General features: G+C 42.0%; 1 protein-coding gene across 1 annotated transcript; it reads left to right on the top strand.

The window, feature by feature from the left end:
• Window positions 1-32,386: 32,386 nt before the first annotated feature.
• LOC131480857 (cTAGE family member 6-like) lies at window positions 32,387-85,246 on the top strand. The gene is made up of 10 exons (XM_058667334.1): window positions 32,387-32,432; window positions 34,121-34,205; window positions 37,299-37,437; window positions 48,197-48,257; window positions 49,104-49,139; window positions 68,497-68,564; window positions 79,507-79,608; window positions 80,501-80,561; window positions 81,090-81,125; window positions 85,181-85,246. The coding sequence occupies exons 2-10, from the start codon at window positions 34,184-34,186 to the stop codon at window positions 85,244-85,246; spliced, it is 591 nt and encodes a 196-aa protein (XP_058523317.1). The 5' UTR covers window positions 32,387-32,432; window positions 34,121-34,183.
• The last annotated feature ends 58,933 nt before the right edge of the window (window positions 85,247-144,179 follow it).

Here is a 144,179-nt window from a genome sequence, read left to right as displayed (position 1 = left end):
GAACCTAATGTTCTTTAGGAGTGTAGATAAAGGCTGAATTTTCAATGTCCATCTCACTTCTCCATTTTTAAAAAGATTTGTTTGCTTTTGTTGGGAAAGCAGATTTGCAGAGAGGAGAGACAGAAAGATCTATCTGCTGATTTGTGAGGCTGTGGAAAACAAGAAAATAAAGTTAAGTTAATGGCGAAAATATGTAGGAGTTAAAAGATAACGTTAGGTGTTTATAGAGATGAAGGTCAAGGGATATCATTAAAGAAGGGATAGTTTTAAAGGTTCATTTCATTTTATTAGAAAGATATTCAAAGAGGACGAGAAACAGAAAGAAAGATCTTCCATCCATTGATTCATCTCCCATGCAGCCCCAACGCCTGAAGCAGAGCCAATCTGAAGCCAGGAGCCTGGAGCCTCTTCCTAGTCCCTCACGGGAGTGCAGAGTCTCAAGCCTTTGGACCATTCTCCACTGTTTTCCCAGGTCACAAGCAGGGAGCTGGATGGGAAGTGGGGCTGCCAGGATTAGAACCGGTGCCCATATGGGATCCTGACGTGTGCAAAGCAAAGGCTTTATCCACTAGGCTACTGTGCCAGCCCATGATGATGGAGAGGGGTAAGGGCAAAAGGTGCAAATGTTTGATAAATGTACCCTCTTTTGGTCAAAATTTACTTGTTTTTATTAGAAAGCTAGATTTTCAGAGATATAGAAGGACAGATGTTTAAACCTCTGGTTCACTCCCCAAATGGCTCAAAACTGGAGATAGGCTGATCTGAAGCTAGGAGCTAGGAGTTTCTTCCAGGTTTCTCACATGGGCTCAGGGTCCCAAGGACTGAGGCATTCCTCTATTGCTTTGTCATGCCTTGAACAAGGAGATGTATAAGAAGTGAACAGCCAGAACACCAATCAATGCCCAAATGGGGTGTAAGCAATTGAAGGTGGAAGATTAGCTGGTTAAGCCATGATGCCAACCACATGAACCCTCTTTTATTAGACAGAGTATTACTCTCACCAGGTGGGTAAAAATCCTCATGCTCTGTCACATTAACTATTAAGTTTCAGCATCAATTTCAGAAGGTACACAAACATTAAAAGTCTAAGATGTACTATATGTTTTTCTTTGGAAACTTGCCATTTTAAAATTTGTTTTTGTTTATTTATTTGAAAGACAGCAAGAGAAGCATATATAGCCTTTTCATTCCTCAAATGAAAAGCCAGGTCTGGACCAGGCAGAGCCAGGAGCCTGGAACTGCATTCTGGTGCCCCATGTGGGTGGCAGGGATCACAGTACCTATCCATCACCTGCTACCTCCCACTGTGTGCAATAGTAAAAGGCAGGTTCAGAGGCAGAGCTGGACTGCATCCCAGGCATGCCAGCGTGGGATATGGGGATCACAGTCAGTGGCTTAGTCCTGGCACCACAATTCCTGGCAAACTCCCACTCACACACACACACTCACAGGCACCAGAATGTCTGTCACATTCACATACAGATACACACACAAGAAAAACCTGGCACCACAGTGCCACACACACACTGACAACACAATGCCATAAACAAACCTTGGCACCACAAGGCTGCTGCAAACACACACACACCATGGCAACATAATGCCTGCCATCCACACACCTTGGCACTAAGATACCTGTTCCCCACACACACAATGGCAACACAATGCCACACACACACACACACAGAGTAAGACACACGCGAACACACTCCCTGGCATCACAATGCCTTGAACACACACACACACACAAACCCTGGCACAACAATGCCCCAAACTCCCTCACTCTACCTCCCTCTACCTCTCCCTCTCTCTCTCTCTCTCTCACACACACACCCTGGTGCCACAATGCTCCCCCCAGATGGATACTCACATACACACCCTGGTTTGACCTTCCTGCTACACACAGACACACATACACACCCTGGCACAAAAATACTTGCTCCTCACAACAAACATCCTAGGACCACAATGCCTGCCTCCCAACACACACACTGGCACCACAATGCCTTGAACATTCACACACACAACCTGGAACCACAGTGCCACACACACATGCATACACACCCTGGTTTGACAATGGCTGCTGCACACAGACACACACACACACACTCATTTTGGCACCACAATGCCTCGAACACACATACCCACATACACAGTGGTGCCACAATGCCTTGAACACACGTACCCTGGTTTGACAATGCCTGCTACGCAAAGACACAAACACCCTGGCATTATAATGCTGGTCCTCCCCGCACACACCCTGGCAACACAATAGCACACACACACATACACACAGTGGCACCACAATGCAGACCACACACACACTCTGGTACCACAATGCATGTTGCACACATGCACACACACACACACACATTCACCCTGGCATCACAATGCCTGCTACACACACACACACACACAACCTGGCACCACAATGAGTTCTATACACACATGCACACTCAAACATAGATACACACATCCTGGCACCACAATGCCTTGAACACACACACACAAATGGCACCACAGTGCCTTAAACACACACACCCTGGTTCAAAAATGCCTGCTACACAAAGACACACACAGCACCCTGGCATCGCAATGCCGGCCCTCCCCACACACACCCTGGCACCACAATGCCACACACTTGCACACACATACACAGACGCACACACACACCCTGGTACCATAATGCCTGTTACATACAAGCACACACACACTCACACCATGTGTACCACAAAGCCTGACTCACTCACACCCTGGCACCACAATGCCTGAAACACACACTGGCACCGCAATGTGTTCTACACACATACACATGCACGCAAACATAGACACACAAACACACACTGGCATAACAATGCCAGTTGCACATACACACACAGACACATACACACACCCTGGCACCACAGTGCTTCACACACACTCAGGCAGCACAGTACCACATAAACACTTAAAAACACACATCCTTGCACCACAATGATTGCCCCCGACACACACCCTGGCTATGCAATGCCTCTCCCTTTACATCCAGGCACCACAATGCCACAAACATACACACCGTGACACCAAAATTCCTGCTACAGACTCACACACCAAGGCACCACAATGTCTGCCCCCCCAACGCATCCTGGTACCACAATGCGACACACACACACACACAATGACTGCACCTCCACACACACATTGGCATCACTCTGCCTGCCTCTTCCCAAGCACACACACCCCAACACCACAGTGATGTCCCCCCACACACTGGCACCACAAAACCTCACACACACACATACTGTGGCACCACAATGCCTCGAACACACACAATGACTGCCCATCCCACCCCACAGCCTGGCACCGCAATCTCACACACACACACACACACACACACACAGGTAATATCTCCAAAGAAGTATGCAGAAATTGTTCTCATTGCATTTTCTTCCTCATTTTCTTCTTTCTCTTTCCTTCCTCCTCTTCCCTTTCTCCTTTTCTCCTCATGCTCCTCTGTTTACTGCTGGAGAATATTCCACTGTGACGATACATACTTGTTTAGTTACCTAATCATCTGTCAGTAGGTCCTTGAATTGTTTCACATCTCTGGGTCACAATAAAATATGGAATATAAAACTATATGTGTGGATAATCTCACATGTGTTTGGATGTACCCATGGCATATACATTTATATTTTATATTAAAAACAAAACAATACAAATTGATTGCCATTGTTTTAATACTTTCTGAAACAGATACCTAAATATGCCTTTCACAAAAAGGAAAGGATTAAATCACAACAGCAAAAGCAGTATAAGTGAAGACTGTTAAGGCCAAGCTTGCAGTTTCCTAGGTTCACACACAGCCATATAAAGGTAAATAAGTCATTTTAAAGACAAAGGATGACAAAGGATGTCAGAATATTTACAAACACCGAGGGTGAGGGAGGCTATGTGAGAACCTGGGGCTGTGGATCTGGGCTAACACCCGGACCCTACCCCGGCACACAGTCAGACTGGCATGCTGAAGCCAGCAGCCAGGACTGAATGTGACCACAGCGTGGACTCAGGTTGTATCTGATCTGGCTGCTTTGGGGGAATCTGCTCCACAGGCCTGGTCGGAAATCCTGTAGCTTTCTTGTCCCACCTCCTGCCCAGGGGAGTTCCCGGGCCCCCCAGACCGACTCAGAGGAGTTTCTGGGAAGCACTGATGGGGGTTGGGGGTGGGCCAGTGATGACCCAGCCTGCCCAAAGTGAGACACACACACACAGTCCCTTCACAGAACTGCATGGAAAAAATGCTTTTTTTCTTACTCTGCTCTTTTGCTTGTAGTTTTCTACATCTCCATGCTTATGGTATTATTCATGTTTGCTGTTATTTTTTGTTTCGTCAACAGTGACATTAAAGGAGATAAACATCTGTAAACAACCCACTTCCTAGAGCATGCAGAGGATCCCAACGCAGCCAACAGCGGCAGTGGTTGTAGCAGAGCCCTGATCTGGTTCTAGTCCTGCTTAGCGGTCAGTCTGGGGGATCTGAACCCAGGGGGGCTGGAGTACAAAACTGTGGTTCCTTCCTGACACTAACATCCTGGGCACCACCACCAAGGAACCAACTCCAGAACAGGATCTTAACCAGGTGTGTGTGGGGGGGAGGGTGGGCGCTGCTACATATGGACTGTTGGAATCACACTTCCTTGTTATTACAGGAAATACCAGGATATAGAGAGGCCTAAGGCAAAGGGAGAAGTCACAGTTGGGAGAGGCTTCAGCTGTAATGAGAAGGGGCCTCCTTTGAGACATGGTCCTTGACAGTAAAAGGGGTTTTCTGCTTACCTAGCATGTGGAGGGCCCCATGCTCCCAGGAAAGAGAAGTGCCAAGCCCTGGGGCAGCTGTAGAGCTTGTAAACAGGACTCAGGCAGGGTTAGGGAGGACCTGTAGCTCTTTGTGTGTTGGGAATGAGGGGGTAAGCCAGAGAGGCAGGGGCCTCCCAGCCCTTGAAAGCCCTTGAAACCAGCCTGAGCCTTCAATGCGCCAGAACCCAGGGTGGACCCTGATAGGGTGGGCCTGGGACTGTGAGTGGGATGCAGTCAGGGTAACGGTGCAACCTCACCCATGTTGAGGTTATTACAGGAGTACCAGTACTCCAGAGAGGGCAGGGGGTCACGTGGGAGCACTGGGTGAGTCTGAGCTCCTCTCAGTTTTGTTGCCTAGGGGTTTCAGAGACCCTGAAGGTACCTCTGTGCTGCCTAGGTACCCTCTGAGAGAGATGGGGTTTTCAGAGGCAGCTGGATGCATTGTTGTTGGAATGTCTAAAGAAACACACACCGCTTGGTGCACACACAGCCTTATGCACATGCCAGCACCCCTCCCCAATTCTCCCACACCACAGCCACAGCTTCTGGTATTATTCTCCAGTAACAAAGGAGAACACAGGAAAAGATCAGCCCAGCTTTGGAGCCTGATGTGTTGGATGCCAATGAAAACCCAGCAGAATCCCAGCCTGAGATCAGCTTGCTGCTGCCTGGGAAGGTCAATGGAGGGCCTTGAATCTGGTGGAGTAACAGATAAGGGGAGCTGGATCCCCCAGGGGTGTGAAAACATCCCTGCCCTAGAGCCCTCAGGACTATGGGTGGGCACAGGCATGAGGTGGAAGGAGGAGGGCTATGGGAGCTCTGCAAAGTCAGTGGCCTGATGCATTCACCCTTCTTGCAGGGCCTGAGACCGGGACAAGAAGTAGTCACTGGGGGCTATGCTCCCTGTAGGACTGGGGCCCATGCTCCCTGCAGGGCCAGGGACAGGGCCATGCAGTAATTACTCGGGGATATGCTCCTTGTAGGACTGGGGACCATGCTCCCTGCAGGGGTACGCAGTAATTACTGGGGGATGTGCTCCCTATAGGACTGGGGACCATGCTCCCTGCAGGGCCGCAGACAGGGGCAAAGAGGAATTTCTGGAGATCGTGTTCACTTCAGGGCTGGGGACAGGCACACAGTAGTCACTGGGGGCTGTGCTCCCTGTAGGACCAGGGACCATATGCAGCTATTAATTTTCAGTTTAAAATAAAATAGATCTGTAATAAAGTAGCAAAATCTTGGTTTTCTGAAAATGATTTGGTAAACTATCAGGGTGAGAAGATGGAAAAGGAAAGATCTGTCTTAAAATGTTAATGAGATTTCTATGATTTAAGAAACAATGGATGATAGTATTCATTCTAAGTGTATTTCTTTCAGTTTCTCTTTTAATATAAATGAGACTAGATACATTCTCAGGACATCTTAAAAGATATTTATTCTTTATTGCATAGGTAGATTTACAGGAAGAAGGAGACACGGAGAGAAAGATCTTCCGTCAGCCGGTTCATTCCCCAAGTGGCTGCAAAGGTCAGAGCCAGCTGATCCAGAGCCAAGCACTTCCGGGTCTCCCACATGGGTACCTGGCTGTTTGCCGCCCTTCCCATCCCACTGGGCTCCGATCCACACCTAGGAAAGGTGAAGGCTATGCCCCCTGTGTGCAGAACAGAGCTCCCCTGAGGATCTGCGTCCTTCTTCCCTGGGTAGGGGTGGCCTGCAGGTCCCTCTGTTCCAGGGAGCCCACCATGACCCCATGAGGGACTCCACAGCTGCATGCTGTGGCACAGAGCTCCTGGGTTGTCCAACGAAAATGCAGGCATGGAAGGGAGGGAGTTGGGTGCAAGGAAGATAGTTCCTAGTGGGAACTGCAACCCATGCCCCTGCCCCTGCAGTCTCACTGGAGGCAAGTGCCGAGCCATGGCCACAGGCCCAGCACCCTCCTCATGCCCGTCCCCACAACCTCACTGAAAGAGGCTGCCCAAACCCAACACCCACCTCATGCATGTCCATGCAGTCTTGGTAAGAGGCGACCGCCCACCAGTGACCACAGGTCCAGCACCCCAGTGTGCCTGTCCCCGCAGTCTGTCTGGAGGCTGCCGCCCAGGCCCAGCACCCCCATGTGCCCATCAACAGCCTCAGTGGAGGAGGCCGCCAAGCCGTGACCACAGGCCCAGCACCCCCAGCGTCCCTGACCAGCGGCTGGGGAGACTGGAGGACGCTGATCTACATGACTGCCTCTAGGACTAGGGCGAAAGCACCTCTTCCTGGGAGACCCACTCCCAGGGCTCTGCCTGCAAGAGACCCCAAAAGGGCAGCAGGTCTAGGGAGAGCATGAGCAGGGAGTCAGGTTGAACTTTCCACACCCACTACAGCTGCAGGGGCCAAAGGCATCTCCCGGGTTTTGCTGGGGACTTTGCAGATGAGGGCAGTCACCGCTGCACGGACTGCCAACTGCCACACCGCCCGCAGCTGCACTGGAGGCCAGTGTGCAGGCCACAGAGGTGAAGTTGGCTGGGTGGTGCAGGTGTGAGTGGGCGGGGCCTCGTGTGTGCGTGAGGGTGGGACGGGACTGCGTGGGTCTGCGTGAAGGTGGGGCCTCGTGTGTCTGCGTGTGGGCAGGGCCTCGTGAAGGAGGGCGGGGCCGCGTGTGTCTGCGTGAGGGCGGGGCCGGTGTGTCTGCGTGAGAGCGGGGCCGCGTGTGTCTGCGTGAGGGCGGAGCCGCGTCGGCTTGCGTGAGGGCGGGGCATGGCGCTTGGGTTTGCGTGAGGGCGGGGCATGGCGCTTGGGTTTGCGTGAGGGTGGGGCATGGTGCGTGTGTCTGCGTGAGGGTGGGACCGCGTGTGTCTGCGTGAGGGCGGGGCCGTGTGAAGGAGGGCGGGGCTGCTTGTGTCTGCATGAGGGCGGGGCTGCTTGTGTCTGCGTGAGGGCGGGGCTGCGTGGGGTCGGTGCAGGGCGGGACTGCGTGCGTCTGCGTGAGAGCGGGGCTGCTTGTGTCTGCGTGAGGGCGGGACTGCGTGCGTCTGCGTGGGGTCAGTGCAGGTTGCGTGTGTCTGCGTGGGGTCAGCGTGGGGCGCGTGGCGGTGGGTGCCTGTAGCGCTGGGCCGCGTGATGTGCTGGAAAGCAGTTTTCTGCAGCCACGGAGAGAGACCCAGGTTGAGGCCTGAAGAAATGTTCTTCACCAGGAGGAAACTTCCTCAGGCGGTGCTGGGACGGAGCAGCGAGGTCCGTGCAGGAGCCGGGGTGATGGGGTTGGTGCTGAGCCCCCGCGTGCAGGCGGCCTGCGGAGACTCCCCAGGAAGCCGAGCTGAGGCGCTGAGCTCTTTGAGGGCCGCCAAGGGGAAGCGGGAAGTGGAGGCGGGTGTGTGGGCCTTGAATACTGGCCGGGACATGTGGGAGTGTGGTTGGCGGGAAGTGGAGTCTGACAGGGACAGGGCGGCCTGGTGGTGGAGCTCGGGTTTGGTGCTTGGTGCTGGTGAAGCACAGGTCAGCTGGAGGGCGGTGAGGAAGCGCAGGTCTGCGTGGGAGACAGCAGTGGGTCAGTGGGCACTGTGGGCATGGACGTCCAGGCCTTGCTGGGGGCTGTGAGCGAAGCACGGTCTGTATCGGGTCAGCAGGGCAGTACAGGAAGCTGGGGTGAGAGGGGGGTCTGTGTGCAGCGGGGGAAGCTGGGATCTAAGAGGGGTCTGCGTGGAGCAGGGGGAAGGAAGCTGGGGTCTAAGGGGAGTCTGGAGCGGGGCGGGAAGCTGGGGTGTGAGGGGTGGTCTGCATGGAGCCAGGCAGGAAGCTGGGGTGTGAGGGGTGGTCTGCATGGAGGCAGGCAGGAAGCTGGGGTGTGAGGGGTGGTCTGCATGGAGCCAGGTGGGAAGCTGGGATGTGAGGGGTGGTCTGCATGGAGCCAGGCGGGAATTTGGGGTGTGAGGGGTGGGCTGCATGGAGCCAGGTGGGAATTTGGGGTGTTGGGGAGGTTCTGCATGGAGCCAGGCAGGAATCTGGGGTGTGGGGGAGGTTCTGCATGGAGCCAGGTGGGAAGCTGGGGTGTGAGGTGAGGTCTGCCCACAGTAGAGCCCGCAAGGCTGAGGTGAAGCGGGACTGTTGGGGTTGGTGGAGACCCCTGAGCAGGGGTGGTGGTGGTGGCTGGTCCTGTGTCCAAGGTGGTGAACTCGGGTCACCCAGGAGGCTGCTGCAGGAAGCCCAGATCTGCTCCTTAGGTGGAGGGTTCCTACGAGGCAGCAGTGAAGCTTCTGAGATAGAGGCAAAGTTTGGGGAGAAGTGCGGGTGTATTCTAGCTCAGCAGGGCAGAGGCAGGGTTTGTCTGGGTGCTTGTAGAGCTGGGCAGGGAGGCAGCATGAAGTGTGAGTGCCTCCATCAGCAGGAGAAACGCGTGGGTCATTGTTGGCAGAGATGTGCGGGTTAGCAGCAAGGCAAAGCACAGGTCTCTAATGCAGGGATGAAGCCCAGAGCTGAGGTGTTGGTGGGGTGGACAAGCTCCTGTTCTGAGAGGCACCAGTGTGGATCTCCAGGATCAGTGATATCCATGGCCCTTGTGGTTGGGACAATGGAGACAGGCAGTTGTGCTGTGTGCATCTGGGAGACCTGCAGTAGGAAGCCGCGATGAAATGGGCACAGGCACAGAACTCGGGTCCATGGTGAGGGCTCAGCTGTGAGAGTCTACGCATCTGTCTGGGGGCCATGCACCTGGTCCTGGGCCCAGAGCTGTGCACAAGTTGAGTTACCTCATCTCGTGAGGCTGCTCTTCAGGATGCTGAGATTCCTGGGCTTCTGTCTCAAGCAGGCCAGCTGTGCCTCCTTCCACCTGCTGAATTATCCTTGTTGGATGGTGAGTCAGGGGTTTGGGTGGGCAGTGAAGGGATCACCCTCCTGTGGGAGCAATGGCAGTGATCAGAAGATGTGCTTTTCCTTGTAGCCCGTGAGTATGAAGGAAGAGTTTTCGCAGTCAGAAAGAAGAACTTCAAGCACTTGATGGTGGAGGTGATGCGAATCTGGAACTTTCTGCCTAGGATCCTCAATCAGGTGGAGAACTCCCAGAAGTTGAGGATTGTCAACAGAAGTGAGTCTCCCTGCGTTCTCAGCAGGCATTGGAGTTGGGAGGTGTATAGTTCGTTCTGCACAGGTTCACCCTAGATGAACAGCAGCAAAGTAACTGAGTGACCAGAGAGACTATGAGTGACCAGAGTTATGCTTGTGAGGATGGGTGCCAGGCAGAAGTGGGCTACTTTCTGAAGCACCTGACATGACCTCTCCCTTTCTCCTTTGTGCTGGCTCTGCTGCCGAGCAGATGATGCTTAGACATCTGAAAACTGGAAACGAATTAGGTGTTTTACTTGTGTAAATGAAGGACTTTGCCGTGTTCTCGTCTGGCATGGAGTTATTGGTTGAGCCATGTCCAGTGCAGACTTTAAGTCACAGTGGAGTTGCTGTGAGAAATAGCCATCCAGGATCCTGGTGACATTGGAGATTACCCTGATGAAGACTTGGCTCTGGCGTCTCTGAGAGCAAAGTAGGATGAAGGTGTTCTTTTGTGGTTGAGACTGATTTACCAGCCCTGTTGGACAGGTTGCCATCATGGCATGACAACTACATGGGCAAGGAGATGTCAGAGGTCAAGGGTGTGATTTTGTGGACTGAGCAGATGAATGACCCCATCAGCACAAAGCCAGAGGCCGAATGCTGGTGGTTGCTGTGCGAGGACAGCCTTGTGCTACAGGGGCCGATTTCTGCAGTGACGACCTTGGCTCCTCACGGGCCTGTGGGTTTAGGGACAACCTCAGGGATAGCTTTGCTGGACAAGGGTCAGTGGGGGCAGAGATGGCCTCATGCGACAGGATTCCATGGGTAAAGTCATGACCTCACCCATCTGGGGCCTGTAGGTATAGATAAGCTATTGCAGAACAGGGATCAATGCATGCAGGGGTGGTCTTGTGTGACAGGGGACTATGGCTGTAGGATGACATCCCACCATGTGGCATGTTGTGTAGTTTGTTGTCAATTTTCTTTGGATGTGGTTTGGTCTTGCAAGCCAGGGCCCATGGATGAGGGGCAGGGCAGGTGTGATTGTGGCCTGTGTTGTGGACTGCCCCACCATCTGATTCCTGTGGGTTCAGAGATGGCCTTGGATGACAGAGGCCTGTGGGTGTAGAGATGGCCTTACACAACAGGGATCTTTGGGTTCAGGCAGGCCTGATGTGTTAAGGGCCTGGGAGGAGCAGCATTGTACAAAGGCATCAATGGGTGCAGGATGACATCTCATGCCACAGAGGCTTGTAGCTACAAGGAAGGCCTCATGTGTTGGGCTCTTAGGTGCGAGTACAGCCTCAGTGTCTGTGACCTGTTTGTGCAGGCCACTTTTGCGTGATGGAGGCCTGTGGACTACAGGGTAAAGGGCTTTTGGGTGTAGGGACAGCCTTGCCTTCCAAAGGCTTGTGGGTCTGGGAAGACGTTGGCTTGTGCATGTGTTCACAGCGTACATGCCCAGGACCACTGTGTTCATGACAGCCTAAGCTATTTTGGTCCTTTAGGTGCAGGAGAGCCTCTCACAATATGGATCTGTGGGTGCAGGATCTGCCTCAATGACAAAGGTCAGTGGATGCAGGGTCTGCCTCAATGACAAGGGTGTGTAGGTGCAGGGTCTGCCTCAATGACAAAGGCCTGTGGGTGCATAGATGGCCTCCTGCATCTGGGCCCTGTGGGGACAGGGAAGGCCTCAGGTGACTGGGGCCTTTGGCTCTGGGATGGTCTTTCATGTCCAGAGCCTCTGGGTGCAACAAAGACCTCATGCACATCTGTGACTGGCTGCAGCGATGGCAAAGCATGACAGGGGCCTGTGGGTGCAGGGATGGACTCACATGAACAGGGTCTGTGTATGGGAATGGCCTCATGGCTCCAGGACAAATAGGAGAAGGGATGGCCTCACCTATCATTTTTATGATCAGGGATGGTCTCAAGCAAATGGTGCCTGTTTGTATGGGGGAGGGATGACCATGTGTATCCAGGGTGTCTGGGTGGCCAGAATGCCTCGTGTAACAGTGGCCTTTGGGTATAGAAGTTATGATACATGTCTGGGACCTCTGTTGTGGGGTTGACCTTACACATCAAGGGGTTGTGGATGTAATGATATTTTTGCACATCTGTGGCCTGTGGTTGCAGGAATGTTAAGGCATGAGAGGTCCTGTGGGTGAAAGGATGGCCTCGTAGGCCCAGGGTCCCTGAGGTCATGGATGGGCTTATATAACAGGGATTATAGGAGATATAGGGCTGGTCTCTCTCCAAAGGGTCCTGTTGGTTTAGGGATACCCTGGCATAATCTGCCTGTGGGTGCCTCACATGTCTGGGGCCTGTTCATGCTGGAATGGCCTTGTACATCCATGGTCTATAGATGGATGGATGGCCTTGTATGGACAGGGGCTTGAGGTAGTGATGGCCTCTTGTGACAGTTGCTTTTCTATGCCATGATGGTGTCATGTGACAGAGACCTGTAGGTGCAGCATGGCCTTTTACTACGTTGGCCATTGGTTGTAGTAATGGCCTTCTTTGATAGAGCCTGTGCATGTGTGCCTGGTGGGCTCCTGTGACTTGGTCCTGTGGTCCAGCATGACATCAAGAACTGACCCTTGTGTTTTATCAGTGTATGTGCATTCAGGTACAGTTTGGAGTGACAGTTGCCTTGGGTATAGGCTTGGACCTACATGAAATGCAGGGATGGGTTTATGTGACAGGGGCCTTTGTGTGCAGGTATGATCTCAGTTGACAGAGGTCATTGGATTAGGACAACCTTATGTGACAGTGCCTGTGTGTGCAGGGAGGGTCTCATGTAACATTTGCCTCATGTGCAGATGTGGCCTCACGTGATGGTGGTCTTTGTGTGCAGGGATGGCCACACAATGAGAGTGGCCATTGGATACAGTGATTGCCTTATGTGACAGGTCCTTTGCATGCAGAGATGACCTCATGAGTGTCGGATCTGTAGATGCAGGTGAGGTCTGTGAGTGCACTGATGAGCTTGTGTGACAGAACTGTGGGTCTAAGATGACTTCACGTAACACTGGCCTTTGGTTCCAGAGATGACCTTGTGTAACCGGAGCTTGTGGGCACAGGGATTGCCTCATGTTACAGGGATCTGTTGGTACAGGATGACCTCATGTGTCCAAGTCCTCTGGATGCACGAATGGCTCACAAGATAGTAGCCTTTGTGCTCTGGGATGGCGTCATGTGAGACATATCTGTGGCTGCAGGATAGGCTCATGAGATAAGAGCCTGTAGGTGCTAGGATGGCTTTGTGTGACAGAGACTTATTGGTGCAGGACAGACTCCTGTGACATAGGCTCTTCTTGCAGGGATGGCCTTGTGAGACAGAAGCATGTGTGTGCTGCAGAATGGCCTCATGTGACATTTGTCTTTGTGTGCAGGAGAAGTCTCTCCTGACAGGGGACTTTGGGTGCAGGGATAGCCTCATGTGAGAGAGACCTGTGTGCAGGATGCCCTCATCTGGCCGGTATCTATGGGTACGGCATGGCCTCCAGCACCAGTGGTCTTTGAGTATGGGAGATTGCCCCTGGATCTCTTCCTGTTTGACCTATATGGGAGTTCATACGGACATGGCATACTGAGTCCCCAGGGGAGCCCCTGTCAATGATATTGGCAGCCTGAGACTTCAGCTTGACCTGATCACTGGCCATACAGGCGAGAACAGCGGGCTGCACCCCAGCCTTTCTTCTCTGTCCTTGGATGAGCTGTGCTGGGTCTTCCTTGATAAGCAACTGACAAGTTGGTGTGGTCCCACGTTACCTGCCAGGCACATGTGGTTTATGTGACCTGCATCAGGATTGGAGGATCTAGAGAGGTAGAGCTGCCTTCTCACCAATTACATGCCATGGTGGGTGAAAGGATTGTCGGGGGATGCCCTTCTGCCTTCCCTTTTTCTTTTTCTATGTAAGTTGTACTTGCTTTATGATAAATAGACATGCTCAACCAGACTGTATCTGGTGATTCTTGCTGAGAAACACTGTCACCTCATCTCCTTGGTGGTCATGGGGGGCTGCTAGTCAGAAACCCCTGAGATTTAGATACAGGGAAGGCCCCTGGTGATAGTGGCCTGTAGTGCAGAATGACTTCATGTGACATTGATTTTTGTTTGCAGGAATGACCTCAACCAAAAAGGGCTCCTTATGTGCGGGGATACCTCATATGACAGAGGCCTATGTGTGCAGGATGGGCTTAATGTGTCAAGGATGTTTGCATGTAGGACAGCCTTGTGTCACATTGGTTGTTGCTACAGGGATGGCTTCATGCAGCACTGACCTGTGAGAGTGGTTGGTCTTACAGGGCTGTTTGCTGAACTGTTTAGAAGAAAAGAGTCTGTGGGTTTATGGACAGTCTCATGACAGGACCCTTGAGTGCAGACATGACCTCATGGGTGGGATTCTTTAAGTGCAGGGATGTACTTGTGCAACAGGACATGTGTGTTCCAGACGACCTTGTGTTACTTTGGCCATTAGCATTGGGAAGACTTCATTCAGCAAAGGCTTGTGTGGATGGACGGCCTTGTGTGACATTGGGCTTTGGGTTCAGGGTGACCTTGTGTGGGAGGGCCTGTATATGTTGCAGAGATTGCCTCATACATGAAGAATCCATGGGTGCAGAATTTCCATGAGTGACAGGGGCCTTTGGGTACAGCACTGGCATCATGTAGCAGAACTGTAGGCATAGGAGAGCTTCATGTGACATTTGACTTTGCATATAGAAATGGCCTTATGCTACCAGGATTTGTGGAAAAAGTACTCCCCCGTGAGTCGTAGGCCTGTGGTTGCATGGTGGCCTCATGAACCAGAGGCCTTTCTGTCCTGGGATCACTCCATGTGATAGGGACCATTGGATGCAGGACAACCTCGCACCACATTGGTCATTGTAGCAGGGATGGTTTCATGCAACAGAGGCCTGTTTTTGCAAAATGTCCTTGTGCAAATTGGGCTTGTGATTAAGGACGGATTTGCAAACCCCTCTCTCATTGTGTTTGCCAGATCTGCCTAGAAAACAGGATGGTGAGGGTCCAGGAAAGTTTCTGTGCAAAAGGGCACTTAGAGTCAGTCATGGCCTATGTCACTGTGGCCTTAGGTGCAGGGATGACCTCATGCTAGAAGTTTCTGCATGTGTAGGATGGCCTGAAGTAAGATACTATTATGCTTCAGGGTCCCTCAGTGTAGGATGGCCTCGTGGAAAGGAACTTTGTGTGGAGGGATGGCCTTGTGTGACATTGTCCTTTGTGTGCAGGGATGTTTTCGTACAACATTGGTCTTTGGATACAGGGAAGTCCTCACCAAATGGATGAGGATAGAGTCATATGACAGGCTTGAGTATACAGGAAGCCTCATGTGACAGGTGCATTTGGGTGCAGGGATGGCCTATGTGACAGATGCCTTGTGTACAGGATGAACTTGTGCAACTGGCTGTTGGTACAGGGGTATCCTCATGTGACATTTGTCATTGAAGGCAGATGTGGCCTTGTGTGAAAGGGTTGTTTGTATGCTGAAATGGCCTCATGCGTGAGGGCCCTGCGGGTACAGAAAAGACTCTGACATCAGGGACCATTGAGTACAGGGATGGCCTCATGCAATGGAGAACTGTGGTTGCAGGAAGGCTTGACTCAACCTTGGCCTTTGGTTGCAGAGATTTCCTCATGCAACAGAAGCCCATGGGTGCAGGTATGGTCTTGTGTGATAGTGGTTTTGTAGGAATGACCACATGCAAAGGACCCTGTGAGTGCAGGGTTGGCCTCATGAGAAAGGGGCTTTTGTATTCAGGGAGTGTCTCATGGGAGAGGGATCCATATGTGCAGGATAATCTCCTCCCCCATCCTTGTTGAGATAGAGGCAGCTGGGAGCAAAACTGTATCCTGAGCCAGAAGTCCAGGCTGTGCCTCCCCCACCCAGAGTGATGGCCTCACGCATGGAGCACGCAAGGAGCCATGAGTTCTCCTATCCACACTAAAGGCTCATTTCACCCAGAAGCCTGTTGGAAGTTCCAGGAAGCTTCAGTCTCCCATCTGAGATGTAATTCCAGCAGAAGCCCTTTCTCCACAAATGAAGATGTCACCAACTCTAAAGATGAGATAGTCTCAGTGGCAAGATCAATTTCCCACCTTATTTTAGTGAGTTGTTCCTCCACATTCTCTTTGAAACCCTTTCCCTTTGTCTTCCTTGTGCAAAGCAGCAACCTGCAGGGCTCTGGCCGCTGGCACATGCTGTGAGTTGGCTATTGGCACAGACCTTGTCCAAAAGGTACAGTGGCACTTGTCGGTGCAGGAGAGAAGCAGTGTGCACTCCCAGCAGCCTTCGCCTTTGCAGCAGCTCTGTTTAATTCCCTGATTTACTGAGGTACTACAGCTGGAAAAAAAGACTATTCCCTGTGCGTTACAGTCATAAGATTTGGTGAATACTCTGTCCTGACATTTGATTTTGGCAAAGGACTGTCCCATTCTGAACATTCATAAAGTTTCTATCCCTGGTGAATTTCCTATTTCATGAGAACAGATTTTCATAAAAAGGCATTTTGAAGTCACTACTCTCATGTCTGTCCCCCTTTTCTGACTTCACTGACGTCCATAAGACATGGTTTATACAGAAATCTTTTCCAGAGCCATGTATTCATGAGGTCTCTCCCCTATGTTTGTTCCGTGATGTATTCTAAGTTGTGATTTCTAGATAAAGGCTTTTCCAGTGGTGGAATTCATAAGGTTTCTCCCTGGTGGGTGTTTGCCAATGTCTTACAAAGGATGACATATGGCAAAAAGTTTTTCCACACTCATTACATTCGTAAGGTTGTTCCCCTTTTGGAGGATCAAGTAGGTGATTGTACTTACACTACCAAGGATCCTGTTTCCCAAGTTGGATACCAGGGCCAATTAGTAACAGGATCCAGAAATCATCATCCACTACATAGAAAGGAAAAAGCAAGGTGCCTCCCTCTGGTGAGGATGCAAGGTCATTCAAAGGTTCAACCTGTCTTACATTTGGTCCTAATAGTGTATCAATCAGTGTCAGAGGCAGGAAGAGAGATGAGCACTTACTACACTGATGGAATGGCAAGTCCGTTCTGAAGCCCTAATGCTTCCCAGAATCCAGCCAGTGGCTGTAATCAGCCCTGACATTGCAGAAGGAGTCAAGAGATCCAGTTTGGAAGGTGATTAGAAATGGAGTGTCCTGAACTAACTGCTATGAGCCATCTGGAGGGAAAAAAGATCTCATAGAAACGACCACTCACAGACCTGGTTAAATGGAGTTACACTGGCCATGCACATCTGCTGTCTATCCACTCTGTATTGCTCACTTAAAACAGCAAGTATTTTAACTAGTTTAAACTCTCCCCATTTCTGAAAAGCTGCGTTTTTATTTGCTTCCTTAAAAATTAGAGGGAAAGCTGCATGTGAACCTGCGCGCATGCACGTGCACACACACACACACCATCCATCTGCTACTTCTCTCCCCAGTGGATGACAACAGCTGCAGCTGGACCTTGCTGACTCCAGGAGCCAGTGTTTGGCCCGTCACATGCTCCTCTTATTCCTGTGCATTAGCAGGAAGCTAAGTTAGAGCGACATTGCAGAGGAGACAGAACTAGATCAGATCACATGTATTCCAACATGGGATGAGGGCGTCCCACACAGCAACCTAACACACTGCAGCACAACAAAGGCTTCTGATCTTTATTGTTTAATTTATCTAAAAAGTCCAAATTAGAGAAAGACAGATGCAGAGAGAGATTATTCTGTCTGCTCCGATTCATGCCCCAGTTTGTTGTAATGACCAGGGCTGGGCCAGGCGAAAGCTGGAGCTAAGCACTGCATCTGTGTCTCTCTTATTGGGAGCAGGGACCCAAACACCATGCCAGCTAGATTGAAAGTGGAGCATCCAAGGTTTGAACCAGCATCTGCATGAGATGCAGGCACCACAGGCTGCAGCCCTACCTGCTGTGTCACAATACCAGTTCCAAGGCTTTCCATTTTTACATTTATATTCTCTTCACTCTGTGGCCTACAACCAGCCCGTTATTTTTGAATGGTGAAATTGATATACCTATCTCAAGCATTTAAAAAACCTTTTTTTGGAAAAGGAAATTGATTTGATAAATAAAAAGACTTTGTGAGCACCTGGTTCTCATGCTGAGAGCTCTTCATCCTAGGAAATGGGGAGGGCTTGGAGAGGGGCTGTCCTCTTGCCCATCACTGTGGGGACCTGATACTGAGCTGGTAATGACCTTGCTGTGGATCTCAAATCCCTTCCTGAGATCCATTGAAAGTTATCAACACAAGTTTTTGTTGGTATGCTGGACCATATCTGTGATCACTGGTTGGGTCCTGAGTCTTCCCTGTGGTTCTGTAGGGCACTGGATACCCTCATCTCTCCTGCATTGCTTCCTCCCCTGGTGCCAGAAAGCCCCTCCAGGCAATGCTCAGAGCAGGTGATCATGCTGAATGCCAAGTGGAATGTCCAGCTTGATTGGAAGAAGTGGCTCAGGGAACATCTAGAAGAGGGGGGCACCCATGGACAAAAGCATCTCTAACTCACCACATTTTTTCTGCAGGGAGCCCAGCAAGCAGGTGTTGCATGCCACACCCCCTCAGCTACTTGATCAGCAGGGAGACTCCTGTGTTCTGATCTGTGCGCACGGTCAGGCAAGTGGGCAGGTGAGTGTTTGAGGACTCAGGACTAGAGAGCCGGAGACTTTCAACAGAAATCAGGCTTCCCATTTCTGTGCTCTGGCATGGTCCTAGATCTGGCTCAGGGCTCAGAGCTGGAAGTACAGTGGCAACACATCCTCCGATGGCAAGAAGATGCCTCTTAATGGGTCCCTGCCAGCCCCTTTCCCAGAATGGCCACATGTAGAATGGAGCTCACAGATTCCTCCCACCCCGAGTGCCATGATTGACCAGCTTCCTGATAGCACTTGGACATTTACAGGCTGTCCCTGTGTTGTGCCTCTGTTACTATTGACAAGCTGCTGAGGCTCAGGTCTGGGCTGGCTTGGGCTGCTGGGTCAAGGCAGGTACACTGTAATCACCCCATGGAGCTGCACCGTGAGACCCTTGGAAGTAGCTTGGCAGCCACCACCACAGCTTCCCAAGGCCTGAGTTTCTGAGCCACAGCCCCAATCTTTCTGGCTGTGTAGCATACACTACAGCTCAGGACCTGAGGCCCAATTAGATTCTCCAGACCCAAATACTTTATCTTCCTGGATTTGGGGGGGCATATCCAGGAATAGCATCTGCCCATTTAAGAGAGCCTCCCTCCAAGATGGAGGGGCCAGCATGTGCCTCTGACCTCACAGTGGCAGTTGGATGATTCCATTTTTCATAGAGGGGAGGGGGTGGGATGGTGGGAAGGGGGTATGCCACAGGCTCTAGTGGGATGGATTCAGACCTGCATTATCCTGAAATAGAAAGTTTAATAGAGGGGCCATGACACCCTAGCAGTTGTGTGGTGTGACACCACAGGCCTGTGGGATCCATTTTCCCTGGCTCTCCCTGGTCCCCCATAGCTGGCTCTGCAGTGGTACGTTCCGGTTGCCAGGTTTAGATTTCAGAAAAAAAAATCAGTGTTCTTTGCTGCGAGGCCGTGGATGTGGTGGTGACCACTGAAGCTGCCTTGCTTCATGGAGCCGCCAGGAGCCACCCCTCATTCATATGTGGGGTGGTTCCTGGATGAGCTACACGACATGAGTCTGGGCGCCATGAGGGTTTTGTGATCTGAGCCACTGTTGCCACAGGGTCTGAGGCCAGCCCTCTCCTATGGCCAGGTGTATTGGGTGGTTTATTCCTATGGTAGAGCAGGACCTGGGTATCAGGAACATGAAGAGGGAGCTTCATTGGTTTATTGGTTTATTGGATATCACAAAGTAAGGGAATGGTTCAGAGTGTCAAATGAAGTGTCCTTTTTGTTATGTTTGTTTTAAATTTTGGGCAGGGATCCATGACACATGATTTTTCCAACTGTGACAATTTTGAGGACAAATCTCCCCAAATCAATTTAGTGATGAAACCTCTTGTACTGAAAGGACACTTGAGCTCAGTTGAAAGTTTGGGATTATATCTCATTATCTTCAATGAGGTGAGATTGACGTGCTTTTCAGTGAGATTCTTCACCCTGTTTCATCTTTGTCTTGTTAACAGAAAGGAGATTGTTAAAGCTTAGTGATTGTCAATTCCCAGCGTTACTTTTTTTTTTTTTTTGGTTCAGTTCATTATTAGGTAACAGAGACCTCCTCCCTTTCAGAGTGTATAGTTGTCTTTGTTGCATATTTCCAAGTTTAAAAAAAAACACTAATATTTTTAAAAGACTAAACATTGAGGCAGATGTAATTATGCTGTTCTTTCATTTATTGCACTGTAGCACGAGGGAGGTAGGTGTGTGTGTGTGTGTGTGTGTGTGTGTGTGTGTGTATTCTGAGTGAAGTAACAAAGTTTTGGCCACCAGTATCAAGGTGTCAAGGAGAAGAAGACAACAGTTAGAACAGATCACTAGTATTAAAAAATCAAATGCTTAATGAAGCACACACACCTGCTAGGGAAACTTATAGGCTGGGCAGCTGACATTCTCCTGAATATGGAAGTGTGTAGGCTGAGGAAATATTTAAGCAGTGCAGGCATGAAGCACAGCAGTGCTTTAAGGTAAAAAGCAGCTGTGTTAGTGGCAAGTGGGCGCAGGAACTGATATGTTGGCATGCTTGCTGGCATTGGGGAGCTGTTTGAAGCCTTTTCAGGAGTTAGACCTGGGCCTTCGTAAGGATGTAGGTTAGATGTCAGAGAAGCAAAACTGAAGATAGAGCTGCAGTGATAGGGGACAATGAATGAGGATATATTTAAGCATTGGAAATTAAAATAGATATTGCTTTAATTAGGGATGAGGGAGAAAAAGGATCTGGAATAACTGCCAGCTTTCTGGCTGTGGCACTCTAGGCATCCAAGTGCAGGCATTTGGAGAGTGAAAAACTAGGTGAGAACTAGTTTGGTTTTTCTTTCTTTTTTTGTTGTTGTTCTTTTTCTGTCTCCCCCCCACAAAAAGCTATTATCGGGTTTATTTATTTGCTATAGGTTAATGAACTATAGACAGCAACCTGGGTGTGGGGATTAGAGTTAGAAAAATGATTTTGGAGGGGAGAGTACTTCTTAAAGGGTATTTTTTTAGGCAGAAAGTTCCTAGCAAGTGAACAGTTGCTGTAGAGATTTTGGATTGAAACCTGGAAAGAACTAACCTTGTACTTCAGAAGACTCTTTAAAATGTGTTTTTATTCTCCTTCTTTCTCCTACCTGCCTCCTTTGTTTTTGGTAGAGTAGCATCTGGGGCTTGGCAAAGAAACAACAGAAAAATCTTATTGAGTGATGATGGGTGATAAGCTGACCCAGAGAAAGTTGAAGCACAGAAACAATGTTGGAAGTCTTGAGCTATGTTGTGCTCAAGACCTATGGTGGGGGTGGGGGAAAGAAATGATTTACAAGGTCACAGTTATGGCATGACTACCATGAATGGGGGGTGGGGAACGTTCACCCTCTGAATTACCTGAGTGTTATAAATGTCTCATTCCCATCATAGATAATCAGAGAAACCTATAGAGTTTGGATGCAGGGGTTCAGAATCTAAACACAGGGACCAGAATCATGACATTGCCATTCTATGCTGAAATACTGGCTGTTCCACTTCTGATGTACTTACTCTGATGTACATGGGAAAGAAGCAGAAGCTGGCCCATGTGTTTGGACTGCTGCGGCCCATGTGGGAGACCCAGATGTTGTTGTAGACATTTGATTTGGTCATTCCTAGCTTCTTCTGCTTTTGTGATTGGGGGAAGTGGATAGAAGAGTTATCTCTGTTTCACTCTACTTCTGAAGTAAATAAAATGAGTTCTTTAAAACAGAACTTTAAACTCAAGCTTGTCATTGGTTTTTAAACTTTTTAATTGAGATATTTGTTTGAGAGTTGTGGAGATCGAGTCAGAATGAGAGTGCTTTCACTTGCTTGTCTGCTCCCTGAGTGTCTGCTGTGTCTGGGGCTGAAGCTGGGAGTCATGCATACAACTTAAGTTTCCCATGTGTGGTCAGGAACTCAGTTACTTGAGCCATCACTGCTGCTTCCCATAGTCTGCATTAGCAGCAAGCTGGAGTCAGTACCTGGAACTGGGAATTGAACAAGGTAATTCTGTGGGATGTGAGTATCTTAATCATTAAACAAAAATATCCACTCCACAACATCTATTTGCAAGCTTCAGATAAATATTTTCTTTCCAGTAGGAATATGTTTTGTGTAAAATACAGTATAATTTATATATAAAACCCCATTGGTGTTAAAAAGTAACAGAACTTAGGTCACTCAGCTTCTTTTTTTGGCCTTCTTTGTTTCTGTTCTTTTCTTTCGAAGCTATGGGAACACATCTGTATGCTTCCAGTTTAAGAAATCATTGCCTTGGGACTTGGCAGCGTGGCCTAGTGGCTAAGGTCCTTGCCTTGATCCCATATGACCGCTGGTTCTAATCCCGGCAGCTCCACTTCCTCTCTATCTCTCCTCCTCTCAGTGTATCTGACTTTGTAATAAAAAAATAAAATAAATCTTTAAAAAAAAAAAAAAGAAATCATTGCCTTTCCCTCTATTGCACTTCTTTATTGTAGAGTGACAGTAGGTAGAAGTTTGCAGAAAAATATCCTGTGGTGCCTTCTGTGTGGTGATTTTGTTTCCTCAAAAGAAAATGAGGGAGCTGACTATATAGAGTTGTAACTGTGTTTGTAATCAGTACTTATTACCTAAATTGCATTTTAAGAACTTAATTTCCTTTGTCTTTAAGGTTTTGATTACGCTACCTGATACTATTGGACAAAGTCAAGATTCTCGTGGTTTTCCATGGGACTGGAAGATCTATGTAACTGTTGTTGCATGTTTTCTAATTTTCATGTTTTTGTGGAGAATTTTTCAATGTGTAAGTAAACAATACTATACTAAAAAAAGTTCATCCTTTTAGCTGAACAGTTAATATAAGAAATGTGTATTGCTTTTAGGAAAGACAATCACTTATGTTCTATGTCTAATATAAAAACCAAAGGCATTCAGAACAATTTTGTAAGTACAAAATTTTGAAAGAATTTCCTGTAGAAGTTTTCTGTAATATTAAAATACCAAAATTCTTTCATTTCTTGAGAGACATACAGACCAAAAGAAATGTCCACTCTGCTATTTCACTGCTCAGATACCTCCAACAGCTAGGGATGGGCCAGCTGTGGTTGTGAGTTGAGAACCCAATCAGAGACTCCTGCATGAGTAGCATGGCCCGAATACGTGAGCTGTTGCTGGTGCCTCCTGTGGTTGGTTTGTATTTGCAGGTCCATGGAGGCAGGAGGTAGAGCTGGAGATTGAACCCAAGCCCTGTCCTTTGGATTGTGACCATCTTACCAGACTGTTTTCCATCAGTAGGTCAAGTTCAGAAGTTTATTATGGTTACTGATAATTGATGTACTTAGTTTCTTCAAGCTTAGTTTATTAACTTCTTCTACTTACCAAAAACAAACAAACAAACAAAAACACATTTATTTGAAATGTAGCAAGAGAAATAGAGGGAACAAGCAATTAATCTTGTAATGACTGGTCATTCTTCAAGTGGCTGTAATAACTAAAGCCTGGGTCAGAATGCAGCCCAGAAATTGCATCTGTGTCTTCCCCCGTATGTGCCAGGAATTCAAATTCTTGAGCAACCATTTGCTGCTTCCCAAGTCAGTAATGGAATTGGACTGTAAATGGAGCTGCTGATCTCTTGGAGAAACTGATCCCGTTTCCAAGATATGCTCCTTTCCTGTGGAACTTGAGGGTGACATCATGCAGCCACTCCCTTTCCTGGGTCAAGAGAGCCGTGCAGCAGGAAGGAGTGCACTCTCTCCTTATGAACATAGATAAAAACACAAGCTTCTCTTTTTCTCACTTTCCTTATGCTACACATGTATCCCCAAATGTGTCTGTGATCTCTTCATCATTAACATAAACATTACAGAAAATAGTTTTAAAAGGTATGGTGAAAGAAAGATCTATTTGAAAGGCATAGTTGGAGGGGGAGATGAAGACTGAGGGAGGGGAGTTATTTTTTCATCTTCTGGTTCACTCCCAAAATTTTGGCTACAACCAGTGAGGCTGAGCCAGGCCAAAAGATGACAGGAGCCAGGAGCTTTTTCCAGTGTCCTAAGTGGGTGCATGGGCCCAATAACATGGGCCACCTCTTACTGCTTTCCTGGGTGCATTCACAAGGAGCTGGATTTGAAATAGAGCAACCAGTGTCCATATGAGATGCTGCTATCACAGATGATAGCATAACATACTATGGCATCATAAGGGCTCTCTAAGGGTCTTTTAACTTGTTATTCTGCTTTGAATATAATGCGTCTAGCCATAAAATTCCTTTTCTCTATCTTTTAGACTTCTGCAGACTTAAAGTTAGGATGTCTTTTTGTAAACATGGAGAAATTTTTTCTTCATTTTAAAAATTATTTTCTCTTTTTGAACTAATGTTTTTCAGATATTGCTTTTCTTTTTATTTTTCATTTTTTTAATTTTGAAGATTTATTTATTTTTATTGGAAAGGCAGATTTACAGAGACAAGGAGAGAAGAGGACGATCTTCCATCTGCTAGTTCACTCTCCAAAGTGTACCCATGGTTTGAATGGAATTGATCAGAAGACAGAAAATCCAAGCTCTTCTTCTAGGTTTCCCACATGGGTACAGGTGCCAAGCCTTTGGACCATCCTTCAGTTCTTTCCCAGGCCACAAGCATAGAGCTGGATGGGAAGTTGAGCATCCAGGATGAGATCTGGCACCCTTATGGGATACTGAGTGCTGGCAGGCAGAGGATTAAGCAGTTGGGCTGATTTTTTTCCTTTAAGCTTGAGGGAGTTTCTCAAAATAATGTTTTGATTCACTAATTTACCATTGTAGCATTCTATTATACCCAATTTTTCCTTGTTTAATTTTATTTGTATCCATATTTTATAGCTGAATTAAGTTTTCTTTTATTTTCTTCCTCATCCCTATTATTCGATAAAGATCAAAGAAAAGTAAGGTTTGCTTTACTGTTTTCTTTACAATCAGTTCAGATGTGTCCAGTTGATGATATCTATCATATTTATTTTGAATGTTAGCATTAGGGAATGTGATAATAGTTTTCTGAAAATATTTCTTTTAGTGCCAGATTTGTTTAGGGAAAATAAATCAGTGAAATGAAACAGGAATCTTTACAAAAAACTATTTCAGAGCTGTTTATATACTACTTAATTTGAGAATTTGAAAGGAAGACTTTCACATGTAGATTTTCTCATTGGAAATAGAGCATTTGTCATGGAGAAATTATTTGTAACATTTACATTGGCAGAAGTTAACTTGGATTTACCTAAATGTATATTTGCTTTAACATCTTTTGTTCAAAATTTGTTTCAGGTTAAGAATTGTGGTTTTACAGGTAAGCTTTTTTTATTGTTCTATTTTAGATCTCATAATTTTTGTGTATAATCTGAAAACTTACAGTTTACTATATGTTTTTAGTGAAAAACAAAAAGCTTGCTGTAGAAGTTTCTGGAATAATACAAGAAAAACATGGACTACTTGACAAACATAGCTTTGCAGATAAAGAGGTAAGACAATTTTGAAAATAAAAAATAAGAGCCAGAAAACTAATTATTATGTTCATAGTTTTGTGTAAATAGTTTATTTGGAGTGTAATACAGCATTATGCTGTTCTTCACTTCAACATTTAACAGTTCTTACTAATTTTAGCCATTGTGTTAGGAGTGACATTGTCTCATTCTGGTTTTACCCTGTGTTGTCTTAATGAGTTTGTTTATATATCTTTGAACCACTTGAATTTTCTTTTTATGGACTTGCTTTTTCACATTTAAAAAAGCATATTCATATTTTCCTTTTAATAATTTTCCTACATTTTATAAGGGAGTCCTTTTTTCATTATGTGTATTTCAGTTATGGTTTTCTAATCTGGCTCTTGCAAACAGGTGTTTTCATAAGTTCACTCTGTGTGAAGCTCTGCCTTCCAAACAAATAAGTAAATGTTTATTAGAATAATTTATAGTTTGTGCTCACGGTGTTGGTTTGTTTCAGAATGAGAATTTAGAGCCATCTTTGAAACATTCCAGCGTTGAGGAGTCCAATAAAGCACAAGCTTTGAAGGTAAAGAAACCAAATGGCCTCCTTTTCAAAGCTGGGGCAAATATTGTTGCTGATGACTAACATAGACTTTATAGATAGTATATTGTCAGTAAAGTAAGTTACAAAGAAGTGTGAAAGAATAATTTAGCTTTTATAACTTAAAAATGGTTAAATATTAGAAATAGGTCATTGCTAGGTAGCATGTTTTGACTGAGGCATATTCAGTTCACGGTAGAGCTCACTAGAAGCTGTTTGTTCTTCCTTCCTGGAAAATTCCTGAAGTGACCTTTGCTTTTTTGGACCCAGTTTACTCCACAAGGAGACGAAGGATTCATTACAACAATTTCAGGAATAGTTGTCAGCAATAAATTACCTAAACTGTGTGATGGTATTTACCTTTGTGTAATCTTCAGAACACTGGGAATTATTCAGCATCAGATCAGGGATTTGCATTGTAAATACTGATATGCTGCTAAGTGTTTCAGAACTGGCTGTCCAAAAATCATTTGCTGAGTTCTGAGGAAAAAAGAATGTTCCCCCATGGCTGGTCTGAAGTTACCAACCTGAGGTTACTGAATGAGGAGTATTCTCATGATTCAGCTTTCCTGAGCCTGGTGTGATTCAACTCCTTGTAAGGAAAATATACTACACTTTAGTTCAATTAAGATGGATTAAGTTAAGTGACTAGAATATGCCACTACCACTTAAAGATCGGGATGTGAAAAGCAGGGAGTAATAACGCAGTACAGAAGAGGTCTGCTTCCACCGATGTGAAGTTAGAAGGTGGTAGTCACTTTAATTAGGTGTAGGAGTTCAATTCCATGTGGCAGTTTCAATCACTGATGTCTTTCATCATCAGAACATCTGTTTGTCATTAATTTCCTTGTGCAGTGCAAAGGATGCTATAAATTGTATTGCAAATATGATATATCTATCAATGCTTTCTTCCTGTGTTACCTAATAATATCAAAAGCATATTGATAACCTCTTATACTTGCTGACCCTTTAAAACACCATCGTAGTAGTAATTGACTAATGGTTTGATGACTTAGAAGAATTTTACAAGGCATTTGGCATGCTAACAGAACTGGAAAAACTCAATAGCAAACACATTTACTCAACCTGGAGTATATGTGTAGACAAACTGAAATAATGGAATATGCCAGCCTGTTGTGAAGGCATTTCAGTTATGTAACATACCAGAAAAATTAGCTAATTGGATATTTTGGAATCTTTTTTCTTGTATTACTAATTAAGAAGACATAGCATTTATTTTCAGCGGTAGTAGTCATAACTGAATACAAACTGTGTGAGAATTTGCACGAATTTAGTAGTTGAATCTAGAAAAAAAATTAAACCAGTAGAGCAGGTAGAGTATTTCTGATTCAGGTCACAGAATTGCTATAAAAATAGTCAAATTTAGAGAGATAGGAAAAATAAGTTTTTTTTTTTTTTTCAGCAGCACAATAGAGCTTTTTTTAAAAAATTTATTTTTGCTTGCTTTACATTTGAAACTTTTGATTTTGTTTTTTCAACTTTAAATAAGTTTGTTGAAGGCTCAAATGGCAGAGGCATATTTATTACATTATTTAAAATTTTAATTGCAGTTATTTTAATTCAATATCAAATATGAAGAAATCTTGATTTTATTTAATTCTGATGTTATTACATTATAATGAATTAGGTTATTTCACCTTTTTTGTTTTAGAATGCTTTAAAGCAAAGGTTGGCAAACTCTACACAGTGGATTCTCCACCAGTTTCTTTTTTCTGTTTGATTTTTCATGATATAGTTCCGTAGGCTCAAGGATTTCCTCTCTCACCCCACCTGTTTTTTTGTTAAAAAAAAAAAATGTTGTACGGCACAATGCTGCTCATTCAGTTAGAATTATCTTTGTTTCTAATTAACATAGTAATTGTGAATAACTGTGATAGAGATTGTGTGGCCTGCAAGCCTGAACTGTTTATTCTCTGTGAAGAAGCTTGTTGGCACCTGCTTGTTGGCACTTTGTTCTGACAATCATTAGGATCTATGAACTAGACTTAACTTATACTCCATGTGTTTGGATGTAGTCACCTGATTCCCTAACTACAAATTCCCACATATGTCTTACAAAGTTGACTTTTCTTTTAGGAAACGCATGAAAAGCTGGAGAGTTGCAAATTCAATGTACAGGATGACATTTTGTTTTTAGAAAAACAATTAGAAAAAGAGAAATCTGAACATTTTGAACAAAACGCATTGGTAAGACTTTTTGTATTTAATGAAAATATTATAAAATGCTAATGGGGTTTCAAAATGTAATGTTATTGGCCAAAGTATAACATGTACTATACAAAAAGGTAAGGAATATAGAGGTCAAAAAATGGAGAACACCATTTTCCAGATCCTCTGTTTTCCCTTCCTTAGATGCCATATGTGAAGTAGGGTTTTTTTTTTGCATATTTTCTTACAGAACTTTCTACATTCACTACTGATGTAGGCCATATAAATCATTTATGTTGAATGATCACATACACACTGTATAGTTTTTATTCATTAAAAATTTTGGTTAGGACATTGTAAATATGAGCAGTTAAAATCATGATGTGTGTAAGGAGTAATGTACATTATGTACCTTAAGTGTTGTGAAGTATCAAAGTTGAGATGTGGCATCTTGAAAATTGGAGGGGTTTAGTAAATACTTCTCTACTAACTGATACTTTCTTTCCAGGCAAAACAAAGCATCCAGACCCTGGATGATGAAAGAAAATTCCTCCAATCACAAATTGCTACAGTAAGTTGAATTTGTCTTAACACTTGTAGGTCTGTTGCTTTTGCAAATAAATTAAATTTGATTGTTGCTTTTATTATTCAGGAATACTATTTGATGTTAGGGTTTCAGAGGTAGATGATCTTCAGTTTACACACACACACACACACACACACACACACATAAGGCAATTGATGAAAGTTTATTGTAACACTGTACACATATTTGAAAAGCTGTTGCTATAAACTGAGTCCTGTTGAAGATGCTTGGTGTTTAACATATTAAGGCAGAAAAACTCTCATAAAGTTAGCTTTTAGTGGATGAGATACAGAATACATTGTTCACAAAATTTGCTATGCAATACATGGACATTGATAACAGGTTATGTCATTTGTCCAAGGTTACATGGCAAATTGGTGGCAGAACTATACTCTGATTCTAGGTTTTTTCTTCCTGCTATGCTGGGCTGCCTCTGTTGGCATGTTGTTTCCATGCTTTAGGATGCTTTAGCTGTTGTCCACGTGGATATTCTAGGGAGTCCATGAAGATGATCTGTTGTGTTATGTTAATTGTTACTGACTTAATATGTTTTATACTTAGGCTATAAGAACAACCAAGAGCTTTCAAACACATTTGGATATAATTAAGGTATTGTTTGAAAATTTGCAGCTTCACGAAAGCTTGAAACAGGTTTGTACTCTATAGAGACTCTAGCTTTCAGCTATGTCATTAGAAGCACTTTGGTCATACTTGTGACCAACAACATACTAAGACCTAGAGTAGATATTTTTTTCTTGTTATTATCAGAGTAGGACACTTTCTTTACCCACTTGCAAGTGTATATTTTAGGGAGGGGTACACAAGTGTATATTCTTCTGCTACTCTTTCCTGGGAGTGAAAGTAAACCAGCATATTTTATACCTTGGCAATCACAGCAGATAGCAGTTACATCCAAACCTTATCTGAGGTTTAATGGCACACGTGATTCTGGAGGTAGATAAAATGAGGACTTTATATTTATCCTTTTCTTCCCCATTTATATAGGTAAGATACACTCATTCACATGTATTTTTTCCCAGTAACTTGACAGTTTTTCAGTGGGAAACTTTACATATGATCAGTAATTGTATTATCATAATTCTGTAAGTGCTATATCTGGGTCTTGTAATAGGATTACATTTTCTGTCTCACCAACATTTTCTTTAACATAATTATTTTGTTTCCTATATAGCTATTCATAATTCATCAATACACTGTTTTCAAGAGTTGTAAATCTTATAAATAAAATGTGTTTATTTGAGAGGTGGAGATAGAGAAAGTTCTTATCTTCTTGGTTACTCCCCAAATAGTTGTAATTTTAGGCTGAGCCAGGCCAACACTTAGAACTGGGAGCTCACTCTTGGTCTGCCATGTAGGCAGCAGGGATCCACCTTCACAAACCATCACCTACTGACTCTTCAGGGTCGTATTTATTGGAAAGAGGAAATTGGGTGGACAGAGACTTGAGCCGCTTCATTATCAGAGATACTGGATGTGGATGTCGAGTGGCGCCTTGTTACATGAGAGGCTCAATCCAATTCTTCTTTTTCTTCTTCTTCTTCCTCCTTCCCCCTCTCCCCTCCTCCCTCCTCCCTCCCCCTCCTGCCTCCTCCTTCCTCCCCCTCCCCTCCCTCCTCCTTCCTCCCTCCTTCCTCCTCCCTCCTTTTTTTTTTTCCTCTGATGCTCTTGCTGGCTTTTTTTTTTTTTTTGCCTTCAGACTATTTAATTTTTGCGGAGTGTTACCAAATTAATCTGACTTTAGGCATTCCCATTTTTATGTCTTAGCTTCTGAGGTCTACTGAGTTTATTACTATTTTTCTGTCACTTTCCATGTTTTGTTTTTACAGTCATCTTTGATGCATTTCCTATTTTACCTATTAAACACTATGCCTCTAAAATAACAAAAAGCAGCAATCTTTTGTCATCTTAATGTCAAGAGCAAGTGATGGTCAACCCAGTGTTAAGCTTCTGATAGAATCAAAAATACACTTTTATATTAAAAAAATGACTTAGATGGCATTACTTGTTAGAACTACTTTTATGTAGTTCTAATTATCAGTGTTCCTGAAACAAATTATTGTAATAATGATCATTCACTAACCTTTTATTACTGCATGTTTACATCACTTTTTAGCAGTGTATTAGATAGCATCTAGTCACTAAATTTGATGATTTTTCCTTGGTTTCAATTTTTTATTATTTTTATTGCAAAGTCAGATACTTTGAGAGGAAGGGAGACAGGAAGATCCTCCATCCATTGATTCGCTCCCCAAGTGGCCGCAATAGCTGGAGCTGAGCTGATCTGAAGCCAGGAGCCAGGAGCCAGGAACCTCTTCTAGGTCTCCCACACAGGTGCAGGGTCCCAAGGCTTTGGGCCATCCTTGCCTGCTTTTCCCAGGCCACAAGCAGGGAGCTGGATGGAAGGCAAGCCTGCCAGGATTAGAACCAGTGCCCATATGGGATCCGGGCGCATTCAAAACAAGGACTTTAACTACTAGGCTATCACACCAGGCCATTTAATTTCAGTTTTTTAGGGCTTACTTTTATTTGAAAGGCATGTTTACAAGAGAGACATGTAGTGTTATAGAGAAAGAGAGACCTTCTCCTCTCTGGTTGACTCCCCAAATGTCTGCAGTAGCTGGAGCTTCTTCTGGGTCTCCTGTATGGATTCAAGGGCCCAAGAATTTAAGCCATCCCAGACTGCTTTCCCAGGATATAAGCAGGGAGCTGGATCAGAAGTGGAGCCACCAGTACTTGATTGGATACCCCCAGGGGATGCAGGTCTTTCAAGTGGAGGCCTGACTGGCTGTGCCACAGCACGGGCCCCAGTATTCATTTTATTTTGCCTGTTAGCCATCATCTGATTCTTTGGTAATTTTACAGAAAAGGATTTTTGGGGGTGTGATTGTGTAGGATATTCTCCAATGAAGGGCCAGTTTGGCAGAGAAATTTAATGTTTATTGTTTGATGGTAAATTTATGAAGTGTAAGATGTTTCTTTCATATGTATATGGAAAATTTCTTTCATGAATTTATACCTTTTTTTACTTATCTACATAGTCTCTTTTTTCAGCCTAAGTTTGTTACTTTTAAATAAAGGATTTTCTTTCTAGGACAGGCAAAGTAACAGAATGGCAGAGGGATAGAGGGAAATGGAGAGAGATGTGTTTCCAACCATTTTATAGAAAAAAATTCATACTATTAAAAATTTGCATGGATTTTAAAGAATTTTTAGTGACAAACTTATCCCTAGTCATTTTACATGAACTTTATAAAGTATCTGTGTTTTTGTCTCAGAAAACTTTTGATTTTATATACATATGTAAATGAGTTAAAGAATATTTAAGCCTATTATTTTATACTACCCCAATTTGAAAATTCTTTGCAATAGGAGTCATCTTTCCTGTCTTTTTGATGTCTGGTATTGACATACCAGCCTTGTAAATGCATCTGTTTACAAACATGTATGATGAATTGCATTTTTCGTTGTGATTTTAGCTTATTGGAGAAGCTAAAATATCAAAACAAGAGCTGAATGGACTTAAAGAGAAAAAGACATTTATATGCACTACAATACTGACAGACCAACCTATCAATGACAATGAAAATCAAATTGAGGTAAATGACTCTACTGATGTGTGTGACTGAGTTGGATAGAATTGTATCTTAACTTAGAAACTTAAAAACTTTATTTTCCAAACAAAATAAACTGAAGCAAATCATTGCAATGGCAAATTATGAATTAAATTGCTAGGCTGGAATCTTGACAATATTCTTACTATCATATAGCTTGCCCTCTGCACCCACAATTCCCACAGCTATAGATTCAGCAAACTGTGCATCAGATCTATTTGAAAAAAAAATGTATTGTGTCTGACAGATTCTTCTTCTTGTGCTTATTCTCTAAATATCTAATGCTATCACTGTTTCCATAACAGAGTTACTAAGTATCACTAGCAGAATAGAACTGAGTTAAAATGTAGGCATTTATGGACTGTTTGTGAATAATGCACTATTGTGCATAAGAGACTTGAACATATGTGGATTTTTGCATTTGTGAGTTAGAAGGCTTGTCCTTGAACCCTTCTTTTTGTGGATGCCATGTGAGAAATGTATTGTTTAACTTTTTCTCTAAGCTCAAAGATTGACAGACCTTGAAATACATGTTAAACAGAACAATCCTAGCACTGTGTGCAAAGCTGTAGACCTTTTCGTTTGGTGCCTCAAACTCTTAAAAGTGTGAGGCAACTGAAGGATGGAAATTGTAGAGCAGAACAGATTTAAGTGGGGCTTTCCAGAGAAATATACGACACAGTCATGTGATATTTTTGTTACAGTGCTAGAAAATTTTTCTGCAATCCAAGAAAAAACTACTCAATGCTGGGAAATGTCTCATGTTCTAATTTGAATACTTCTTAAGAATGTATTTTATCTCAGTTGAACTCCTCACTTATGTTTTCTTTTTAATACATTAAAATTTGTAATCTTTATATCAGATTGGTCATTATATAAAATATATACTGTATGTTAATGATCACTCTTTTATTTGTAGCAGATAATCATCTCATACAACATTTTACCATTTTAAAATATGGATTTAGCAAGAATTAACTATTATAAGATGTTTAATTAAGAATCACTAGTTTTGGTTTTATCTTATAGAACTTAATAGCCACAACAGCCTTGCCTGGACTTTGTTGTAGCCAGCAGCCAGGAACTCCATCTGAATGTCCAATCAAGGTGGCAGGGATGCTTCTACTTGCACCACCTGTTGGTGTGGCGTTTAGGGGTGAATATGGTCATGGAGGAGAACTAAGAAGAAGTTGGAATCAGGAGATGTAGTGAGGATGGGAACCCAGGCATTCAGATGAGAATATGGGCATCTCAATGGGTTTCTTAATTATTTTGCCAAATACCTACTCTAGGTAGATTTATTTAAAAATTGTAATTGTACATCCACAAGAAATACATTTGGGTTGGTATTGTGGTACTGTAGGTGAAGCTACCACATACATGAGCATCTCATAGCTCCTTGGTGCAGTGTACTTGGAAAGGCAACAGAAAGATGGCCCAATTACTTGGACCTCTGCCACCCATGTGGGAGACCCAGATGGAGGTCCTGGCTCCTGGCTTCAGAATGTTGTGATAATTTGAGTAGCAAACCCGTAAATGGAAGAGTGTTTGTCTTCTCCTCTCTGTTGACTTTGAAATAAAGAAGTAAATCAATCTTAAGAGAAAAGAAATAATAAATGCACTAGTGTAAGTTATTACCTTCTTTTTTTTTAATCTCTGAATACTTTCTAAAGACGGAAAATTGCTCTGCCATCCTTGGAGAAGATATTACCGATGATGACAGTGTGGAACAAGACATGACGAGTGACTCAGAAAACGGTACTCCCTTAGGTATTAAGTCAGGATTCATCTTTTTTGATAAAATGATGGCTACTTCTTTGGGTTGTTCGCCTGCAGTCCTTGTTTTTGATACACTGTGCTTTGGCATGTCTGCAACACAGTGTCATTGTCTCCCTTTACATTTACCTTCAGCTGGAACACCTTCAATCAATCCCTTCAACTCCTAAGAGAGACTTGTAGTCTCCTTCCCTACTGTTCTCCTCACAGCTGATACATGTCTTCCTTACAGCAGTAAGGAAAAAATTAATACCATAATCATTTCAGTGCTTGTTTCTCTCCCTATTGTAGGCTAAACAAATGGGTAGGTGACATGCTCAAAATATGAGTGCTACATAAAGCACTAATTCATAGCTCAAGATTTTATTAAGTTAAATCGTTACACTACTTTGGATCATCACAGTAATTTTTACCATTACCCATTGCAGTCGACCTGTCAAATATTGGGTTAGCTGAAGCCATTCACTGTGTTCTCAAACCAGTGACTTTGTTATTTTTCTTTAAGTGACATCTAGGAGCTGGCATTGTGGCACAGTGTTTTAAGGTGCCACCTGCAATGCTGGCATCAATATGAATACTTGTTTGAGTCCAGCCTGCCATACTTCCTCTCCAGCTTCCCGCTAAAGTAGCTAGAAAGACAGTGGGAAATGGAAGATGAAAGCACCTGTGTCCCTGCTGCCCACAAGGGAGACCTGGAGAGAGCTCTGCGTTCCTGGATGCTGTTTGTCCCAGCCCTGGCTGTTGATGTGTTAGGGATGTGAAGCAGCAGAAGAAAGTTTGGTCTCTGTCTCTGGTTCTCCTTTACTCTCCCTCACTCTCTATAACTCGGCCATTCACAGAAATACATCTTAGAAAATATTTTATTTTGAAATTGTTAGAGATTTACAGGAAATTTAAAAGTAATATAGACAGATCTCATGTTCCTTACAAAAAGTTTCCTTCCTTGATGGTTCTTCCAAATGTTATGCTTTTCCCCCCCTGAACTACAGCACAAGTAATAAATAGATTCATGAAGGAAGATGTGATTTTTAAATTGTGAAGTATTTATGTATTCATTTACTGAAAATGAACAATGACAGACAAGAGATGGGTGTTGAGAGATCTTTTATTACTGATTCAGTCCCCAAATGCCCATATCAGCTGGGGTTGGACCAGACGGAAGACCAGGAATTGATCCAGGTCTCCTAAGTGGTTGGCCAGAACCCAAGAATTTGAACTTTAATCTGTTGACTCCCTGGTACATTAATAGGAAACTGGACTGGAAGTGGAAAGTGTACTTAAAATGGTGTGTGTGTGTGTGTGTGTGTGTGTGTGTGTGTGTGTGAGATACAGCGATATTATGGCAAGAGAAAATTGCTCCTCATAGTAGGCTTGTTTAGTAAGGGGAATATTGCATGATTTTAGGCTTGAAACTGACTTGTTCTGAATCTCACATTTATTATGTCCTTTTTTCCCTGTAAATATACAACTTATAAAAAAACCGAATTTATGGGTGAGACAAATTAAGAGGTTAACAAAAAAGCTAAATATAAAGCGATATTTATAACATTTCTTTTATAGTCAGTTTTAAGTTTAAAGTTTTAAGTTGGGTTTTAAAAAGCATCTCATTTAAAAATTTTTAAATCACAGAATTTATATTAGTAAAGTATTGAAGGAAATATTTGAATGTCAATAATGATCATTTTTGAATAGAGAAGCATGGGCAGTTTATAATCTAATCTGTATTTTCAAAATACTACACTAAATGAGCATTATCTCTAATAATGAAACACTGTTTTATAAATAATTCTCGGGCCTGGTGCAGTGGCCTAGTCCTCACCTTGAACCACCTGCATCCCATATGGGCTCCGGTTCTAATCTTGGCAGCTCCACTTCCCCTCCAGCTCCCTGCTTGTGGCCTGGGAAAACAGCCGAGGTTGGTCTAAAGCCTTGGGATCCTGCACCCGCGTGGGAGACCTGGAGGAAGTTCCTGGCTTCTGGGTTCATATTGGCTCAGCTCTGGCCATTGTGGTCACTTGGGGAGTAAATCATTGGACAGAAGATCTTCCTCTCTGTCTCTCCTCCTCTCTGTATATCTGGCTCTGCAATAAAAATAAATAAATCTTAAAAAAAAAAAAAGAAAATACTCAACATCAATTTAATAAATAATTGTTTTTAGCAGTGGAATAAATAGCTTAACTTTTAAAATGGGTTGCAAAAGTTTTTTAAAAGCACAGATATACATAGTTTTGTGTGTATTCAATCATTTATTTTTAAGATATTTACTTAAAAATTCCTTGCATTTTCATTTAAATAAGTAGTGAGTATTTTAGGATAGTTATATACTCAATACATGTAATTACTAAAATTTTTGACTTATTAATACGATTTTGTATTTTTTCTTTTCATTAAGTTTGTGGTAGTGATTTAGTTTGTGGTAGTGATTCATGCCACATTTTGGAAAATATATCTTTCCTTCATTCTATCATGAAATAATACACTGATTTTGAAGCACTCAGATTATTTAGAATTGTTAGTTTTCATTTTTATAGATTACTGTAGGTGAATTAGCAGTTGAAGGTAGGTTAAAGTTTATACTTTTCTCTCAGGCATAGTTTGGTTTAAGTCTAGAGGACATCTGAGTATTTATTAGCCAAAAGGTCTAAATTCCTTGTATGATTTATAACACATATTATGTTTAAGCCTAAAAGTTATTGCTGAATAGAAATATAATACTATTGAGAGGCAAATTCTTTATTAGGTAAAATGGATATTACTGATTGTTATGGAAATAGTTTAAGGAAGTATTGAAAAAATACTTTTAAAAGCCTTTTTAATGCATTTTAGCTTCTAGGTTGAATAATAGATGCTAAATTCAATGGGGGTTTTTGAGGATTTTATGCGAAAATATGAAACAATATTTAAAATAGTAGATCTAGATCTTTAAACTATTGAAAAGCATTAGATGTTCTATTGTTGGAGCCATTTTAATTTTGTTAATTTTGTCATTAACTTATTAATTTGGTAACTTTTGCCCTCAGATGTTAGTGTGTAACTTAAAATATTCCTTCTGTTATGACCTAAAATTTTCTTTAGAACATATTGAAAATCATCTGACTGAACAAATACCTTTGAAGTCAGAAGGGACACAATTTGGAAGTGAAATTGGGACACATCCACAGGAAGTCCCAATGATGACTGAAGTATATCAAGGAAATGACATGATGCCATGCAGGTAATAAAAATCATTGCCAACTCCATTGGATGACAAGTAAAATACCCTTTGAAAGCATAGTCATATATTTTATGTTCAAATTTCTGTGATTACTGAATATTCTTAATTTATGATTAGATTTGCTCATTCATTTTTTAGGGTGGAATACTGTTCACCCATTGGAAAGTCTGATATTCTACCATCTGCAACAAAGTGGTCCCAAACCATCTACCATTATGCTCACTGAAAAAAAGCCAGTACCAAAGGGAACAGGTGTTTTCTCTGATATAAAGAAACTTTCACGCAACATAGACGTTAAATAGCTATATAGGTAAACATGTATATACATACATTCCCTCTGATGAACTGTGGAATGGAGAGTAGCATAGTGGGAAGTGAAGATCCACTGCACAATGTGTCTCTACTGCTGAATAAAAGAACTCTCAATGAAAGTAGTTAAATATACCTTGATAATAGGATGCTGGACTTTCTACCATTGTCTATACCTACAATGTGTGATACATTTAAATTGCAGAATGTTGGATGTGTGATTGTTGCTGAAGGGCCATACTGTTGTCATAACATGGGGGAAAATGGTGGGGAGGGGGACTGGGTAGTGGGAGGGTGGAAAGCATGTGCCTATGGAACCATAAAAATAAAACACATGTATGTATATCTATCTATATATATAATAAATTTTAAAAATATTATTTGACCTTAAGATAGTTTCTTTAAGAGAGAAACTGGGGCAGATAACAGAAAGAAAGTGTTGAAAGTACTATTGGAAGTTTTGAACTAGTTCATAAAATCTTGTGTAATTTCCAGGAATTGGCTATTCAGTATGTGATTGCCTTAAATTAAATGATATTTGAGACTACATCAGGGAATCTGAGCATGTCTGGTTTCAGTATCCTTTATACACATCTCCAATGTATGGAGTATCTCATTTAGAAAAATTTTTAAGTGTCAGTTAAATTTTAAATCCCATATACACAACTCCAATATATGGCAAACTGATTCCTGTACCCTATATGAATTGTTCCTATGGAAGTATTCCTTGTCTTCATTAACTAAAAGGAGTTAATTTGCCTAATTGATCAGGGTGACTTCCTAAGCCATTGCTGGCTTCTGTTTTGTTATATCCTGTATTGATAGGTATTTTATGGCTTTATTTAAAATACTGGAAAGGAACTTCTTAGGAAGGAAGAATTATTTTTGGCTAATATGCTGTAGGTATAGCGTCCAAATTAAGTAGCCTCATAGGTTCAGAATCTGGTGAAGATAGAGAACAGTGGAGGGCTATTCATTGCACAGTGGATGATGAAGCAGAGATGGGACGCATGCTCTGCTTTTATCCCCCATCCTCTCTAGAGGATTGCCTTCCCAGGGTGACCTTAGGCCTCTCGTGTTCAACTAACTCCTAGATTACATGATTAAATTGATTATGTTAATGGCTTTTAAAAACTGTTTCCACATGTAAGGTAAGTTTCATGATAGAACTCTTTTATTATGTTATCTCAGTGTCTAATGCTGTGTAGGACACATTGTAGATATTCAATAAATATTTCCGATTGTATAAATAAATATGCTTAGTACATTTATATATTGGAGAAAGTGTGTGTGTGTGTGTGTGTGTGTGTGTATGTTGATGTCTGAATGTAGAAGTATAGGGAATTCCTTTGAGATAATGTATTTGGAGAATCATATTTTCTATTTGTTAAGATTTAGTTTTATTTATGTGACGGTAGAGTTACAGAGAGGGAGAGTGAGAATTAATCTTCCATCATCTGGTTCACTCTCCACGGGGATACAGTGGTCAGGAACTCAGATTCCAGGAGGTGACAATGGCCAGGAACTCAGATTTTTTCAGGTTTTCCATGTGGCTTCAGGGGCCCAACCACTGGTACTATCTTCTGATGCTTTCCCAGGTGCATTAGCATGGAGCTGAATTGCAAGTGGAGCAGCCAGGTCTCCCAACTAGCACTGATATGGGATGTTGGTGTCACAGGCCACAGTGCCAGGCCCAGAGACTCTGATTTGCAAATACCTCTATTAGCCCATGTTTTCCATCATAAAATGCAACATTTTAAGGCCTCACTTGTTGCTTAACAGAAGTCATTCCTGTCTGTCATTATTTTTAGGTTCCGTTTTATAAAACTCCCTGCTTGCTAAAATTTGTTTGTAATTTAACATTATTAGTATCGACTGAGCTTCTGTGTACCTGCTGATAACTACAATAAATTTGAGCTACTTAGTGCACATATGTATTTCCACTTGAGAATGAGTAAGGCAGCCGTGTTTCAGTCCTCATTGTATAAGCAAGTATGTTTTTCATAGTATGTGTAGTGCCACATTTTGGTGTGTGTTAGTCATTTAGGTGTTTATGATGATCCCAGTCGTAGCGCTGAAATGATGTTTAGTGTTCCTAAGCATAAGAAGGATATGTGTTTTTTTTTGTTGGGTTTTTGCAGATAGTATATGTGTCAGACACATTTTATTTAGGCCTTAGCTACAGATCTGTAGAGTGTGAGCTCATGTTAATAAGTCAATAATATATTAATTGTATTGATACTGAAGTAAACATATAACAATGGTAGAAATGGTTGGCTGATGAACGTATTCTGGTTAGAAACTATCAAGAATTTGCCGGTATCGCTTCTCAGCCTTTTGACTAAGATCAAGGGAAGAAATTTGCCTGTATTTTCCTTATGAGCAAAGGTACAATATTTGGCACTTAAGAATTTTACTTCAATAACAGATTTATTAATTTATTAAAACTCTAGGGGCCTGGCACCATGGCCTAGCAGCCAAACTCCTCTACTTGAACACACCTGCATCCCATATGGGTGCTGGTTCTAATCCCGGCAGCTCCACTTCCCATCCAGCTCCTTGCTTGTGGCCTGGGAAAGCAGTCGAGGACGGCCCAATACTTTGGGACCCTGCACCCGTGTGGGAGACCTGGAAGAGGTTCCAGGTTCCCGGCTTTCGGATCGGCACAGCACCGGCCGTTGTGCTCACTTGGGGAGTGAATCATTGGACGCAAGACCTTCCTCTCTGTCTCTCCTCCTCTCTGTATATCTGACTTTGTAATAAAATAAATAAATCTTTAAAAAAAATTCTAGTTTTAATGTGGGGTGAGATAGGGACCTTTTTATAAGATTTATATATTTGATAGGCAGAATTAGTGATGGAGGGAGAAAGAAAGGAAGAGAGAATGAGAATGAGAGTTGTTGTATTTTCCATTCTATTCCCCTAAAACCCTGTAGGCCAACTAGTTGGTCCCAAGGAAAGAGATTGAATATCTGCTGGTATATTTCTAGGGAAGCTGAAATAAGGAGAACTGATTGCAGGCCAAAGCCAGGAGTTGCAGCTGGGTCTCCCCTGTGGGTGAAAGGAGTGGAAGCATTTCTGCCTTCACTCTGCTTTCCCCAGTCCATTGGAAGGCAGCTGGATCTCAAGCAACTGGGTAATGAGCCAGCATTCATATGAGATGCTGGCTTTACAGGTGTCACTGTATCTGCTGCATCACAATGTCGTCTTCAGTGACTTTATAGAATGTAACTGGCACAAATAAGGAGAAGTCTGTTGTATATATCCAGAAAATTGTAGGGAGTAAACTAGGATGGTTGGTGGCTAGTTAGGTTCATTCACTGTCAAGTTGTAATACCTCAACACCAGGTTTGGATTCAATTCAGCATTTAAAAAATCTCTGCAATTCATCATGTACCTCTTCCATATGGGATTCTTCAGTATATGAAAAAAATGACTAAATGGATTAGTTGTAGTATAGCTGCCATGTTTCAGTTAGGAAAATCTGGAACAGGTCCTTCATTTTATGTGCATGAAATATAACTAAATGATTTGGATGTTGGATTATGAGAGGTGCAAAAAAATTCTTATGAATGCACCACTGGGATGAGCACAATGTATGTTGTTGATTACTGAATCTAAAGATGATGTTTTCAAGATTTATTCATTTTATTACAAAGTCAGATATACAGAGAGGAGGAGAGACAGAGAGGAAGATCTTCCACCCGATGATTCACCCCCCAGGTAACCGCAAAGGCTGGTGCTGTGCCGATCCGAAGCCGATCCGAAGTCTCCCACGTGGGTGCAGGGTCCCAAAGCATTGGGCCATCCTCGACTGCTTTCCCAGGTCACAAGCAGGGAGCTGGATGGGAAGTGGAGCTGCCGGGATTAGAACCGGTGCCCATATGGGATGCATGTGTGTTCAAGTCGAGGACTTTGGCCGCTAGGCCACGCTGCCGGGCCCCAAGATGATGTTTTAAAATTTCCAAGAGAAAGGTGTGTTTTTGTAGATTTTAAGAAGTGGATTCTGGATATGTGTGGTTTTTAGAGTGTGATTTCACTTAATCATATTGGAATGTTTTGAATTTCCCAAAATATTTACCTCATTCTTGCCCTCAGCTGTTTACTACTGAGATTCAATGGATGTTGCTGCTGACAGTTTTTTGGAGCTAAAATGGAGAGTTGGTAGTGCTGACAAAATGTTAAATTGTTGCATACGTATGGTATAATTTAGCCTCATTAGCATTCTCTATGCTGGATTGATATTTCTTACTACTGTATTGGAAATATTATTAGTATATTACTAGCACTTTTCCAAATTTATTGTTGGAGAGACTGAAAGGCTAGAACCTGATAGTTAAGTGTGCTGCTTTAAATATTTGAAGTAAGATACGACCATGTATTATTCATATCATCAGGGTTTATTTTGCATTGATACTCTAATAGGCCCTTTCAAAATCAAGAAGAGGGTACATAGATCTCTTGTCTCATTGGAACAGGTGTCAATTAATGACCATCTGCAGGCTATGGAGTCTTCAAAAACACTCTTTTCTCCCATATCCATATTCATGATAAGTTGTTTCCTAATGAAATGATTTCATGTTTTTATACTCGCATGATGCCTCATATATAGTATCTCTTTGTAACCAGTATTTGATATAGTGTGTGGGATGTAATACATTTATGAATCTCCCACAGGATTTCTTCCATAGTTAAGTCACTAAAATTCAATCCAGATGGATAGTGTAGTATCAAAGAATCACTACCTGTGAGCCCTGCCTGTGGATCAAATCACAGCCATGCATTGCACACTGTTGTTTGGGTCAGACAGTATATATGTGGGTGGTTCCTAAAGTTTAAATTACCTGGTGACATGATATCTATGTCCAATTTAGTGTATTTTGACTCTTCTATAGGCACAGAGATTCCCGCTTCATACCTCATTCTGAACTTCTGTATTACAACAATAGTATCCTATAGCAACAATCACAAGCCTATGATTCTTCTATTTAAGTTTATCTTGGCTTTGTAGGTATAGACAATGCTAGAAAATCTCATATGCTATTGTTAAAGTATATTTAACAGTTTCATTGTGAGTTCTTTTATTAGGGAGAAGAGGTGCATATTGGAAAGTATCTGCAATGATAAATATATGTATGTATATGTTAGCCTAAATATTGATCTGGTATTTTGCGTGAAGGTTGACATATCAGAGAGAATATGTGATGTTTGTCCTTTGGGGATTGACTTATTTCACTGAGAATAATGGTCTCTAGCTGGGACCATTTTGCAGCAAATGGTAGAATTTGATTCATTTCAGAGTCTGAGTATTATTCCATGTAGTAGATCTGCCACAGTTTCTTTATCCATCTTTTGAAAGGCATCTGGATTATTTCCATGCCTTCACTTGTATGGATCATGCTGCTATAAATATAGGGTTGCAGATCACTTTTTCATATGCAGATTTCACATTATTTGGATTTTTTTTCAGTATTGGACTAGCTGGGCAATATGGTAGATTCACTTTCAGTTGTCCTAATACTCTCCATACTGACTGACAAAGTGGTGGCACTAGGTTGCATTGCCACCAACGGTGAAACAGGGTACCATTCTTCCCACATCCATGCCAGCACCTGTTGTGAATAGATTGACAAATATAGACCATTCTCACTGGTATTTGTTGGAATGGTAATGTGGTTTTTATTGGCATTTCCTGAATAAATAGGGAGCAGAACCCTTGGAGCCTGTGCCACACTGGGGACCCTAGGATGGCATTGGAGGGCCATTCCCTATCCCCAGGTACTGAAGCAGTTGAGAGTCTGGGTGTTGCTCCCCTCCCATTCCCTGTTTTCCAAGACACAGAAAGTAGAAAAAATTTGAAACGATGGTCTCATCTACTTTCCCCTAACCCAGGACACTTCCCACCCTAATCGACTGTGTAAACAAAATAAAAAATAAAATGTATATAAAGAAAAAAAATTTATCTGCATTTATCATGATACAAGACCTGACTTAGATTCTTGCATTCATATATATATATGCATTAAACAATATAATATATATTGTTTAATGGATTGTTGTATTTTTGTAGTGCTGTTTCAGTCTTTAAGCAAGATCATTACATGTAAGGCCTAAGGATAGATTCTGGTACAATCTCAGGGCTTCAAAAGCCACTTATCATTGCAAGAAGTATGCACACTAATAAAAATATTACTGATGATACTACGAACATAATTAACTTTGGGTACAGTATGATTTTGTTACTTTCTGATCAGACCCAGAAGCCAACTCAAGATTTAAAACTGATATAAAATGATTCATTTTCTTTTTTTTTTAGTTGATTTTTTGAAATTATTTATTATTTTTAATTCATTAATTACATTGTATTATGTGACACAGTTTCATAGGTACTTGGGTTCTCCCCACCCCTCCCCAAACCCTCCCACCATGGTGGATTCCTCCACCTTGTTGCATAACCACAGCTCAAGTTCAGTTGAGATTCCCCCATTGCAAGCATATACTAAACATAGAGTCCAGCATCTTATTGTCTAGTCAAGTTCAACGACTTCTTAGGTATACCCTCTCAGGTCTGAAGGTAGATCCAGCAGAGTATCATCCCAGTCAATTAAAAGCTCCAACATACCATCAGCAAAAATTTACATCATTATGGAATTAATTGACATAGTAATGAGTAACCAATATGTTAAAAGCAAATGCGAGTTCCTAGCCACCTTCTGTGACCACCTCATTGACATTTCAATTTTGGTTTATACACAACATATAACATTCATAACATAACATGTTATACATAACATCATATCATCTTAAATTAAGGCAAACATGTGGTACTTAACCTTTTGGGATTGGCTCATTTCCCTTAGCATTATGGTTTCCAGTTTGGCCCATTTGGCCACAAAGAACTGTATTTTGTTTTTTTTTAATAGCTGAGTAGTATTCCATGGAGTAGATGAACCATAGCTTTCTTATCCAATCCTCTGTTGATGGGCATTTTGGCTGCTTCCATGTTTTTGCAATTACTGATTGTGCTGCTATGAACATAGGAGTGCATGTTGGTTTCTCATAAAACAATTGTTCTGGATATATTCCTAGGAGTGTTATTGCTGGATCATATGGTATGTTGAATTTGAGTTGTTTGAATATTCTCCATACTGATTTCCATGGAGGCTGTACCAGCCTGCAGCCCCACCAGCAGTGGAGTAGGGATCCCTTTTCCGCGCAACCTCGCCAACAAGTGTTGTTGGTGCTTTTATTCATGTGGGCCAGTCTTACTGGCGTTAGGTGGTACCTCATTGATGTTTTAATTTGGATTTCCCTTATTGCCAAGGAACTTGAGCATTTTTTCATATGTTTATTTGCCATTTGGGTTTGTTCCTTTGTGAAGTGTTTGCCCATTTCCCGTGCCCATTTCTTGAGTGGCTTGTTTGTTTTGACATTTTGGTTGTTTTGTAGCTCTTTGTATATTCTGGAGATTAGCCCTCTATCACCTACGTCATGTGCGAAGATTTTCTCCCATTCTGTGGGTTGCCTTTTTACTTTGTTGATTGTTTCTCTCGCTGTACAGAAGCTTCTTAGTTTGATGAGGTCCCAATTGTTTATTTTGGTTTCGATTTCTACTGCTTTTGGAGTCTTTTTTAGGAAGTGAGGGCCTACCCCTAAGTGTTGCAGTGTGTTTCCAACATTTTCTTCCAAAAGTTTGAAGGTTTCTGGATGTAGGTTTAGATCTGTTATCCATTTAGATCTGATCTTAGTGTATGGTAAGAGATGTGGATCTATCTTTTTGTTTCTGCAGGCTATTAACCAGTTGTCCCAACAGCATTTATTGAGCAGAACTTCCCATTTGCCTGGGTTGTCATTTGTCTTTTTGTCAAGGATTATTTGGCTGTACCTGTTTGGGTTCCCTTCTGGTGTTTCTATTCTGCTCCATTGATCTTCCTCTCTATCTTTGTGCCAGTACCAGGCTGTTTTGATAACCACTGCCCTATAGTATGTCCAGAGGTCCGGGACTGTGATTCCCCCTGCTAATTTCCTGTTCTTCAGGATGGTTCTGGCTATTTGTGGTTTTTTGTGTTTCCAGATGAACCTTTGGATCATTGTTTCCAGATCTGTGAAGAATGTTTTTGGCATTTTGATTGGGATTGCGTTGAATGTATATATTGCTTTTGGCAGTATAGACATTTTAATGATATTGATTTTACCTATCCAGGAGCATGGGATGTTACTCTATCTTTTGAGGTCTTGTTCAATTTCTTTTTTCAGTAGTTTGTAGTTTTCTTCAAATAGGTCTCTTACATTTTTGGTTAGATTTATTCCCAGATATTTCATACTTTTCTCTGTTATTTTGAATGGTATCTTGCTGGTTAAATCTCATTTGAAAATCAGCATTAGAGCGAGGGAGAGGGACCTTGCATCTGCTGGTTGATACTTCACATACTTGCAGCAGCCAGCACTGTGCCTGGCTGAGGAGCTGCATGAGGGATTCCCACATCATTAACCACCAATCTAAAATGACTTAAACATGGTTTATTGTGACTTACTCCTGTGTAACAAATATAATGTTGCTTTATATGGGAAGTCTGGATAAATGTTACGTATTCTCATAATTTCATTTTTGCACCTTTTAAATTAATTTCTATGTGAAATTCCTACACAAAACCTTGGCATCTGTTGTGATAGCAGTAGTATTTTAGATGGTTTGCATTAAAATTTGAGTTTATAATGTTAAATACTATGTTTATATAGCAGTTTTATGCCGTGTTTGTAATGATAAGTATGGAAATACTTTTGGGAATCACCAATTTTGATATAGTTAAGCAATAAAATTCAATAAAATTGTTTTATGATGCATATTAAGGGAAATGTGTAATATTTTGCTTAAGGAAATTGCTGGTAGAAGAAAATTGCCAACTAAAGAAAGAAGATCATATTTTCAAAGTGGCTGATAATCTTAACTGTGAAACGGCAGCAGTCAACAGTTACCGGTATTAAATGCTTTTTCTTTTGTGAGTTGGAGAGTAGCTAAAAGCTCAGTACCAGAAAAATCAGAGAAAATGCACAATCAGTTAACATTATTTGGATAGGTATATGAAATTTTTTAAAATTTATTCAATTTTCTTGGAAAGGCAGATTTACAGAGAGGAGATACAAGGAGTAAAGATCTTTCATCAGCTGGTTCACTCAAGTAGCTGCAATAGCCGGAGCTGAGCTGATCCAAAACCAGGAGCTTTCTGAGTCTTCCACATGGTTGTAGGGTCCCAAGGCTTTGAACCACCCTTCTTTTCCAGGCCACAGGTAGAGAGCTGGGTGGGAAGTGGAGCAGCTGAGATAGGAACTGCTGCCCATATAGGATCCCTATGATTTGCAAGGTGAAGATTTAGCCATCACACTAGGCTGTTTAAAAGTCTCTTTTCATTTATTTATTTTATTTGAAAGTTAGAGGTACAGAAAGACAGACAAAAGTTAGATTGGCTTGGCCACATGACCAGAAATAGAGCTCCTGTAATCTGAATGAGTGGCCTATATGAGATTATGAGATTATGGTGCCTCAGAGGGAGACTTATCCCATTATGCCACGGAGTCCACTTTGTTTACAAGATTTTAAGTCCAGCTTTAACCTTGGATCTTTCTTCAGTTGACCCAAGGAAATAATGTAAAAGCTATAGACAAAAGGCAAGATTCAGCTCTATGTGAATAGTTGTGCATGACACAAAAAGCAAAGTTGGATTTTATCTGAAAGATTTAGCTTGATAGTCTTTTTTAATTGATTCATGTATTTGAAAGGCAGTGAACACAAATGAGGAGAAACATGGAGCAAGGAACAATTAGAGAAAGGATGAATGAATGAGTCTTTTACCTGCTGGCTCATTCTCAATGACCACAGCTGTGGGTGGGACAGTCCAAAACAAGGAGCCAGAAGCTTCCTGAGGATCTCCTACATGGGCCCAAACACGTAAACCATCTTTCTCTACGCTCCCAGGCACGTTAGCAGGTAGCTTGATAATGTGGGGCAGGTGAAACTCAAATGAGTGCCCATGCGAGATGTGGGTGATGCAGTAGCATAGCCGCCTTTGACCACCTCGTCACAGTGCTGTCCCCATCATTTTAATCTTGCAAAGGTAATGAATAACATTTGTCAAATAGAGGACATTAATTTTCTATGATCACATGAAGATTTCAGATGTCCAAATAAGCCTCCCTTGATCAGACTTAAAGCAGATATACACACAGTCCAAATCTTGGGATGACCTTTGTTTCAGGAGTGCCTAAATACTAGAATATTAACATCAGATCATGTTTTTTTGGAGAACGTGATAATTCCTCATGTTTATTTTTCAATATATATAGTTTTGGGAGTTTTTTGCTAGGAATAGAAAACTCTTGATGTAAATAATGTTTTATGAGTGCCCAAGGTATTGTGCTTATACATTAATGTAAAAATAATTTTTTTTCATAGATGGAGAGTCAAAGACCTTGAACAAGAATTGGAAAGAACAATTGATTATTTTCAATTTCAGGTATGTGTGTGTGCATGCACATGTGTGTACCATTCATTATTACCAGGTACAGGTGTGTGTGTGTTCATGTGTGTACCATTCATTATTACCAGGTACAGGTGTGTGTCTCTGTGTGTGCGTACATGCATGTGTGTACCATTCATTATAAACAGGTACAGTGTGTGTGTGCACACGTGCATGTGTGTATCATTCTTTATTACCAGCTGCAGGTGTGTGTGTGTTTCTGTGTAGCATTCATTATTACCAGGTATACATATGTGTGTGCATACATGCATGCATGTACCACTCTTTACTATCAGGTACAGGAGTATGTGTATGTGTGTGTGCACATGTGCACGCATGCACCATTCTTTATTACCAAGTACAGGTATGTGTGTGCACACACATGCGTGCATGTGTCATTCATTATAATCATGTTTAGGTATTGTGTACATGTGTGCAAGCACCTGAGCGTTGAATCAAAAGAGAAAATGAATTGCTCCATCAGTTGTATACTTTTGTTTAGAATGTCACATGTGGCTAAGACATTTCAACAGTTTCAGAATTTCAAAGAGCTTGACACAAGAATTCTTAGGTATCATGTCTCCTGCTTTATTGTAAAAGTACATTAGATTTCACAAATGAAAATTATTGACCAAAGAACCTAAAGTGGAAGTGTACTAATTATATTTTAATTGTCTTCACATATGCCTATAATACGTGATGTGTACATGAAAATTTGCACAATACTGTTGTTACTGATGTTAGTGATATTTGGAATAGTTTTGACTTGAGTTATTTCCTAAGCAAATGATAGGTATGTTTTTATACAAGAAAAGTATACATTTAAAATATTCTGTTTTTCAGATTATTTATTTGAAGAAAAATGCAAATGACAATTGGGTAAGTATCAAATTCCCATACAACTTTTTACCTTTTATAAATCAAGTTATGATTTTATTTCTAGAAGATAATACTGAGCAACTAAATTGAAGAAAATAAATTACTGTGTAAAAGAATCACTTTATTCTAATTGCACCAGAAGTGGAATTACCCTTCTTGTGAGAATTAACACATTGACCAATCCATACAGTCTAGTTTTAGCACGTTGCTATTTCGAAAGGAACCTATACTGTCTGCAAGGGTCAGAAGGATGTGATGTGCATATACAAAGATCATGGTCACAGATTCACATTTTTGGGGCATTGGATTACCCCTTGTTATTTATGAAGAAACAAAGTTCTCTGAATCATTTTAATCATTTGTAAACAATGGGGTGGATAAAGCGCTAAGTTAACTAAGCCCCTTCTAGTTCTAAAATTCAGAGTTCTTTAAATATTTGTTGAGTTACTCACTACATATTAAGAAGTGGGTGATTGTGAACACTGGTCTGTGCTGCAGAGGAACTGCATGAGGTTATGAGGTGTCTTTCGGGGAGTCCCTGACACAGAGAGGTGGGGGAGGCTACGTTTGCGCCTTTTAGTGTTCTAGGCACTGTACTTGAAAATAGTGTGAAATAACATCCATTAAGTCCACTTAATAACTGTGAAGTAGATTTTATTATTACAGATTTTATAGATGAGACAACAGCCCAAGGTCACATGACTAGGAAGTGAAAAGTAGAGGTTGCAATCCTGATCTTTCAGAGCCTAAGTCTTGTGCATTTTCTGTCACGTTGCATTGAATTTATTATTTAGTAAGTTTGACTTTAAGTTAAAAGATACAGAAAGTGTGCCATCTAGATTTCAATGAAGCAGTATTTGTCACATCCACTACAAATAGCATATACTTACTGAAAGTTCAGATCAGGGCAGTTATTTGACCTAGCATTTTGGATGCCAGTTAGAATGCCTGCATCACATACAGGGTATTTCTGTTGAACTGTTCCTTCAATTTCCTTACTTCCATCTTTGCCCTGGCCCAGTTCCAGCTCATGTTGGATTTGGGAAGTGAAGCAGAGTATAAGGAGTTTATTCCATCGATCTGCCTCCTCACAAAAATAAATATGGCAACCCAAATTCAGATGATGTACAAAGCATGCATTTACACACATTCTGAAAATATTTCTAAGATTTGTTTACTTATTTGAATGATAGAGGGGGATGCAGAGAAAGACATTGAGCATTCTTCCATCGGCTTGGCTGGTTAACTGTCCAAAATGGCCACAAAATGTGTCTATATCTGATTGTATCCAGGATCTAGGAACTCCCCATGCAATCTCCTATTGTGGTTGCAATGAGCCATCATTCCTTGCCTCTAGAACACATTGGCAGGAAGCTCTGAATGAAACTTAGAGTAGCTGTGACTTGAACCAAGTTCTCTAATATGCATGTTGTCTCTAGTCCTGTGGTGCCATGAGGATTACTAAAAGCTCATATGAACATTTCACAAAAAGTGGAGTACATTATATCCTATCTTTGTAGCCTTATTTCTTAATGTGTTACAGGTGTATTTTTGCCTTTCTAAAACCGTTTTTATATCATTTTATGCTACAATTCCATAGGCCCTGAGATTTCCCTTACCCCTTTCCCAAGTCCCCTTCCCCTACTGAGTTCCCCTATATTATTACTGTAACACGTAATACATAAACAGCCATATGTCCATCATTGTAGGCATGGACCATGGCAAGGAGCCCAACTGTGTAGCCTTATTTCTTAATGTGTTACAGGTATTTTTTAAACAAATATTTCATAATTTATTTTAAAAAGTCATGTTCAATCTGTTCATTTTTCATTCTTTCCCTTGTAATTTCAAATAATTTTGGTTCTACATATCAATAGTTCAGTAGTTTATTTTAGTAATTATCTTTGGCATGATTTCTTAGTAAAAACTTGTTATATCATTACATGTAGGAATAATATTTACACATGTATTTTTATATGATGGCAAGGTTTACAAATAAGTGATTCATTTTATAAATATATATGTGGTTTATTTGTCCAAGCTGTTTCTACCATGCAGTTCACTTTTTAATAAATATCAGAGTAATTACTTTTATTTTTTAAAAATGCAGATTAACTTCTTTTTATTTGTAATAAATTATAAATTAAATGACTTTAACTATACTTATGTGATAAGCCTAGTGAATCATATGGTTTTCCCAGTCCAAAGTTTCACAAAATGATTGTGCAAATGATCTGGAGTTCTCTCAGAATGAGGCTAACCTTTCCACATGAATGGTTGTGATTATTGCATGCTGTTGATATTCACTTGGTTGTGCAAGCTTTGTTCTCTGTAACATTTGATTTTATCTTTACCTCGTACTGAATAAAATGGGATATGATATATGCAGCGCCATGAACTTACTGGAAGTACAACATGCATTGATAATTTCATCTGTTTTTTTAAAATAGCATTTAACCACATGCTGCAAAACTGTTTTAGACCTTTATGGTTTCACAGAATCATAGTGAATTTTCTGTAGAGATGATCGCCTTGAGGCTAATATACAAAGCTGCCATGTGTAATGATTCTGAGTCTCTGTTGCCATTGCCTGAAGCTTGCATCCTCCCACATTGCCCTTAGCATATTACTTGACTAATCAAACAGTCCTCCATCTCACATCAGAGGGCAGCATTCATTGGCAAGTGCACAAATCATCTCCAGTTTTAGGCCCATGTCATCTGCTTACCTGAAATATTTCCTTTTCCAAAAGATCCTTCAACTCAAAATGTTTTATCTGCATTTCGTTTCAGGGGATGCATACATTGACAGCGATATTTGTATGCTGTAGGATGTTCATGCTCATTTTCATCTAACATTTGTCTGCATGTTTCTCCATCTTTTGTTATTTTTCAGTGGGCAGCTCGGTTTGCCGAGAGAGAACTCCATGACTTAAAGAAAGAGTATGTTTGTAAAAGGAAAAGGTAAGTTTCTTAATGGTAACACTTAACAACTTTTAGCTCTTTTATTGTTACTTAATTAGATAATATTATAGGCTAAATAATGAAATTTTAGTGATTCCAGCATTTTTTCATTGTAAAGTATTTACATTTTTTAAATGCTTAGATTACCTGACATATAAGTTGAAAGAAACTTCATTGATTTTTATGTATACTTTTATGTTTTTCAGTATTTAATATGGACTAAGCTAGTCATTTATTCTAGGATTACTAATTGAGAAACATGCTTAAATCTCCAGACTGAACAAGTATCTTTGCAGTGAAAAAGGCAGAAATTCAGAAGCTTCAGGAAAAACTTAAGTAATAAATGTATAAAGAAAGTGAAACAAAATGTCATCAGTGACAAAGAGTATAGGACAAGCTGCACTGGATGGCAAGAAAACTAGACTCCAAAGCCTAAGTGTATATTTCATATTCTGTTTCTGTGATTACTAGACATTCACAATTCATGATTCATTTATAAAATATTATTTGATCTTAAACACTTTCCTCAAGAAAGTATTGAAAGTAATATTTGACATTCTAATCTATTACACAAAGGCTTGTGTAATCATTTTCATGTGAATACTTACTGTCTGATCACCTTAAATTAGATCACAATTGATGCTATCTGACTGGGTCAGGGGATTCAGTTCCATTTAATTTTGCATGCATCCATCTCTAATATGTATAAAGCTGACACCTCTCCTTTGTGCTAATTGCTCCTGCTCAGGTATTCTATGTCTTAGTTAAATATTCATTTGTCTAGTTTGTCAGGGTGACTCCTCAAGCTATACTAGAGTTCAGTTTTTCTATCCTGTATTAATAAACTCTTTATGACATTTTAAATGCTAGAGAGGAACTTCTTATTAAGGAAGATTTCTTTTGCCTAATGGGATGGAAGTACAGTATTCAAAATTGAGTGGCCTCTGGCTTGGTGAGGGTGGAGAACAGTGTAGAGACCATTTATCATGGAGTGGGTCAGGAATCAGAGAGAGACTGGAAACATACTCTGCTTCTATAACTTTCTCTCTCTAGAGATCTGCCTTCTCTTGGCAACCATTCAGGGACCTACAACCTTTCTTTAGGTGCAACTAGCTTCTAGATGATATGATTTGATCCTGCCTCCACCATCAATGAGCTATCATTAATCATTAGCCTTTCTACTTTGAAAATGGAAGATTGAATTCAGGGAGGCAAATAATAACATTTTTACTCATTTTATAAATGTATTTTGACCATTTTTATGGTCTCTGCCCTCTTTTTATGTGTTTATTTGGAGATTCCCAGTGCCGCTCTCCTTCCTCTCTCCTCATTCTCCCCCATACCATTTTCTCCTATATTATTACAATAGTATTACTCTTTAGCAACAGCCGTGAGTGCGTCATTTGTTGTTGAAGTGTATAATGGGGTTGTAGGTATAACTAATGATATAGAATCTAGTATCAGACTGTCACGGTGTACTTGACAGCCTTACTTGGAGTCCTCCTTTCAGTTGGGAGTAGAGATGCAAACCAAAACATATCTTACATTACTGGTGTGCCATCCTCCATTTTCAAATTCATCTATTGGAATATATGTCTATACTTTTTACCCATATTTCTATTCTTTTTGTATTTTGTGTGAGTTTTTCTCATCAGAGAAAATATATTATTTATTTTGGGGGAAACTACATCCAAAAAGTAGATGCACCACATTGTTTTTGTTTTGTATAACCAATTCCACTTTCAAAGGGTATCTGGATTGTTTCCATTTCTTTGCTATCATGGATTGTGCTGCTGTAAATATAGGTATGCAGGTCACTTTCTCATATTCCGATTTCAATTCATGTGGATATATTCTCAGAAGTGGGATACCTCAATCATATGGCAGATCAGTTTCCACTTGCCAAAGCACTCTCCATACTGATTTCCATAGTGGCTTTACAAGGTACTCTCCCCACCAAAATGGAGCAGGTGTGCCCTTCTCCCTCATTCTTATGAGTGGTGGTATTAGTAGATTTCTGTGTGTAGGTCTTTCTCACTGGAGTGAGGTGGGACCTCAGTACGGTTTGTATTTGCTTTTCTCTAATGGCTATGGTGCCTGAGCACTTTTTCATATGTCTGCCAGCCATTTGAATTTTTCCTTTTGACAAATTCCTGCTCATGTTCTTCATCCATTTCTTAATGGAGTTGTTTGTTTGGCTATTGTTTGAGTATCTGATGCTCTCTGTAAATCTTGGATATTATTCCACTATCTGTTGTATATTGTGCAAAGATTTTTTTTCCATTTGGTTGATTTACAGACTGTTTTTCTCCAAGCTGCCTACTATTATTCTGGTGTAATCCATTACCACTTATACCTGAGTCATTCCAATAGCTTCATGAGATCTTCCTGTTTTCATTGTTGTCTTCAAAGAATCATTCCCTGGCTACATAATTATAATTAAAACATTATGTGAAACCCCTTTCCCTGTTCTATCCTTTATATTTTTCATAGCCCTTATTATTTTTGTTTGTTGTCCTTACTGTCCTGTGAATGTTTGTTAAAAGCCTTTTCACTTTTAAGGTAAACTTTATGAGAGAATGGTGTTCTCCTGTTTTGTCTGTGTCTAAAGCTATGCAAGCCTGAATACATGTGAGACTGAAGCCAGAAACCGAGAGCTTCTTTCAGAGCTCCAGTTGGGTACAGGGACCCAGCTACCTAAACACTCTTGTGCTGTTTTCCAGGCTGTATTAGCAGGGAGCTTTATTGGAGACCTGGAAATAGCCATGTCTCAAACAAGCACCCATATGGAATGCTGGTGTCACAGGCAGAGGCTTAACATACTATACCACCGTGCCAGCCTCAGAGATTTCAATTATGAAATATTTCTGTAGCTCATGGTTTTCATCATAAAGGGAAATAAAATACAATTTGATACTTCATTAGTAAATTAATTAGTAAATTAATGAAGGGTATTCCAGGCTAATTTTTAGTTTCTGTTTTAAAAAATTTCCTGCTTGCTAACATTTGTAATATAACATCAGTGCTAACTAGTAATTTATTAAGCATATATTTCCAGCTGAGATTCAGCAAGGCAAAATAAGTTTCAGTTCTCATTGTATAAACAAGTGTCTAATACACAGTATGTATTGTGCCACATTTCGGTGGTTGTTAGTTAATTAGCTACTTACTATAATCCCCAAGCATAGTAATGTCTTCCACTGCTCCTAAGTGTAAGAATGATACTATGTTTTTTTAAAGAGGATGTATTTGTGTCAGATAAATTTTGTTTTGGCGTTAATTACAGGGCTATTGACTCTGAGCCCAATGTTAATAAGTCAATAATACTATATTAAATGAATCACAACTAAAGCAAACCTGTAACATAGTAAGTATTGGTTGACTGATGAAAGTGTTTTGTTATAATCTAGCGTGAATGTTGCCTTGTGTTATCCTTAGAAGTACTGATACACCATTTAACATTTCAGGATTTTATCACTGATAAAGTATTTTCTTAATTCCTTTTATGGTCTAAAGTTAGATACCAGGGAACACAGAATTACTGAGAGAAAGAGAAAGAAATTTATCGAAAGAGAGCAAGGAAGATGAACTTGCTGCTGGTTCATTCTGCAAAAGTCTGCAAGGCAACAGAACTTCTCCCGGAACAGAGATCTATCTACTGTTTCTCCCCCTAGGATAGCTGAAATAGTCAGGGCTGGGGCAGAGCACACAAGCTTCAACCTGGTCTCCCATTTGGGTACTAGGCATCTCAGATATCAGCTACCCTTCTACAGGAGCTGCTTTAGTCATTAAGATGAGTATCTGCAAGGCGTATGGGCAGCTTATGTTAAAATCTAAGGGCTCTATAAGTACTTATTATTGCAAATAGTATGCACACTAACAAAAATAGGCAGCACTGATTATACTACCAGCAGAATTTACTTTGGGTGTTGTATAATTTTGCTTCTTTCTGATTTGAACCAGAAGCCAACTCAAGATTTAAAACTGATAAAATCATTTATTCATTTACTTATTTGAAAATCAGCATGAGAGAGAGAGAGAGAGAGAGAGAGAGAGAAACCTTGCATCTGCTGGTTGATACTTCACATACCTGCAGCAGCCAGCACTGTGCCTGGCTGAGGAGCTACATGTGGGATTCCCACATCATTTACCACCAATCTAAAACAGCTGGAACCCAGTTTATTGTGGCTTACTCCTGCGTATCAAATATAATGCTGCTTTATATAGGAGTGGAAAAATAGTATTTGTATATGTTATTTCATTTCTTTTATCTTTTTAAATTGCATTTCTTTTATGACACAATTTCAAAGACTTTGGGGTTCCCCCAACCCCTCCCCATACCCTCCCCCATGGTGGCTTCGTCCACCTTGTTGCAGTATTATAGAAAAATCCAGTCATGATTCCTTCATTGCAAGCATGTACCATGTGTAGAGTCCAGCATCTTATTGGCCATATAAATTCAACAGTTTTGAGAATCAAGATGGCAGAATAGGGTATGGACACATTTAAATGGATGGAAAAACATTTAATCAGATGAAGCAGAGAGGACATATTTCAGGAAATAGGAAAGGACAGAGCAGCAGAGGGGTACCTGGAAACTGACAGACACAGGAAAGCACTGGGTACAGCAGTGTGGTGTTGCAGTGACTGATATTCCAGCACGGCAATCTGAACTCCACCAGCAGTCAGAACTCCACCAGCAACCAGGTGGGAAGGGACTTTCACTGGGAGCTCAGGAGGTGAACCCAGACAAAGACCTGTCCGTCCTGCTGGTCTGTTTGACCAGGAGCAGAGACAGAGCAGCAGATCCCAGACAGACAGTGTGATAACAGGGTGGATTTCACAGCCTGGTCAGATCCCTAGGGCCGAATTGGGCACCATTTTGCATAAGGGGGAAAGGGCAGGGGACAGGATGGAGCATGCGCTGAGCTGGGAGTGAACTCATTTCTGACTCAGTGAACTGCAATGATGTGCCATTCTATGGGTTCCACCCAGGGCAGGTGTGGGTAGCCCTTGGATCTGACAGCCAGCAGATGAAGAACTTTAGTAGTGATACATCAGGCGCCATTTTGCACACTTTGGCAATAGCTTTGGGACTGCAGGGGACAACAGTGAACTGCGCGTGTGCTGAGCTCATGAGAACTCACTGAGTTCAGTGGATTGCACTGGTCCCGCAGGAAAAATAATACCGACTGTGGCATGATATCGGCCAAAATAGGTCCATGTGGCACCCAGACCTAATGTCCAACAGGTTCTGACAAGATCAGTGCCACCAACAACCTAACTCTATAGGACGCCTGGTGTCTTGCTAATCCTGGTACCTGCTCCAATCGAAAGTTGGATAAAGGTTTCAGAAACAACGGTGCAGCCTCAGCACTCTATCACAAGAGGAGGAAAATGGTGAGCCAGGAGCCGGAGCTATGGAGACCACGGTGGAAATCTAATATAAGAACCCAGACCTGGAACTCGCTGGAGGTTGTGGCACAAGTGGCTGCAAGCAAAAAGTTATGTATCAACTGCAATAACTAAAATCACATTGTAGACCTGTGCGTGACACAGCTTAGAAACCTGTCCGAAGGAGAAGACTTTGCTAACCAGAAGTGCAATGATCAAGAGCAAAATAAGAGACAGGCAGAATGAATATTACCGAAAACTCCCCTGCAAAGGAGCAAAACGCTATGCCAACCTCAGGGTTCACTGAGGAAGACATCGAGAAAATGGGGGACACAAAATCCATAAGACTCATTTTAAAGATTCTGATCAAAAATGAGAAGCTCATGCAAGAGTTCAAAGAATTTAAGGAAGCAACAAAGTAAATTGAGGCTGGTATATCAGAAATTAAGAACACAGTAGAGCAAATTTAAAGTACAGTGGAGAGTCTCCAGAATAGAATGAAGCAAGGAGAAGAAAGAATCTCAGAATTGGAAGATATTTCCAATCATCAGGGAAGCAAACAAAAAGCTGGAAGCAGAGCTGGATCAGGCCAAAAAAGTATTCAAGAATTGAAAGACACTATTAAGAGGACAAATATAAGAGTTATGGGAGTCCCAGAAGGTGCAGAAAGAAAAACTGAGTTTGCAAATGTATTTAATGAAATACTAAAGGAAAATTTCCCTGACCTGGAGAAAGAATTGGGAAACAAGTTCCAGGAAGGGCATAGAACTCACAATAGGCTTGATTAAAAGCGATCTTCACCACGACATATGATAATCAAGCTATCTTCAATTGAACATAAGGAAAAGATCCTTAAATGTGCACGTGAAAAAATCAATTGACTTATAAAGGAATGCCAATTAAGCTCACAGGAGATCTCTCACAGGAAACTACAGGCAAGAAAAGAATGGAGTGACATATTCCAGATTCTAAAAGAAAAAAACTGTCGGCCTATGATAATATATCCAGCAAAACTTTCTTTTGCCTGTGAAAATGAAATAAAATTTTTCCATAGTAAAGAAGTTAAAAAAATTTTTGCTCTTCCAAACCTGCCCTACAAATGATACTTCAAAATGTTCTCTTGACGGAGAAGAGGAATAACACCCACCAAAACCAGAGGCAAATGGGAAGAACATCCTGTAAAATGACAACAGAAGACTAAACCAATGAACAACCCATTCCTAAAATGACAGGACCAAAGTACCACCCATGTATATTAAACTCTGAATGTAAATGGCTTAAGTTCAATCAAACAGATTAGTAGACTGGATGAAAAAACAAAACCCATCTGTTTCTTGTCTGGAGGAGACACACTTCAACGAAGATCAGCGGAAACTGTATCACATGGGTTTTGTTGTTTTCTGTTAGTTTCATCTCTTCAAAACACTTTGTTATGATGAAATCATTCAATGACTCGTAGATCATGCAGTGGCATCATTTTCTTCAAGAAGGTTTTTGATTTTCATTCTTCAGCTACACATTAGTCATTTAATAGCTTGTTATTTAACTTCTTGGTGTTGTTAATTTCTTTTTTCTCCCTGACGTTGATTTTGTTTTGTGTCTTTTCACTTAAGGGGATGTATAGTAGCTGTGTAATGGAGACTGTCATATCTGGTAACATGTCATTTAACTTCATGGCATTGTAAATTTCTATTTTTCTTTCTATTGTTGATTTTGTATCATGACTTTTCATTTAAGGGGATGTACAATAGCTGTGAAATGGAGACTCCCATCCAGATGTGAGGATGCAGTGTAGTATGCATTTTTGCTTCCAGACAAAGGTGGACTTACAATGAAACTGTTTACTATATGTTGACAATAGGATTCTGGACTCTGCCATTGTCCATGCTCACAATGATGGACATATGACTGAGCATGAAGAACTATATGTTAGTAATGATATAGACGAACTAGGTGGGGGAGGAGGGAATTAGGAGGAGTAAGGGAATGTGGAGCTGTATCATAAAATGATAGCAATAGTAATAAAATGTAAAAAATAAAAAAATATAAAAATTCGACAGTTTCTTGGGGAGACCATCTCTGGTCTGAAAGCAGAACTGACAAAATATCATCCTGACCAATTAAAAGCCACAGCATGACATCAACAACAATTACTACATTATGGAATTAATTGACATAGTATTGAGTAACCAATATGTTAGAAAATGCAGGTTCTTAACCACATCCTGTGACTTCTTCATTGACATTTCTATTTTAGTTTATTCACAACCGGCTGCTATGCACCTTTAAATGGCTATAGGGTACTATTCAGCTGTCTCGTGTCTATTTTCATTTTAGTATTTAGTAGTTTATAGTGTTGAAGCATAAATTTTACTGAACTTGGTGGATTTTAGGATAGTTGAGACTTGCTTATAACTCTAACAAGGCATATGTCAACAGTTGAGGCACAGAACCGTTTTAAGAGGTGTGTGCAGAGGAATCTTCAATACCTTAGTGATGAGTAACTAATCTTTGTGTCCCACCTAGTAAGATATATGTGAGTCCAAGCTGACCATTTCCTGTCTGGTTCTAAGTTTTCCTTGTTGTTCTATGCCTATCTATTCTAATTTTGTGGGGGAATGGCTCCATAGTGATCCCGATGGTCATTGCAAGAGAGGGTGGGGATCCAAAGCTGGAAATAAGTAAGGACCAGAGAAAACTCCCCTCTTGAGTTTCAAAGGGAATTTACTGTTCTGTTTCTGCAGACTGCTCAGGGCTCCCAGCTATTGTTCTGATGACATTAGATCCTGTGAGGAAGGATTTGGGCTTCTTCCATCCCATGTGGGAGATCCGAAAGGGAGTGGATGACTTCAGAGTTCTTTGACTACAAGGGCAGTCCAATTCCCCGTGGTCTCCTTGGCAGTTGGGATATAGCCCTTGGTGCCTGTACTGATAATCCTTGGTGAGGATCCAGGAGTCTCCAGGGTTGGGATACAAGCCTCCTCCTGTCCACCTGCTCCACTCTGGGGTCCCCCCCTGCTCTGTGCATGTGATCTCCTTTTAAGAGGTTGTCAGGATCACTCTTGATTCCTCCTATATGCCTATATGGTTTTGCTAATGTCTAATGCTGATTTGAGTATGTTATCTATAAGTTATCTGTTATATGCATTTTATTTTGCCTTTTAAATCTTGATTCTGTGCCAGATTCATATACAAAACTCTGGAGACTGTTATGATAGCAAGATTATTTTGAGAGTTGTTGCTTTGAAATTTGAGTGTGTAGTGTTATTTCTACATCAGAAATGGTTGCATATTAGTTTTTCATGTTGTGTTTGCAGTGATAATTATGGATATTTTTATCGGAGACTCCAGTTTTGATACAGTTAAAACAATGTAAATCTTTATGACATGCTTTGAATACATTATAAATTTTCACTTTTCCTTTGAGGCACCTGATGATCGAGGAAAACTCCCAGCCGGAGAAGAAAGCTATCTCGATTGTTGATGCAAATTTCAAATCTACAAGAGAAGTTGACTTATATTGGTATTAATGTTTTTTCTTTTGTGACCTGGAGAATAGCCAGAAAAATATTTAAGCAGCCAAATATAAGTAGCATATTTTGCTACTTTTTAATTTCAAATCCTTGCTGTTATGAAATTTCATAGAAAACCTTAAAAGGAAAAGCAATATCCTTTCAGCATGTGTAATTTTTTAATCTTGTTTGAGTATGGACCAGTCTTACCTATTACATCAGGGAATTTATGGGTAGACATTTCATTCAAGGTTTTTACTCTTTAGTTCCAATGGAGAAGAATGTGTAGGATATGAAGGGATTTGGCATATGGCTCATACATATAAAGGAATGTATGAGCCATAATTAATATTTGTATAGGTTTATAAGAGAGTAAGTTTAGTTTTTACCTTGAAGCTTTCCTTACTTCACAAAGGGGACACTGGAAAACCTAAACACAAAGGGTAAGATTCAGCTGTATTTGCATACTTGGGATACTTCATTATATGTCAGGAAGAGTAGTGTTGGGTTGGTCTTATTTTAATGAAGGAAGTAGCTGATTTGTCTTCTTTTTTGATTTATTCACTTGAAAGACAGAACAAAGATAGAACCTGGAGGTAGGGGGAGAGAATTACACACACACACACACACACACAAAGAGATACACACAAAGAGATACACAGTCACACAGAATGGGAGAGACTGACCCTTCCATCTGCTGATTAACTCTCCAAATTGTCACAACACCCAAGGCTAGGTCAGTCTGAAACCAGGAGCCAAGATCTTCCTTTGGAACTCACCTGTTGATACAAGGGCAGAAGCATAAAGGTCAGCATCCTTTACTTTTTCAGGCACATTATCACAGTGCTGGATTGTATGTGTAGTAGTAGCTAGGATTTAACAGGTATCCATATGGGCATCAGGTGATGTAGGTTGCCCTCTGTGCCACAACACCAGGCCCTCATGTGCAGTCTGATAAGGTCTATAATTTTGTGAGGGAAATAATTCATTTCCTTTAGTCATTTAAAGATTATAAATATCTGGATGAATCTTCATCATATACTTACAATACTGTATGTACTGTTGTTTTAGGAAAGCTTAATGAGTAGAATTTATATTAGATCAAGAAAAAATGAGAATTCTATTTGGTATTTCTCAGCATGTGCAGTTTTTGTTATTTGTTCCAGTAAATAGGTTATTCTTGATGTATGTTTTTTAGGTAGAGTATATTATTTTATTATGGTGATTACATATGAATAATTGAAAATTTATATCTTCTAAATAGTAAAAAAGCCAAAGATACTGAAGAAAGAGTGCAAAGAACCACTATTTATTACCAAGGAAGGGTAAGTGTGTGTTTGTGTTTGTTGAATGTGTGTGTTGTGCATGTTTAGGAGTGTGTGTATGTATTTATCAGATCCTGTGCCTTTATGTAGAATGGAAAGGGAAAAGTGATTCCTTTACTGGTTTTATATCTTTCTTTAAGTGCTAAATGTGGTAGTCAGTCATTTCCATTTTTTAGTGATTCAAAGAATGTGTAATAAAAAAATCTCAAGTCACCATGTCTCCTGTCTTTGACAAAAGGAATTCCATTGCAGAAATAAAAATAGATTTTAAATCACCAGTTGGGTCTCATATTCAACCAGGCTATTTATCTGTTAACTGAAAGTTCCTTTTGTGGCTGAATGCTGACAAGGGAACATAAACCAAAAGCTTTATGAATTACAAATTTTAGCTGCCTTTAGTGTACTTACACACGATAGATGATGTGTTCATGAAATTTTGGAGAAAATTGTGTTTACAGACACAAAATGTGCTTGGATTATTTCTTAACTTGTGAGTTACTTCCTATGTTAAAGATAGATATTCTTTTTGTTTAAGAAAACTAATTTTCAAGCATTCTGTTTTCAGGTTATTCATTGTAAGAAAAGAGCCCACCATAATTGGGTAAGTTAAAAATTGCCTTAAAGATTTCTCTGTTTCTTAGAATAAATTTTGCTTTTCCTTCTGGAAGATAATGCTAGGGATTTAAATTTATAAAAAAGATGGTATTTTAAAAAATCAGTAGTGGTATTACATTCCATTTGGAGAAATAATACATTATCAAATGGTGGTTATTCCATCAGTCTTCTTTTAGCATTTTCTTCTTCCAAAGTAGCCTAGAAGAGGTGAGAGGGTTAGAGGAACTTGGTGCATGTGCTCATGTTTATGTATTTACATTTTGGGACACTGGATTGCCCCTTGTTATCTAGAAGAGCCTGAAAGGTCTCTGGATCATTTTACTCATTTGTCAAACAAATGGGATTAGAAAAAGAGCTAGCTAAAGCCCTTTCTAGTTGTAACATTGAGGGTTCTCTTAAGTGATTCTGAGTGTTGGTACAAATTAAGAAAAGGGTCATCTGGGGAACTAGTTGTGCTGCATGATGAGGAAGTGAAGTGGCTGTAGACTTTGAGCAGTTAGAAGGAAGAGCAGAGCTAGAGCTGTTGACAGTAGCTGTCTACTGGGGAGTGCCTGTCACAGGGAGGTGGAGACAGCATTCAGGGATGTTTGTCAAGTGCTTGACACTGATAAGCATTAAGTCAATGTTAACTGGTGTTACCATTGTTATTATAGTGAAGACTTGCAAGTCTGAGAGGAGCATAGAATGAAAGAGTGGTGTGTTGACTGTCAGGTCCCTCCCCTCTCTGACATTCTGTTTGTTTTGGTTTCCAGAGTTCAAGTGAAGATTCATTAGTGAATTAGCTAGCATCATTATTGATTCATTTTTCTTCACCATTTCTCAGCACTTTCTAAATACATATGCATATTATTATCAAAATTTAGTCATTTTATATTAAAAAAGACATTTACAGAGAGCAGGGATACAGAGAGAAAGATCTTCCATCAGCCAGTTGATTTCCCAGGTGGTTGCAATGGCTGGACCTGAGCCATTATGAAGCCAAGAGGCAGGAGCTTGTTTTGAATCTGCCATGAGATTGGGTGGTCCCAAGGCTTTGGGCCATACATTACTGGTTTTCCCAGGCCACAAACAGGGAGCTGGATGGGAAGTGGAGCAACTGGAACATGATCTGGTACCCAGATGAAATCCTGATGCGTGCAAGGCAAGAACTTATTTTTAAAAGATGAAGATGGTGTCTATTAAATTCTTGCTATTTTAGGCAAGATACTTGAAAGTAGTGTGCGCATGTTCCTTATTAAACCCATTTAGTAAGTATAAATTAGATTATACCGTTTCAGGTTTTATGATGAGAAAACGGCCCAAGATCACATAATTAGATAGTGAAGGCTAGAGATAGAAATCATAGTCGTTTAGAGTCCAGTCTTATACATATTCTATTAGTTTTTGTAGAATTCTTGTTTGGTAAGTGTGACTTTAACATTAGTACATATAGAAGGTGTGCCATCTAGATTTGAGCAAAATGCTATTTTCCAGATTTAAGAAAAGTACTATAGATTTACTGAAACAATCAAATCAGTGCTGGCATTTGGTCTGGTGTTTTAGAATGCCAGTTAGGATGCCTGCAACACAGACAGGGGTAACTTGGTTCGACTGCTGATTGCAGCTCCTGAAATTTCCTTACTTGTATTTTGCCCTGGGCCAGTTTCACTGTTGTTAAGTATGCAGAGTGAAACATTAGTTGAGTGCTCATTATGTGGATCTTATCCTCACATAAATGACTACACCGATCATCGTTCAGATGAAACAGAAATTGTGTGTGAGTGCTGCGTTTGTGTGTACTTTTTGAAAGCCTTTTTCAAGGATTATTTACTTGAATTCTGGGAAAAGGGATGAAATGAGAAAGAGAGAAAGAGAACAATGATTTATATATTTTTTACTCTCCAAAGACCACAAATCAAGGAGTAGGACCTTCCAGAATGCAGGAGCCAGTAGCTTCAGGCCTCCTAGGTGTGGCAGTGATCCATCCTCCCCTCCCTGTAAGGCACATTGGCAGTAAGTTCTTTGTGAAGCTTAGAGTAACTGTGACTTGAATCAAGAACTCTGATATTGGATGATGGTAAACATACAGATGGCTGAACCTGCTGAGCTACAAAGTTTATGAAAATTTAACAAGAAAGGGGCTGTGCTATATCTTATTATTTGCATCCTGAATTCTTTACTTAATATATTATAGAATTTCTAAAGAATATTTCACAATTTATTTTTCTTTACAAAAAGGCAGCTGTCACACTTAATGAACTTTGTTCTGTTTCTACTCCCTTTTCCTTATAATTTCAGCTGTTTATTACTTGTTTGACCTTCTTTCTCCACCCAGTTAGAATTATTGCCTTCTTCCTTTGAACTTACTTACTTGTATGTCTGGTGATGAATATGTCTTGTATGCGTGGTGATAAATTACTGAGGTCATTTGTACAAAACGTTTTAAATTAATATACCTAAAATTAAGAAATTTTCTGTATTCCAACGCATATTTTAAAAGCATGGTACTATCCACATTATTTTTCCCTCCATCCTTTCTTATTTTTCTATTTTAGCTTTTGCATGATTTACCTTCCATTTAACTTTATAATAAATTGTACCTTCCTCTAAATAAAAAACTCCAAAAATAATAAATAGAAAAAGTAGTGTTCCTCAGATGTACAAAGGCCATGAAAATGACCAAAATTCAAAATATCATGTATATATGTGTGTGTGTGTGTGCATTTATATATATTTTTAAAAAAACAGATTTATTGATTTTATTACAAAGTCAGATATACATAGAGGAGGAGAGACAGAGAGGAAGATCTTCCATCCTATGAATCACTTCCCAAGTGAGCCACAACGGCCGGTGCTCGCCAATCCAAAGCCGGGAACCTGGAACCTCTTCCAGGTCTCCCACACAGGTGCAGGGTCCCAATGCATTGGGCTGTCCTCGACTGCTTTCCCAGGCCACAAGCAGGGAGCTGGATGGGAAGTGGAACTGCTGGGATCCCGGGGTGTTCAAGCTGAGGACTTTTAGCCGCTAGGCCCCACCGCCGGGCTCTCTCTGTATCTTTTAGATATAGATATGTAACATACATACATACATATATGTATATTTTTCAGCTGTCAATTATCTACAAATAATTGAGCACATAACATATATTCGTGGGACCTTTTTTTTTAAAGGGTAATGGTCTCCATTTCTGTATGTATTGGGAAAGACGAGGTTTCATTTTTTTAAATAACAGTACTATTAACATTGTATCTGTGGAAGTGAAAGTATTTCTAAAAACTATTTGAGAGAATAATTAGGATATTAATGAAGGAGAAAGAGGGGAGGAAGGACATAAATACGAATAAGAGTGAAAGTGCTGTTTCAGTCCACTGAAAGTAAACTAGTCAGAGCCCAGATGGTTGAAGTTGAGAGCTTGGACCTCAGTCTACATCTCCATTTGAGTGACAAGGGATCCAGGTACTTAACAGTTATCATTGTCTCCTAGGATTTGTTTAATCAGGAATTCAGAACAAGGAAATGGAGCCACGAATTGAAACCAAGTTCTCTAAAGTGGGACATGGCTGTCTTTAGTGGCAGCTTGCCTTCAAGGCCCAACAGCAGCCCTTACTGTGATCATTCTTTGTGTCTTTACCCTGAGATAGTTTCAAATTCCATTAGTGAGTGAATGTCACTTTCTCATCAGCAAACCTCTTAGAAGGCTTTGTAGATGTGAGTGCTCAGTGTTTGAACATAGTGTCTTGGAGTATAACATAGTCATTGGCTGAAATTTGTCTTAACCTTTGAGAATGAGCTGTAGACTCAGAACTAGGTGTTCAGTTCATGTGGCAGTAAAGATGCTGCTTAGGATACCTGGTCCTCTGTTGGGCTGCCTGATTTAAGTCCAGGCTCCTCTGCTTCTTACCCAGCTTCCTGCTAATGTGCACCTTAGGCTAGAGCAGCTGATGGTTGAAGAACTTGGTCCCTGACACCCATGTGGGAGACCCAGATTGAATCCTGGGTTCTTCTTTAGTCCGTCCTGTCTCTGGCTGTGTGGCAAATGAGGAGTGAACAGGTGTTGGAAAAAAATGTCTCGTTACTATTCAAATAAAAGAATAAGAGAGGTCTTAACTATTAGTACTGACTTTGTATGTATTTATTTTTGACCATATGTCTTTAGTGTTGGTTCTTTATTATCTGTGATGCTTCTCTGCCTAGTACATAAATACAGATGTGTTTTATTAATTTTACAAAAGATTCACAAATGGACCTAGTAAAATACACTAGAGGCTAAAGTCCTGGCATTGCATTTGCAGGGATCCAAGTTGGGTACAAGTTTATGTGCTAGCCACCCCACTTCCCATTTTGCTCCCTGCTTGTGGTCTGGGAATATTGTTGATGGCCCAGTCTTGACCCTGTACCTTCAGTGGAGACCCAAAAGAAGCTCCTGGCCCCTGGCTTTGAATAGGCTCAGTTTGGGCCTTTGTAGATGCTTGTGGAGTGATTCAGTGGATGAAAGATAGTCCTATCTGTATATCTGACTTTCAAATAAAAATAAACAGAAATTTATAAAAATAAACAAAAGATCAAGCAATTTTGATTCCATATTATTACTCATCCAATAATTTGTTGATTTCGGTAACAATGATTTTGGCATAGTTTTTCACCAAATGTTGATATGAAGGATAGTAATGAATGAGATATGTTTTTTGTGCTTCTTTAATTTGGGGAGTCAAGTTTCTTTCTACATTGGAATTCATTTTAAAGTAAAAATTTGTTATTGGATTCCATTTTATTTGTAGAAATTGCAGATTAAGCTAAATGCCTCTACCATGATTGTAAATTAAGTGACTGTATCTATCTTTAAATGTTAAGACTAATTGATCGTAATAGTTTCTCCAGTCCAAAGTCTCACATAATTGTGTAAATGATCTGGAGATCTCTCAGAATGGGGTTAACCTTCCACATGAATGGTTGTGATTATTGCATGCTGTTGATATTCACTTGGTTGTGCAAGCTTTGTTCTCTGTAACATTTGATTTTATCTTTACCTCGTACTGAATAAAATGGGATATGATATATGCAGCGCCATGAACTTACTGGAAGTACAACATGCATTGATAATTTCATCTGTTTTTTTAAAATAGCATTTAACCACATGCTGCAAAACTGTTTTAGACCTTTATGGTTTCACAGAATCATAGTGAATTTTCTGTAGAGATGATCGCCTTGAGGCTAATATACAAAGCTGCCATGTGTAATGATTCTGAGTCTCTGTTGCCATTGCCTGAAGCTTGCATCCTCCCACATTGCCCTTAGCATATTACTTGACTGATCGAACAGTCCTCCATCTCACATCAGAGAGCAGCATTCATTGGCAAGTGCACAAGTCATCTCCAGTTTTAGGCCCATGTCATCTGCTTACCTGAAATATTTCCTTTTCCAAAAGATCCTTCAACTCAAAATGTTTTATCTGCATTTCATTTCAGGGGATGCATACATTGACAGCGATATTTGTATGCTGTAGGATGTTCATGCTCATTTTCATCTAACATTTGTCTGCATGTTTCTCCATCTTTTGTTATTTTTCAGTGGGCAGCTCGGTTTGCCGAGAGAGAACTCCATGACTTAAAGAAAGAATATGTTTGTAAAAGGAAAAGGTAAGTTTCTTAATGGTAACACTTAACACTTTTAGCTCTTTTATTGTTACTTAATTAGATAATATTATAGGCTAAATAATGAAATTTTAGTGATTCCAGCATTTTTCATTGTAAAGTGTTTACTCGTTTGTCCTTTGTTTTAAATACTTAGGTTACCTGAGTGTTTAATTTTCCTACATAATGCTTATTTGCCTTATGTGCAAGAGACATTTATATATATTATATATTTATATATAACCATTATATCTATGCATTTTGCTGCGGCCCAGTTATTCCTTGTCTTCATGAAAAACATCGTTTGCCTTATTGTCAAGTTGACTGCTAAAGCCATGCTTTTCTTCTGTTATGTGTATTAGTAAGATTTTTATGATGTTCTTTATAACACTTGAAAAGAGTTTCTTAGGAGGGTAGTTTTATTTTGGCTCACAGGAGAGACATCATCAAAAATTGTGTGATGTTTTGGGTTCAAGATCTGTTGTGGCACTGTACCGTAGAGCAGCCATTCATTACACAGCCAAATAGTCTCTTACTCCATTACTATACATTGCCTTAATTGAGAAGCCACAAATAAGTTTGATAACAGATATGATGTTAAAGCAAAGACAAAGCAAAGCAAAAATACAGTACCATAGAGTTAAAAAATATGCCATTGAATAACCAGTTCATAGGTGATGGAAAGAAAACACAGAAGTCTAATTTTCATAGTGGTTTTCTTTTATTAGAACATATGGTATTTGTCCTTTTGGGACTGACTTATTTCACTGAAGATGATGGTGTCTAGGTGTGACCATCTAGTTGCAAATGATATGATTTCCTTTCTTTTATTGGCTGAGTAATACTCCATAAAATAGAGTTACCGCTCCCTATTTAACCACTCCTCTTTGGATGGGCATCCTGATTGTTTCCATATATTTTCTACTGTAGATTTTGTTGCTGTGAATATAGGACTACAGCTGCCTCTCATATATGCAGTATTCATTTCCTTTGGGTATATTCCTAGGAGTGGAATACCTGGTTCATGTGGCGGGTTCATTTGCAATTCTCTAAGCACTATCCATACTGATTTCCATAATTGCCGTACTAGCCTGTACTCCGACCAGCAGTGAAGGAGGATATCTTCTTCCCACTCCCCTGCAAGCAGGTGTTGTTAGTTGAGTTCTGAATGTAGGCCAGTCTGAATGGTTTTAATTTGTATCTTCCTGACAGCTAGGTAGCCTTAGTATCTTTTCATATGTCTGTTAGCCTTTAGATCTCTTCTTTTGAAAAATCTCTGTTCATTTCCTTTGCCCATTTTTCACAGGGTTGCTTTATTGATTGATTGATTTTTCTGTCCCTGGGTTTCTGAAGCTCTTTGTAAATCCTGGATATTAGTCCCCTATCACCCTTGTAATGTGCAAAAATTTTCTCTATTCTGTTAATTGCTTCTTCATTTTGTTAATCATTTGCTTTGCTGCATAGAAGATTTTTAGTTTGATATAGTCCCATTAGTTATTTTATCTTTGACTACCTATGATTTTGGGGTCTTTCCTAAGAGGTCTAGTTCCATTCCTATTCCTAGGAGAGAGCTTCCTCTATTTTTCTTTAATACCTTGATGGTTTCTCGGTGTATATTTAAGTCCTTGAACCATTTAGAGCTGATTTTTTTTTTGTATAATATGGCAAGTGCAGGTCTTGTTTCTTGATTCTGCAGGCTGCTATCCAGTTGTCCGAACAGCATTTGTTGAATGGCCAAGAATTTTTTTCCTGGATTATTTTCAGTTTTCTTGTGAAAGAGTAGTTGGTAATACATGTGTGGTTTCCCTTCTGATGTTTCTATTCTATTTCATTAATATCCTCATCTGTTTCTGTACCGGTACCAGACTGTGTTGATGACCATTGCACTGTAGTATGTCTTGAAGTCTGGAATTGTGATTCCCTCTGCTTGATTTTTCTTCTTCAGGATAGCTTTGGCTATTCGTGGTCTCTTGTGTTTCCAGGCGAATTTTTGTATCTTGTATTTCTGAGAAGAATGATGTTGGGATTTTGATTGGGATTGCATTGAATCTGTATATTACTTTTGGTAATATGGACGTTTTGATGTTGTTGATCCTGCCAGCCCAGGAATATGGTAAAATTCTCCACTTTTCAATGTCTTCTTCTATTTCCTTTTAAAATGTTTTATAGTTTTCATCATAGAGGTCTTCCACATATTTGGTTAGCTTAATTCCTAGATATTTAAGATTCCTCTCTGCTTTAAGGACTGTACTTACAACTTCCTTCTCAGTCATGAAATTAGTTTTGTACACTAGTGCCATTGATTTCTGTTCATTAATTTGTATCCTGCTACCCTGCCAAAGTCTCTTATGAGTTCCAGTAGTGTCTTGACTGAGTTTTTTGATTCTCCTATGTAGAGGATCCTGTCATCTGCAAATAGAGATACTTTCAGTTCCTCATTTCCAATTTGAATTCCTTTGATTCCGTTTTCTTGCCTAATAGCTTTGTTATGAACATCCAATACTATATTGGATAATAATGGTGACAGTGGACATCCCTGTCTAGTTCCAGATTTTGGTGGAAAGGCTTTCAGTCTTACTCCATTTAGTATGATGCTGGCATTGGCTTTGATTGTGCTGTAGAATGTTCCTTCTATACTGATCTTGCTTAGGGTTTTCATCATTTAGTGGTAGTGGATCTTATCAAATGCTTTCTCTGCATCTATTGATCATATTTTTTTCAATTTGTTGATGTGATGTATCACATTTATTGATTTACGAATGTTGAACCTTTCCTGCATGCCTGGGCTGAATCCCACCTGGTCCAGGTGAATGATCTGCCTGATGTACTGTCTCTTCCTGTTGACTAGTATTTTCTTGAGGATCTTTGCATCTTTGTTCATGAAGGATATTGGTGTACAGCTCACTTTTTCTGTTGCTTTTCTATCTGGCTTTGGTATTAAGGTGATATAGGCTTCATAGAGCTTATAAGGATTGCCTCCATTTTTATTGTTTGGAAAAGCTTGTGGAGGGTTGGAGTAAATTCCTCTTGAATAGTTTTTTAGAACTCAGCAGTGAAACCATCTGGTCTAGGACTTTTCTTAGTTAGAAGGGCTTTAATTTTGCATTCAATTTCAGTTCAATGTATAAATCTATTTAGGTTGTTAATTATCTCTTGATTTAGTTTTGATCCAAAAGTCTGTCCATCTTTTCTGTGTCTTCTGATTTGTTTGCATATAATTGCTTGTAATAGTTCCTAATATTTTCCTGTGTGTCTGAGCTATGTGTTGTGAGATTTTTCTTCTCATCTCTGATGCTATAGATGCTCATCTTCTCACTCCATTTTTTGATTAGTTGGGCTAGTGGGGAGTCTATTTTGTTGATTTTCTCAAAAAACCAGCTCTTTAATTTATTGTTCTCATATATAGTTCTTTTGGTCTCTGTTTAGTAAATTTCATTCCTTATTTTGATTATTTCATTTTTCCTACTTATCTAGGGATTACTTTGCTGTTGTTTTTTGTATCCTTCAATTGCAGGGTTAGCTCATTTATTTGGTTCCTTTTTAGTTTCTTTTTTTAAAATTATTTATTATTTAACTTCATTAATTACATTGTATTATGTGACACAGTTACATAGATACTTGGGTTCTCCCCCCCTCCCCAAACCCTCTCACCATGGTGGATTCCTCCACCGTGTTGCATAACCACAGCTCAAGTTCAGTTGAGATTCCCCCATTGCAAGCGTATACCAAACATAGAGTCCAACATCTTATTGTCCAGTCAAGTTCAACGGCTTCTTAGGTATACCCTCTCTGGTCTGAAGACAGAGCTAGCAGAGTATCATCCCAGTCAATTGAAAGCTCCAACATACCATCAGCAAAAATTTACATCATTATGGAATTAATTGACATAGTAATGAGTAACCAATATGTTAAAGATAAATGCGAGTTCCCAGCCACCTTCTGTGACCACCTCACCTATACTTCAATTTTAGTTTATACACAACATATAACATTCAAAACATAACATGTTATACATAACATCATATCATCTTAAATTAAGGCAAACATGGTATTTAACCTTTTGTGATTGGCTCATTTCCCTTAGCATTATGGTTTCCAGTTTGGCCCATTTGGCCACAAAGAACTGCATTTTGTTTTTTTTAATAGCTGAGTAGTATTCCATGGAGTAGGTGAACCATAGCTTTCTTATCCAATCCTCTGTTGATGGGCATTTTGGTTGCTTCCATGTTTTTGCAATTACCGATTGTGCTGCTATGAGCATAGGAGTGCATGTTGGTTTCTCATAAAACAATTGTTCTGGACATATTCCTAGGAGTGCTATTGCTGGATCATACGGTATGTTGAATTTGAGTTGTTTGAATATTCTCCATACTGATTTCCATAGAGACTGTACCAGCCTGCAGCCCCACCAGCAGTGGAGTAGGAATCCCTTTTCCGCGCAACGTAAGCATTGATTGAGATGAACTTTCCTCTTAACACTGTCTTGATTGTGTCCCAAAAGTTTTGGTTTGTTGTGTTGATGCCTTCATTTGTTTCAAGCAATTTTTAAATTTTCCTTTTGATTTCCTCTCTAATCCATCAATCATTTAGTAACATATTATTCGGTCTCTATGTGTTTGCAAGTTTTCTTGGGTGTTTTGACTTTTGGTCTCTAGCTCCACTCCATGATGGTCTGAGAATATTCATGGTATGATTTCAATTTTTTTTTAAATTCAATGAGGCTTGTTTTGTGGCCTGTAACATGGTCCGTTCTGGAGAAGGTTTCATGTAGTGATGAAAAGTTTTGTAGGATGAAAGTTTTGGTAGATATCAAGTAAACCCATTTGTTCTAGAGTTTGGATGATTCTGTTGTTTCTTTGCTGAGTTCAGTTCCATCAAACTATCCATTGATGTTAATGAGGTGTTAAAGTCCTCCACTATGAATGTATTGGAGTCTGTTTCTCCCTTTAAATCCATCAATATTTGTTTCACATAGCCAGATGCCTTAGCATTTGGTGCATGTGCATTTATTATATTGATCTCTTCTTGCTGAATGGATCAGTTGATCATCAGGTGGTTTCCTCCTTCATCTCTTTTGATGTTTTTCACACCAAATCTATATCATGTAATATAAGAATGGCTTCACCCACACGTTTTTCTTTACCATTTGCTTGGAATATCTTTCCCATCCTTTCACTTTCAGCTTCCTCTGATCTTTGTTGATGAGATGTGTCTCCTGCAAGCAACAGATAGATGGAATTTTTTGATCCAGTCCTCTAATCTATAGTGTTTGATTGATAAGTTTAAGCCATTTACATTCAATGTTAATATGGATAGGTTGCAGTTTGGTTCCGTCATTTTAGCAATGGGTTGATATTTGATTTAGTCTTCTGCTAGTCTTTTAGTGGAATGTTCTCCACATTTGCCTTTGGTTTTGGTAGTTGCTATTCCTTTTTGCTTTCACGAGAACATCTTTCATACCATTTGCAAGGCAAGTCTAGAAAGCAATTTCTTGCATTTATCTTTGCTGTTTAATAATTTTATTTCATTTTCAAAGACAAAGGAGAGTTTTTCAGGATACGTTACTCTGGGCTGAAAATGTTTCCCTTTTTGAATCTGGAATAAGTCACTCCTTTCTCTTCTGGCATTAAGTGTTTCCGCTGAGAGGTCAACTGTGAGTGTGGGGTTCCTCTATAGGTCATTCAGTTTTTTTTTTTTACATGCACATTTAAGGATCTTTCTGAAGAGAGCTTGATTACATGTGTCGTAGTGAGGTTTGTTTTTGATTAACTCTGTTGGGAGTGTTATGACCCTCCTGCATATTGTTTCCCGATTCTTTTCCAGCTTTGGGTACTTTGCATTTATTATTTCTTTGAATACAGCTTTAATCCCAGCTTCTGTTTCTGCACCTTCTGGAACTTCCACTAACTCTTAGGTTGGGTCTTTTAATCGTATCTTTTAATTCGTGTAATTCGTGGATACTTTTTTTTTTAGTTTGACTTTGCTCTGCTTCCAGCTTTTTGATTGTTTCCCCCTGTTGACAGGAAATATCTTCCAATTCTGAAATTCTTTCTTCGGCTTCATTCATTCTATTTTTTGAGAGTTTCCACTGTACTTTTAATTTGCTCCACTGTATACTTAACTTCTGATATATCTGCTTTCATTTGATTCATTGCTGTTATTTACTTTCCAACATATTCCTTAAATTCCTTGTGCTTTTCATTGTTTAGAAAGTTTATGAGTTCTCTGAATTCTATGTCTCCCATTTTTTTCAGGGTCTTCCTCAATTAACTCTGAGGGTGGTCAAGGCTTTTCCTCCTTTGCTGGAGAGTCTTCAGTAACAATCATAGTACCTCTGTGTCTTCTTTTGCCATTTGACATTGGATTTCTGGTTGGCAGATTCATCTCCTTAGTGCAGATTTCTAAGATGCATTACCTGGCTGCCACAAGAGTTGAGCCATGGCTGCCGCTAGATCCTTGGCTGTCACTGGGGACTGTATTGTTGTTCACCAGCCACTGGTAGGGATTGCCGTTCACTACAACACTGCTCCAGCATTGTTGCCATTTCCCCTTGTCAAGATGGTCTCCAGGTACCCCCTGCGAACTGCCTGACCCCTTTTTCCCCTTGTAATCTGTCTCTTGTGCTTCATCCTAATGGTTCTCTGTCATCCAACACTAATTTTTCTGTCAGCTGGTTAGGTAGTCAGGATGTTTGTTGGCTGCTGCCACCTTGTGGGTGACAGGTGCTTTCACTTTCCTGGGTACTCACCTTTCCTGCTGTGGGGCAGATATGGGGCTGGTATAGATTAGATCTGACAGTGGAGTGGCTATTCAGAGTGTTCTGGCTGGCAAAGGTCCCCCACCGCCTTGTGCTTTTGCGGCTTCTGCCTGCCCAACTGGTGCCTTGAGTGGGAGTGGTCCAGCTCCTCCCACACTGTGTGTGATCAGAAACTAGCCTTTCTACGCTCCGAGGGCATTACATCTTCTCCCAGTTGTGATAGGCCAGTGATGGCAGTTCACTGTGCTTTTGTTCTCACGCACCCACTGCCACCAGCCGGGCGGTTCACTTTGCTGCATCACCAGTCTTGTTTTCTCCTGGAATCTGCCCTCCCATTTCTGGGTTGCCAAAAGAAGCCTTAGTCTCTGAGAGAGACCTTTATCCCCTAGGATCCTCTGTTTTGGATGATTTAGGTGTCTGTCTGAGTGGCCCCAATCTAACAGAGCATTCAGGAGGGGATAGGCTCAGATTCCACCACATGAGACTTCAAAGAGTGTCTCACCAGTTCCTCTTTTTATGTTTTTCTTTGTCTGCAACAGTGTTTACCCTAGATGGTGCCTGCTTCCACCAGTTCAAGTTGCCATTTACTGTCTTGGGAGGTTGTTTTTTTTTTTTTTTTTCAGTCCTCTATGTCTGCTCATCCCCTACCTTGATCATGCCAACTCCGGGGAGTTTCAGATGACTTTTCCAGCAATTCTGCTCTTCCTATTCTCTACTCTGCCAATATTTGTCTCTATTTCTGCATGTGCTTAGCTACACCAACCTCTACGTTCGGCTACCTTCCTAGACTCCGATCATTAACTTTCAAATTTCAGGTATAATTTGATGAAATCAGTGAGCCAAATCACAGCACTTTTTATTCATTCTGTAATTAAATTTTGGCAGCATTCTTATACTCATTTTTGTGTGTGTGTGTTTTTATTTTTATGATCTTTCTTGACACAGAGAAATTCCCTGTTCTACCTCTGCTTTCTCCCTCAACACCTTCCTTCCATCAATTTCCCCGGTATTATTACAGTAGTACAGTCCTTCAGGAACAATTACTTGTCAACACTCTGCTTTTTAACATAGACATCCATATCTATTTTCAAGATAAATTTATTGACTACGTTCTCCTTTTGTTTGACTGTATTGATAGATACTGCAACATATCTTCTAATCTTCTGTATGTTAATCTTCATTATATAATTCTTCCTGTATGTATACACACATATATATGTATGCATATGCATACATCTAATGTGTATATATATATACACATATGTGTGTACACACATGCACACTCTGGGCTTACCTGCATATCTGTTTAGTGTTTTACCTGAAAGTTGCTTTGTATCAGAGAAAAGACATGTTATTTTCCATTTTGGGACTGACTTAATTCACTGGGTATGATGATCAACTTTTGCAAATAATGGAATGTTGCAAATGGTAGAATCCCTTCCTTAATGGCTATATTGTATCCCTGAGGAAAACGTAGCAGTTTTCTTACTCATCCCTCTTTCAGTGGGAGTCTGTATTGTTTCAATGTCTTTGCTTTCATAGATTCTGGTGCTATATATAGGGAGGCAGGTTGATTTGCCATGCACAGATATCACTTCATTTGGATATATTCATAGGAATGGGACACCTTGGACATATGGTAGATCAACATTCAGTTGTCTGAGCACTCTTCACACTGTCATAGTAGGTATACTATTCTGTGATTCTAGCAACAACGGGGCAGGTTATTTTTTTCTCCTTATACTCAGCAGCAAGCATTGCTAGTAGATTGCTGCAGATGCAGGAGCCTCGTTTTGGTCTTCCAGCTAGGTGGCAGGCATACAAATATGGCAATCATTTTTACTTATCTCAGTGTATTTCAAGGGAGATTATCATAAGTGAAGCATGTGGGACATGATTCAGCATCTATAGAGGGTGCTGGTGTTGCAGGTGTCTCCTTAAAGGCCACAACACTGCTGAATCCCTCTTTCATGATTTGTGGTGACTTTATAGAATGGAACCTGCACAAATAATAAGTGTATTGAATGTATTTAGAACCTAATAGGGAACATTAGTGTTCTGTTGAGTTTAAAATGTTGGGAGTTGTTTAGGCTCATTCAGCCTCCTGTTATAACACCTCAACTCTAGCTTTGGATTCAATTCAAAAAAATTTTTTTAAATGTCTATTCATCATGGACTTCTGGACATATGCAATTCTTCAGGATATCAAATAAGATTAAAATTGGCAAAATGCATCAGCTGACGTATGGCTGCCATGACTCAGATAGTAAAACCTAAAGTAAGTTCTTCTTATTAGGCTCATGTGAGAAAATTAAGTGAGATGAATGCTAAATTAGTTAAGTGAAGGAATTTTTTGACTCTATCATGAAAACATTAAAGAATGTTGTTGATTAATGAATTTTAAACAGTGTTGATTTAAAATTCTAAACAGAAAATGGTACTTTTTGTTGTTTTAAAAAAGTGATCCTGACTATGTGTGTTCTTTCAGTGATTTCACACCCCCAAAATTGGATTGTTGTGAATTGATACTAATACTAATGTGTCATTCTTGCCCATAAACTGTTTCCTAATGGGATTCAATGGATGTTGCTGCTAGTAATTCTTTAGTGTGCAAATACAATCAATAGTATAGGTAAAATGTTGTTTTTAAATTCTTGAAAACATATGGTGTATTTTAGCTTCATTGATTTTCTGTATGCTGGCTGTCTATTTCTCATTACCAGTTTGGTGCTTTAGTAACACATTTCCAAATTTAATACTGGAGAAAATGAAATGAAAGAACGTAATAGTCAAGTGTGCTGCTTTAAATATTTGAAGTAAGAATCATGTATTGGTCATATCATCAGGGTTTCTTTGCATTGATACTTTAGTAGGCCCTTTCAAAACCAAGGAGAGTGTACAAAGGCCTCATCTCTAGAGGGACAGGTGTCAAAGGATTTGTGACTGTCTGCACCTTATACTGCCTTTAAAAACATTCTTCTCTCCCATATCCATGGTCATCATAGTTTCATGTACTTCCAAATGTGGTGGCTTTATTTCACTTAATGCTTGCACAACACCTGATATGGTGAAATGCTTCCTAAGTGACATTTAATATAGTATGTGGAATATAAAACATTTACTGAGCCCCTGAGTTCCATAGTTAATTCACTAAAGGTCATAAAGGTCCAGAGTCATCTGTTTGGGATTTCAAATATTACGTCAATCAAGATGGATAGTGTAGTATGAAAGAACCACTATCCGTGAGCCCTGCAACTGGATCAAATCACAGTCACATATTGCATACTGTTGTTTGTGTCAGACAGTGTATGTGATGGTGGTCCCAAACATTTGTGTTACCTGGTGACGTGATAAGTTTACTAGTTCAAGAATATTTTCAGAATTTGTCCTTGTTTTTTAGTGACGCAAGGCTTGACTTCATTTCTCTGTTTCATTTGCATTTTTATTCAACAGGAATTTTAGAACCCTCTGTATCCCTGTTCAGTCCTTAAGATTAGGCTTAAGACATTTTCTGGTATAGTCTAAGGGCTCCATAAGTACTTATCACTGTAAGCAGTATGCACACTAATAGAAATAGGCAGCACTGATTATACTTTGGGTGTAATATAATTTTGTAAGGCAAAACTTACTTTGAGTGTAATATAATTTTGTTGCTTTCTGGTCTGACCTGGAAGCCTCGTCAAGACTTTAAAAACTGGTTTGAAAATGATTTATTCATTTACTTATTTGAAAGTCAGCATTGGAGAGAAAGAGAGAGAGAGAAAGAGAGAAAGAGAGAGAACTTGTACCTGCTGGTTGATTTCTTCAGATAGCTACAACAGCCAGAGCTGTGCCTGGCTGAGGCACTGCATGTGGGATTCCCATATCATTAACCACCAATCTAAAATGACTGGAACCCAGTTTATTGTGGCTTACTCCAGTGTAACAAATATAATGCTGCTTTATATAGGAGTCTGGATGAATATTTTATGTATTATATGTAAGAATATTTTAAGAGGTGTTGCTTTGAAAGTTGAGTCTGTAATGTTAATTCTATATCAGAAATGCTTGCATATTAGTTTTCATGTTGTGTTTGCAGTGATAATTATGGATATTTTTATGGGAGGCTCCAGTTTTGATACAGTTAAAAGCATATGTCTTTTTTTTATGACATGCCTTGAATATATTATGAATTTTCACTTTTGCTTTAAGGTGCCTGATGGTCGAGGAAAACTGCCAGCTAGATCAAAGGGCTGATGTGTCACTTGTTGATGAAGATTGGGACTATAAAGCAACAGAAATCTTGATCTATAGGTATTAAATGCCTTTAGTCTTGTGGATGAAGCATATCTAAAGCTCATTTCCAGAAAATAATGTTTAAGGATCTAGAAACAAGTGGGACACTTTTGTCTCTCAGTTCAAGTTTCTTCATATTAAATCTAGTTTTTGCCTTGAATCCTTCTTCAGTTGGACTAAGGAGATAGTGGAAAGCTTAGAGACAAAGGGCAAGAATTGTCTGTATATTGAGAGTTTTGGTACTTCTTTTTATTTAGGTAGATTAAGGTTAATGTTTACCAAAAAAAAAAAAAAGACTTTGAATGATGTATTTACTTGAAATGCAAAATTAGAGAGAGTGTGAGAAAAGGTGAAAAGATAACAGAGAATAAGGCAGACAGTGAAGCTTCCATCTGCTGATTCACTCTCTAAATGGCCATAACAATCGTGGCTGAGCCAGCTTGAATTCTGGAGCCAGTAGCTTTCACTTGTTTCCCACATGGTACAAGGTGCCAAGCATCAGGCTCATCCTCCACATTCCACAAAACATTGTCTGGGTGTTGGCATTTATGTGAGCAGCTGAACTAGAACAGTTGCCAGTATGGAATTACTGTGATACAGGCAGTAGGTACAGCCCATTGTCTCATGGTGCTGCTCTATCTTACTAGTATTTTTAAAGTGATCAGAACTTTATGGGGGATTTCATTAATATCCTATGATTATATTAAGATTATAGATATCTATATAAGGGTAAGTCTGTGAGCATTATTCATGTTAGTACAAACATACACTATACTACACTTAGTATAAATCTTGAGCTTTGTTTTAGGCTAGCATAAATAACAATTGATGTTAATGTTTTTTAAATGGGCATAAAGACTTAGTATTTTGATTACATTTAAATATTGGAGTAATTCTTTGTTCCTCACAGAAACAGAATCAATGATCTTGAAATAGAACTTCAAAGAACATTTCATTATTACCAGGAAGAGGTAGGTGTGTGCCTGTGTGTGTGTACACATGCATTTACTTGTTCCTGTGAATTTATGTTGGATAGAAAGGGAAAAGTGATTCCTTTACTAGTTTTATATCTTTCTTCAGGTGTTACATGTGGTTTTCAGACACTTCCATATTTCAGTGATTCAAAGAATATGAGATATGAAATTTTAAGAGTCGTCATGTCTGCTGTTTCTTTGGAAAAGTGGAATTACATTGCAGACATAAAAATAGATTTAAAATCACTGATAAGGTGTCACATTCAGCCAGGTCAGTTATCTGTTAATTGATAGTTCCTGTTGTGGCTGATTAGTGACCAGAGAGAATAAAGTAAAAATTTATTATATAAATTTTAGCTGTGTTTAAGTGTAGTTACAATAGATGATGGAAATTTCCGTAAAAGTGTGTTTACTGACACAAAGTGTTCTTGGAGTGTTTCTTAGCTTGTGAGTTACTTCCTTTGTTATCAATAGATATGCTTTTTTTTTTAAAAGAAAACTAATGTTTCAATGACATTGTTTTAGATTGTTTCTGTTCAGAAAGAAACCCACCATAATTGGGTAAGTTTCAATTGCCCCTTTTAATCTTTTCTTCAAATCAAATTATGTATTTCATTCAGAGAGTTAACATTGGGGAGTTAAGTTTATGAAACGTAGTGTGTAAAAGATTTGGCCAATTTTATTTGCATCAATAATGGAATTATGTTTACTGTGAGCTTTAAATTCTAAGTTGTATCCTGGTTGTTTTCACAGTCTTGTTTTAGTATTTTTCTTCTTCCAAAGTAGAGGAACTTGGTGCATGTGCTCATGTTTATGTATTTACATTTTGGGACACTGGATTGCCCCTTGTTATCTAGAAGAGCCTGAAAGGTCTCTGGATCATTTTACTCATTTGTCAAACAAATGGGATTAGAAAAAGAGCTAGCTAAAGCCCTTTCTAGTTGTAACATTAAGGGTTCTCTTAAGTGATTCTGAGTGTTGGTACAAATTAAGAAAAGGGTCATCTGGGGAACTAGTTGTGCTGCATGATGAGGAAGTGAAGTTGCTGTAGACTTTGAGCAGTTAGAAGGAAGAGCAGAGCTAGAGCTGTTGACAGTAGCTGTCTACTGGGGAGTGCCTGTCACAGGGAGGTGGAGACAGCATTCAGGGATGTTTGTCAAGTGCTTGACACTGATAAGCATTAAGTCAATGTTAACTGGTGTTACCATTGTTATTATAGTGAAGACTTGCAAGTCTGAGAGGAGCATAGAATGAAAGAGTGGTGTGTTGACTGTCAGGTCCCTCCCCTCTCTGACATTCTGTTTGTTTTGGTTTCCAGAGTTCAAGTGAAGATTCATTAGTGAATTAGCTAGCATCATTATTGATTCATTTTTCTTCACCATTTCTCAGCATTTTCTAAATACTTATACATGTTAATTTTTAAAGATAATTTTTTTAATTCCTGTTATACTCGGCAAAGTACTTGAAAGTATTTTGCATATATAGTTATGAAATCCATTTAATATCTGTAATTGGATTTTATAATTACAGATGTTATAGATGAGAAAACAGCCCAAGGACGTATGATGATTTAGATTCTTGTCTTGTACAGTTTCTGTTAGTTTGCATTTAATATTTATTTAGTATGTGTGACTTTGTGTTAAAACATTTAGAAAGTGTGTTCCCTACTTCTGGCCTAGAAAAGCAGTGGAGGTTGTCCCAGTGCCTTGGAACTCTGCACCTACATAGGGGACTGTGAGGAAGCTCCTAGCTGCTAGCTTCAGATCAGCTCAGCTCTGGACATTGTACCTCTTAGGGAGCAAAACCCTGGATTGAAGATCTTTTGTTCTCTGTTCATTTCTCTCTGTAAATCTGCCTTTCCTAGAACATTAAATATTGTGTGGATACTTTGAAAGTACCTACACATTTGATTAAGCTTGCTTTGTTTCCACTTTTTTACCTTTATAATTTCTTTTTTTTTAAATTTTATTTTAAATTCATTAATTACATTGTATTATGTGACACAGTTTCATAGGTACTGGGATTCTCCCCACCCCTCCCCAAACCCTCCCACCATGGTGGATTCCTCCACCTTGTTGCATAACCACAGTTCAAGTTCAGTTGAGATTCCCCCATTGCAAGCATATACCAAACATAGAGTCTAGTTTCTCTTCAGATCGTATAAATCTTTCGCCTTTTACCTTTATAATTTCAACTGTTACTTTCTTCATTGACCACTGCTTTGTTCCATCCTGTTGGATTAACTTTATTTGCTTTAAACTTACATAGTAGTCTCTTTCATGTGCTGTGGTGAATACAGTGTTCTTTACTAAGGTCATTTTAAATGTATTATTCACATACACAAAATTAAGAAATTTCATATATTTCACATGCATGATTTTAAAGTATGCTTTCTACATTATTCTTGTCTCCTCTCTCCTTCCTACTTTCTTATTTTTGCTTTCGTTTTAAAAATTATATACTTCCCATTTTCTTTACAATCATAAGCTTTACCTTTCCTTCGTTAATTGAATAATTCAGCCTATGATAATTAGACACTTAATGTTCTTTAGGAGAATTGACCACGGCTATACATGATAGTGAAATAACAAAAAATATATTTGTTGCACTCTGTATGTTTTTATGCAAAATTAGGGAAAGAATAAATGTCTCTTGGTGACAGAAATAACAAGTATGCGTAATGGTCACTAATTCCATAATATTTTTGTGAAAGACAAAGTTTAATGTGTGACTGCTGTTCCATTATATGTGTGCATGAAATGAGCCTAAAGACTTGAGAAATAATTCGGAGGAGAAAGACAAGGAGAAAGAAATGCAAAAAGAAAGAGGCAGGGAGAGAGAAATAGGCATGCAAAAGCGAAGTCATCATTTTGTTTAGATCTCTGAAAGCTAATCTACTTGTGCAATTTTCTGAGACTACTGATGGTCAGCTTGGAACTCAGTCCATGTCTTTCATGCAGGTGGCAAGGGATCCAGATGCTTAATCCATTGCCACTGCTTTCCAGTGTTTGTGTGTTCAAGAAGCCAGAACCAGTAGATGGAACCATAAACTGAACCCAAGTTCTCTAAAGTGGGACATGGCTGTCTTTAGTGGCAGCTTGCCTTCAAGGCCCAGCAACAGCCCTTGCTGTGATCATTCTTTGTGTCTTTACCCTGAGATAGTTTCAAGTTCCATGAATGAGCGAATGTCACTTTTTCCTCAGCAGACCTCTTAGAAGGCTTTGTAGATGTGAGTGCTCAGTGTCTGAACACAGTGCCTTGGAGTATAACATAGTGATTGGCTGAAATTTGTCTTAACCTTTGAGAATAAGCTGTAGACTCAGAACTAGGTGTTCAGTTCATGTGGCAGTGAAGATGCTGCTTAGGATACCTGGTCCTCTGTTGGGCTGCCTGGCTGTGTGGCAGATGAGGAGTAAACAGGTGTATGGAAAAAGTTTCCATTGCCATTCAGATACAAGAATAAGAGAAGTCTTAACTATTGGCTGTGATTTTGTATGTATTTATTTTTGGCACCATGTCTTTGATATAGTAGTCTATTGCCTATATAGTTTTCTGCCTTGTAATTAACAAGTAGCTATCTTACAGTATTATAGAAAACATTCAGAAATCATTGTTTCCATATTATTATTAGTTCAAAAATTTGGTGATTGTAATAACAGGATGATTGTGACATAGTTTTCGGAAAAAAAGTGATGACATCATTTTGTGTTGGGGAAGGATTTTTATATGTAATCTTTTTGGATGGAAAGTACTACAAATAATTTGTGAATGTTTTCGCTATTCTTTGGCCAAGTTCCTTTCTACCATTTGATGAATTATAAGTTAAATAATAAATTTGTTATTGTGTGTCCTTACATGTGTAAAAATTTGAATTGTGTGATTTTCAGTTGTATATTACAAAAGTATGTACTAAGTGATTTTACCAACCTTTATGTGATGAACTGCTGGATTTTGATAGTTTGGTTAGTCAGATTTTCTAGGTAAATACTGTACCTAACCTCCATATTCCCCAGAACGCATTTAACTTTTTCATGTTAATTTTTTGTGGTTATTGAATATGGTTGATATTTACCATGTTGTGTAATTTTTTTTGCCAGTAACATACTAAATTTTATCTTTTGTGAAATAAATGGGTTAGTATTTACACAATAGTATGTACTTAATGTAAATGTGGCATGCTTTGATTATATTAACTGTTTAAAAAATAGCCTTTAGCCACAGGCTGTGACACTGTTTTAAACCTTTATGATTTCACAGAATTATAGGGAGTTTTTTCTAAAAATGATTGTCTTGAGGCAAATAAGCAAAGCTGCCATTGATAATGACTTTGGGTCTCTTATTTCCATTGCCATAGCTCATGGAATATTTCTTGATTAATCAAACATCCTTCATCTAACATGGGGAGCTTAACATTCATTTACAAGTGCACAATAGGCTTCAGTTTTATGTTCACATTATTCTCTAACTCATTTCCTGTTTCAATAAATCATTAAAATGAAAATCTTTTATTTAGATAAGATTTTTAATAAAAATGATATGTGCATTGACTATGATATTTGTACACTCTCACTAAGATGCTGTTGCTCATTTTAATCTAAAGTTTGCATATCTTTAAGTTGGCAGCTTGCATTGCTGAAAGAAGCCTGAATGACTTGAAGCAAGAAAATAAAAGGAAAATGTAAGTATATCAGTGATAACACTTGAAAACTTTGGCTACTTTATTCTGCTTTATGAAATAGTTAATTTTTTTGTAAGCATAAATAGGAAAGGGTATGGTGAATCTTGCATATTTCATTTTGAAGTATTTACTCATTTTGTGGCTGTTAAGTTCTTGGGTCACTGGAATATTATTTGAAAGATTAAAGCTTTCCTACAAAATTTTGAAGTTTTCCATCTTTGATATCTATATGAACGAAGTTAGGTAGCTAGTTCATTGTCATTATTTTGAAAGCACATCAAAAATATCCAAACCAAGTGGAAAAGGCAATTAAAAATTGTGCATTTTGAAAGTGAAATTCCAAAGATATTTCCATTATTCTCTAAGTGGTATAAAGAAAATGAAAAAAAAATTCACTAATAACAAAAAATATGTTGATAGCTCCAATAAACAGAATGAAATAAAGCTTGGAAATTGTAATCCTATATTGCACATTCAGTTTTTGTGATTACTAGATATTCTCAGTTTCTGATTGAATTTGTTCATTCATCCCTTGGGATATTATTTGATCCTAAACTATTTTGGGAGGGGGGGGAACTGTTGAAGTAATATTTATACTTTTAAGGTAGTGTTATTTCTATTATGTGAATATTCAGTATATTTTTGCTTTAAATATAGTGATACTGTCAGGGCAGGTCAAGGAAATAAAGAGGATATGCATGATTGCATTATTCTTTACATGCATCTCTGATTACACACACATCACTGATTCAACTTTCTTGGGTAGATTGCTCCTGCTTTTGTTGGGTTTTTGACCCCGAATATAGCAGCAACCTCATTTCTTGTCTCATAGGAAAGAATTTTCGTGCGGATACAATTTAATTTTAAAGCAAGATTTATTAGAAAAGTTGAGAAAGGAAACTCCCGTCCAAGTGACGGGAGGGGGCTCTGAGATAGAAAGGACCCTTACCTCCTGCCATAGTAGCAGGAGAAGTGGAGAAAAAAGAGACCCTAGTCCTCTGCCATAGTGGCAGGAGGAAAAATGGAAGAAAAAAAAAACCCATATTAATGGTGGAGAAAGCATCTTTTAATGGTTTACTTCAAAGGGGCTCTCCAAAGAAAAAAGGAAATTCCTGGTCCCCCTGGTATCTGGCTTTGGGGCAAAAGACCAGACAGGTGTCAGACATTGGACATTCCTAGCGATGAGTACTACTTCCTCCAGTCCTTCAATGATAAGGAGACCAGTCTGAGGCCCTCCCACACAATGGCCAGAGATAGTGACTGATACTTCAGGTTGAGGAATTGATACGCTAAAGCACCTTTGTTCCTTGGAAGAGACATGTTCTGGTGAATCCAAGAAATGGTGGGGGGAAATAATCTTTTATATTTGAGTAAAAATGGCTTGAGGACCCAGAATACTCTAACTTACTGCTACCCAGTCTAACTCCTCTCACACTGCCAAGTATTCCTTGACTCATCAAAGAGGGTTCATTTGCTTGGTTGATCAGAGTGACTGCTCAAGCCATCCTTGACTTCTGGTTTTATATTGTGTTTTAGTAAGCTTTTAATGACTATTTGAAGTACTGACTAGTAATAGCTTAGGAAGGAAGATTTATTTTGGCCAACAGGCTCTAGATAGGCTATCCAAATTGAGTCCAGAACTGGTGAGAGTGGAGAACAGTGGAGAGCCCATTCATTACACAGCAGACAAGGAAGCAGAGAGCGATGTGAAGCATACTCTGCCTCTGTAACCTACCTGCCCTCTCTTGAGAAGCACCTCCCCATGGTGACCCGTTAGTGCCTTGGGATTTCTCATTAGGCTCATGCACAGCCTAGTTGCCATGAATAGATGTAATCTCCACCATCAATTCATTATTGTTAGTCATTGAATATTGGAATATAAATGGCATGAATTTAAGGATCTAAATTGTAAATTCTGTATTTATTCTATTGCTAAATATTGGCAGTTTTCTTATAAACCTTATTCCTCTATTTTAGTGGTTTTTTGTTTTCTGTGATGATTTTTTTTTTCAGCTTTAAGGATTCTCCCATCCTTTCCCATTCCTCTTTCCCCATTCCTCCTAACCATTTCTCCCCTAGGTTCACAATGTTATAGTCCTTCAGGAGAAGTCACAAGTCCATCATTCTGTCTTAAAATATATATCCTGGCACAATGGGAATTTACCCATGTGGGAGTCCGTCTTTTATTCAGGAGTAGAGACGCATACAGGAATATTTATTCACTCCCAGTATTCTAGTCTCCATTATGCAGTTGATATATGAGAAAAGACACACACACACACACATATATATATATATATACACACACACTCATCTGTTTACCAATATATGTATTTGTTTTGTGTAGTTGCATAACATTGCCTTATTTCAGAGAGAACATATTGTATTCTTTTCCTTTTGGAACTTGTTTATTTCACTAAGCATAGTGCTCTCCTCTCCAATTACAAATAGTAGGTTGTTGCTATTGGTAGATTTTCATTATTTTTTATGGGTATATATGTTTTGATGAAGTAAATATACCACTTTTGTAACCATCGCAGTTTCTATGGATGTAAGATTATTAGTATATGATTGCTATCATGGATTATGCTGCTGCAAATATAGGTATGCAGGTCACTTTCTCATATTCCGATTTCAATTCATGTGGATATATTCCCAGAAGTGGGATACCTCAATCATATGGCAGATCAGTTTCCACTTGCCAAAGCACTCTCCATACTGATTTCCATAGTGGCTTTACAAGGTACTCTCCCCACCAAAATGGAGCAGGTGTGCCCTTCTCCCTCATTCTTATGAGTGGTGGTATTAGTAGATTTCTGTGTGTAGGTCTTTCTCACTGGAGTGAGGTGGGACCTCAGTACGGTTTGTATTTGCTTTTCTCTAATGGCTATGGAGCCTGAGCGCTTTTTCATATGTCTGCCAGCCATTTGAATTTTTCCTTTTGACAAATTCCTGCTCATGTCCTTCATCCATTTCTTAATGGAGTTGTTTGTTTGGCTGTTGTTTGAGTATCTGATGCTCTCTGTAAATCTTGGATGTTATTCCACTATCTGTTGTATATTGTGCAAAGATTTTTTTCCATTTGGTTGATTTACAGACTGCTTTTCCCTGTGCCATATAACTTCAAGCACACTGCACTGTCCCAAGTCAGAAATTTCTATGCAATTGTTTGCTCCACAGATAAATGTAATAGAGAAGTGAGAAGTTGATCCAGCAGCTTCAAGTGGATTTTTCCATGTGGATGGCTAGGGTACGAACAATTATGACCACTACCTTCAGCTTCTCCCAGAAATTGAAAGGGAGCAGGATCTCAAGGGCAACATCTGAGACAAGGGCCAGGAGCCATGTGGGTATCAACATTGCAGATGTTATCTTTACCTGCCACACCACAATGCCCAGTCCATATTTCAGGATTTGTGTTGACTTTATATAATAAATCCAGTGCAAATAATGACAAGCCTACCATGTATATTTGGACAGTGGTGGAAAACATTAGTGCTCATTTATTGTATAGTTGTAACATTTCAACTCCAGCTTTGGTATAGCTGACTTTGTAATAAAAATAAATCTTTAAAAAAATTGCAAATTATCATGGAAGTTTTGGGATTTTTCAGGACATGAAAAATAATGTGGATAAAATGGCAGATTTGTGGTGTACCTGCAGTGTTAGAAAACATTGAGCTATTCTTGTTAGGTTAAAATGAAAAATATTCTACAGGTATGGGATTAGAAGTGTGGATAGAGAAATCCCAGAGCTTGTGGTACTATGCCATAAAATAATAAAATAAATAAATGAACTTTTCACCTCTGACAATGCAACTCACAACAAAGTACTGAATGCCCCGTATGTCACTGAAGAAATGAAAACAAAATCAAAACCTTCTTGAAGAAAATGTTGCTAGTGTATGACCTGCATGTCACTGAGAAATTAATAAGAAAAAGGTTTTTGAAAGAAATGAAAATAAAAATAAAAATATTAAAACCCATGAGATGCAGCAAAACGAGTATTGAAAGTGAAATTTATAACATCTGGGCTTACAAAAAAATAGAAATATCTCAAATAAATGACCTAGCGTATCTTCAAGGACTTATTGAAAAATAAAAAAGTGAGCCGGTGGAGCGGCCTAGTGGCTAAAGTCCTCACCTTGAACACGCTGGGATCCTTTATGGGCGCCGGTTCTAATCCTGACAGGCTGTCTTTAAAAACATTCTTCTCTCCCATATCCATGGTCATCATAGTTTCATGTACTTCCAGATGTGGTGGCTTTATTTCGCTTAATGCTTGCACAACACCTGATATGGTGAAATGCTTCCTAAGTGACATTTAATATAGTATGTGGAATATAAAACATTTACTGAGCCCCTGAGTTCCATAGTTAATTCACTAAAGGTCATAAAGGTCCAGAGTCATCTGTTTGGGATTTCAAATATTACGTCAATCAAGATGGATAGTGTAGTATGAAAGAACCACTATCCGTGAGCCCTGCAACTGGATCAAATCACAGTCACATATTGCATACTGTTGTTTGTGTCAGACAGTGTATGTGATGATGGTCCTAAACATTTGTGTTACCTGGTGACGTGATAAGTTTACTAGTTCAAGTATATTTTCAGAATTTGTCCTTGTTTTTTAGTGACGCAAGGCTTGACTTCATTTCTCTGTTTCATTTGCATTTTTATTCAACAGGAATTTTAGAACCCTCTGTATCCCTGTTCAGTCCTTAAGATCAGTCTTAAGACATTTTCTGGTGCAGTCTAAGGGCTCCATAAGTACTTATCACTGTAAGCAGTATGCACACTAATAGAAATAGGCAGTACTGATTATACTTTGGGTGTAATATAATTTTGTAAGGCAAAATTTACTTTAGGTGTAATATAATTTTGTTGCTTTCTGGTCTGACCTGGAAGCCTCGTCAAGATTTTAAAAACTGGTTTGAAAATGATTTATTCATTTACTTATTTGAAAGTCAGCATTGGAGAGAAAGAGAGAAAGAGAGAGAGACCTTGTACCTGCTGGTTGATTTCTTCAGATAGCTACAACAGCCAGAGCTGTGCCTGGCTGAGGCACTGCATGTGGGATTCCCATATCATTAACCACCAATCTAAAATGACTGGAACCCAGTTTATTGTGGCTTACTCCAGTGTAACAAATATAATGCTGCTTTATATAGGAGTCTGGATATATATTATTTGTACGTGTAATTTCTTTTTTTTTTACCTTTTAAATCTTACTCCTGTGCCAAATCCATACACAACTCTGCAGACTTTCGTGATAGCAAGACTATTTTAAGAGGTGTTGCTTTGAAATTTGAGTTTGTAATTTATTTCTATTTCAGAAATGTTTGCATATTAGTGTTCATGTTGTGTTTGCAGTGATAATTATGAATATTTTTATGGGAGGCTCCAGTTTTGGTACAGTTAAAAGCATATGTCTTTTTTTATGACATGCCTTGAATATATTATGAATTTTCACTTTTGCTTTAAGGTGCCTGATGGTCAAGGAAAACTGCCAGCCAGACCAAAGGGCTGATGTGTCACTTGTGGATGAAGTCTGCAACTATACAAAAAAAGAAATCTTGATCTATAGGTATTAAATGGCTTTTGTTTTGTGGCTGTAACATGTGTAAAACTCATTTTTATTTTTAAAGGATTGCCTAAATGATAGCAATATTAACATTAGTGAAAGAAGAAAAAATCAGATCTCTCATTTAATTCTTATAGTGTGCTTTTATGATGTCAATTTTATCAGGCATTCTCTTGGTGTTTTAATTAATATTTAGAAATAGGATATTGCCATAATTTCGTATTAATAGTTGAATAATTACTTTTTGTTCATAGAAAGAGAGTTGAAGATCTTGAACAAGGATTGGATAGAACCATTCGTAATTCCCAAAGACTGGTATGTATGTGTGTGTGTGTGCATTCATTCATTCATATAGTTTTTTAATATCAGTGTGTTTATCTGAATTGAAAGAGAAATGGAATACTTTGACCAGTTGTATGCATTTCTTTTGTGTTTAGAGATATTTTCACATTTTCAGGATTCAAATAATGTGAGATAAAAAAATCTTAGAATTATATCTGCTTGGAAAATGAAACACATTGCACTCAACAAAAGAAAGATTTTAAAACATCAGTGGGGTCTCATATTAAAGCAGGATAGTTATCTGTGAAAAAGACATCTGTTTTTGTGGACGTTTATTCCAGGAGAACATAAAGTAGAAGTGTACCATTTAAAACCGTTAATTACCTTTACATGTAAAGCACAATAGATAATATGGCCATTGAGGTTTACATTAGAGGTGTTTGTGACTTTGGAGTCGCTTGAGGTATTTTTTTAATTTGTCAGTTTTTTCCAGTGTTTATGATAAATGTACTTCTTATATTATAAAAAAAAACATTGAATTTTTTGTTTTTTAGATACTTTCTTATGACAAAGAAGCACAAATCAATTGGGTAAGTTTCACACTGCCTTAAATGTTTTGTCTGTCTTTAATTAAATTTTGGTTTTCTGTCAAGAACCTAGGCATGGCAATTGGTGGAAAAAGCGCTATGTTAAAAAAAAAGGTAGTAAAATTATGTGTCTCTGATAAATAATGCATTGTTCCATTATGGTTATTCATTCAGTCTACTTTCAGCACAATGCTACTTCAGAAAGAACTTGTATTCTGCTAGGGGTTTAGAGGAACTTGGTGTATATGCTCATGTTTATGCATGTACATTTTGGAACATTGGATTGCCCCTTGTTATCTAGAAGAACCAGAAAACTCTGTGGATCATTTTATTCATTTGTAAAACAAATGGGATTAGAAAAAGAGCTAGCTAAAGCCCTTTCTAGTTCTAAAACTGAGGGTTCTATTAAGTGATTCTGAGTGTTGGTACAAATTAAGAAAAGGGTCATCTGGGGAGGTAGTTGTGCTGCAGAGGAATTGCATGATGGGGAAGTGAAGTGGCTGTAGACTTTGAGCATTTAGAAGGAAGAGCAGAGATAGAGCTGTTGACAGTAGCTGTCTACTGGGGAGTGCCTGTCACAGGGAGGTACAGGCATCATGCCCTGTAGTTAAATGTGTTGCATCTGAAATCAGTCTGTCTTGGTTGTATGCACTCTTTATGACAATTCCCTGTTTTTCTTACCTATAAAGTAAAGATACTAATAGTACTCATTTCTTGGCTTATTGTGACGATGAAGAAATATATGGATGTTTGTCAAGTGCTTGACATGATTAGGCATACGTGTTACCATTGTTGTTACCTGAAGACTTGTAGATGTTAGGCAAGTCTGAGTGGAGCATAGCATGAGAGTGGTATATATTGATTTACATTGTCCTGACTCAGTTACACCGGTTGTTAGATTTTGAAGATAAAGCAAAGGTCTTGAGCTGATTTGTTAATGTCTTCACCTAAATAACTATAACAACCAGTGTTCAGATGATGCAGAAAGGTGCCATAAAGTCATCCTCAATATCACTGTCATTGGATAAACTTTTTTTAGCACTCTTAGACATATATGCACACATATAGCAACACATGAGCATACATACATATATACATGCACATGCACTTTTTGAAAACTTTGTAATGTTTATGTATTGAATTGACAGGTGGAGGGAGGGATAGACACAATTAACCTTCCATCAGATGGTACCCTTTTTTTAAGGATTTATTTATTTTTATTTATTGGATGAGCTCATTTAGGCAATTGTGGACAGTTGGGGACTGAATGGGCAGAAGTGCTGTGATCTTTTTAAAATGTTTTTAAAAATTTTATCTTCCACATTGTTTACGTATTTCATAGTTTTCAAATATATGGTTTTAAGAACATGATAAAGTTCCCCTTTACGTTTCTTGCATTGTTCATCCTTTCTTATTTTTGTTTCAATTTTTCATTTTCTTTAAATGTGCAAGATTTCCCTTTCCTTAAATAAATATTTGAATATATATGTTAAGTAGAAAAATTACTGTTCATGAGGAGTTTAGACAAAGGCAATAAGTATTTGTTCAAAAATATATTATTATTACTGTTATTATATATATTTGTGGGATGTTGCCCCTGGATCTCTGCCTGCTAAGCCCATGCTGGAAGCCATAGGCACGTGACACACCATATCCTTGGCTGAGACCTCAAGCTGGCCTGTTCACTGGACATGCAGCAAGAATGATGAGCTGCATCCCAGTCTCTCTTCTCTGCCCCTTTAATGAACTGTGCTAGGACTTGCTTTATAAACAACTCTAGAAAGTCAAATGTTACATTCATCCTGCTTTTCAGCAGGTAAGGAGTTTGCCCTGAGACACAGCCATCTTTCTGTGCTTCCTGACCTTCAACTTTATTGGAGGGATCAAAGAGACAGGCATATCTAGCAGCCTGTCACAGTATCGTGGTTGGGTGGAAGTGTTGTCAGGACCACCTTTCTGCCTGCCCGTTTTCCTACTCTTTATAAGCGTGTGACTTCTTTCAAATAAACCGACATCCCCTACTATCAGTTTGTCTCCATTGTTTCTGCTGCAGAGTATCACTGTGACCTCATCCCCAAGATTAGTTACCCCATAAAGTGAAAACATGTCTTTTGGAAACTGATTATTAAAACTGAATGTTCTCCATTTGCATGCATTTTGTTGTGAAAGATGTTTAATACTTTTTTGCCTGAGTAGTATTTGTGTATGTGTATGTCTGTGTGTGTGTGTATGTGTGTATGTGAGAGAGAAAGAAAATGTTGTAACGTTATTTGAGTGCCCAGGGATATAAACATTGAGTAAATTCTCATCTTGCATGCACCAGGATTCCATAACGGTGACAGCTAATGACCTGCTTGTTATACTTCCTATCTAGCTCCCTGCTTGTGGCCAGGGATAACAAAGGAGTAAATCCAAAACCCTTAGGATTATGCACCCATGTGGGAGAGCTGAAGGAGACTCCTGGCTCCTGACTTTAGATGAACTCAGCTTAGGCAATTGTGGACAGTTGGGGACCGAATGAGTGGTCAGAAGAACTTTCTCTTTTCTGTCTACTCATTCACTCCTTCCAATAAAGATAAATTAATCTTGGGCCTGGCACAGTGGCCTAGTGGCTAAAGTCATCGCTTTGAACGTGCCAGGATCCCATATGTGCGCCAGTTCTAATCCCTGCAGTTCTACTTCCCATGAAGCTCATTGCTTGTGGCCTGGGAAGGAAGTCTAGGATGACCCAAAGCCTTGCCTTCCTGCACCCACGTGGGAAGCTGGAGAAAGTTCCTGGCTCCTGGCTTCACACTGGCACAGCACTGGCCATTGTGGTCTCTCAGGGAGTGAATCATTGGGTGGAAGATCTTCCTCTCTGTCTCTTTCTCTCTGTATATGTAACTCCGCAATAGAAATAAATAAATCTTTTTTAAAAAGATGAATGAATCTTAAAAAACGTTATTTGTGTAAGAATTGCCAGGGAGAGAAGAAAAAGGAGAAAGAGACAAAAAATCCTGAACATAACTGCTTTTGTCCTGAGAACCCACAATGATTGTGGCTGGGCTGTGGCTGAAGCTGAGAGCTTGGAATTCAGTCCATATCTCTCGTGTAGATGGCCAGGAATCCAGATGCTTAATCCATTACCATTGCTTCAGAGTGCATGATCAGGAATTCAGAACAAGGAAATGGAGCCATGAATTGAACCCAAGTACTCTAATGTGGGACATGGCTGTCTTTAGTGGCAGCTTGCCTTCAAGGCCCAACAACAGCCCTTACTGTGATCATTCTTTGTGTCTTTACCCTGAGATAGTTTCAAGTTCCATGAATGAGCGAATGTCACTTTTTCATGAGCAAACCTCTTAGAAGGCTTTGTAGATGTGAGTGCTCAGTGTTTGAACATAGTGTTTTGGAGTATAACATAGTGATTGGCTGAAATTTGTCTTAACCTTTGAGAATGAGCTGTAGACTCAGAACTAGGTGTTCAGTTCATGTGGCAGCAAAGATGCTGCTTAGGATACCTGGTCCTCTGTTGGGCTGCCTGATTTAAGTCCAGGCTCCCCTGCTTCTTACCCAGCTTCCTGCTAATGTGCACCTTAGGCTAGACCAGCTGATGGTTGAAGAACTTGGTCCCTGACACCCATGTGGGAGACCCAGATTGAATCCTGGGTTCTTCTTTAGTCTGGCCTGTCTCTGGTTGTGTGGCAAATGAGAAGTGAATAAATTTATGGAAAAAAGATCTGATTCCTTGTCTTTCATAATAAAATAAATCTCAAGAATTTGCCATTAGTTTGTATAGATTTTTTTTCATATATAGCCTTAATATTACTAGCTTACCAGTGATTCAATTTTTTCTTCTGCTTAACAAGCAAATGTGTTAAAGTACAGAAAAGCATTTTGAAACAATGTGTTTCCACATTGTTAACAGTTTAATATGTTACGTATTTTCTTAATCTGTTTTGGTAGAATTTTTTAGTAAAAATTGGTAACATCATTATATACTGGAAAAGATTCTATACATGCACGATTTTTTGAAAGCAAGGCCTACAAAGAAGTAAGGTATCATCTTTGTAAATCTTTATGTGACCTATTCTTTGGCCATTGCTCTTTTTAGCATGTACTTAAATTTTAGGCAAATATAAGTTTGATATTATATTTTGATATTATATTTCCTTTTATTTGTGAAAAGCTGCATACTGTGTGTTCTTTTAACTTGTAGAAAATTATAGACCACAGTTTTGTCCAGAGGGATTTGCTTGGGAGAATTTCACATCAGAAACTCCTCCCCTAACCCCACCAACACTTTCCCACATGAGGAAATCAGGGGAAAAGCAGGGACTCATACTCACATCCATTAAAAGGGCAGTCTGAATGTAGACCGCACTGTCGGCCCTTTGCTGAGACACTTGCCTGCTCTATCAGGTGCAGGAATTTCTGTTTCCTCATTTTTTCCAATGAACTAGGTTAAAATTGATTAAAACATTATAGACCAAGTGACAGTACTTACATTTATATGAATAAGCTAGTAAATCTTTTTTTTTTTTTTTTTGGACATTGCTGCCTTCCACAAAAATGCATGTAATCTAAGTTTTCTAAGAATAACATACTTTGAGTTTTAGCTTTTTATCAATACAAATGTAATATGATGTATAGAATTCTGTGGGCTTCATTGAAGTCCAACAGACATTGATCATATCAGCTATATTAAAAGGTGTGTTTTTTAACAGCAAGCTGTAAAAGTGTCTTAGACCTTTATGGTTTCACAGAATTGCAGTTTGTTTTCTCTAGAGATGATTGCCTTGAGGTAACTGACCAAACTTTCCAAGCTCTACGACTCTTAAGTCTTTTTCCTTTGCTTGAAGCATGCAACCTGTTAAATAGCCCTTAGCTTATTACTTGGCTAAACAATTCTTGATCTTACATAAGAGAGCACCATTTGTTGGCAGGTCATTTGCTTACCTGAAACTCATTTATTTTTCAATAATTTCTTAAATACAATGTGTTTTACTTAGAATTGGTTAAAATTATATGTGCATTGACTGATACATTTCTGCTCTGTGATATTTGCTTATTTTTTGCATAGATATTTTAATAATATTTTGTTGTCTTTAAGTGGGAAGCTTTTACTGCCAAAAGAAACATCAGTGACCTAAAGAAAGAAATGACTGGTGATATGCAAATGTGAGTATTTTAGTATTAACTATTAAAAAGTTTATTGCATTGTTATTTTATTAATTAGGTAATTCTGTCATAAGGACATGTAGCAAGTTTTCCAGTGAATCTGGCATATTTGATTGTGAAGTATCTACTAGTGTTTTTCCAGCTGAAATACTTAGGTTCCTGAACTATTACTTGGAGGAAACTTATGTGATATAACTGTATAAAATCTTGTTTTTCACATTTTCATATTGATATGGTCCTGGATCAGCAGCTTGTGTTGGGTTATTGATTTGAAAACCACATTTTTCCCCACGGATGTGGTTAGATCTGTTCACTTGTCAGTCAAGTGACTCGCTTGTAGAGATGCCTCTCTGCACATGGAACTTGAAGTTGCACATACCACTCTCCTCCAAGCCCCCACTGGAGCCCATGTTGAAGAGAAACTCACACTGTCTTGCAGGAGATGCAGCACAGACATGTATAGAAAAAAAAGTAGGTTTTCAAGCCAGAGATGCTGGAGTCAGAAGGATGAAACGTAAAGGGTGAAGCTTGACACAGTTATGCTCCAAATATCAACATCTTTTGATAAATTTGTGAAGAACAATCTTATTATCTCAGGTCCTCATTTTTCTGCAGAAATTGACATTGTTTTGCAATATTAAGCTGGATGGGAGAATAAACATGTGATGTACAATAGAAGGGGGAAAATAAGTGTACTGTGAGAATGGTCTTTGTTTTCCCAGAATTGATTTCTTACCATAGTGTGCATTCTTGCTTGTTTTCTACTCTCAGCAATTGAATTTTTAATGTTTGTTTCAGCTCTGATGATCAAGAACTAAGAAAATTCTTTTAGAAGTTATATTTGTAATATAAAATGTTTAAGTAATAAAGTAGTAGGAAGATTTTACAGAATTGCTGATTTAAAAAATAAATTACCATTGTGATCAAATGGGTCACATTACAATGAAAAGCTTACGTTTCTCAGACCCATGAAGTTTGTGTTTTAATCCTGGCACTTGTTATTTCTTATACTTCATTTAAACAGCTTGCTCAGTTGCAAAATGATGGAGTGGGATCGGCTGACTTTGATAAGCTCTTCCATTTCAGTAATTTAGCTCTGTGTCACAGTATTCATGGTAGTCTTATTTTGAAGTGGAATAAAATCAATTCCAAGCTTCAGTAGAACACACTATCCTTTAGTAACAAATATTGATTTTCCCAAGATAAATACTGGGAGATACGAAAGAGTGTTTTGATCAGAATAATCCTAGAAGATCTGCTTTTACAAAGATACTGTGTTATTTAGAGTAGCTAATTTATGGCAGTGGTAATTTTCTTGAAGTATGGGTGGTTTCTCTTGGAAAAGTAACTTAGAGCTGCTTTTTCCTATTTGCAGTTTATCTGAAAGTGCGTTGGAAACTTTACAAAAAGACCCTTATGTGCTTGAAATTCCAGCTAAAAACTTTGACAGAGGTACAGTATGTTTCTCTGTACACTATAACCCCTGTTATAAAATACATGTTAAGTCTTTATATATTCTGATAGTTAATTTACCTTACTAGAAATTAATATGGTTATTTAGAAATATTTTAGATTCTGGAACTATGAAAGATCTATTCAACCCCTGGTATAAAATACATGTTAAATCTTTATATTTCTGATTGTTAATTTATGTTACTATAAACTAATTTGATTATTTAGAAATATTTTAGATTTGGGAACTATGAAAGCTCTGTTCTAAGCTCGCCTTGAACTACAAGGTTTGAGGTTTTATTTCCATAGCACTAATGGAAAGTATTTCTGTCTTCCTTTCTCAGTGGGGCTTCGGAGGATGACAAATGATCAGTGCTTTGACCTTTAAAAGCCAAATTCTTGACATGTTAGTTATTACTAGCTTTTGGATATGCATTAAAGGGTCCTTAAGTGGAAAAGCATTAGATTGTTTATATATTAGATGCATATTAAATTTTCATGCATATTGAATTAAATGCTTGAATTTTCATAAAGTAATTATCCTAAACATGAGAATTAAAATAGTTGGCTTTTAATTTAAAAGGTAGAAAAGCTTAATCTGAGTCTGGCTGCAATAATTAAAGCAAGAGAGAACTATTATAAGATATATTTTATATTGCTATCGTAAGATGTATTTTATGTCTCTATCCATTCTTTGTTGAGTTAGCATATTTAATGATCTCAAACTATTTTAGTAAGTAATTAAAATATGGGGCTTAACTCAATTTCTGTGGCATTGAAAATAAATTTATAATTATATAGAATCACATTTTAATAACCTTAAAAATTACAAAACTCATTTTGGGGAGACAAGCTTCATTAAAATTAGTCTTTTTCTGTATTTTAAAAATATCAAATTATTACAAATTTGAAGCAGCAACAAGATTGAAAAGGGGAAACCACATAGAATAAATTTTTATCTGAATCTAATGAATAAGTTCTGGGGAGGGTAAATAATGTTTCAATATGTTGTAAAGGACTTATGTCAGTCACACTGAATGAAATATTGCATGCTTAAAAATTGTTATTTTTGTAGTGTTTAATTTTGATTTTTATCATTGAATTTTACTTTGGAAGGATAACCATTATTTCAGAGTAGTTTGCAAAATGGTAGACCTTTTGGTTGTTTACAGAAAAAATGCTTAATTAGTATGTATAAATTGACTATTCACTGATGAATCAAAAGTAGTTTCTGTTGCCTTAGAGTATATTTTGTGTTTTCTGTTTTGCAAATCAGAAGCACTTCATAAATGGCGCAGATGTGCTTCCGTCTTGCAACCTTTATCAACTGAAACATATAAAAGCATGCTGCCATTAAAAACTAAACAAAACCAAACTGCATGTCCCCTAAAACTTCCTACCACTCTGAACTATATCCACATTTTTGCTTAACCTCTATGTTAACTTAAGTATAATAATTATTTTTTGAACAAAGTTTGATTCAGTTCTGTCTGGTAGCAACATAAATAAAGGTAGTTAATGGTCAGAACATACCTTAACCTTTAAAATGGCAATAGCATAACTCAATGGTAATTGTGGAAATGGGATTCCAACTTTGTAGTATAGCTAAATGAAGCTATGAAAGAACTAGTGCTTTTGTGGAATCCCAGCTCATCAAAGGGTAGGTTGGAGCCAATTGAGCCATCATGCTGGAACACTTTCCTTTGTATTTTCATCCCATTCTTAAAATAATATTTAAAATATGCATCTGGAAAACACAGATTCCTTACACTTACTGTGAGTTAGTTACCTTTGGAAAAAGAGCTGTATGACATCAAATATATACACATATTTGTTTTTCCATTATATATATATATATATATATATATATATATTGCACATATATACATTTTTCTTAGAGGTTATACTATAGTACATTTTTTATCTTTTTGCCCATTACCTGTTTCTATCATCTTTCTCCATCTTCAGTTTACTACTATTAATTCTTCCCACTTTACAGTCCTCTTGCACATTGGGATCACGAAGAATGATCAGCTTGGAAGGAGCTATGAATCTTTTGTGTGTAAGGTTTTTGGTCTGAATAACAAACTTAATCTTTCAGGATCTTTGAAGTTGTAATTTTTACTTAGTAGCTAGTTGATTTGTAGCTTTAGTCCTCTGAGTAGACACATTAGGGAGAAATCCTTTGAATCTGTCGTTATTTGGAACTATGCCTCACTCCAGATTTCTGCACATTTTCTACTTTCTCAGGTTTCATCTTCTAATAAGCAAAGTAGAAAAATGAATGGCTTATAAAAAATGATGTGGTCCATTTAATACAGCACATCCATGAGGAATAGTTGGTCTGACATGCAAGTCAATTGACCTAACTTTATAATAGGAACCATACGTTATTTCAAACAGATTAATACAAATTACATAAAGAACACTTACATTGTTTTGTAGAAGTTAATAAAGAAATGGTCAAATTAATTTTGGTTTCTTAAAAGGTGATACAATAGATGAACATTTTAATGTCAGGCTTCCATTGTAAAAAAAAAAAAAAAAAACTTGAGCTACTCTTGAAGAGTAAGCTTTCATTTTAGGAGACAAAAATATTCAGGATAATACAATTTGATAGATAAATAAGCTACATTATTTTGTCTAAATGAAAATATATTATTAATCTTTATATCTTATTCAAGCATGGATTTATCATGTTGCTTTTATTTTTGAATATGTGATTGAAATTAAAATACAATATTTTCTGTGGTCATAAAAACAATGCCAAAATTATTCCCATAATTATAAATATTTTTTCTCCACATAAATTTTTTAAAAACATGTCTCTTCCTTTATTAAGGCTCAAGAAACTGAGATCATACTTTGGACCCTAGGATTTCAATTGAGAGAGGAGAATCAAACTATGATAAATCCCCGAATTTTGACAGAAAATTTTCTGATATTGACTGCTGTTAAATTGTTGGCATCTGAGTTTGTTCCTTTGTGAAATGTCTGCCCATTTCCCGTGCCTATTTCTTGAGTAGTTTGTTTGTTTTGGTGTTTCGGTTGTTCTGGAGTTCTTTGGATATTCTGGAGATTAGCCCCCTATCACCTATGTAGTGTGCAAAGGTCTCCTGTTTTGTGGGTTGCTTTTTTACTTTGTTCATTGTTTCCCTTGCTGTACAGAAGCTTCTTAGTTTGATGAAGTCCCATTTGTTTATTTTGGTCTTGATTGCTATTGTTTTTGGTGTCCTTTTTAGAATGTCAGGACCTACACCTAGATCTTGCAGGGTGTTTTCAACATTTTCTTCCCAAAGTTTGAAGGTTTCTGAATGTAGATTTAGGTCTTTCATCCATTTAGATTTGATCTTAGTGTATGGTGAGAGATGTGGGTCTATCTTCTTGTTTCTGCAGACTATTAACCAGTTGTTCCAACAGCATTTATTGAAAAAACCTTCCCATTTGCCTGGATTGTTGTCTGTCTTTTTGTCAAAGGTTATTTGGCTGTATCTGTGTGGGTTCCCTTCTGTTGCTTGTATTCTGCTACATTGTTCCTCCTCTATATATTTGTGCTAGTGCCAGGCTGTTTTGATAACCACCACCCTATAATATGTCCAAAGGTCCAGAACTGTGATTCCCCCTGTTAACTTTTATTCTTCAGGATGTTTCTAGCTATTCGTGGTTTTTTTGTGTACAAAGACATATAGGGAGAATCGGCAGCGATCCTGATAACCTCTTAACAGGCAGTCATATGCACAGAGCAGGGTGGACCCAAGAGTGGAGCAGGTAGACATTAGGAGGCTTGTATCCCAACCCTGGAGACTCCTGGATCCTCACTAAGGGTTATCAGTACGCTCATCAAGGACTACATCGCAACTGCCAAGGAGACCACGGGGAATTAGAGTGCCTTTGGAGACCAAGAACTCTGAGGTCATCCACCCCCATTTGTCTCTCACACATGGGATGGAAGATGCCCAGATCCTTCCTCACAGGATCCAGAGTCATCAGAACAACAGGCAGGAGCCCCGAGCAGACCTCAGAAACAGAAGAACAGTAGACTTCCTTCAGGACTAGGGAGAAAAGCTTTCTCTGGTCCTTACTTAATTACAGCTTTGGATCCCCACCCTCTCTTGCAATGACCATCAGGTTCACCCTGGAGCCCCCCAAAACAAACATACAATAAAATTAGAATAGATAAAGAACAACAAGGAAAGCTTCGAACCAGACAGGAAATGGTCAGCGTGGATTCACATATACCTTACTAGGTAGGACACAAAGATTAGTTACTCCTAACTAAGGTATTGAAGATTTCTCTGCACACCCCTCCTAAAATGGTTCTGTGCCTCAACTGTTGACATATGCCTTATTAGAATTATAAGCCAGTTTAGACTATCCTAAAATCTGCCACATTCAGCAAAATTATGCTTCAACACTATAAACTACTAAATACTAAAATGAAAATAGACACGAGACAGCTGAATAGTACCCTATAGCCACTTAAAGGTGTATAGCATCCGGTTGTGTATAAACTAAAATAGAAATGTCAATGAAGAAGTCACAGGATGTGATTAAGAACTTGCATTTTCTAACATATTAATTGCCAATTAATTCAGTAATGTTGTAAATTGTTGTTGATGTTATGTTGTGGCTTTTAATTGGTTGGGATGATATTCTGCCAGCTCTACCTTCAGACGAGAGATGGTCTCCCCAAGAAATTGTTGCATTTATCTGGACAGTAAGATGCTGGACTGTATGCTTGGTATATGCTTGCAATGAAAGAATCATGACTGGATTGTTCTGTAATACTGCAACAAGGTGGAGGTATCCACCATGGGGGGAGGGCATGGGGAGGAGGTGTTGGGGGAATTCCAGAGCCTTTGAAATTGTGTCACGTAGTGCAATGTAATTTAAAAAAAAAATGTAGCAAGAAAAAAATTGTTTGGAAAAGGAATAGAGAATGGAGATTGCTCAACCAGGTATGCAGTATTACCAAAAAGTTCAACTTAGGCTATTAGTACTATCCTTGTTAGCTACTGAATTAATCGGTAACTTGCACTTATTGCTTGCAACCTGTGAGAGTAGACATCGAATGTAAGTATTGAATATATATTGATTATCCAAATGTATTTATGTAATTCAGAGTAAAATACATTTTCACAGATGAATATACACATGCATATGCAACAAAGGTACCTTATTATTTAGTCAAACTACCAGCAGGGATAGTATCACGAAAAAAGAAAGTATTTTATTCATTTTTATATAACAGGCATAAATAAAGATGTGACATGAGGTTTAAAGTGTTCATATGTAATTAATTCTTATTTACCTTTGAAGAAAAGATTTATAACTTTTGTACAAAGTTGGGTAAGATAACAGAAAAAAAATTGTTTCTCCCTAAAATTAGCAGCAATGGCCATATCCACTATGAAGTTAGGAGAAAGAAGCATCTCTTAGTTAAGCAAAGAAGTGCAAATAAAAAGGAAAGGACCAGGCTTTACTGCACAACCAGACAAATTCGAAGATAAAAATAAGGAGAAAAAAACCACTCCAAATGCAATACAGTCTGATGGTTGAAGGATTTTCTCAAGTGATACATTGAAAATAGTTGAACTGATTAAATTAATAACAGGACTTAAAATATAAAAATCACATTATATCCAGTGTCCACTAATGATTGACCCAGTCCTAACTGCATTAAAATAAGATTTCCTGAAAAAACCTACTACTTTCATGTCACACAATTCTTTCAACAAACATATTACCACTGTCTGAAGTTAGGCAATCTATAGTTGTAATTATTCACAGGATATCAACAGCAGGTAGAACATTCAAAAGTCATTAAAATGTTGGTGAGTGATGCATGGTTATATCCACTGGAAATATTTCTTTTGTATTATGTGTTGTTGGTTTTGGATTTAACTGAAAGGCAGTATTAGAGTGAGCATGAGAGACAGAATTGATCTTAGATCCCATAGGTAAGTCCGCTCATGCCTGCGATGCCATGGTGTGTGGAAGGATGAAGCCAGGAGCAAGGAGAATCTGGTGTTTTCCAAAGGAATGTCCAGGGCTTGTGGATTTGAGCCAATTTCAACTAATTTCCAAGGTGCTTGAACAGGGAGAGGGTGTTAGTTGCACCACATGACACACGAAATTTCAAAACAAACGATACAGCCATGTCTAGGGCGTCTTCACTCTCTGTATCGTTGGACCAGCCATGGCATATTTGTTTAGGAAATCGGGGATTCGGTAAGGTTCATTTTTCTTTACCTGAAAAGCAGGGCTACAGGGAAGAGGTGGCAGGGGTGTGTGGGCTGCGTGTTGGGCTTCTGGATTCTTGTGTGTGTTTGTGGTTTAGAGAGTAGCTGCTGTTTAGGGGAGAGGTAGCAGAGTCACACAGAGAAAAGAAGTGCCAAGAGAGCTTGCATCCTCTGCCCGACTCCACACAAACCACAGCCAAATTGAGGCCGTTGTGATGGTGGGAACCAGGAGTGTGTTCCGAGTTTGCCGTGTGTTTGCAGGGTCCGCTGGCCTTGGGCCTGCCTCTGCTGGTTTTCCTGGTTTGGAAGCAGGAAGCGGGATTAGAAAAGAGAGCAGCAGCCAGTGCTCCCCATGGTGGCCATTAGTATGTTGGTGAAGTGTGTACTTAATGGATATGAAGCATCTGACACGTTGTGCATTCAAAATGTGCCATCTCACACTCTTCACCATTCAGTGGCCACATAGCGAGTGTAGGTGCGTTTCAGGAGGATGGATGTTGTCAGTTGTTGGGGAGGAACCTTGCTTCCATGTCAACAGATGGAAGGCCAGGCACTATGAAGCTGGCAGTATGTTGAAGGAGATGATCAGGTTGAAATGTTCAGGTTCCAGTTGTCATCGATGTGGGCTGTTGTGAGTGAGTGAGTGAGTGTGTTTTTCCAGGGCGGGGAGTTTGAGGGCTCTTAGTTTTCCATCTCTTCTGGCTGTCCAAGTGGCTCAGGTGTAGGTAAAGTGATGTGTGAGCCCCAGATTGATCTAGGCTTAGCACGGTGTCAGTCAAGTACAAAATGAACATGACTTCTAGGACAAGGCTGTTGGCAACTGGCTGATCTGACGGATTGTGGAGTCTGGTGAATCGGGAGAGGATTGAGCAAGTGAGGACGCTGAGAGGTCGGAGAACTAGCACTTTGGTGCGAGCACCAAGTGAGCTGCAGTGTGAGTGAGTAGCCGAGAAAGCAAGGGAAGGGTCAAAGAGTTGTATTCCCAGGAGGGATATGTGAATGGATGTCCTCGGACGCTGAGCAGTTCCCGATCATAGAGTCCAGGAACACGTATTGCCCAGTGGGGTCTCGTGTTGGCCAGTATTCATTGAAGGAAGAATCAGGAAGCAGGAGCAGAATGTCAGGAAGAAGAGAGGTGCTTCTCAATGCTGCTGCAGCAGGTGGGTTGCTAAGTGCCAGCTGCAGAGACCTCAACTTCATTTGGCTGTAGAGCATTTGGCATAGCAGGAGTTCCAGCGGCCTCAGGGTGCTCTTGTGGCCATGGATAAGGAGGCAGGTGTCAAGCTGGCTTATGCACCGACCTGGATGTGGGAGATATCACAGTGTCCCTTGCAATCCAGAAACGTCCTGAGAACAAAATGCTAAGACCCACGATGTTCATGGTTTCCTTTTTCTCTTTCTTTCTTTTTAAGAATGTGTAGGTCCAAACCTATTTTCCAAGCAAGACTCCAACCAGGCAGCTAACCAAGACAAACTGGAGGTAAGTCCTGACAGTGTAATTTTACCCGTGTGTGTGCGGGAGCTTTGTGATCCCTCCTTTTTTTGCAGAACAGACATGGCCCTGGTCATTTGTTTTCTCTAGAAATCTGTTTCTTTTCTGAGTCAACACCTCTCAGGGAGTACACCAGTGTAGCAGGGCATTTGGTTCCCCCCTTCGGATGTACATTGGAATCAGTGGGCATAATGTTTTGAGAATCTACTTTCCTGAGTTTCTCAGTTTGTTCCTCAGCCACATCTGGAGTAAGCTGCCCACTTGTTCTTTGCCTTCTCGGGATAAGCGTGCTAGGTAGTCTACGTCGGGGTTCTCCTGGCCTGTGTCTGTGCATTCTCCTTAGCCAGAATATTGCTGTGTTGACGAAACCTGCTTTCTGTTCTTTCACCACACAGTTGTGATCGCTACAACCCATCTGATGTTTCTCTGGAGCACTTTCTCTGTATATCATGGATTTCTTTGCATTCTGTCCCTAACTATTTGTGTATGAGTTTTGCATTTTTTTCTTGTTAGTGATGTCGGATTTATGTGATTTTGTTACAGAGCAGTACCATAAATGCATCAGCAGTTCCCTGCGAGGGGAAAGAACCAGGTGCTGGCCAAGCAGCAACAACTTCGGCTCATCCACCCCAAGGGCCAACTGGTCCTGCGAATCCATTCCGGAGGGTAGGGCCTCCTCACGCTCACCCCCCTGCAGGAATGCGGCCAGCCACCTGTGCTTCCACAGTTTTGCCTATGGGTGCTCCTAACATAGGGCCACTACCACCGCATGTAGGAGGTATGTGATTTGGTTTGTCAGGGCTTTTTTTCCTCCTCTTCCTTGAAAGCTACGAAGTTGAAAGACTAGTTTTGTACGTGAAGGAGATGCTCACTTGACCGAGGCTCATCTAGTCACAAGAGGGTAAGCAAGAGCCAAAGATTTGGGCTCTAATGCCGTGGGAATGAAGCGTGACTTTTCAGATTGGGAAGGGAGCCAGCCAGCCATAGACAGCCTTAACGTGAATCACCTGAATGAGGGGCAGTTGCATACAGATTGTAATACTTGAGAAAACCACTTGCTTCCTTTTTCCCTCTTACACTAACACGGGCATTATTTCACTCTCTATTAGTTGATAGAAACCAATTATGCTGGCTGCTACTGAAGATGATCCTGATTTCCCTTGTCCACAAAAGGACTCGGTGAAATGGTCTTTCGTGAGCAGCTGCTGTACAGTCCTAGTCTATTTACTACCTAGTGAGTGTAAGGCTGCTTCGATCCTGTTTGGCCTCATTATTCCTGACTCTTTTGGCTTTTGTGGGTAACTTGAGATAAGCAACAAACAAAGAGAAAGCTGTGGGGTGGGTGGCGCTGGGGGAAATTGATTGCTTGACTCTTCTCACCTACCATTCACAAAGAACCAGGTGACTGGAGAATGAACGGTCATGTGACAAATGCTGGGCCAAGGCCCGTGAACTGTCTTGCCTGATGTCATTTCTGCCCGTGCTTTGGAAATGGAAGGCCAAGGAAAATGAGTTTTGTGGAAGGGGCTGGGGGATTTTTTCAGATACACTTTTGGATGCAGCCAAGTGTTTGCCCACCTTTCAGCCAGTCCTACTTGCATTTGGCTAAGATGTCCCGAGCCAAACTACTGTTTTCCCGTCACTCATTTCCTTCAACAGCCTCATGGCACTGTCTGAAGTTGGTCAATCTAGGTATGTGGGTATCCGTGGTGAGTGGACAAGAGGAAGAACTTTTGAAAGACAAGGAAAACATTGATAAGAGATTCCCTCGGGAAAGGCTGTGTATTGGCGTGGGAAGCATGCGGAGATCCGGTGGCCATATTGGGTTTCTGTTGTGTTGTTGTCGGTTGTACGATTTAACGGACAAGCATTATGAGAGTGAGCATGAGGGTCAGAGGTGATCTTGGACCCTTGGATCAGTGAGCCCATGGCTGCGATGGCATGGCGTAAGAGGTGATGGCATCGCAGTGGGCGCGTTCACACACTGTATCGTTGGACAAGCCATGGCATATTTGTTTAGGAAATCGAGGATTCAGTAAGGCTCATTTTTCTTTACCTGAAAAGCAGGGCTACAGGGAAGAGGTGGCAGGGGAGTGTGGACTGCGTGTTGGGTTTCTGGATACTTGTGTTTGTGGTTTAGAGAGTAGCTGCTGTTTAGGGGAGAGGTAGCAGAGTCACACAGAGAAAAGAAGTGCCAAGAGAGCTTGCATCCTCTGCCCGACTCCACACAAAACACAGCCAAATCGAGGCCGTTGTGATGGTGGGAACCAGGAGTGTGTTCCGAGTTTGCCGTGTGTTTGCAGGGTCCGCTGGCCTTGGGCCTGCCTCTGCTGGTTTTCCTGGTTTGGAAGCAGGAAGCGGGATTAGAAAAGAGAGCAGCAGCCAGTGCTCCCCATGGTGGCCATTAGTATGTTGGTGAAGTGTGTACTTAATGGATATGAAGCATCTGACACGTTGTGCATTCAAAATGTGCCATCTCACACTCTTCACCATTCAGTGGCCACATAGCGAGTGTAGGTGTGTTTCAGGAGGATGGATGTTGTCAGTTGTTGAGGAGGAACCTTGCTTCCATGTCAACAGATGGAAGGCCAGGCACTACGAAGCTGGCAGTATGTTGAAGGAGATGATCAGGTTGAAATGTTCAGGTTCCAGTTGTCATCGATGTGGGTTGTTGTGAGTGAGTGAGTGTGTTTTCCCAGGGCGGGGAGTTTGAGGGCTCTTAGTTTTCCATCTCTTCTGGCTGTCCAAGTGGCTCAGGTGTAGGTAAAGTGATGTGTGAGCCCCAGATTGATGTAGGCTTAGCACGGTGTCAGTCAAGTACAAAATGAACATGACTTCTAGCACAAGGTTGTGGGCAACTGGCTGATCTGACGGATTGTGGAGTCTGGTGAATCGGGAGAGGATTGAGCAAGTGAGGACGCTGAGAGGTCGGAGAGCTAGCACTTTGGTGCGAGCACCAAGTGAGCTGCAGTGTGAGTGAGTAGCCGAGAAAGTAAGGGAAGGGTCAAAGAGTTGTATTCCCAGGAGGGATGTGTGAATGGATGTCCTCGGACGCTGAGCAGTTCCCGATCATAGAGTCCAGGAACACGTATTGCCCAGTGGGGTGTCGTGCTGGCCAGTATTCATTGAAGGAAGAATCAGGAAGCAGGAGCAGAATGTCAGGAAGAAGGGAGGTGCTACTCTCTCGACAGCTTCTCAGTGCTGCTGCAGCAGGTGGGTTGCTAAGTGCCAGCTGCAGAGACCTCAACTTCATTTGGCTGTAGAGCATTTGGCATAGCAGGAGTTCCAGCGGCCTCAGGGTGCTCTTGTGGCCATGGATAAGGAGGCAGGTGTCAAGCTGGCTTATGCACCGACCTGGATGTGGGAGATATCACAGTGTCCCTTGCGATCCAGAAACGTCCCGAGAACAAAATGCTAAGACCCACGATGTTCATGGTTTCCTTTTTCTCTTTCTTTCTTTTTAAGAATGTGTAGGTCCAAACCTATTTTCCAAGCAAGACTCCAACCAGGCAGCTAACCAAGACAAACTGGAGGTAAGTCCTGACAGTGTAATTTTACCCGTGTGTGTGCGGGAGCTTTGTGATCCCTCCTTTTTTTGCAGAACAGACATGGCCCTGGTCATTTGTTTTCTCTAGAAATCTGTTTCTTTTCTGAGTCAACACCTCTCAGGGAGTACACCAGTGTAGCAGGGCATTTGGTTCCCCCCTTCGGATGTACATTGGAATCAGTGGGCATAATGTTTTGAGAATCTACTTTCCTGAGTTTCTCAGTTTGTTCCTCAGCCACATCTGGAGTAAGCTGCCCACTTGTTCTTTGCCTTCTCGGGATAAGCGTGCTAGGTAGTCTACGTCGGGGTTCTCCTGGCCTGTGTCTGTGCATTCTCCTTAGCCAGAATATTGCTGTGTTGGCGAAACCTGCTTTCTGTTCTTTCACCACACAGTTGTGATCGCTAAAACCCATCTGATGTTTCTCTGGAGCACTTTCTCTGTATATCATGGATTTCTTTGCATTCTGTCCCTAACTATTTGTGTATGAGCTTTGCATTTTTTTCTTGTTAGTGATGTCGGATTTATGTGATTTTGTTACAGAGCAGTACCATAAATGCATCAGCAGTTCCCTGCGAGGGGAAAGAACCAGGTGCTGGCCAAGCAGCAACAACTTCGGCTCATCCACCCCAAGGGCCAACTGGTCCTGCGAATCCATTCCGTAGGGTAGGGCCTCCTCACGCTCGCCCCCCTGCAGGAATGCGGCCAGCCACCTGTGCTACCAAATTTTTGCCTATGTGTGCTCCTGACATAGGGCCACTACCACCGCGTGTAGGAGGTATGTGATTTGGTTTGTCAGGGCTTTTTTTCCCCCTCTTCCTTGAAAGCTACGAAGTTGAAAGACTAGTTTTGTACGTGAAGGAGATGCTCACTTGACCGAGGCTCATCTAGTCACAAGAGGGTAAGCAAGAGCCAAAGATTTGGGCTCTAATGCCGTGGGAATGAAGCGTGACTTTTCAGATTGGGAAGGGAGCCAGCCAGCCATAGACAGCCTTAACGTGAATCACCTGAATGAGGGGCAGTAGCATACAGATTGTAATACTTGAGAAAACCACTTGCTTCCTTTTTCCCTCTTACACTAACACGGGCATTATTTCACTCTCTGTTAGTTGATAGAAACCAATTATGCTGGCTGCTACTGAAGATGATCCTGATTTCCCTTGTCCACAAAAGGACTCGGTGAAATGGTCTTTCGTGAGTAGCTGCTGTGCAGTCCTAGTCTATTTACTACCTAGTGAGTGTAAGGCTGCTTCGATCCTGTTTGGCCTCATTATTCCTGACTCTTTTGGCTTTTGTGGGTAACTTGAGATAAGCAACAAACAAAGAGAAAGCTGTGGGGTGGGTGGTGCTGGGGGAAATTGATTGCTTGACTCTTCTCACCTACCATTCACAAAGAACCAGGTGACTGGAGAATGAACGGTCGTGTGACAAATGCTGGGCCAAGGCCCGTGAACTGTCTTGCCTGATGTCATTTCTGCCCGTGCTTTGGAAATGGAAGGCCAAGGAAAATGAGTTTTGTGGAAGGGGCTGGGGGATTTTTTCAGATACACTTTTGGATGCAGCCAAGTGTTTGCCCACCTTTCAGCCAGTCCTACTTGCATTTGGCTAAGATGTCCCGAGCCAAACTACTGTTTTCCCATCACTCATTTCCTTCAACAGCCTCACGGCACTGTCTGAAGTTGGTCAATCTAGGTATGCGGGTATCCGTGGTGAGTGGACAAGAGGAAGAACTTTTGAAAGACAAGGAAAACATTGATAAGAGATTCCCTCGGGAAAGGCTGTGTATTGGCATGGGAAGCATGCGGAGATCCGGTGGCCATATTGGGTTTCTGTTGTGTTGTTGTCGGTTGTACGATTTAGCGGACAAGCATAATGAGAGTGAGCATGAGGGTCAGAGGTGATCTTGGACCCTTGGATCAGTGAGCCCATGGCTGCGATGGCATGGCGTAAGAGGTGATGGCATCGCAGTGGGCACGTTCACACACTGTATCGTTGGACAAGCCATGGCATATTTGTTTAGGAAATCGAGGATTCAGTAAGGCTCATTTTTCTTTACCTGAAAAGCAGGGCTACAGGGAAGAGGTGGCAGGGGTGTGTGGGCTGCATGTTGGGTTTCTGGATTCTTGTGTTTGTTTGTGGTTTAGAGAGAAGCTGCTGTTTAGGGGAGAGGTAGCAGAGTCACACAGAGAAAAGAAGTGCCAAGAGAGCTTGCATCCTCTGCCCGACTCCACACAAACCACAGCCAAATCGAGGCCGTTGTGATGGTGGGAACCAGGAGTGTGTTCCGAGTTTGCCGTGTGTTTGCAGGGTCCGCTGGCCTTGGGCCTGCCTCTGCTGGTTTTCCTGGTTTGGAAGCAGGAAGCGGGATTAGAAAAGAGAGCAGCAGCCAGTGCTCCCCATGGTGGCCATTAGTATGTTGGTGAAGTGTGTACTTAATGGATATGAAGCATCTGACACGTTGTGCATTCAAAATGTGCCATCTCACACTCTTCACCATTCAGTGGCCACATAGCGAGTGTAGGTGTGTTTCAGGAGGATGGATGTTGTCAGTTGTTGAGGAGGAACCTTGCTTCCATGTCAACAGATGGAAGGCCAGGCACTACGAAGCTGGCAGTATGTTGAAGGAGATGATCAGGTTGAAATGTTCAGGTTCCAGTTGTCATCGATGTGGGTTGTTGTGAGTGAGTGAGTGAGTGTGTTTTCCCAGGGCGGGGAGTTTGAGGGCTCTTAGTTTTCCATCTCTTCTGGCTGTCCAAGTGGCTCAGGTGTAGGTAAAGTGATGTGTGAGCCCCAGATTGATGTAGGCTTAGCACGGTGTCAGTCAAGTACAAAATGAACATGACTTCTAGGACAAGGCTGTTGGCAACTGGCTGACCTGACGGATTGTGGAGTCTGGTGAATCGGGAGAGGATTGAGCAAGTGAGGACGCTGAGAGGTCGGAGAACTAGCACTTTGGTGCGAGCACCAAGTGAGCTGCAGTGTGAGTGAGTAGCCGAGAAAGCAAGGGAAGGGTCAAAGAGTTGTATTCCCAGGAGGGATGTGTGAATGGATGTCCTCGGACGCTGAGCAGTTCCCGATCATAGAGTCCAGGAACACGTATTGCCCAGTGGGGTGTCGTGCTGGCCAGTATTCATTGAAGGAAGAATCAGGAAGCAGGAGCAGAATGTCAGGAAGAAGGGAGGTGCTACTCTCTCGACAGCTTCTCAGTGCTGCTGCAGCAGGTGGGTTGCTAAGTGCCAGCTGCAGAGACCTCAACTTCATTTGGCTGTAGAGCATTTGGCATAGCAGGAGTTCCAGCGGCCTCAGGGTGCTCTTGTGGCCATGGATAAGGAGGCAGGTGTCAAGCTGGCTTATGCACCGACCTGGATGTGGGAGATATCACAGTGTCCCTTGCGATCCAGAAACGTCCCGAGAACAAAATGCTAAGACCCACGATGTTCATGGTTTCCTTTTTCTCTTTCTTTCTTTTTAAGAATGTGTAGGTCCAAACCTATTTTCCAAGCAAGACTCCAACCAGGCAGCTAACCAAGACAAACTGGAGGTAAGTCCTGACAGTGTAATTTTACCCGTGTGTGTGCGGGAGCTTTGTGATCCCTCCTTTTTTTGCAGAACAGACATGGCCCTGGTCATTTGTTTTCTCTAGAAATCTGTTTCTTTTCTGAGTCAACACCTCTCAGGGAGTACACCAGTGTAGCAGGGCATTTGGTTCCCCCCTTCGGATGTACATTGGAATCAGTGGGCATAATGTTTTGAGAATCTACTTTCCTGAGTTTCTCAGTTTGTTCCTCAGCCACATCTGGAGTAAGCTGCCCACTTGTTCTTTGCCTTCTCGGGATAAGCGTGCTAGGTAGTCTACGTCGGGGTTCTCCTGGCCTGTGTCTGTGCATTCTCCTTAGCCAGAATATTGCTGTGTTGACGAAACCTGCTTTCTGTTCTTTCACCACACAGTTGTGATCGCTAAAACCCATCTGATGTTTCTCTGGAGCACTTTCTCTGTATATCATGGATTTCTTTTCATTCTGTCCCTAACTATTTGTGTATGAGCTTTGCATTTTTTCTTGTTAGTGATGTCGGATTTATGTGATTTTGTTACAGAGCAGTACCATAAATGCATCAGCAGTTCCCTGCGAGGGGAAAGAACCAGGTGCTGGCCAAGCAGCAACAACTTCGGCTCATCCACCCCAAGGGCCAACTGGTCCTGCGAATCCATTCCGGAGGGTAGGGCCTCCTCACGCTCGCCCCCCTGCAGGAATGCGGCCAGCCACCTGTGCTACCAATTTTTTGCCTATGTGTGCTCCTGACCTAGGGCCACTACCACCGCATGTAGGAGGTATGTGATTTGGTTTGTCAGGGCTTTTTTTCCCCCTCTTCCTTGAAAGCTACGAAGTTGAAAGACTAGTTTTGTACGTGAAGGAGATGCTCACTTGACCGAGGCTCATCTAGTCACAAGAGGGTAAGCAAGAGCCAAAGATTTGGGCTCTAATGCCGTGGGAATGAAGCGTGACTTTTCAGATTGGGAAGGGAGCCAGCCAGCCATAGACAGCCTTAACGTGAATCACCTGAATGAGGGGCAGTTGCATACAGATTGTAATACTTGAGAAAACCACTTGCTTCCTTTTTCCCTCTTACACTAACACGGGCATTATTTCACTCTCTGTTAGTTGATAGAAACCAATTATGCTGGCTGCTACTGAAGATGATCCTGATTTCCCTTGTCCACAAAAGGACTCAGTGAAATGGTCTTTCGTGAGTAGCTGCTGTGCAGTCCTAGTCTATTTACTACCTAGTAGGTGTAAGGCTGCTTCGATCCTGTTTGGCCTCATTATTCCTGACTCTTTTGGCTTTTGTGGGTAACTTGAGATAAGCAACAAACAAAGAGAAAGCTGTGGGGTGGGTGGCGCTGGGGGAAATTGATTGCTTGACTCTTCTCACCTACCATTCACAAAGAACCAGGTGACTGGAGAATGAACGGTCGTGTGACAAATGCTGGGCCAAGGCCCGTGAACTGTCTTGCCTGATGTCATTTCTGCCCGTGCTTTGGAAATGGAAGGCCAAGGAAAATGAGTTTTGTGGAAGGGGCTGGGGGATTTTTTCAGATACACTTTTGGATGCAGCCAAGTGTTTGCCCACCTTTCAGCCAGTCCTACTTGCATTTGGCTAAGATGTCCCGAGCCAAACTACTGTTTTCCCGTCACTCATTTCCTTCAACAGCCTCACGGCACTGTCTGAAGTTGGACAATCTAGGTATGCGGGTATCCGTGGTGAGTGGACAAGAGGAAGAACTTTTGAAAGACAAGGAAAACATTGATAAGAGATTCCCTCGGGAAAGGCTGTGTATTGGCATGGGAAGCATGCGGAGATCCGGTGGCCATATTGGGTTTCTGTTGTGGTGTTGTCGGTTGTACGATTTAACGGACAAGCATTATGAGAGTGAGCATGAGGGTCAGAGGTGATCTTGGACCCTTGGATCAGTGAGCCCATGGCTGCGATGGCATGGCGTAAGAGGTGATGGCATCGCAGTGGGCGCGTTCACACACTGTATCGTTGGACAAGCCATGGCATATTTGTTTAGGAAATCGAGGATTCAGTAAGGCTCATTTTTCTTTACCTGAAAAGCAGGGCTACAGGGAAGAGGTGGCAGGGGTGTGTGGGCTGCGTGTTGGGTTTCTGGATTCTTGTGTTTGTGGTTTAGAGAGAAGCTGCTGTTTAGGGGAGAGGTAGCAGAGTCACACAGAGAAAAGAAGTGCCAAGAGAGCTTGCATCCTCTGCCCGACTCCACACAAACCACAGCCAAATCGAGGCCGTTGTGATGGTGGGAACCAGGAGTGTGTTCCGAGTTTGCCGTGTGTTTGCAGGGTCCGCTGGCCTTGGGCCTGCCTCTGCTGGTTTTCCTGGTTTGGAAGCAGGAAGCGGGATTAGAAAAGAGAGCAGCAGCCAGTGCTCCCCATGGTGGCCATTAGTATGTTGGTGAAGTGTGTACTTAATGGATATGAAGCATCTGACACGTTGTGCATTCAAAATGTGCCATCTCACACTCTTCACCATTCAGTGGCCACATAGCGAGTGTAGGTGTGTTTCAGGAGGATGGATGTTGTCAGTTGTTGAGGAGGAACCTTGCTTCCATGTCAACAGATGGAAGGCCAGGCACTACGAAGCTGGCAGTATGTTGAAGGAGATGATCAGGTTGAAATGTTCAGGTTCCAGTTGTCATCGATGTGGGTTGTTGTGAGTGAGTGAGTGAGTGAGTGAGTGAGTGTGTTTTCCCAGGGCGGGGAGTTTGAGGGCTCTTAGTTTTCCATCTCTTCTGGCTGTCCAAGTGGCTCAGGTGTAGGTAAAGTGATGTGTGAGCCCCAGATTGATGTAGGCTTAGCACGGTGTCAGTCAAGTACAAAATGAACATGACTTCTAGGACAAGGCTGTGGGCAACTGGCTGAACTGACGGATTGTGGAGTCTGGTGAATCGGGAGAGGATTGAGCAAGTGAGGACGCTGAGAGGTCGGAGAGCTAGCACTTTGGTGCGAGCACCAAGTGAGCTGCAGTGTGAGTGAGTAGCCGAGAAAGCAAGGGAAGGGTCAAAGAGTTGTATTCCCAGGAGGGATGTGTGAATGGATGTCCTCAGACGCTGAGCATTTCCCGATCATAGAGTCCAGGAACACGTATTGCCCAGTGGGGTCTCGTGCTGGCCAGTATTCATTGAAGGAAGAATCAGGAAGCAGGAGCAGAATGTCAGGAAGAAGGGAGGTGCTACTCTCTCGACAGCTTCTCAGTGCTGCTGCAGCAGGTGGGTTGCTAAGTGCCAGCTGCAGAGACCTCAACTTCATTTGGCTGTGGAGCATTTGGCATAGCAGGAGTTCCAGCGGCCTCAGGGTGCTCTTGTGGCCATGGATAAGGAGGCAGGTGTCAAGCTGGCTTATGCACCGACCTGGATGTGGGAGATATCACAGTGTCCCTTGCGATCCAGAAACGTCCCGAGAACAAAATGCTAAGACCCACGATGTTCATGGTTTCCTTTTTCTCTTTCTTTCTTTTTAAGAATGTGTAGGTCCAAACCTATTTTCCAAGCAAGACTCCAACCAGGCAGCTAACCAAGACAAACTGGAGGTAAGTCCTGACAGTGTAATTTTACCCGTGTGTGTGCGGGAGCTTTGTGATCCCTCCTTTTTTTGCAGAACAGACATGGCCCTGGTCATTTGTTTTCTCTAGAAATCTGTTTCTTTTCTGAGTCAACACCTCTCAGGGAGTACACCAGTGTAGCAGGGCATTTGGTTCCCCCCTTCGGATGTACATTGGAATCAGTGGGCATAATGTTTTGAGAATCTACTTTCCTGAGTTTCTCAGTTTGTTCCTCCGCCACATCTGGAGTAAGCTGCCCACTTGTTCTTTGCCTTCTCGGGATAAGCGTGCTAGGTAGTCTACATCGGGGTTCTCCTGGCCTGTGTCTGTGCATTCTCCTTAGCCAGAATATTGCTGTGTTGACGAAACCTGCTTTCTGTTCTTTCACCACACAGTTGTGATCGCTAAAACCCATCTGATGTTTCTCTGGAGCACTTTCTCTGTATATCATGGATTTCTTTGCATTCTGTCCCTAACTATTTGTGTATGAGTTTTGCATTTTTTTCTTGTTAGTGATGTCGGATTTATGTGATTTTGTTACAGAGCAGTACCATAAATGCATCAGCAGTTCCCTACGAGGGGAAAGAACCAGGTGCTGGCCAAGCAGCAACAACTTCGGCTCATCCACCCCAAGGGCCAACTGGTCCTGCGAATCCATTCCGGAGGGTAGGGCCTCCTCACGCTCACCCCCCTGCAGGAATGCGGCCAGCCACCTGTGCTACCAAATTTTTGCCTATGTGTGCTCCTGACATAGGGCCACTACCACCGCGTGTAGGAGGTATGTGATTTGGTTTGTCAGGGCTTTTTTTCCCCCTCTTCCTTGAAAGCTACGGAGTTGAAAGACTAGTTTTGTACGTGAAGGAGATGCTCACTTGACTGAGGCTCATCTAGTCACAAGAGGGTAAGCAAGAGCCAAAGATTTTGGCTCTAATGCCGTGGGAATGAAGCGTGACTTTTCAGATTGGGAAGGGAGCCAGCCAGCCATAGACAGCCTTAACGTGAATCACCTGAATGAGGGGCAGTTGCATACAGATTGTAATACTTGAGAAAACCACTTGCTTCCTTTTTCCCTCTTACACTAACACGGGCATTATTTCACTCTCTGTTAGTTGATAGAAACCAATTATGCTGGCTGCTACTGAAGATGATCCTGATTTCCCTTGTCCACAAAAGGACTCGGTGAAATGGTCTTTCGTGAGTAGCTGCTGTACAGTCCTAGTCTATTTACTACCTAGTGAGTGTAAGGCTGCTTCGATCCTGTTTGGCCTCATTATTCCTGACTCTTTTGGCTTTTGTGGGTAACTTGAGATAAGCAACAAACAAAGAGAAAGCTGTGGGGTGGGTGGCGCTGGGGGAAATTGATTGCTTGACTCTTCTCACCTACCATTCACAAAGAACCAGGTGACTGGAGAATGAACGGTCGTGTGACAAATGCTGGGCCAAGGCCCGTGAACTGTCTTGCCTGATGTCATTTCTGCCCGTGCTTTGGAAATGGAAGGCCAAGGAAAATGAGTTTTGTGGAAGGGGCTGGGGGATTTTTTCAGATACACTTTTGGATGCAGCCAAGTGTTTGCCCACCTTTCAGCCAGTCCTACTTGCATTTGGCTAAGATGTCCCGAGCCAAACTACTGTTTTCCCGTCACTCATTTCCTTCAACAGCCTCACGGCACTGTCTGAAGTTGGACAATCTAGGTATGCGGGTATCCGTGGTGAGTGGACAAGAGGAAGAACTTTTGAAAGACAAGGAAAACATTGATAAGAGATTCCCTCGGGAAAGGCTGTGTATTGGCATGGGAAGCATGCGGAGATCCGGTGGCCATATTGGGTTTCTGTTGTGGTGTTGTCGGTTGTACGATTTAACGGACAAGCATTATGAGAGTGAGCATGAGGGTCAGAGGTGATCTTGGACCCTTGGATCAGTGAGCCCATGGCTGCGATGGCATGGCGTAAGAGGTGATGGCATCGCAGTGGGCGCGTTCACACACTGTATCGTTGGACAAGCCATGGCATATTTGTTTAGGAAATCGAGGATTCAGTAAGGCTCATTTTTCTTTACCTGAAAAGCAGGGCTACAGGGAAGAGGTGGCAGGGGTGTGTGGGCTGCGTGTTGGGTTTCTGGATTCTTGTGTTTGTGGTTTAGAGAGAAGCTGCTGTTTAGGGGAGAGGTAGCAGAGTCACACAGAGAAAAGAAGTGCCAAGAGAGCTTGCATCCTCTGCCCGACTCCACACAAACCACAGCCAAATCGAGGCCGTTGTGATGGTGGGAACCAGGAGTGTGTTCCGAGTTTGCCGTGTGTTTGCAGGGTCCGCTGGCCTTGGGCCTGCCTCTGCTGGTTTTCCTGGTTTGGAAGCAGGAAGCGGGATTAGAAAAGAGAGCAGCAGCCAGTGCTCCCCATGGTGGCCATTAGTATGTTGGTGAAGTGTGTACTTAATGGATATGAAGCATCTGACACGTTGTGCATTCAAAATGTGCCATCTCACACTCTTCACCATTCAGTGGCCACATAGCGAGTGTAGGTGTGTTTCAGGAGGATGGATGTTGTCAGTTGTTGAGGAGGAACCTTGCTTCCATGTCAACAGATGGAAGGCCAGGCACTACGAAGCTGGCAGTATGTTGAAGGAGATGATCAGGTTGAAATGTTCAGGTTCCAGTTGTCATCGATGTGGGTTGTTGTGAGTGAGTGAGTGAGTGAGTGAGTGAGTGTGTTTTCCCAGGGTGGGGAGTTTGAGGGCTCTTAGTTTTCCATCTCTTCTGGCTGTCCAAGTGGCTCAGGTGTAGGTAAAGTGATGTGTGAGCCCCAGATTGATGTAGGCTTAGCACGGTGTCAGTCAAGTACAAAATGAACATGACTTCTAGGACAAGGCTGTGGGCAACTGGCTGAACTGACGGATTGTGGAGTCTGGTGAATCGGGAGAGGATTGAGCAAGTGAGGACGCTGAGAGGTCGGAGAGCTAGCACTTTGGTGCGAGCACCAAGTGAGCTGCAGTGTGAGTGAGTAGCCGAGAAAGCAAGGGAAGGGTCAAAGAGTTGTATTCCCAGGAGGGATGTGTGAATGGATGTCCTCAGACGCTGAGCATTTCCCGATCATAGAGTCCAGGAACACGTATTGCCCAGTGGGGTCTCGTGCTGGCCAGTATTCATTGAAGGAAGAATCAGGAAGCAGGAGCAGAATGTCAGGAAGAAGGGAGGTGCTACTCTCTCGACAGCTTCTCAGTGCTGCTGCAGCAGGTGGGTTGCTAAGTGCCAGCTGCAGAGACCTCAACTTCATTTGGCTGTGGAGCATTTGGCATAGCAGGAGTTCCAGCGGCCTCAGGGTGCTCTTGTGGCCATGGATAAGGAGGCAGGTGTCAAGCTGGCTTATGCACCGACCTGGATGTGGGAGATATCACAGTGTCCCTTGCGATCCAGAAACGTCCCGAGAACAAAATGCTAAGACCCACGATGTTCATGGTTTCCTTTTTCTCTTTCTTTCTTTTTAAGAATGTGTAGGTCCAAACCTATTTTCCAAGCAAGACTCCAACCAGGCAGCTAACCAAGACAAACTGGAGGTAAGTCCTGACAGTGTAATTTTACCCGTGTGTGTGCGGGAGCTTTGTGATCCCTCCTTTTTTTGCAGAACAGACATGGCCCTGGTCATTTGTTTTCTCTAGAAATCTGTTTCTTTTCTGAGTCAACACCTCTCAGGGAGTACACCAGTGTAGCAGGGCATTTGGTTCCCCCCTTCGGATGTACATTGGAATCAGTGGGCATAATGTTTTGAGAATCTACTTTCCTGAGTTTCTCAGTTTGTTCCTCCGCCACATCTGGAGTAAGCTGCCCACTTGTTCTTTGCCTTCTCGGGATAAGCGTGCTAGGTAGTCTACATCGGGGTTCTCCTGGCCTGTGTCTGTGCATTCTCCTTAGCCAGAATATTGCTGTGTTGACGAAACCTGCTTTCTGTTCTTTCACCACACAGTTGTGATCGCTAAAACCCATCTGATGTTTCTCTGGAGCACTTTCTCTGTATATCATGGATTTCTTTGCATTCTGTCCCTAACTATTTGTGTATGAGTTTTGCATTTTTTTCTTGTTAGTGATGTCGGATTTATGTGATTTTGTTACAGAGCAGTACCATAAATGCATCAGCAGTTCCCTACGAGGGGAAAGAACCAGGTGCTGGCCAAGCAGCAACAACTTCGGCTCATCCACCCCAAGGGCCAACTGGTCCTGCGAATCCATTCCGGAGGGTAGGGCCTCCTCACGCTCACCCCCCTGCAGGAATGCGGCCAGCCACCTGTGCTACCAAATTTTTGCCTATGTGTGCTCCTGACATAGGGCCACTACCACCGCGTGTAGGAGGTATGTGATTTGGTTTGTCAGGGCTTTTTTTCCCCCTCTTCCTTGAAAGCTACGGAGTTGAAAGACTAGTTTTGTACGTGAAGGAGATGCTCACTTGACTGAGGCTCATCTAGTCACAAGAGGGTAAGCAAGAGCCAAAGATTTTGGCTCTAATGCCGTGGGAATGAAGCGTGACTTTTCAGATTGGGAAGGGAGCCAGCCAGCCATAGACAGCCTTAACGTGAATCACCTGAATGAGGGGCAGTTGCATACAGATTGTAATACTTGAGAAAACCACTTGCTTCCTTTTTCCCTCTTACACTAACACGGGCATTATTTCACTCTCTGTTAGTTGATAGAAACCAATTATGCTGGCTGCTACTGAAGATGATCCTGATTTCCCTTGTCCACAAAAGGACTCGGTGAAATGGTCTTTCGTGAGTAGCTGCTGTACAGTCCTAGTCTATTTACTACCTAGTGAGTGTAAGGCTGCTTCGATCCTGTTTGGCCTCATTATTCCTGACTCTTTTGGCTTTTGTGGGTAACTTGAGATAAGCAACAAACAAAGAGAAAGCTGTGGGGTGGGTGGCGCTGGGGGAAATTGATTGCTTGACTCTTCTCACCTACCATTCACAAAGAACCAGGTGACTGGAGAATGAACGGTCGTGTGACAAATGCTGGGCCAAGGCCCGTGAACTGTCTTGCCTGATGTCATTTCTGCCCGTGCTTTGGAAATGGAAGGCCAAGGAAAATGAGTTTTGTGGGAGGGGCTGGGGGATTTTTTCAGATACACTTTTGGATGCAGCCAAGTGTTTGCCCACCTTTCAGCCAGTCCTACTTGCATTTGGCTAAGATGTCCCGAGCCAAACTACTGTTTTCCCGTCACTCATTTCCTTCAACAGCCTCACGGCACTGTCTGAAGTTGGTCAATCTAGGTATGCGGGTATCCGTGGTGAGTGGACAAGAGGAAGAACTTTTGAAAGACAAGGAAAACATTGATAAGAGATTCCCTCGGGAAAGGCTGTGTATTGGCATGGGAAGCATGCGGAGATCCGGTGGGCATATTGGGTTTCTGTTGTGGTGTTGTCGGTTGTACGATTTAACGGACAAGCATTATGAGAGTGAGCATGAGGGTCAGAGGTGATCTTGGACCCTTGGATCAGTGAGCCCATGGCTGCGATGGCATGGCGTAAGAGGTGATGGCATCGCAGTGGGCACGTTCACACACTGTATCGTTGGACAAGCCATGGCATATTTGTTTAGGAAATCGAGGATTCAGTAAGGCTCATTTTTCTTTACCTGAAAAGCAGGGCTACAGGGAAGAGGTGGCAGGGGTGTGTGGGCTGCGTGTTGGGTTTCTGGATTCTTGTGTTTGTTTGTGGTTTAGAGAGAAGCTGCTGTTTAGGGGAGAGGTAGCAGAGTCACACAGAGAAAAGAAGTGCCAAGAGAGCTTGCATCCTCTGCCCGACTCCACACAAACCACAGCCAAATCGAGGCCGTTGTGATGGTGGGAACCAGGAGTGTGTTCCGAGTTTGCCGTGTGTTTGCAGGGTCCGCTGGCCTTGGGCCTGCCTCTGCTGGTTTTCCTGGTTTGGAAGCAGGAAGCGGGATTAGAAAAGAGAGCAGCAGCCAGTGCTCCCCATGGTGGCCATTAGTATGTTGGTGAAGTGTGTACTTAATGGATATGAAGCATCTGACACGTTGTGCATTCAAAATGTGCCATCTCACACTCTTCACCATTCAGTGGCCACATAGCGAGTGTAGGTGTGTTTCAGGAGGATGGATGTTGTCAGTTGTTGAGGAGGAACCTTGCTTCCATGTCAACAGATGGAAGGCCAGGCACTACGAAGCTGGCAGTATGTTGAAGGAGATGATCAGGTTGAAATGTTCAGGTTCCAGTTGTCATCGATGTGGGTTGTTGTGAGTGAGTGAGTGAGTGAGTGAGTGAGTGTGTTTTCCCAGGGCGGGGAGTTTGAGGGCTCTTAGTTTTCCATCTCTTCTGGCTGTCCAAGTGGCTCAGGTGTAGGTAAAGTGATGTGTGAGCCCCAGATTGATGTAGGCTTAGCACGGTGTCAGTCAAGTACAAAATGAACATGACTTCTAGGACAAGGCTGTGGGCAACTGGCTGAACTGACGGATTGTGGAGTCTGGTGAATCGGGAGAGGATTGAGCAAGTGAGGACGCTGAGAGGTCGGAGAGCTAGCACTTTGGTGCGAGCACCAAGTGAGCTGCAGTGTGAGTGATTAGCCGAGAAAGCAAGGGAAGGGTCAAAGAGTTGTATTCCCAGGAGGGATGTGTGAATGGATGTCCTCAGACGCTGAGCATTTCCCGATCATAGAGTCCAGGAACACGTATTGCCCAGTGGGGTCTCGTGCTGGCCAGTATTCATTGAAGGAAGAATCAGGAAGCAGGAGCAGAATGTCAGGAAGAAGGGAGGTGCTACTCTCTCGACAGCTTCTCAGTGCTGCTGCAGCAGGTGGGTTGCTAAGTGCCAGCTGCAGAGACCTCAACTTCATTTGGCTGTAGAGCATTTGGCATAGCAGGAGTTCCAGCGGCCTCAGGGTGCTCTTGTGGCCATGGATAAGGAGGCAGGTGTCAAGCTGGCTTATGCACCGACCTGGATGTGGGAGATATCACAGTGTCCCTTGCGATCCAGAAACGTCCCGAGAACAAAATGCTAAGACCCACGATGTTCATGGTTTCCTTTTTCTCTTTCTTTCTTTTTAAGAATGTGTAGGTCCAAACCTATTTTCCAAGCAAGACTCCAACCAGGCAGCTAACCAAGACAAACTGGAGGTAAGTCCTGACAGTGTAATTTTACCCGTGTGTGTGCGGGAGCTTTGTGATCCCTCCTTTTTTTGCAGAACAGACATGGCCCTGGTCATTTGTTTTCTCTAGAAATCTGTTTCTTTTCTGAGTCAACACCTCTCAGGGAGTACACCAGTGTAGCAGGGCATTTGGTTCCCCCCTTCGGATGTACATTGGAATCAGTGGGCATAATGTTTTGAGAATCTACTTTCCTGAGTTTCTCAGTTTGTTCCTCAGCCACATCTGGAGTAAGCTGCCCACTTGTTCTTTGCCTTCTCGGGATAAGCGTGCTAGGTAGTCTACGTCGGGGTTCTCCTGGCCTGTGTCTGTGCATTCTCCTTAGCCAGAATATTGCTGTGTTGACGAAACCTGCTTTCTGTTCTTTCACCACACAGTTGTGATCGCTAAAACCCATCTGATGTTTCTCTGGAGCACTTTCTCTGTATAACATGGATTTCTTTGCATTCTGTCCCTAACTATTTGTGTATGAGCTTTGCATTTTTTTCTTGTTAGTGATGTCGGATTTATGTGATTTTGTTACAGAGCAGTACCATAAATGCATCAGCAGTTCCCTGCGAGGGGAAAGAACCAGGTGCTGGCCAAGCAGCAACAACTTCGGCTCATCCACCCCAAGGGCCAACTGGTCCTGCGAATCCATTCCGGAGGGTAGGGCCTCCTCACGCTCGCCCCCCTGCAGGAATGCGGCCAGCCACCTGTGCTACCAAATTTTTGCCTATGTGTGCTCCTGACATAGGGCCACTACCACCGCGTGTAGGAGGTATGTGATTTGGTTTGTCAGGGCTTTTTTTCCCCCTCTTCCTTGAAAGCTACGAAGTTGAAAGACTAGTTTTGTACGTGAAGGAGATGCTCACTTGACCGAGGCTCATCTAGTCACAAGAGGGTAAGCAAGAGCCAAAGATTTTGGCTCTAATGCCGTGGGAATGAAGCGTGACTTTTCAGATTGGGAAGGGAGCCAGCCAGCCATAGACAGCCTTAACGTGAATCACCTGAATGAGGGGCAGTAGCATACAGATTGTAATACTTGAGAAAACCACTTGCTTCCTTTTTCCCTCTTACACTAACACGGGCATTATTTCACTCTCTGTTAGTTGATAGAAACCAATTATGCTGGCTGCTACTGAAGATGATCCTGATTTCCCTTGTCCACAAAAGGACTCGGTGAAATGGTCTTTCGTGAGTAGCTGCTGTGCAGTCCTAGTCTATTTACTACCTAGTGAGTGTAAGGCTGCTTCGATCTTGTTTGGCCTCATTATTCCTGACTCTTTTGGCTTTTGTGGGTAACTTGAGATAAGCAACAAACAAAGAGAAAGCTGTGGGGTGGGTGGTGCTGGGGGAAATTGATTGCTTGACTCTTCTCACCTACCATTCACAAAGAACCAGGTGACTGGAGAATGAACGGTCGTGTGACAAATGCTGGGCCAAGGCCCGTGAACTGTCTTGCCTGATGTCATTTCTGCCCGTGCTTTGGAAATGGAAGGCCAAGGAAAATGAGTTTTGTGGAAGGGGCTGGGGGATTTTTTCAGATACACTTTTGGATGCAGCCAAGTGTTTGCCCACCTTTCAGCCAGTCCTACTTGCATTTGGCTAAGATGTCCCGAGCCAAACTACTGTTTTCCCATCACTCATTTCCTTCAACAGCCTCACGGCACTGTCTGAAGTTGGTCAATCTAGGTATGCGGGTATCCGTGGTGAGTGGACAAGAGGAAGAACTTTTGAAAGACAAGGAAAACATTGATAAGAGATTCCCTCGGGAAAGGCTGTGTATTGGCATGGGAAGCATGCGGAGATCCGGTGGCCATATTGGGTTTCTGTTGTGTTGTTGTCGGTTGTACGATTTAACGGACAAGCATAATGAGAGTGAGCATGAGGGTCAGAGGTGATCTTGGACCCTTGGATCAGTGAGCCCATGGCTGCGATGGCATGGCGTAAGAGGTGATGGCATCGCAGTGGGCACGTTCACACACTGTATCGTTGGACAAGCCATGGCATATTTGTTTAGGAAATCGAGGATTCAGTAAGGCTCATTTTTCTTTACCTGAAAAGCAGGGCTACAGGGAAGAGGTGGCAGGGGTGTGTGGGCTGCATGTTGGGTTTCTGGATTCTTGTGTTTGTTTGTGGTTTAGAGAGAAGCTGCTGTTTAGGGGAGAGGTAGCAGAGTCACACAGAGAAAAGAAGTGCCAAGAGAGCTTGCATCCTCTGCCCGACTCCACACAAACCACAGCCAAATCGAGGCCGTTGTGATGGTGGGAACCAGGAGTGTGTTCCGAGTTTGCCGTGTGTTTGCAGGGTCCGCTGGCCTTGGGCCTGCCTCTGCTGGTTTTCCTGGTTTGGAAGCAGGAAGCGGGATTAGAAAAGAGAGCAGCAGCCAGTGCTCCCCATGGTGGCCATTAGTATGTTGGTGAAGTGTGTACTTAATGGATATGAAGCATCTGACACGTTGTGCATTCAAAATGTGCCATCTCACACTCTTCACCATTCAGTGGCCACATAGCGAGTGTAGGTGTGTTTCAGGAGGATGGATGTTGTCAGTTGTTGAGGAGGAACCTTGCTTCCATGTCAACAGATGGAAGGCCAGGCACTACGAAGCTGGCAGTATGTTGAAGGAGATGATCAGGTTGAAATGTTCAGGTTCCAGTTGTCATCGATGTGGGTTGTTGTGAGTGAGTGAGTGAGTGTGTTTTCCCAGGGCGGGGAGTTTGAGGGCTCTTAGTTTTCCATCTCTTCTGGCTGTCCAAGTGGCTCAGGTGTAGGTAAAGTGATGTGTGAGCCCCAGATTGATGTAGGCTTAGCACGGTGTCAGTCAAGTACAAAATGAACATGACTTCTAGGACAAGGCTGTTGGCAACTGGCTGACCTGACGGATTGTGGAGTCTGGTGAATCGGGAGAGGATTGAGCAAGTGAGGACGCTGAGAGGTCGGAGAGCTAGCACTTTGGTGCGAGCACCAAGTGAGCTGCAGTGTGAGTGATTAGCCGAGAAAGCAAGGGAAGGGTCAAAGAGTTGTATTCCCAGGAGGGATGTGTGAATGGATGTCCTCAGACGCTGAGCATTTCCCGATCATAGAGTCCAGGAACACGTATTGCCCAGTGGGGTCTCGTGCTGGCCAGTATTCATTGAAGGAAGAATCAGGAAGCAGGAGCAGAATGTCAGGAAGAAGGGAGGTGCTACTCTCTCGACAGCTTCTCAGTGCTGCTGCAGCAGGTGGGTTGCTAAGTGCCAGCTGCAGAGACCTCAACTTCATTTGGCTGTAGAGCATTTGGCATAGCAGGAGTTCCAGCGGCCTCAGGGTGCTCTTGTGGCCATGGATAAGGAGGCAGGTGTCAAGCTGGCTTATGCACCGACCTGGATGTGGGAGATATCACAGTGTCCCTTGCGATCCAGAAACGTCCCGAGAACAAAATGCTAAGACCCACGATGTTCATGGTTTCCTTTTTCTCTTTCTTTCTTTTTAAGAATGTGTAGGTCCAAACCTATTTTCCAAGCAAGACTCCAACCAGGCAGCTAACCAAGACAAACTGGAGGTAAGTCCTGACAGTGTAATTTTACCCGTGTGTGTGCGGGAGCTTTGTGATCCCTCCTTTTTTTGCAGAACAGACATGCCCCTGGTCATTTGTTTTCTCTAGAAATCTGTTTCTTTTCTGAGTCAACACCTCTCAGGGAGTACACCAGTGTAGCAGGGCATTTGGTTCCCCCCTTCGGATGTACATTGGAATCAGTGGGCATAATGTTTTGAGAATCTACTTTCCTGAGTTTCTCAGTTTGTTCCTCAGCCACATGTGGAGCAAGCTGCCCACTTGTTCTTTGCCTTCTCGGGGTAAGCGTGCTAGGTAGTCTACATCGGGGTTCTCCTGGCCTGTGTCTGTGCATTCTCCTTAGCCAGAATATTGCTGTGTTGGCGAAACCTGCTTTCTGTTCTTTCACCACACAGTTGTGACCGCTAAAACCCATCTGATGTTTCTCTGGAGCACTTTCTCTGTATATCATGGATTTCTTTGCATTCTGTCCCTAACTATTTGTGTATGAGTTTTGCATTTTGTTCTTGTTAGTGATGTCGGATTTATGTGACTTTGTTACAGAGCAGCACCATAAGTGCATCAGCAGTTCCCTGCGAGGGGAAAGAACCAGATGCTGGCCAAGCAGCAACAACTTCGGCTCATCCACCCCAAGGGCCAACCGGTCCTGCGAATCCATTCCGGAGGGTAGGGCCTCCTCACGCTCGCCCCCCTGCAGGAACGCAGCCAGCCACCCGTGCTTCCAAATTTTTGCCTACGGGTGCTCCTGACCTAGGGCCACTACCACCGCGTGTAGGAGGTATGTGATTTGGTTTGTCAGGGCTTTTTTTCCCCCTCTTCCTTGAAAGCTACGGAGTTGAAACACTAGTTTTGTACGTGAAGGAGATGCTCACTTGACCGTGGCTCATCTAGTCACAAGAGGGTAAGCAAGAGCCAAAGATTTTGGCTCTAATGCCATGGGAATGAAGCGTGACTTTTCAGATTGGGAAGGGAGCCAGCCAGCCATAGACAGCCTTAACGTGAATCACCTGAATGAGGGGCAGTTGCATACAGATTGTAATACTTGAGAAAACCACTTGCTTCCTTTTTCCCTCATACACTAACACGGGCATTATTTCACTCTCTATTAGTTGATAGAAACCAATTATGCTGGCTGCTACTGAAGATGATCCTGATTTCCCTTGTCCACAAAAGGACTCGGCGAAATGGTCTTTCGTGAGCAGCTGCTGTACAGTCCTAGTCTATTTACTACCTAGTGAGTGTAAGGCTGCTTCGATCCTGTTTGGCCTCATTATTCCTGACTCTTTTGGCTTTTGTGGGTAACTTGAGATAAGCAACAAACAAAGAGAAAGCTGTGGGGTGGGTGGCGCTGGGGGAAATTGACTGCTTGACTCTTCTCACCTACCATTCACAAAGAACCAGGTGACTGGAGAATGAACGGTCATGTGACAAATGCTGGGCCAAGGCCCGTGAACTGTCTTGTCTGATGTCATTTCTGCCCGTGCTTTGGAAATGGAAGGCCAAGGAAAATGAGTTTTGTGGGAGGGGCTGGGGATTTTTTCAGATACACTTTTGGATGCAGCCAAGTGTTTGCCCACCTTTCAGCCAGTCCTACGTGCATTTGGCTAAGATGTCCCGAGCCAAACTACTGTTTTCCCGTCACTCATTTCCTTCAACAGCCTCATGGCACTGTCTGAAGTTGGTCAATCTAGGTATGTGGGTATCCGTGGTGAGTGGACAAGAGGAAGAACTTTTGAAAGACAAGGAAAACATTGATAAGAGATTCCCTCGGGAAAGGCTGTCTATTGGCGTGGGAAGCATGCGGAGATCCGGTGGCCATATTGGGTTTCTGTTGTGTTGTTGTCGGTTGTACGATTTAATGGACAAGCATTATGAGAGTGAGCATGAGGGTCAGAGGTGATCTTGGACCCTTGGATCAGTGAGCCCATGGCTGCGATGGCATGGCGTAAGAGGTGATGGCATCGCAGTGGGCACGTTCACACACTGTATCGTTGGACAAGCCATGGCATATTTGTTTAGGAAATCGGGGATTCGGTAAGGCTCATTTTTCTTTACCTGAAAAGCAGGGCTACAGGGAAGAGGCGGCAGGGGTGTGTAGACTGCGTGTTCGGTTTCTGCATACTTGTGTTTGTTTGTGTTTTAGAGAGTAGCTGCTGTTTAGGGGAGAGGTAGCAGAGTCACACAGAGAAAAGAAGTGCCAAGAGAGCTTGCATCCTCTGCCCGACTCCACACAAACCACAGCCAAATCGAGGCCGTTGTGATGGTGGGAACCAGGAGTGTGTTCCGAGTTTGCCGTGTGTTTGCAGGGTCCGCTGGCCTTGGGCCCGCCTCTGCTGGTTTTCCTGGTTTGGAAGCAGGAAGCGGGATTAGAAAAGAGAGCAGCAGCCAGTGCTCCCCATGGTGGCCATTAGCATGTTGGTGAAGTGTGTACTTAATGGATATGAAGCATCTGACACGTTGTGCATTCAAAATGTGCCATCTCACACTCTTCACCATTCAGTGGCCACATAGCGAGTGTAGGTGCGTTTCAGGAGGATGGATGTTGTCAGTTGTTGAGGAGGAACCTTGCTTCCATGTCAACAGATGGAAGGCCAGGCACTACGAAGCTGGCAGTATGTTGAAGGAGATGATCAGGTTGAAATGTTCAGGTTCCAGTTGTCATCGATGTGGGCTGTTGTGAGTGAGTGAGTGAGTGAGTGAGTGAGTGAGTGTGTTTTCCCAGGGTGGGGAGTTTGAGGGCTCTTAGTTTTCCATTTCTTCTGGCTGTCCAAGTGTCTCAGGTGTAGGTAAAGTGATGTGTGAGCCCCAGATTGATGTAGGCTTAGCACGGTGTCAGTCAAGTACAAAATGAACATGACTTCTAGGACAAGGCTGTGGGCAACTGGCTGAACTGACGGATTGTGGAGTCTGGTGAATCGGGAGAGGATTGAGCAAGTGAGGACGCTGAGAGGTCGGAGAACTAGCACCTTGGTGCGAGCACCAAGTGAGCTGCAGTGTGAGTGATTAGCCGAGAAAGCAAGGGAAGGGTCAAAGAGTTGTATTCCCAGGAGGGATGTGTGAATGGATGTCCTCAGACGCTGAGCATTTCCCGATCATAGAGTCCAGGAACACGTATTGCCCAGTGGGGTCTCGTGCTGGCCAGTATTCATTGAAGGAAGAATCAGGAAGCAGGAGCAGAATGGCAGGAAGAAGAGAGGTGGTGCTGTCTCGACAGCTTCTCAATGCTGCTGCAGCAGGTGGGTTGCTAAGTGCCAGCTGCAGAGACCTCAACTTCATTTGGCTGTAGAGCATTTGGCATAGCAGGAGTTCCAGCGGCCTCAGGGTGCTCTTGTGGCCATGGATAAGGAGGCAGGTGTCAAGCTGGCTTATGCACCGACCTGGATGTGGGAGATATCACAGTGTCCCTTGCGATCCAGAAACGTCCCGAGAACAAAATACTAAGACCCACGATGTTCATGGTTTCCTTTTTCTCTTTCTTTCTTTTTAAGAATGTGTAGGTCCAAACCTATTTTCCGAGAGAGACTCCAACCAGGCAGCTAACCAAGACAAACTGGAGGTAAGTCCTGACAGTGTAATTTTACCCGTGTGTGTGCGGGAGCTTTGTGATCCCTCCTTTTTTTGCAGAACAGACATGCCCCTGGTCATTTGTTTTCTCTAGAAATCTGTTTCTTTTCTGAGTCAACACCTCTCAGGGAGTACACCAGTGTAGCAGGGCATTTGGTTCCCCCCTTCGGATGTACATTGGAATCAGTGGGCATAATGTTTTGAGAATCTACTTTCCTGAGTTTCTCAGTTTGTTCCTCAGCCACATCTGGAGTAAGCTGCCCACTTGTTCTTTGCCTTCTCGGGATAAGCGTGCTAGGTAGTCTACGTCGGGGTTCTCCTGGCCTGTGTCTGTGCATTCTCCTTAGCCAGAATATTGCTGTGTTGACGAAACCTGCTTTCTGTTCTTTCACCACACAGTTGTGATCGCTAAAACCCATCTGATGTTTCTCTGGAGCACTTTCTCTGTATAACATGGATTTCTTTGCATTCTGTCCCTAACTATTTGTGTATGAGCTTTGCATTTTTTTCTTGTTAGTGATGTCGGATTTATGTGATTTTGTTACAGAGCAGTACCATAAATGCATCAGCAGTTCCCTGCGAGGGGAAAGAACCAGGTGCTGGCCAAGCAGCAACAACTTCGGCTCATCCACCCCAAGGGCCAACTGGTCCTGCGAATCCATTCCGGAGGGTAGGGCCTCCTCACGCTCGCCCCCCTGCAGGAATGCGGCCAGCCACCTGTGCTACCAAATTTTTGCCTATGTGTGCTCCTGACATAGGGCCACTACCACCGCGTGTAGGAGGTATGTGATTTGGTTTGTCAGGGCTTTTTTTCCCCCTCTTCCTTGAAAGCTACGAAGTTGAAAGACTAGTTTTGTACGTGAAGGAGATGCTCACTTGACCGAGGCTCATCTAGTCACAAGAGGGTAAGCAAGAGCCAAAGATTTGGGCTCTAATGCCGTGGGAATGAAGCGTGACTTTTCAGATTGGGAAGGGAGCCAGCCAGCCATAGACAGCCTTAACGTGAATCACCTGAATGAGGGGCAGTAGCATACAGATTGTAATACTTGAGAAAACCACTTGCTTCCTTTTTCCCTCTTACACTAACACGGGCATTATTTCACTCTCTGTTAGTTGATAGAAACCAATTATGCTGGCTGCTACTGAAGATGATCCTGATTTCCCTTGTCCACAAAAGGACTCGGTGAAATGGTCTTTCGTGAGTAGCTGCTGTGCAGTCCTAGTCTATTTACTACCTAGTGAGTGTAAGGCTGCTTCGATCCTGTTTGGCCTCATTATTCCTGACTCTTTTGGCTTTTGTGGGTAACTTGAGATAAGCAACAAACAAAGAGAAAGCTGTGGGGTGGGTGGTGCTGGGGGAAATTGATTGCTTGACTCTTCTCACCTACCATTCACAAAGAACCAGGTGACTGGAGAATGAACGGTCGTGTGACAAATGCTGGGCCAAGGCCCGTGAACTGTCTTGCCTGATGTCATTTCTGCCCGTGCTTTGGAAATGGAAGGCCAAGGAAAATGAGTTTTGTGGAAGGGGCTGGGGGATTTTTTCAGATACACTTTTGGATGCAGCCAAGTGTTTGCCCACCTTTCAGCCAGTCCTACTTGCATTTGGCTAAGATGTCCCGAGCCAAACTACTGTTTTCCCATCACTCATTTCCTTCAACAGCCTCACGGCACTGTCTGAAGTTGGTCAATCTAGGTATGCGGGTATCCGTGGTGAGTGGACAAGAGGAAGAACTTTTGAAAGACAAGGAAAACATTGATAAGAGATTCCCTCGGGAAAGGCTGTGTATTGGCATGGGAAGCATGCGGAGATCCGGTGGCCATATTGGGTTTCTGTTGTGGTGTTGTCGGTTGTACGATTTAATGGACAAGCATTATGAGAGTGAGCATGAGGGTCAGAGGTGATCTTGGACCCTTGGATCAGTGAGCCCATGGCTGCGATGGCATGGCGTAAGAGGTGATGGCATCGCAGTGGGCGCGTTCACACACTGTATCGTTGGACAAGCCATGGCATATTTGTTTAGGAAATCGAGGATTCAGTAAGGCTCATTTTTCTTTACCTGAAAAGCAGGGCTACAGGGAAGAGGTGGCAGGGGTGTGTGGGCTGCGTGTTGGGTTTCTGGATTCTTGTGTTTGTGGTTTAGAGAGAAGCTGCTGTTTAGGGGAGAGGTAGCAGAGTCACACAGAGAAAAGAAGTGCCAAGAGAGCTTGCATCCTCTGCCCGACTCCACACAAACCACAGCCAAATCGAGGCCGTTGTGATGGTGGGAACCAGGAGTGTGTTCCGAGTTTGCCGTGTGTTTGCAGGGTCCGCTGGCCTTGGGCCTGCCTCTGCTGGTTTTCCTGGTTTGGAAGCAGGAAGCGGGATTAGAAAAGAGAGCAGCAGCCAGTGCTCCCCATGGTGGCCATTAGTATGTTGGTGAAGTGTGTACTTAATGGATATGAAGCATCTGACACGTTGTGCATTCAAAATGTGCCATCTCACACTCTTCACCATTCAGTGGCCACATAGCGAGTGTAGGTGTGTTTCAGGAGGATGGATGTTGTCAGTTGTTGAGGAGGAACCTTGCTTCCATGTCAACAGATGGAAGGCCAGGCACTACGAAGCTGGCAGTATGTTGAAGGAGATGATCAGGTTGAAATGTTCAGGTTCCAGTTGTCATCGATGTGGGTTGTTGTGAGTGAGTGAGTGAGTGAGTGAGTGAGTGTGTTTTCCCAGGGCGGGGAGTTTGAGGGCTCTTAGTTTTCCATCTCTTCTGGCTGTCCAAGTGGCTCAGGTGTAGGTAAAGTGATGTGTGAGCCCCAGATTGATGTAGGCTTAGCACGGTGTCAGTCAAGTACAAAATGAACATGACTTCTAGGACAAGGCTGTGGGCAACTGGCTGAACTGACGGATTGTGGAGTCTGGTGAATCGGGAGAGGATTGAGCAAGTGAGGACGCTGAGAGGTCGGAGAGCTAGCACTTTGGTGCGAGCACCAAGTGAGCTGCAGTGTGAGTGAGTAGCCGAGAAAGCAAGGGAAGGGTCAAAGAGTTGTATTCCCAGGAGGGATGTGTGAATGGATGTCCTCAGACGCTGAGCATTTCCCGATCATAGAGTCCAGGAACACGTATTGCCCAGTGGGGTCTCGTGCTGGCCAGTATTCATTGAAGGAAGAATCAGGAAGCAGGAGCAGAATGTCAGGAAGAAGGGAGGTGCTACTCTCTCGACAGCTTCTCAGTGCTGCTGCAGCAGGTGGGTTGCTAAGTGCCAGCTGCAGAGACCTCAACTTCATTTGGCTGTGGAGCATTTGGCATAGCAGGAGTTCCAGCGGCCTCAGGGTGCTCTTGTGGCCATGGATAAGGAGGCAGGTGTCAAGCTGGCTTATGCACCGACCTGGATGTGGGAGATATCACAGTGTCCCTTGCGATCCAGAAACGTCCCGAGAACAAAATGCTAAGACCCACGATGTTCATGGTTTCCTTTTTCTCTTTCTTTCTTTTTAAGAATGTGTAGGTCCAAACCTATTTTCCAAGCAAGACTCCAACCAGGCAGCTAACCAAGACAAACTGGAGGTAAGTCCTGACAGTGTAATTTTACCCGTGTGTGTGCGGGAGCTTTGTGATCCCTCCTTTTTTTGCAGAACAGACATGGCCCTGGTCATTTGTTTTCTCTAGAAATCTGTTTCTTTTCTGAGTCAACACCTCTCAGGGAGTACACCAGTGTAGCAGGGCATTTGGTTCCCCCCTTCGGATGTACATTGGAATCAGTGGGCATAATGTTTTGAGAATCTACTTTCCTGAGTTTCTCAGTTTGTTCCTCCGCCACATCTGGAGTAAGCTGCCCACTTGTTCTTTGCCTTCTCGGGATAAGCGTGCTAGGTAGTCTACATCGGGGTTCTCCTGGCCTGTGTCTGTGCATTCTCCTTAGCCAGAATATTGCTGTGTTGACGAAACCTGCTTTCTGTTCTTTCACCACACAGTTGTGATCGCTAAAACCCATCTGATGTTTCTCTGGAGCACTTTCTCTGTATATCATGGATTTCTTTGCATTCTGTCCCTAACTATTTGTGTATGAGCTTTGCATTTTTTTCTTGTTAGTGATGTCGGATTTATGTGATTTTGTTACAGAGCAGTACCATAAATGCATCAGCAGTTCCCTACGAGGGGAAAGAACCAGGTGCTGGCCAAGCAGCAACAACTTCGGCTCATCCACCCCAAGGGCCAACTGGTCCTGCGAATCCATTCCGGAGGGTAGGGCCTCCTCACGCTCACCCCCCTGCAGGAATGCGGCCAGCCACCTGTGCTACCAAATTTTTGCCTATGTGTGCTCCTGACATAGGGCCACTACCACCGCGTGTAGGAGGTATGTGATTTGGTTTGTCAGGGCTTTTTTTCCCCCTCTTCCTTGAAAGCTACGGAGTTGAAAGACTAGTTTTGTACGTGAAGGAGATGCTCACTTGACTGAGGCTCATCTAGTCACAAGAGGGTAAGCAAGAGCCAAAGATTTTGGCTCTAATGCCGTGGGAATGAAGCGTGACTTTTCAGATTGGGAAGGGAGCCAGCCAGCCATAGACAGCCTTAACGTGAATCACCTGAATGAGGGGCAGTTGCATACAGATTGTAATACTTGAGAAAACCACTTGCTTCCTTTTTCCCTCTTACACTAACACGGGCATTATTTCACTCTCTGTTAGTTGATAGAAACCAATTATGCTGGCTGCTACTGAAGATGATCCTGATTTCCCTTGTCCACAAAAGGACTCGGTGAAATGGTCTTTCGTGAGTAGCTGCTGTACAGTCCTAGTCTATTTACTACCTAGTGAGTGTAAGGCTGCTTCGATCCTGTTTGGCCTCATTATTCCTGACTCTTTTGGCTTTTGTGGGTAACTTGAGATAAGCAACAAACAAAGAGAAAGCTGTGGGGTGGGTGGCGCTGGGGGAAATTGATTGCTTGACTCTTCTCACCTACCATTCACAAAGAACCAGGTGACTGGAGAATGAACGGTCGTGTGACAAATGCTGGGCCAAGGCCCGTGAACTGTCTTGCCTGATGTCATTTCTGCCCGTGCTTTGGAAATGGAAGGCCAAGGAAAATGAGTTTTGTGGGAGGGGCTGGGGGATTTTTTCAGATACACTTTTGGATGCAGCCAAGTGTTTGCCCACCTTTCAGCCAGTCCTACTTGCATTTGGCTAAGATGTCCCGAGCCAAACTACTGTTTTCCCGTCACTCATTTCCTTCAACAGCCTCACGGCACTGTCTGAAGTTGGTCAATCTAGGTATGCGGGTATCCGTGGTGAGTGGACAAGAGGAAGAACTTTTGAAAGACAAGGAAAACATTGATAAGAGATTCCCTCGGGAAAGGCTGTGTATTGGCATGGGAAGCATGCGGAGATCCGGTGGGCATATTGGGTTTCTGTTGTGGTGTTGTCGGTTGTACGATTTAACGGACAAGCATTATGAGAGTGAGCATGAGGGTCAGAGGTGATCTTGGACCCTTGGATCAGTGAGCCCATGGCTGCGATGGCATGGCGTAAGAGGTGATGGCATCGCAGTGGGCACGTTCACACACTGTATCGTTGGACAAGCCATGGCATATTTGTTTAGGAAATCGAGGATTCAGTAAGGCTCATTTTTCTTTACCTGAAAAGCAGGGCTACAGGAAAGAGGTGGCAGGGGTGTGTGGGCTGCGTGTTGGGTTTCTGGATTCTTGTGTTTGTTTGTGGTTTAGAGAGAAGCTGCTGTTTAGGGGAGAGGTAGCAGAGTCACACAGAGAAAAGAAGTGCCAAGAGAGCTTGCATCCTCTGCCCGACTCCACACAAACCACAGCCAAATCGAGGCCGTTGTGATGGTGGGAACCAGGAGTGTGTTCCGAGTTTGCCGTGTGTTTGCAGGGTCCGCTGGCCTTGGGCCTGCCTCTGCTGGTTTTCCTGGTTTGGAAGCAGGAAGCGGGATTAGAAAAGAGAGCAGCAGCCAGTGCTCCCCATGGTGGCCATTAGTATGTTGGTGAAGTGTGTACTTAATGGATATGAAGCATCTGACACGTTGTGCATTCAAAATGTGCCATCTCACACTCTTCACCATTCAGTGGCCACATAGCGAGTGTAGGTGTGTTTCAGGAGGATGGATGTTGTCAGTTGTTGAGGAGGAACCTTGCTTCCATGTCAACAGATGGAAGGCCAGGCACTACGAAGCTGGCAGTATGTTGAAGGAGATGATCAGGTTGAAATGTTCAGGTTCCAGTTGTCATCGATGTGGGTTGTTGTGAGTGAGTGAGTGAGTGTGTTTTCCCAGGGCGGGGAGTTTGAGGGCTCTTAGTTTTCCATCTCTTCTGGCTGTCCAAGTGGCTCAGGTGTAGGTAAAGTGATGTGTGAGCCCCAGATTGATGTAGGCTTAGCACGGTGTCAGTCAAGTACAAAATGAACATGACTTCTAGGACAAGGCTGTGGGCAACTGGCTGAACTGACGGATTGTGGAGTCTGGTGAATCGGGAGAGGATTGAGCAAGTGAGGACGCTGAGAGGTCGGAGAGCTAGCACTTTGGTGCGAGCACCAAGTGAGCTGCAGTGTGAGTGATTAGCCGAGAAAGCAAGGGAAGGGTCAAAGAGTTGTATTCCCAGGAGGGATGTGTGAATGGATGTCCTCAGACGCTGAGCATTTCCCGATCATAGAGTCCAGGAACACGTATTGCCCAGTGGGGTCTCGTGCTGGCCAGTATTCATTGAAGGAAGAATCAGGAAGCAGGAGCAGAATGTCAGGAAGAAGGGAGGTGCTACTCTCTCGACAGCTTCTCAGTGCTGCTGCAGCAGGTGGGTTGCTAAGTGCCAGCTGCAGAGACCTCAACTTCATTTGGCTGTAGAGCATTTGGCATAGCAGGAGTTCCAGCGGCCTCAGGGTGCTCTTGTGGCCATGGATAAGGAGGCAGGTGTCAAGCTGGCTTATGCACCGACCTGGATGTGGGAGATATCACAGTGTCCCTTGCGATCCAGAAGCGTCCCGAGAACAAAATGCTAAGACCCACGATGTTCATGGTTTCCTTTTTCTCTTTCTTTCTTTTTAAGAATGTGTAGGTCCAAACCTATTTTCCAAGCAAGACTCCAACCAGGCAGCTAACCAAGACAAACTGGAGGTAAGTCCTGACAGTGTAATTTTACCCGTGTGTGTGCGGGAGCTTTGTGATCCCTCCTTTTTTTGCAGAACAGACATGGCCCTGGTCATTTGTTTTCTCTAGAAATCTGTTTCTTTTCTGAGTCAACACCTCTCAGGGAGTACACCAGTGTAGCAGGGCATTTGGTTCCCCCCTTCGGATGTACATTGGAATCAGTGGGCATAATGTTTTGAGAATCTACTTTCCTGAGTTTCTCAGTTTGTTCCTCAGCCACATCTGGAGTAAGCTGCCCACTTGTTCTTTGCCTTCTCGGGATAAGCGTGCTAGGTAGTCTACGTCGGGGTTCTCCTGGCCTGTGTCTGTGCATTCTCCTTAGCCAGAATATTGCTGTGTTGACGAAACCTGCTTTCTGTTCTTTCACCACACAGTTGTGATCGCTAAAACCCATCTGATGTTTCTCTGGAGCACTTTCTCTGTATAACATGGATTTCTTTGCATTCTGTCCCTAACTATTTGTGTATGAGCTTTGCATTTTTTTCTTGTTAGTGATGTCGGATTTATGTGATTTTGTTACAGAGCAGTACCATAAATGCATCAGCAGTTCCCTGCGAGGGGAAAGAACCAGGTGCTGGCCAAGCAGCAACAACTTCGGCTCATCCACCCCAAGGGCCAACTGGTCCTGCGAATCCATTCCGGAGGGTAGGGCCTCCTCACGCTCGCCCCCCTGCAGGAATGCGGCCAGCCACCTGTGCTACCAAATTTTTGCCTATGTGTGCTCCTGACATAGGGCCACTACCACCGCGTGTAGGAGGTATGTGATTTGGTTTGTCAGGGCTTTTTTTCCCCCTCTTCCTTGAAAGCTACGAAGTTGAAAGACTAGTTTTGTACGTGAAGGAGATGCTCACTTGACCGAGGCTCATCTAGTCACAAGAGGGTAAGCAAGAGCCAAAGATTTGGGCTCTAATGCCGTGGGAATGAAGCGTGACTTTTCAGATTGGGAAGGGAGCCAGCCAGCCATAGACAGCCTTAACGTGAATCACCTGAATGAGGGGCAGTAGCATACAGATTGTAATACTTGAGAAAACCACTTGCTTCCTTTTTCCCTCTTACACTAACACGGGCATTATTTCACTCTCTGTTAGTTGATAGAAACCAATTATGCTGGCTGCTACTGAAGATGATCCTGATTTCCCTTGTCCACAAAAGGACTCGGTGAAATGGTCTTTCGTGAGTAGCTGCTGTGCAGTCCTAGTCTATTTACTACCTAGTGAGTGTAAGGCTGCTTCGATCTTGTTTGGCCTCATTATTCCTGACTCTTTTGGCTTTTGTGGGTAACTTGAGATAAGCAACAAACAAAGAGAAAGCTGTGGGGTGGGTGGTGCTGGGGGAAATTGATTGCTTGACTCTTCTCACCTACCATTCACAAAGAACCAGGTGACTGGAGAATGAACGGTCGTGTGACAAATGCTGGGCCAAGGCCCGTGAACTGTCTTGCCTGATGTCATTTCTGCCCGTGCTTTGGAAATGGAAGGCCAAGGAAAATGAGTTTTGTGGAAGGGGCTGGGGGATTTTTTCAGATACACTTTTGGATGCAGCCAAGTGTTTGCCCACCTTTCAGCCAGTCCTACTTGCATTTGGCTAAGATGTCCCGAGCCAAACTACTGTTTTCCCATCACTCATTTCCTTCAACAGCCTCACGGCACTGTCTGAAGTTGGTCAATCTAGGTATGCGGGTATCCGTGGTGAGTGGACAAGAGGAAGAACTTTTGAAAGACAAGGAAAACATTGATAAGAGATTCCCTCGGGAAAGGCTGTGTATTGGCATGGGAAGCATGCGGAGATCCGGTGGCCATATTGGGTTTCTGTTGTGTTGTTGTCGGTTGTACGATTTAACGGACAAGCATAATGAGAGTGAGCATGAGGGTCAGAGGTGATCTTGGACCCTTGGATCAGTGAGCCCATGGCTGCGATGGCATGGCGTAAGAGGTGATGGCATCGCAGTGGGCACGTTCACACACTGTATCATTGGACAAGCCATGGCATATTTGTTTAGGAAATCGAGGATTCAGTAAGGCTCATTTTTCTTTACCTGAAAAGCAGGGCTACAGGGAAGAGGTGGCAGGGGTGTGTGGGCTGCATGTTGGGTTTCTGGATTCTTGTGTTTGTTTGTGGTTTAGAGAGAAGCTGCTGTTTAGGGGAGAGGTAGCAGAGTCACACAGAGAAAAGAAGTGCCAAGAGAGCTTGCATCCTCTGCCCGACTCCACACAAACCACAGCCAAATCGAGGCCGTTGTGATGGTGGGAACCAGGAGTGTGTTCCGAGTTTGCCGTGTGTTTGCAGGGTCCGCTGGCCTTGGGCCTGCCTCTGCTGGTTTTCCTGGTTTGGAAGCAGGAAGCGGGATTAGAAAAGAGAGCAGCAGCCAGTGCTCCCCATGGTGGCCATTAGTATGTTGGTGAAGTGTGTACTTAATGGATATGAAGCATCTGACACGTTGTGCATTCAAAATGTGCCATCTCACACTCTTCACCATTCAGTGGCCACATAGCGAGTGTAGGTGTGTTTCAGGAGGATGGATGTTGTCAGTTGTTGAGGAGGAACCTTGCTTCCATGTCAACAGATGGAAGGCCAGGCACTACGAAGCTGGCAGTATGTTGAAGGAGATGATCAGGTTGAAATGTTCAGGTTCCAGTTGTCATCGATGTGGGTTGTTGTGAGTGAGTGAGTGAGTGTGTTTTCCCAGGGCGGGGAGTTTGAGGGCTCTTAGTTTTCCATCTCTTCTGGCTGTCCAAGTGGCTCAGGTGTAGGTAAAGTGATGTGTGAGCCCCAGATTGATGTAGGCTTAGCACGGTGTCAGTCAAGTACAAAATGAACATGACTTCTAGGACAAGGCTGTTGGCAACTGGCTGACCTGACGGATTGTGGAGTCTGGTGAATCGGGAGAGGATTGAGCAAGTGAGGACGCTGAGAGGTCGGAGAGCTAGCACTTTGGTGCGAGCACCAAGTGAGCTGCAGTGTGAGTGATTAGCCGAGAAAGCAAGGGAAGGGTCAAAGAGTTGTATTCCCAGGAGGGATGTGTGAATGGATGTCCTCAGACGCTGAGCATTTCCCGATCATAGAGTCCAGGAACACGTATTGCCCAGTGGGGTCTCGTGCTGGCCAGTATTCATTGAAGGAAGAATCAGGAAGCAGGAGCAGAATGTCAGGAAGAAGGGAGGTGCTACTCTCTCGACAGCTTCTCAGTGCTGCTGCAGCAGGTGGGTTGCTAAGTGCCAGCTGCAGAGACCTCAACTTCATTTGGCTGTAGAGCATTTGGCATAGCAGGAGTTCCAGCGGCCTCAGGGTGCTCTTGTGGCCATGGATAAGGAGGCAGGTGTCAAGCTGGCTTATGCACCGACCTGGATGTGGGAGATATCACAGTGTCCCTTGCGATCCAGAAACGTCCCGAGAACAAAATGCTAAGACCCACGATGTTCATGGTTTCCTTTTTCTCTTTCTTTCTTTTTAAGAATGTGTAGGTCCAAACCTATTTTCCGAGAGAGACTCCAACCAGGCAGCTAACCAAGACAAACTGGAGGTAAGTCCTGACAGTGTAATTTTACCCGTGTGTGTGCGGGAGCTTTGTGATCCCTCCTTTTTTTGCAGAACAGACATGCCCCTGGTCATTTGTTTTCTCTAGAAATCTGTTTCTTTTCTGAGTCAACACCTCTCAGGGAGTACACCAGTGTAGCAGGGCATTTGGTTCCCCCCTTCGGATGTACATTGGAATCAGTGGGCATAATGTTTTGAGAATCTACTTTCCTGAGTTTCTCAGTTTGTTCCTCAGCCACATGTGGAGCAAGCTGCCCACTTGTTCTTTGCCTTCTCGGGGTAAGCGTGCTAGGTAGTCTACATCGGGGTTCTCCTGGCCTGTGTCTGTGCATTCTCCTTAGCCAGAATATTGCTGTGTTGGCGAAACCTGCTTTCTGTTCTTTCACCACACAGTTGTGACCGCTAAAACCCATCTGATGTTTCTCTGGAGCACTTTCTCTGTATATCATGGATTTCTTTGCATTCTGTCCCTAACTATTTGTGTATGAGTTTTGCATTTTGTTCTTGTTAGTGATGTCGGATTTATGTGACTTTGTTACAGAGCAGCACCATAAGTGCATCAGCAGTTCCCTGCGAGGGGAAAGAACCAGATGCTGGCCAAGCAGCAACAACTTCGGCTCATCCACCCCAAGGGCCAACCGGTCCTGCGAATCCATTCCGGAGGGTAGGGCCTCCTCACGCTCGCCCCCCTGCAGGAACGCAGCCAGCCACCCGTGCTTCCAAATTTTTGCCTACGGGTGCTCCTGACCTAGGGCCACTACCACCGCGTGTAGGAGGTATGTGATTTGGTTTGTCAGGGCTTTTTTTCCCCCTCTTCCTTGAAAGCTACGGAGTTGAAACACTAGTTTTGTACGTGAAGGAGATGCTCACTTGACCGTGGCTCATCTAGTCACAAGAGGGTAAGCAAGAGCCAAAGATTTTGGCTCTAATGCCATGGGAATGAAGCGTGACTTTTCAGATTGGGAAGGGAGCCAGCCAGCCATAGACAGCCTTAACGTGAATCACCTGAATGAGGGGCAGTTGCATACAGATTGTAATACTTGAGAAAACCACTTGCTTCCTTTTTCCCTCATACACTAACACGGGCATTATTTCACTCTCTATTAGTTGATAGAAACCAATTATGCTGGCTGCTACTGAAGATGATCCTGATTTCCCTTGTCCACAAAAGGACTCGGCGAAATGGTCTTTCGTGAGCAGCTGCTGTACAGTCCTAGTCTATTTACTACCTAGTGAGTGTAAGGCTGCTTCGATCCTGTTTGGCCTCATTATTCCTGACTCTTTTGGCTTTTGTGGGTAACTTGAGATAAGCAACAAACAAAGAGAAAGCTGTGGGGTGGGTGGCGCTGGGGGAAATTGACTGCTTGACTCTTCTCACCTACCATTCACAAAGAACCAGGTGACTGGAGAATGAACGGTCATGTGACAAATGCTGGGCCAAGGCCCGTGAACTGTCTTGTCTGATGTCATTTCTGCCCGTGCTTTGGAAATGGAAGGCCAAGGAAAATGAGTTTTGTGGGAGGGGCTGGGGGATTTTTTCAGATACACTTTTGGATGCAGCCAAGTGTTTGCCCACCTTTCAGCCAGTCCTACGTGCATTTGGCTAAGATGTCCCGAGCCAAACTACTGTTTTCCCGTCACTCATTTCCTTCAACAGCCTCATGGCACTGTCTGAAGTTGGTCAATCTAGGTATGTGGGTATCCGTGGTGAGTGGACAAGAGGAAGAACTTTTGAAAGACAAGGAAAACATTGATAAGAGATTCCCTCGGGAAAGGCTGTCTATTGGCGTGGGAAGCATGCGGAGATCCGGTGGCCATATTGGGTTTCTGTTGTGTTGTTGTCGGTTGTACGATTTAATGGACAAGCATTATGAGAGTGAGCATGAGGGTCAGAGGTGATCTTGGACCCTTGGATCAGTGAGCCCATGGCTGCGATGGCATGGCGTAAGAGGTGATGGCATCGCAGTGGGCACGTTCACACACTGTATCGTTGGACAAGCCATGGCATATTTGTTTAGGAAATCGGGGATTCGGTAAGGCTCATTTTTCTTTACCTGAAAAGCAGGGCTACAGGGAAGAGGCGGCAGGGGTGTGTAGACTGCGTGTTCGGTTTCTGCATACTTGTGTTTGTTTGTGTTTTAGAGAGTAGCTGCTGTTTAGGGGAGAGGTAGCAGAGTCACACAGAGAAAAGAAGTGCCAAGAGAGCTTGCATCCTCTGCCCGACTCCACACAAACCACAGCCAAATCGAGGCCGTTGTGATGGTGGGAACCAGGAGTGTGTTCCGAGTTTGCCGTGTGTTTGCAGGGTCCGCTGGCCTTGGGCCCGCCTCTGCTGGTTTTCCTGGTTTGGAAGCAGGAAGCGGGATTAGAAAAGAGAGCAGCAGCCAGTGCTCCCCATGGTGGCCATTAGCATGTTGGTGAAGTGTGTACTTAATGGATATGAAGCATCTGACACGTTGTGCATTCAAAATGTGCCATCTCACACTCTTCACCATTCAGTGGCCACATAGCGAGTGTAGGTGCGTTTCAGGAGGATGGATGTTGTCAGTTGTTGAGGAGGAACC

Source organism: Ochotona princeps, chromosome 7 (genome assembly GCF_030435755.1).
Source record: "Ochotona princeps isolate mOchPri1 chromosome 7, mOchPri1.hap1, whole genome shotgun sequence".
Taxonomy (NCBI): Eukaryota; Metazoa; Chordata; class Mammalia; order Lagomorpha; family Ochotonidae; genus Ochotona; species Ochotona princeps.
Note: the sequence above shows the minus strand (reverse complement) of the source record. Positions and strands in the feature narration are given on the sequence as shown.

What these genes read in the sequence shown, in the direction of transcription:
- LOC131480857 (XM_058667334.1), top strand. Translation starts at nt 34,184, where the DNA reads ATGACGAGTGACTCAGAAAACG. An exon ending in AATGACATGATGCCATGCAG is followed by an intron (nt 37,438 to 48,196) that starts GTAATAAAAATC and finishes TTTTTTTCATAG; the next exon opens with ATGGAGAGTCAAAGACCTTG. An exon ending in TTCATTATTACCAGGAAGAG is followed by an intron (nt 80,562 to 81,089) that starts GTAGGTGTGTGC and finishes ACATTGTTTTAG; the next exon opens with ATTGTTTCTGTTCAGAAAGA.